At 49.4% G+C, this 121,654-nt stretch overlaps 1 protein-coding gene across 6 annotated transcripts; it reads left to right on the top strand.

Moving 5' to 3' along the window:
• Positions 1 to 1,477: 1,477 nt before the first annotated feature.
• Positions 1,478 to 90,274, top strand: NRP2 (neuropilin 2). 6 transcript variants are annotated; one of them, XM_030485468.1, is made up of 17 exons: positions 1,478 to 1,912; positions 13,513 to 13,690; positions 30,421 to 30,602; positions 34,916 to 35,146; positions 35,709 to 35,864; positions 37,725 to 37,894; positions 38,955 to 39,110; positions 47,223 to 47,367; positions 47,627 to 47,976; positions 49,070 to 49,214; positions 52,944 to 53,060; positions 55,609 to 55,761; positions 65,279 to 65,541; positions 67,366 to 67,462; positions 69,886 to 69,906; positions 86,085 to 86,153; positions 86,784 to 90,274. In XM_030485468.1, exons 1-17 carry the CDS (start codon positions 1,840 to 1,842, stop codon positions 87,086 to 87,088), a joined length of 2,811 nt encoding a protein of 936 aa, XP_030341328.1. In that variant the 5' UTR covers positions 1,478 to 1,839; the 3' UTR covers positions 87,089 to 90,274. The 6 variants fall into 6 exon arrangements, with proteins under 6 accessions (XP_030341328.1, XP_030341331.1, XP_030341327.1 ...); XM_030485471.1 differs by having other exon boundaries at positions 69,886 to 69,927; positions 86,835 to 90,274; XM_030485467.1 differs by having other exon boundaries at positions 69,886 to 69,927.
• Positions 90,275 to 121,654: the final 31,380 nt, after the last annotated feature.

Genomic DNA, 121,654 nt, shown 5'->3' with positions numbered 1-121,654 from the left:
ACTCCGATATCTGTGGTATGGTTTGCGAGGGCTAGTTATACACACAAAAAATCCCACTCTTCTAACTTAATAGTAGTCTAACTATAAGCAAGTAGTAAATAATAGTTGCATAATTTCACATCAAAATACATTAAATAAGGCAGTACACCCAGTTGCCACTGGCTTTACATTGGCTTCAACAGGTGCTGAACCAGATTTGAGACACAGAAGAGGCAAAATCAGGTATCAAAACACACAGAAGGAAGAGGGATGCTACAGCATCCCTCAGGGGAGCGGCTGAAATACCAGATCTATTGGTCAGGCCAAAGCTGTTGCTGTCAATGAACATCCACTGGCCTCAGTGGAACTCGGTGCTTGTGTGTTGTGCGAGTGCACTCAGACAGGTTGAGATCGTGATTTCATTGACGTGAGCTGGTGGTGCTGCCCGTAACTGATAGACAGCAGAGTACAAAATAATTAGTCTCATCACCCGAAATGAATAGCAGTGAAACGTTTGTACTTTCCCTCTCCTCACCCACACAGTGATGTGTCTCACTTCTGCCACATGCCAGTATGCCTTCACTAATTACCAACTTTAAAATAAAATGAGTAATGTAGTTTTAATCTCTTTGTCTACTGCATATTTGGAAGTTGGAATCTGTAATTAGGGACTGATCAACAACATAATTTGGTTTTACTTGGCACCTTTTTGGTGCGGGGGTTTAGGGCTCATTTCACTTTGAATTTCACCTCTCTAACCGGATAGAGGTGTGGGTTAGCCCCTGTTTGCCAGATACCGGCTTTTAAGCCTGTTGCGGTCTGCGAATTGAAGCGGCGAATGATGAACGCAAGGTGCTGGCGGTACCAGCCCAGGCGGGGACTCCTCACCCGCGCAGGGGCAGGGGCGGACAAACTTGCTGCGCAGTCCTGAGCTGACTGCGTGAACGCTGCTCCCGGCTTGTGCATTCAAAGAGCATTCTGGCGAAAAACCGTTGGGCGCCTGGAAGCCGAATGTGGCTCCCGAGGGGTTTTACATTTGTCCCTTGTGGCAGCCTTGACACCGCGTCACGGGTGTCAGCAGCGAGGGAGCGCGCACACCTCGCTCCCGGTCCCCGGCCGAGGCACGGCGCTCCTGGGTCTCGGCCAGCAGCGGCGAAGCCCACGAGCAGGGACAATCCTTGTCCTGACGCTCCCCCATCTGACAATTTCTGGGTGTCTCCCTTCGCACAGCCCTGCTCTTTTCGCAATCGTTTCAACCGGGCTTTTCGGTTCCTGCCTGCGCTGCCAGGCCCTGAGCGTCCGGGGACGGGGCTGGGGACGGGGCTGGGGACTGGGACGGGGACGGGCGGCACCCGCGGCTCCGCGCCGCACCGGGGATGCAACCCAGCCCCGCGGAGCGGCCCCGTGGCGGCCTCCGCGTGTCCCCGCGCCTGCGGGCGGGGCGGGGCGGGGCGCGGCCCGGCGGGGCGGGGCGCGGGCGCGGGGCGGGGGGTGCGCGGGGGGCGGTGCCGGCGCTCGGCGCTGACAGCCACATGCCGCCCTGCCTGAAAAGGCTGCGAGGCGCCGGCGGGGAGCGAGAGGAGGTGCAGACGGCGCCCCAGCCCGCACCGCCGCCGCGCCCCGGGGGATGCCGAGGCGCCGGCCCCGCGGGTCGCCCTAAGGGAGAGGTGCTCCGCCGGCACCGACCGCCCCGCAGCCCCGGCCCGGGGAAGGCCGCCGCCCCGCGCTGAGCCCCGCCGGAGCCGCTCGCCAGTGGGGCGCCCACGCCGGGCGCGGCGCACCCGGGGTAGGGAGACGAAGCCCGGCCCCGCCGCCTCGGGTGTTGGTTCTGTTGGTTCTGGTTTTAATTCCTTCCGAAGTATGGATACGTTTCTTCTCGCGTGGGGATTTCTAGGGCTGTGCTTGCCCGGCTCCGGAGGCACGGCGGAGACAGGTAAGGTGCCCTCCGGGACCGGGATGCCCCCGGCCGCGCACGGGCGAGGGAGCCCTCCCGCCCGACCAACTTTCAGGTGCCCGGGCGCACGCATCGGGGCTCTGCCTGTCGTCGGGCATTGCACCGGGAGTAGATGAGGGACCGCCAGATTTCGCGGTGCGGGTTTTAGGAGGCTGGGGGATGTCGTGCGTGTGGCGGGGCGAGGATGGCGCAGCTCCCCCACCCCCAGCAAGGCGCGCAGCGGGTGTAGCCGCGCAGCTCCCATCGCCCGGCGTGAAGGGGCGAGGGGACGGAGCCGCATTGGAAAGTTGCGTGCTGGTTTTTTTGGGGGGTGGCACAGGGAAGGAATGGGAAGCGGTAGGGACCGGCCGCATCCCAGACACCCGCATCCGGATGCCCGCGGCCCCGTGCCGGGTTGAAACCTCGGGAAACTTTAGGTGGGAAATTAAAATTGGCAGGGCGCAGGCAGGCGGGAGCCGTGCAGGGCGGCGGTGGCAGCAGGCGAGGCTGGGCGGCGGTGGCGGCACCCCCGGGCAAGCCTACCCGCGGTACGTGCGGACCGCACTTACTTTACAAGCGCCAGGTTGTCCCGGGACCTGGCGGGTTCGTGGCAGGATTTGGAGTGCGAGTGTGTTTTCCCGGTCTTCGCTTAAGAGCAAGGCTGGGCTGTCAGGAAGCGCTCGGATGAAGCGCCGGTGCTTGCGCTGCTTTGGCTTGGAGAGGGACAAGGGTGGGCTGAGGCTGGGCCCTGTGCTGGGTTTGGGTCTGGCTAACGGGGTGCGGGGTCCCCATGTGGAGGAAAAGGATATGCCTCACCCCGCCGTCACCGCTCTCCCGGGGCTCCTGCGGTCAGCAGCCCGGGAGCTGCCTGGCAGGACGGTGGTGCCAAGCCAGCAGCTGCTGAGCTGCGGGTTTCCCTTCCCGCCCGTCGGTCGTGGCCTCGGGCCGTGCCTCCGGCGGCCCGCGGGACCGCAGCGCCCTGAGCCGCGGCCTGGCCCCGGCAGCGTTAGAGGCAAGGCGCGGTGTTCGCCTTTCCCCTGCCCTGTGCCCTCCCTGCCCTGCAGCGGCCTGGCCACCAGCTGCCCTTGGAAAGGGAAGTGGGAGAGTCTCTGCCGGCTGAGAAAGTCCCTCATTTTGCAGGAGAGAAGCACAGACGTTCCCTGCAAACGCACTCCGTGTACATTCAGTTGCCGACTGGCATCGCCTCCTGCCTTATGGTTAGAAAGAAAAGGGGAAAAAAAATAATTCCCATCTTTTGTTCAAATAGGAAAACAAATGAATAGGCACTCGATGGGGTGAAGAGAAAGGGCAAAGTCCCGGGAAGCCCCTGCTGAGTGCAACAATCTTTTCGGATGATGACTGTTGCAGAGGCAGTGTCTTGTCTCCCGGAGTGGGTATTGTGCTGAGGCAGATCAGGCTGTGAGATGAGGAGGGTGCGCTGGCCAGCCTGGCCACGATCCCTGTGGCTGCTAAGCCCAAGTGTGTGCCTGGATCTGCATGTGCGCCTCCGTCCATCCAGGAGTGGGCTAAGGATCGGGATTTATAAGTGGGAAGGGGTTTATGAGCCACCCGTGTCTCCAAGGCCATTCAGTCGCTGTAAGAAATGTTCATTTGAACATGGGGGTTTTCCCGGCTAAGCAGAGCATCACATGGTGGTGGAGCCAGCAAGGAAGTTGTCTCCCTGTGGCTGACACCAGCGGCTGTTTGCCGAGATGTTGTTGTGGTGCTGCAAACCCCATCAAATGACTTTATTGCTAGCCCAGCGCACAAAGGTATGGGGTAATGGGATGTGACCCTTAATCGGCCTGTGCTCGGCTCCAGTGAATTAGCCAGCCTAGTAAGAAAAAACATGCCAGAGGTAGATGGATTTATGTTTCAGTCTGGTATATCTGAAAGCCTTTCCCCATTATGAAAGTCCCTGTTAAGATTCCCTAAGGGAGGTTAGTAGAGAGGGGAGATGTTTTTAATAGACAATAATATGATAATCCACATGGAAAAAACCCCGTGTACAATATTTCTACAGTAAGAGATAAACAGTGCAGCTGCCAATTTGTATGTAGCCAAGCAAACCCTGAGATATAACCATGGAGGGGAGTGGGTGGGAGACCCTGGAAGATAAATCTGAAGGCTGGCTGGCTGTGTGTTTTTTAAATCTTCCCGTAAAAAGCAATCAAGTAAGAAAGTAACAGATCCGAGTGACCCAAGTGCTGAGCCGTTCGGATGATGTTTATGCAGCTCCGAGCAAAGCTCACTCTTGAAGCCTTCCAAATAGTTTGCTTAAAAGCTAGTATTTTTAGTAATGACTTAGGGGATGTAGCAAGGTGGGGAGGGGGATCAAAACAAATTGCTGCCAAGCAGGCGCACAGCCACACACATACAAACATGCACACGCGCACCCACGCAAGCCTGGAGTGTAGTGCCTTTTGCCCGTTGCGCTGTTAACTCGGCTCTTACTGGGAACAAAAGCTTTTTTAACCTAGGAATCAGACAGTTGTCAACAGTATCACTGAAAACGACTGACACAAGTTCACTGCGGGGTTCTGACCCAGGTTAGGATGCTGCATTTTGTTTTCCTAACTTCCCTGACACAGAAAAATCATGCTGTGTGGTGTGTGGAGTGACAGTTGGACACATTAGTCCCAAGGGGCTCTACAAAGGTGCTTTCCATCTCACTGCCCTGCTCCTTCTTCCATCCAGCCCCCTTCAGAGTATTTACTCTGTGTTTGGTACCTCATGTGTCGCTTTGAAGGTTAAAATGCAAAAGCAACCTACTTTGCTGGGCTGGAGAAGGCAGCGCTCCCTGTCCCAGCAGCATGCCGCTCTGGTCTGGTGGGTGGGTTGGTTTCCTAGCAGAAACCTCCGGTGCTGATGGGTTCCAGGACATGGTGGCCTTGTATCGCAGATAGCCTGAGAGGAGAAAGCATCCTTCATGTGGTTTAGGAAGCTGTCAGGTTCAGATAAGGCTGGGATCCTATCCTGTGGGACCCCCAGTTGTATTAATAAGGAAAAATTAATTTTTAAGCACTGGGATTGCTGCCAAATTATATGACCTCTGACAGACCAGCTGTGCTAGGAAAATAAATCGTCTATATCTGAGACCCGTGATCCTATCTGAAATCGAAATAGAGAAAGCCGGCATTTAGCCACGATGGTGGGGGCAGATTGCAGCAGCCTGAGAGCAAACTGGAAGCTACTAAACTTGCTCTCCATTGTGCGGTGAAGTCACCGCCACCGCGTCCCCATGGGGTCTCAGGAATACAGTTGTCTGATCCGGGAAGTGTGGAGAGCTGATGTGCTTGTACACACCCAAGCTGGGGGTGATGGTGTCAGCACGGAGGTGGGGGCAGAAGTGGGGTGTGAACGTTTCCAGCTCTACCCTCGCTCTGTAACAGCCCTTTGACACATTTCTAATTATAATACACACACAGACAAAGAGGTAGCTGGGCTATTTTCGAAATCCCTGTCTACACCCTGGTGGAAACCGCAATACTAGCAACAACATAAATCAGGGCTGTTGCTAGCAGTGTTGTGCACAGCTTAGCGCTACAGTAGCATGGTTTTAATCATGCTCAGAATCAAAGGGTCAGCCTTCTCCCTGCCTGAGCCAAATCGCAATCTCGGAAGGCCAGATCCTGAGCCAGGATTGATGCCTGCGCAGTAAAAAGACACAAGCGCAGACACGGAGGAGAGGTTTGTCAGCACGAGGTCGGCAGGCACAGGGCCAAACACTTGAAATCACAACTCGGAGCTGTAACCCTTTCTATGTGCAAGCAGTGCCTGTGGATCTCATTGGGGAGGATGGCTAGGGTAATGCTGCGGGGCTGGGGTTCCAACTGCAGCCTTGGTCATGCAGGCTCTTCCCAAACGGGTTGGGGGAAAGGGTACAAGCAGTGAGTCGGCATGCAGAACAGCCTGAAGTACTACTTGCAGGGATGGATGGCTGCAGAGACTTTCTGTCTGAATGCTTCTCCCCCTCTCTTCATCCTTGATGAGTCAAATAAAATGGGCTCCAGAGATGAAGTGCTGGGCTCCGGGTCTTTGAAACCTGTCCTGATTTATCCCCGTGCATTTGAGACAAAGGCAAGACATCTGCCCCAGCTGTTCTAGTGGGTCACCCCTAGCTGTGAAGTGATGTCTGTGTGGGGCTTGAATGCCTGCCTTTTTCTACATCCCTCCTAGGAAGATGGTGAAATCAAAAGGACACTGTCCTTTTGCTCTGCTTACATTTTGTTGAAAGGCTCCTTTTGGACCCTGGATTTTAGGGGATGCCTGTGGGGAAAGGAGGGAGGAAAACCCCAACCTCTTGTGCATGCAGACACATACGCACACACTTATCTCCCTGGTTCCTCCTCTCTCTTCGCAAGCACACAAATCTCTACCTTTTCTCTCACACAGAGAGCCCCTCCGGACACCCCAACTTTGCTGCCTGCCACACGTGCACGCCTACGTCCTTCCCTTCCCTGTGCTCTCCGTTGCACACTCAGGGCCCCTTGGCAACTTTCTCCCTCTTGCACACCCCAAGCTTACTCCTGCTTTCCTCCATTTCTGTTTGACTGCTGAATATGTGCTCAGCAGGAAACAATGTGTTTAAGGCACTCGCCAGAATGTGTAATTACTTCAGCACTAGTAGTGCAGCTCCGCAGTAGCTGGATTTGAGCAAACCATCATAAAGGCGGAAGCTGCCACTGCTCGGCAGCATGCACAGAGGGAGCTGCAGCAGGGCATCTTCCCGGGTGACTCCAGAGGCACTGCCTCCCTTCCCATCCCGTCCGTGGGGCTGCCTCTTGCCAAGGCACCGGGCTTTGCTCTGCAGCTCAAACAGGGGCCCTGGGAGGGAGGGCTGCCGGGGGTGTTGTGGGATTCAGAGAGGCTCTGGCAGCCACTTTGGGAAGAGGCAAGAATAAACTGCCATTGCCCTGTGGGGAAAGCCAGGATTTGGTTTTGGAATGGACCCTGACAGGTGGGCTCCAAAGGTGTGAGCAAACTGGGAGGGTGCAGGAGGAGATGAGAGATGAGATAGGCTTTTTTTTCTTCTTCTTGGAATTGTCGTAATAACAATACTAATTAGTATTTCAGAGGCATCGAACACCTTTCATCAAGCCTGAAGCTCTTTAGAGAGGAATCCTAGGTGAATCCATGGCTCTCTTTTCAATATGTGGAATTAAAATGTCTCCTGCTTTTCCTCGATGGCCCTCGAACCAGCCTGTTATTGATAGCATTCATGGGGGTGGCACAGCAAATTGTTTCCAGGCAAATCCTCATATTATTTCCTAGTGTAGCCTATAGGTAAGGTGGCAGGCTGCCATGTAGGAAGCCTGTGCTTTATTCCTGCCTCCGCTCTGAGCTTCCAGGTGTCCCCACACCTCTATTTCCCTGCCTGTGGAACCAGTGAGGTTTCCTCAGAAACTGCCCGATCTGCAGCTTGAAGGTCTCCTGATGCCACCTATTCCTGGGAGATGGCAGTGTGTTTCCACAAGACTTCAAACCCTTGGGAGTCTATCATAGAGGCAGGAGAAACAGGCATGATTCCTGCAAGTTCAGTATGCAGTTATCCCGCTCCCATGCATGTGCACACACACTCACACTCTCTCTCAAATGATTACTGGAGTTGCCAGGAGTTGTAATTCCAGATCCACCGATTACATTTGCAGGCAAGCTGGGAGAATTGTGTGCACATATATCTGTATAAAGACTAACACTATTAAGCTGGTTGCCCTATTGGAATTGCATTTGCCTGTGATATAAGATGACAAGTAACAAAGTTAGAGGAGGTGGCACCATGTAAAACCAGGATATAAAATCTCATCAAAGATACAAGGCTGGTGGGGGGAACTACCAAAACCCCAAAATGGCAACATTTAAAGGTCAAGGTTGCCACTGAATAAAGTCCTACAAAGTGATGCCAGCCCCCGAAAGGTGGCTATCTGGAACTGCAGGGGTGGAAATCAGCTGAACTCCAGTGATTTCAAAGCAGATTACCTGGATTTGCATGCAGGATTTGGCCCTTTCATTTTCCACAGTGAAGTTTGAGTAGGTCTCTATTTCAGGTTTCCACTTAATTCGTCTGTGGATTAACATGGCAAAGAAAGTGCAGGCATCAGATATCTTCAAATCACTTTCTGTTCCTTCCTCCAACACTCCCTTCGTATTTAAAAATAATTTAAAAAGATCTCTTTTTTTTGCTAAGGCTCACAGCTAAAATGTTCCATTTGCTGAGCTTTCTGGTGTTCCCCTCTCACTGCTGTCCAGCGCTATAAAGTGAATATATTGCATCCCTCCCAGTTGCCTTAGGAAGTGGTCAAACGGCCGCATTCCTCAACTGATGGATTGGCGCGTTCCCCTCTTGCTTAAGCCCAGACAGTGTTTTTATGAGCCTGTCTCGTGACACACTTGAAACACTTGAATCAAACAAAACCCTAGTTCAGATCACAAAAGCAGTCTTTAAATTCTGCTTTGCCGTGCTTTTACTCTTAAGTGAAAATTTAGTTAAACTGGTAAAGGTCCTCGATGAAATGTTGAGGGGACTTTCCCTGGCTGTGTGAAATCCCAAGACGTGGATGTGGGTACCGCTCTGGGATGAAATGTGCATGTAAGTGCTTTGTGTTGTTTGGGTGTGTTTGTCCATTAATTTGTTCAGGAAGCCTTTGAAGCTTTATCTCGCAATCCAAAGCAAACATGCTTCTGCTAAAATGATCTACGCTACTGGGGATAAAATATCTAATCTTATTAGCTTCCTCTGCATTATGTCTCTCTTCTTGGCTGATGGCTAAGCTGTATCATTTAAATCCCAAGAGTTTGCATTTATGTTCCTGCCCGATGCGAAAGTTGTGCTGCACGGTTTGGCGTGAGAGCCCCTGCCACATTAGCCATACCCAGACTCTCTCCCAGGCTGGGGAATGAGGCAGGATGAACGTTAACAGCAATGAATCCTCAGCAGGAGAGATCTGTTTATCCCTTCCATACCAGGGTTTGGCAAAGTGCTTGGATGCGCATGAACCCTGAAAAACTTCACTTCTTGAAGAGCTGTTTTAATGGAGCTGAAATTCAGGGTTTGCAGCCCAATGGCTTGTGCCAAGTTCAGCAGCTCTGAGAGCAGTAGATTGTGTGAGCCAGGACCTGTGTATTGCTGCACTGTTGGATGGTTGGCAGGGTGGATCTCCTTTGCCCAGCGCTGAATCCCGGGACATAGAAATCTTCTTCAGGAATTGGATGAGAGTGTGGAGCTGGTTTGTGAGGGCCTCATGTGGGGAAGGGAAATAAGTGATGAGATGAGGCATTGCATCTCTGCTATGGAACTCCAGGGATCTTTCTCCCTTGCTCCCTTACTGCCCTCAAAGGCTGCTCTTTCTGAGTAGCACAGACAGGGATGCTGTTGCTTGCCTCTAAGGCAACAAGAATGCCTTAAATTTTCTGCATAGCCCTGCATTACATCCCCAAAGTAAACTCTACCCAGGAGATCAAAACATGTGATAGTTTTCTGCTGGACACTACAAGCTCTGAGAGGCTGGTTTATGTGTGTTTGTTGTGAAACGGGCCTCTCTGGTGATGATTATTTTTGTTACAGGCAGAGTTGGCTTCTGTGTTGAAGGTCCAACAATAACAGTGAGCCCTGCTCTCCTGGGGTGAGGGAAATCCAGAGGGGTTTAATCGCCAGGAAATTCAAGTAGGAGAACGCTCTGCTCCCGGCCTGAGGTTTCAGCCTGTGCTGATGAGCTGAAGTGCTGAAAAGCCCCAAGTCTGGGTGGAGGTTTCCGAGGCGTGGCTGTTATTTTTGGGTCCCCTGACTGATGGTTGCTCTTTGCAGCCTTGGGGAGGCAGGAGAAGACTTCATCTGCCTGGGTATCTCCAGCAGGTCAGGGCAGGGAGAGAGGAGTCTACCCACTGCAAAGGGTGAGGAACTCAGCTCCTGATGCCCATCTCTGTGGGAAGCTGGAGTTGCCTGCTGTATGCTGTGGCATTTGCAGAAGAGTTTGTCTTCCAGGTCTTCCTTTCCCATCCCTATGGCATGGTTGCCATCCTCTGGTGTACTTCTCCGGTTGGAGTGGTCCTCCAAGCAGAGGGTTGCAGGGATAATCTTAAATCACGTGGTGGGCTGTAAAAACGAGGGGATCTGGGGATCTCCCATCCAGAACACAACCTGTTCCAACACTGCCGGGGAGTGCCGACTTCCATAGACTCCATTGAGGAGCCCGGCTGCCCTCCCGCAGCCTCCCTGCACTGGCCCCTCTGCCATGCAGGCTGGCGGGGCCCCAGCAGTTTGCTTTCAATGCCTGCATTTTGCTTACTGAGCAATGGGATGTCCCACACACCTGGAGACTTGGCTTATACTTCAGAATTTCATTTTAGTTTTATTAAGTGAATTCAGGGCTTGCAAAAGCTGCCAGAGCCCATTAGCTGCGGAGCACATCTTGCTTCCAAAGCATGCAGCCTAGGCAGTAGCTATGCCACTCACCTTCTTTCTTTCTTTCTTTCTTCTTTTGAATTTTTACTTTTTTTTTTTTGCATGGATTCAATGCATGAGTTTGAAAGGACACATTTGTGTCAAAGCTTGACTCTCTACTGTGTACAAACCAGGCCTGATCCTATACAGAAAGCCACTGGTTGGCATGTCTACTGAGACAAACCCTTTGCCTGTCAGTGGGCACAGCGATAGATTTTTTTGTTGCAGGCATTCTGGTGAATCAAAAGAGAAGAAGTTCAACAGAACAATTATAAAGATATTAAAGTCATTTGCCCCTTCAGATAACTCTTAAGAAGCCCCGGGTTCATGGTACGCTATTGCCCATCACATGGCCTGATGCTGTGTGTAGACAAGGTAGCACTGTACTGGATTAGCCCCCTTCCTTTCCCTGGACCTTCCTGGGGAGGGATGGATGAGAAGACAAAATCTGTTCCTCTGAACAACACCTACAAGCTTTCATGCAGGTGGAAGGCTTTCTCTGCTGCAGAAAGACAGTGAGTCTTTCCTGGTGGTATCTGGACACCTGAGGGATGTGGCTGGTGCTCCTTTCCGCTCAGTGGTTTCACCTGTTTGTCCCATTTTACTGCAGAGAACTGGGCTGCAGCCCCTCTCACTCAGCTGCTGGTGCTCACCAGCACCAGCAGTTTAGCTTGGGCACCAAACTGACCTGAAATCAGGATTAAGCCCAGGGATGGATTTCCTTAGCTTGGTCTTGCTGACCTGCAATGGCCTCACAGGGCAATGGAAAAGTTTTAAGATCGGGATAAATCTGGGTTTCTGTTCCTGAGCTCATTTGTCAGGGGAGAGCCAGAGCAAGCTGGAGCCTGACATCCCTGTTCACATTGCAGTTCCCCTCCAACCCATTGAGTTGCAACGGCTTGGAGAGTATTCATAGTATCCGGCATGAGTAAGGGGCTAGCAGCTTCTGAGTGGTGGGTGATGTTGGTGGTATCAGCCTAGCGGGTAGCATGTGTGTGAAAGCTGGAGAGACAGGGAGGGGATGACGAGGTGTGGAAGGATTGACTGTATTTTCATTGTTTGGAGACTTTGCCCTTTCCAAGAAAAATAATCTGCAGCTTGAATATTTCTCTTTGCTGGAGGGGGTGGACATGTGTGCAAACGAGGTGTGAATTTTTATGAGAAGGTGTGAAAGTGCGTACATGAGTGAAGTGTGAATTACACGTCTATTTGTACATTGATGTCAACAAGTCGGTGAATTTCTTCCTTCCACGTGAATGTCTCTCTCTCTCCCCTCCCCCCCCCAACCCACATAGACACGTGTGGGCAAATATGCCTTACTGAGAGAAGAGATCTGTGCAAGAACGTAGGTTTGTAAATGTTTGTGTGTTGAGCAAGCTCTCCCGTGGAACAAAACCAGATGTTTTTTGGTATTCTCAGCTCTTCTATGGCAGTGTTGCGATTTTTCCCCTCGTATTTTTCAGGATACTTACAGGTTTATTTTAAGAAAAAAGAGAAGGCTGCAGAGCTGCCTTTGGGTGTGTGAGAAGAAAGTTATTTTGAAGAATGGATGTGTTAGAGGGCATGAAAAACAGGGGAGAAAGTGAGACAATTCTTTTTTGTGGTGAAGGAAGCTTTGCTCCCTGACGAAGGGCCCTCCTGCTTCCTTGTTCCCGCAGAGGGCACGTGCGCTTTCTGCAGGCAGCGTGCAGGCAGCAGGTTGTTTATTCAACGTGCTTTTTCCCAGGAAGCATTACCACCGAGGGGTCCTGCCTTGCTCCTACTGCTTGTGTTGGCTCTGGCAACAGGGCAGTTTGAAGGCGACTGGGATGTCCCCACCAAGAGCAGGCAGACTTGTGACGCCTCTGTGGCTGAGGGACAGAGTCAGACCCACGGTGTAGGGTTGAGCCCACACAAGCCTCAGGGCTTTGCAGTGACTGCTGCTGCAGATGGGACAGAAGAACCTTCAGGACCAAGGCAGTGGGGAGCATGGCAGATACCCTCAGCCCACAGAGCTGATGGGCTGTGGAACGTGTGGTTGCTCTTGTATCAGGGAGGGGAAAGCCCTTCTGCAGTGCGGGTCTGGGTTCCACCCTGTATCCGTGCCAGCCTGCCCTGTGGAGGGGTTTAGGATTTTGCTGGGTTTTGCTCATATTGCTGTTTTTTTGCTCGTTTGCTGGGTGCAAGGAGGCAATGCTGTCTTCTGAGGGCAGCTGTGGCAGCCCATGGGGCCGTAGTGTTGGAATGGGGTGGTGGCAACAGAGAAGGGGCAGCAAAACACACGCAATAGGGGCTCTGTGGAGAAAGGGACTTTGCTGGGACTTGTAGTGCGTTATCAATTGAGCATGTGATGCAGATTTTCCTCCCAGCAAGTAATGCAATAATAAATTTGATTTGCAGTGTTCATGAGATTAAATGTTTTTTTTGAAGATGAAATCACCCTCTAGGGCCTGTTCTAACCCAAAGCTGAGAGTGCTTCCTCTGTTCACCACGCAGCCATTGCCAGCCATTTGTGGGCTAGCCCCACAAAACCACCACTGCTGATTGTCTGTGCCTGCAATTCCAGTGGCTGGGGTTAGCTTGAAAGGTTTCAGGAGGTGGGAAGACAATGTGCTGAGATAAGGTCATGAGGGTAGGCAGGGTTGGGCAGGGAGAGCACAGCAGGCAGGGAAGGGCTGTTGTGGGGCTGCAGGCTGGAGCCATCAGTCCCGCCATGCCTCAGCTTCCTTCATTGGGAGCAGGAAAACTTTGTACACTCCTGCAGATGTATTTGTAGTGTCCAAATTCTCGTGTCTCCCGAGGCAGCTGTGGGAGACTGCCACAGAGCAGCTTGCAAAGGAGGTAAAATAAGGGATAAAATGAGGCGGCTCCAGATGATCTGATATCAATCTGTCTCTTGCTTTATGGCTCTGTAATTGCCTCGGCAAGAGCATTTATTTCTTTTTTCTGGTCTGTGTGAAATGTGGTATGTAAGTGTGGCAGGAGGTGGAGGGGAAAAGAAGTAGGTTTGTTGTGTAGCATAATTGCCCTTGCACAGAGATTAATATGAAATATTAGAGTACCGAATGGATGTCAACGGCCTTTATCAGACCACCCCTAGTAGTGGCCCGGAGGGACTGGCTCTGTGCGCGCAATGCCCAGAACCTGTTTCAATGCTTTGTTGCCTTCTGTGTCTCTGCAGCTCAGCCGTGTGGGGGCCGCCTGAATTCCAAGGATGCCGGGTACATCACCTCTCCGGGGTACCCCAATGACTACCCTTCCCACCAGAACTGTGAGTGGGTCATCTACGCCCCTGAACCCAACCAGAAGATTATCCTCAACTTCAACCCACACTTTGAAATTGAAAAACACGACTGCAAGTAAGAGACTTCCTCTTCCTCTCTAGTACATAGTCCCTTCTCTTCCCAATTTTGCCTTGCCTAGTGATATGGGCCTCATGCTTCCTTGTGTGTGAAAACAAGCATTGTCCTGAGGCCACACAGATCTGCATCTTGTTGCTTTCCAGGGGCAAGTGTGCCCTTACCCGCTGGGTGGTTATAAGATGCATCTTTGAACAAATAGGATGAGCCCACTCTGCACTGAAATGTTGGTTCTTAACTCAGCCTTGTATCAATTTGAAAGCAAGAGCTAACTGTCTTTGAACCCAAGCTTGACTTCTGTTAAAAGGCAGCTTGTTTTTCTCAGTGTGGAAGTGGCCACGCTGTCCTTTTAAACCATGGTGCGAGAGCAGAGCAATTTCCTGGTGTGTAACTAGCCAGAGGTATGGCATATAGAGCCCTTGGGCTGGAGACCCAGGCTTGGGCCATGTGAAGCTGGGGGCTTGGCAGTCTGAGCTGTTTGGGCTGCATCTGGCTTTCCACGGTGCTTATTCTGCTGCTTTTGGTAAACTGGGGTTTTGGTTTTGTTTGCCTTTTTTTCTTCTTCTTCTTCTAAGATGGGGCTCAGAAACTAGATGCCCAGGAAAAACAATTAACAACTAGTAAAGAATAATTAACAGCATCAAAGGGCACCATAAAAGGCTGAGTTAATAACATAGTCTCAGCAGACACATAAACCTGTGTGTTTAATCTGGAATCCACAGCCAGCTACAGGGATGCCTGAGCTGCGAAGGAGCTTGGGGCCTGACACAGCAGTCTTGCCAGACATGCTGGTCCTGTTGATTAAAAAGGGGGTTATATATGGAGAAGGGAACTCTGTTTTCAAAAAGGACAGAGGGACAGGGGAAGCTTTTATGGGGCTGTAGAATCAGTCCTATGGAGAACAAAGAATTCAGCATGGGTTTGATGATGTACGGAAGGTTATGAAGTGTAGAGCTGGACCCTCAGCCACCATAAATCAGCTCCTCTGATTCTAATGAAGGTGTGCTGATTGATGTCATTTGGGATCTCATAACCCCCTACCAATAAAGCCTGGGCTAATAAGGCTTAGAGCACCATGAACTCTCCCTGAAGTCACTGTGTGTGCAAGGCATTTAGCACTTTGCAGGATCAGGCCTGTGTTTAGAGAGAGGAGAAGTTAGAGAAAGGCTTATAGTGAGCATAGATGAACACAACAAGCCTCGGCAGTGCGCATGAGAATGATGGTTGCTATCAGATTTTGTTATTGCTTGCACAGGCTGAACTGCATAGCCTTCTCATAGCCAGTGCAGTTGCCCCATATTCACAGTAATAAAAGCTTTATAGGCCTATATTCACAGTCTGCAGAGTATGTGATAGGTATTAGGCAAGGCAATGTTGTGTGCAAGACAGAGGTTGAACTGGGCAGGAGGGACTCCTGATTCTGCCTCTCCAAGGTCTCAGGCAAGCAAAGCCACGTTGGTCAGAGAGCCAGAAACCACCATGGGCACCTGTTTTTACCTCCACTTGTAAGAAGCTGTCAGTTTTAGATCTGAGCACCTTGGGCAACTTTTGCCATGTTTTGCTGCCTGTGAGAGCACAGGTTCTGGTCCCAGGCTGCAGGTGGTGTGTGATGGAGGGGCTGCCTGAGTGCTGAAGGTGTTGTCCCTTTGCTGCTTTTACTTTACTATGGCAGATCTTCTGAGTGGCTGCTATGTGGTCTCATCTTTTACCTTTCTGTGTGTGTGCACAAAGGAGACTTTAGTTAAAGCAGAAAGGTTTGAGTTGAAGGGTTTTGGTCCTCCATGTGGGACATGAATGGTGAAGGGTTTGTCAGGGTCTCTGATTCATTTCAGCTCCTGCAGCAACATTGCTCTCTAGAAATCAGGTATTAACATCAAACCTCTGCTGACAGTGAAGTTTGACTGTACCTCTCTATCCCCTCAACTGCCACCTGTGTGCAAGTGAAACAGGGTTCATTCATCCACAGTGCACTTGGGCTTCTGCTGGCCACAGGTATGAGCTGAGACCCAAGCAGATCTTGGGTGCCTGCTCCCCAGAGCCACCACTACGAAGGAGTGTGTTTGAAAGATCGTCATGGACAGTGCTTGATAGGAAGCATAACAAAACAAATGAAATCAGTGTGTGATAAACACTGCTTGAAAGAAATTGATAGGAGGGAGATTTTTTTTTTTCTGAGTAAGTGACCTACCAGAAGGAGACGAGTATAAACACTGTGTAATGCTTGGATATTAAGCAGTTCTAATAAGTGACCAGCTAGTAATAAATCTCGTCTGAGCATCAGAGGGTATTTTATGAAGAAGCAAAGGCCTCATTACAGCTGCAGGTGGGAACCTTAACAGGAACAGGAGTTCAGCATCAAAGAAACAGTCTCTGGGCAGAGCCCTTCTTTTGACATCTGATCATTAATATAGAGCACATTCACACAAAGGTGACAGGCTGATGAACCCCATTGTGGTCCTCTGTCTCTGGGCAGACAAGGTTTCCCCTACTCTTGTTCCAGCTGCCAGAGGTAAACACCATACCCCCTTCCTCTGTTGTTTCTTGCTTCGACATTTCGTTTTACCTTATTAGGCTAAAGTTTCTCCCTCATAAAGCATAACGTTTACATTCCTAAAACCCATTCTAAGGCCTACAAAATTATCTGCAAAAGTCTTTCTAGTTTTACTGTGTCCTTTCTGGCCTTCCTTGTATCTGCTTTAGATTTCCCTTTGGGACGGGAGGCGTTTCCTCCTGTGTTTTGTGCAGTGACTGGCACCCTAGGGACGTCTGCGGAAAGGTCAGTGATTTCCCCTTGGTCAGCAGCTGGCCGGAAAGGGCCCGTCTACCTGCTGCGGTCCAGATAGGGAGTGAGAGCTGGCTGCAGGAGCAGCTTCACAGCTGGCCCTCCCTGCCCGGAGGGTGGGAGCATCAGCCAGGGATGGATGCCCAGGGGTGGCAGCCGGGGTGGCAGCCAGGGCAGCTGCTTGGTGCTGGGTGTTGCTGTTGTCTTTCTGGAGGCACATCTGGGCTTTTATTTTTCGCCTGCGTTCACCACCATCATGAAAGGAGTAATTGGGTGGAACTGAAATTCCAGAACTTATTTTTCTCTCCATCTCCCCGTGCTTTATCTGCGCTTTGAGGAAGCACCTTACTTTGGGAAGGCACTTCAGGTTGAGAAAATTGGAGCACAGCAGGGATTCCTGTTGTGGGAGGTAGGGCACGCTGTGATGGGGAGTATGAACCTAGGCTGTTCTTCACGCTGTCCTGCAGCTGTAGGACAGAGCCAAAAGGGAAGTTTGATGCTCTGATAAAAGACTTGCTGAACTATTCAGAAATAACTGTAATAGCCTGTCTGCTCACCATTTCTTCCCCTCTGGGCTGCTAGTGCAGCTGTTGCTCGGGCACTGTGGACCTGCACCATCGTATCTGCTTTCTGAACAGGGAAGTGGCATCCAGTGGAAACACCGATGCTGCTGCGGTGAAATGTTTCCACTCCCTGTGTGGCGTGGCGGTACCTGGGCAGCCTTGTGCATGCCAGGGTTCATTTGTGATCCCAGGAGTGACATGAGCCATCTGCCATAGGTGTGTAACGGGGGTGGCTGTCCAGTCAGGAGGGGTAGCTCAGCTTGTGCAGTCACATAGCTGAGCTGCCGGCTCCTTCCTAATTGCCATTTTGCTGTTCTGTCTGCACTGCTTGCTTGGAAAATCCAAGTCAGAAACCTCAGCTCTGAGTGAATCGCATTTATAACCAACCACCTTTTGCATTTGTGCCTCCCTCCTGCTGCTGGGCTTCTTTTTGGACCATTAAAAGGCCCCTCCTGAGGCTGGCTACTGACTGGCGTCCCTGGCCACACTCGTCTGAGGATTAGGCTGGGCAGAGCTCCGGTTGAGTGCCGGGACGTTGCTGTACACACACGGCAGAGGCATGCTCCCTCCACACTGCAGTCGTTGGGCTTGTGCTCCCTCTGCAAGCAGGAGACCTTTTAGCTGAGTCATAACATCTGCACCAGGGGAACGTTATTTCTTAACAAAAGCCCGACTGATCATCAGGCCATGCCAGTGGGTTTTTCTGCAGCCCTTTCCAACACATGCCACTACTGATGGGTGGGATCCCCGCCCGGGGAGGATTTGGGGGACCGCAGCCGTGGCTCGCAGCCCCCTCTGGTGGCACACGCCAAATGCTGGGAAAGGTTCCTGGAGACACGGGACCAGGACTCCAAAATGGGCAGGAGCCAGGAAATTGGAGACAGCCCGGAGCTGCACAGTCAGGATCTTCCTCCTGACTTTGGCTCCTCATGTCAAGCCCAAGGGTTTCCAGAAACAGGAATTGGGGCCACCTTAGAGAGGAAATTTTTGCAGTTGTCACTGTGACCTCAAAAGTGCCACAATGGTGCCAAGAGAGTTGAACCAAGTTCAGCATCCTGATGTGTGCTGGGTACTGGGCAGGTATGGCAGGAGATGCCCCTGCTTCCAGCCTGAAAGACAGAGGAACAAGGTTTGGCAAGGGAATACACCATGCTTCCAGTGCCTGTCCTGCAGAGCACTGACTGCCAGGGGATGCTGGCAGTAACATATTGGTGTTCCCAGGCCACACTACAAAGGACTAAGCACAAGACCTCTTATGGCAGCGTGGCCATCTCCTGTGCTTCCAGGAAGCTGGGCACTGGAACAAAGCAGCTCTGCATCCTTCCTAGAGAGCAGCAGAGACACTGGCCCAAGTCCCTTGCTCAGGCGGCTGGGGGAGCGGCAGCCAGCCCCACTGCCCATGGGCAGGCAGCTGGTGGTTGCAGTATTCAGCCTGGCTCTCTTGACCATCTCCTTCAAACAAGAGCATAATACTGCAAGAAGCTGTCCTCCCATCAGCGAAGGTTAAGAGCAGGCAAAGCAGCAGTTATGGACATCTAATCAGTAAATGCTTTGAAAAGTATGCATAATTAGCTTATTAGTAAACATTTTAGAAACAATGCAGTTCATTTGAGATTGGAGAAAACGCTTTGAAAAGAGAGATACGTTTGGAGCACAACGCCAGAGCTGGGGGGGGTGAGGGGTGTTCTATGCTGGGACGCAAGGGGAAGTGACTGCATCTCCTGCAACACTGGGAGAGTGAAGCTTTAACTTTGCAGAGAGGGGAAGTCGAAGATGAGTCGTTAAGGAAAGCATTCGCTTGCTCATACATTTGTGGCATGGGTAGCCAGAAGTAACATTTCTAACGTACAGGAAATAATTCAGTCTGGGTAACATGACACTGCAGCTCAACTTGTCTTTGAATGAGCTTCTGCTGTTTTTTAACTCCATCCAGCATCCGCTGCATGGTTCATAATTCCTGGCAAGACCAGGTCATTTTCCAAAATGAAACAGCAGTGAATGGGTTAGCCGTGATGGTGTTAGACCAGTGCATGAGTTAACAGTTCAAGATTCTTCACATCTCTCTTCTCTGTTGCCCATCTGCAGAGCTAAGAGAGCTCCGCTTGCTCTGCGGCTGTGCTTCCCCATGCCCAGAGCCTCTCCTAGGAGGGACAGACAAGGTCCAGGCTCCACAGAAGGTGATGGCCCCAAAGGCATTCTCGTGGGGTCTCCTATGTCCCGCCAGCTCACCAACATCCCGTGCGTAGGAGCCGGATCTGGTTTTGCACCTTGTTTCCTGTTGGAATGATGACAAACTAAGGGCCAGCTGGTGACACTGGGAACAATAGCACTAGAGATAGAGACCTCTCCCCCTCCTTCCTGCTAGCTTCTTACTCAGCCTCTCTGGCCAAGGAGGGAGGGAGCAGGACCCGTGGGTCCCCAGCAGCATCTGGGGAGGGAGCGAGCAGAGGGCTGGCTGTGGTGGCTCCTCACTAACTGGGTTCGGGATCTAGCTGAGATTGCCAGAAGCATGAGCCTTTTGTGAGTGTGCAGTGCAAGCCACGCTCCCGCTCTAAGCCCCTTGCATCTTTGCTGACCCTGCTTAGCACAGATGCCATAGCACAGTAGTAGAGCAATTCCACTGGAACAGCCACAGCACTGAGATGCTCATGCTTTCAGCGAAGAGCCCAAGGTCTTTGGCTGTCTTTGCACCAATTCTCTGGCTCACTGGGTGACACCAAGTGACACAATTCACAGAGGCTCATCCCAAGCAGGTGGGTCTCAGGAGCCTAAATGTCTGTGAGGATATGAGTCTTGGTCACTTTTTTGCATCACACAGTGGGGCTAGCAGTGCTCTTCCATGTCACAGGTTCATTGTCTGGAATCAGGAGTTAGAAGGTTTAGTGAATGTAAGGAGAGTGCCAGAATGATATTAAAAAAAAATACCCCTTTTTCGTTAAGGATCAGACTCAAAGCCTAGTAAAGGCAGCAGGAGGTTTTACCTTGATTTCCATAGGAACTGGTTTAAGCTTTTAATGAGCAACTGTTTGCTTTAGCTACACACAGCCTTTTTAATGGATATCATCCCTATCGTCAGGCTGAAACAGGGGAGTGGCAGACTCGCCAGCAATATCGGGTCTGGGAGCTGTGAGATTAGGGTTCTTTCTCTTTCCTGTTAGTGATTTACTGGTCCTGCTTTGGCAAATCACTTTAAATTCCTTGTCTTGTAAAGAAGAGAACATCTGGGTATCTGCAGGCACAAAACTCAGTCTAGATAGCAACAGTGCATTGCACGCTCCCCTCCAAAGGCTGCTGCGTAGCAGCATCACACAGGAGCAGTTCAGAGCACTGCAGACGACAACTAGTTTGTTCCCAGCCTTTTCTGGCTGGGTGTGAATTCTGCAATTAAATATGAATGCAAAATAAAAAGAACAGACTGCTATGAGCAGACTGAAAACAGAAGAAATTTCTGGTTGCTCTTGGCCAGAGCTCAGCAGAGAGCTCATATGAAAGAATTGGGGGAGGTTAGTTTTAAGTCTGACACTTAGTTCTCTGTTTTCTTTAAATCAAGCGTCTGCACACCACCACTGAATGGCAATGTAATAATATGTTGCAAACCACAGTCTGGTGGTCCTGGAATTCCTTATAAGTTAATAGCAGTCATGGTCCACTAATCACAGCTAGGATGTTTTAAGCAACTGTCTTTGATATATCAGTTCAAACACACCATAGAAAGCTTTCCTTATGCTGGCTTAGTGAGTAGATCAGTAGATTATTAGAAAGAGTGAGTAACCTGTGGGGTTTTGTTTGGTTTCCTCCCCCGAATCCCAAGGAATTCTTGGGACCTTTGTACAGCGTTGCTGAGCAATCACAGTCCAGTAGTATGATGGTGGTTTTAAAGTAGCAGTGTGTCAGACATGTAGATAATAGTGTTTAATAAACTGCTAGAAGCAGAGTCTGAATCAGTGGGGGCTGACAGCAGAAATCCTATGCCACAGACTTAGTCCTATTACAAATGGCACAGAAACTGGCAGGATGGCTACTCTGTGTGTGCGCTGTGGCTGCCCCAAATGTCACTTCTTCCAGAGATACAGAAGACACTGTGGTTGGTGTGAGGAAGGGCACACCCCTGTTCTTTGAGGGGGGGGTCCCCTCTTTGCAGAGACAGTTGGCACTCACTGACTGGTGGTGAGAGAGCCCCTGTGCTCAGCCCCGTGCCGGCCGAGGCCGTGCCGCGTGCAGGGTGTTTGCATGGGAAGTGCTCAATGTATTAGAAACCTCCAGGGAACCCTCAGAGATGGGGTTGTTGACGGATGTCCAACAAGGAATAGGACCCCCCCCCCCCCGCAGCACAAGAGTTTGAGGCATGTGCTCAGCTTCCTTCCTCTTTTGTGAGTGTTGGTGTGAGGTTTCATTTACATTGTTATTTTGCAATGAAAAGGGAAGGTGTAATTCCTGGCTCTCCCATGATGTGCCTTTGGTAATGCTGATGTTTGGCTGATAATCATGAGCAGGAACAAGGTCTGGGATCTCCATCAGCAGAGGGGATTGACTCACCATTGATCTCTCTTCACTGCATCTTGTTCAAGTTTTTTGACCCATTTGATTTCTTCAGTTTTCTTTTGTGAAAACCCTCTGATTTTTCTGCAGTTCAGGAGCAAAACATCTTTCTGTGTCTTTAAATATGGCAGATGGGGATTTCTTCAGATGTCCAACAACTCAATTGAAGGAGACCTCAGGAGACCTCTCCCCTTCCCTGTCCCCCTTCCAGCCTGTCTTTTCATCTGCAATCTGGAGATGTAAGGGCTATAGTAATAGAGTGTCAGAGGAAGTAATTGATTCATCACACGCCGAGAGAGGAGTCTGTTGCCTTCAGTGTCAATGGAGCTGAACCACAGCCTGGAAGGGTGAGGGAGGCTTGTAAACACTCCATGGCTGAGCTGGCAGGACAAAGCAGACGCACTGCCACGGCTGAGCGAGAGGGTGACACAAAGGGTTGCTTCAAAGAAAATCTTTCTGAACAAAGCATTGGCAAGGCCCTTGTTTGTAGAAACAGGGACACTCCCATCCCCCCGGTTCCTTAATGTTCCAGAGCACATTAAGGAGAAAAGCTACCAACCAGCCTCATGCAGCAGCCCCCTCCATTGTCTCTGTCTCCCTCTTCCGTCTTGGCATGGCTGCCTCTCTGACCTGCTGTCCCAGGCAGGGCTGAGCTCACCTCAGGGGTACCAATCAGTCCCTGCAAGCTGCTAATTCCCCCCACACACCCAGGTAGATACTGCTGCCTCTGAGGCCTGGGTGGGAGGCCACTGCTGCTGTGAACATGCAGCAAGGTGTGATGTGTGCATGGCACAGCGCTTGCCCTCATCCAGGCATTGATTGTTTTCAGACCTTTGGCAAGGCTCGGTTCAGTTGGCTGTTGAGCTGCAAGTGCCCATATTTTGTGGGCAGAAGGGCATACTTAAGAGATGCTGTGCTACCTACATAGTATCCAAGGAGAGATCAGGCAGGTTTGGTGTGCTGTTTGTCCCAGAAACCGCTCTTATTACAAGCTGGCATGGTCGGGTTGTTGTGGAAGCGCCCAATAGCAGAGGCTGCAGGCCAGCCTTGGCTGCAAAGCTTTGCTTGCTTGTGCATCAGCTAAGGCAGGAGCTGGGCTGCGAACAGGCTGTGTCTAAGAAACTGTGGGGTCAGAAGACCGTGCTGTGGTGGGCTGGTCCCGAAGTGACCATCCATCATTAACAAGGGATATAGACAGCCAGGAGCACAGTGGGCTGGTCAGGGCTCTGTTCTTGCAACCTCCTTTATACAACTGGTGCTTAATGAGGTGTTTGTTTTGGTTTTGTGCTGAAAAAACCCAGTGCAAATGAGTGATACGTGGAAAGCTGAGCTGCAAAGCTCCCATCTGATCCCAGTTATTACCAGCTCTTCCGTACTTCACAGCATGTTGTGTCTAAGGCCATGAGTGATACTGTGCCATCAAGGTGCAATGGGACGTCGCTCACTGTGGCTCCGTGGAGGGCGTTCTCCATAGGGCTGGCACAGCAGAGCATGTGAGCATTCCCTAATCCTCATCAGCACCTGCCAGCCAGTCCCTAGACCTTGAGCCACCAGGGCCAGCCTGGCCCAAACCAGTCTCTATTGCCTGAGCTGTTGGGCACTGGATCCCATCAGGAGATGGGAGCCTGTTCCCCCCTCTGCAAAGCAAGCAAAGTGATCATTTGCCCCCTGCCTTCTGCCTGCTCTGCTGCTTTTTGGCAGTAGATTTCCTCTTGTGGTTATCTTTTATTATATTTTTTTTTTTGCTTTCTGTTAGTGATCAAGTGCCTGTGAGTGGTGACAGTAAAATGACATAGAAACTGAAGTCTAATTTTTTCCACAGATGGATTGTAGCAGAAGGAAAAAAGTGCAAATGCATTTTCTCAAGTGTCCTGCATTTTGGTGTATGAAAGGGTTGTGAGTTGCTTCAGTTCCCACAGAGCAGCAACAGAAGGCAGAATGCCATGGAAAGGGGGCTTATTCTTAACATGCTTTATATATTTTACTCCTGGTTTTGCCATGACTTTTTCCCCCAAAGAATAACAAAGACATCTTGCAACAAAAGACCCCTGTAGCTAAAGATAGAAGGGTGAGGAATTTATAGAGATGGTTTTGGAGGCAGAAATAAAATTAAACAGCCATGTGTAACTCCTGAACAACAGCCTGCAGAAAACCCCTAAAGTGCACATTAGCACATCTTGTTTTCTTATATAATGAACGGTTTTCCAGACATGCCCCAGATGAGAGCACTTCTCTACTCCAACGCGCCTTTCTGCAGCGATCTGGCAACACAGCTTGAAGAAGGCAGCCCGAGGATGAACGACAAAGCATGGGGGAGCCTTTGCTCTCCCGTCTCAGGGGGGGCAGCAGTATGCAGCATAATAGGAGCTGAAATTCCCTCCTGAGTCAGAACTTGCTACAGGAGCAGTTGGCTACCCTTATTCCTGCCCCTCCCCAGTTACCAGTAACTGCTGAAAGACTCTTCCCATCAGTGGTGCCTGTACGGGGGTGAAAACAACCCAAAGAGTATAAATAGAGGCTATTTTGTAGTTTCCATTTTTTGTCTTCAAGGCATTTTTGAAGAACTTTTCCAATCTGTTAGGGTTATTTTCTCTCCCTCTCTGTCTCCCTTTTTTTCCTTCTTTTTATCTTTTTAGAGGGTTTTTTTTTTTTGTCTGTATGACTGGATTTTTCTCATTTCTCAGAAATTCTGGTCAGATTTTTGAGGAGATAAGTAAATATTCCAGAACACAGTGGAATGATTACAAAACCCCACAATACCGTGATTACACAAGATGTAACTGGATGCAACAAATTCTAAAACAAACTTCCGAGAAATCCTAAGCAGCTATGCCCCCCCACCCTCAGGCCTGGTTTTTCCCCTGCTGCCATTGGATTTTGGTCATTTTAATCACCGATATCCAGTGAAATCACTTCAGATTCAGAGCAATGATAGCCTATTTCTCTCTGCTGTTGCCAGGGGCAGTTATTTCCATCACGGCAGAACAAGAGCAAGCTCTGCCTACTCTGTGAGCATCTTTTGCCTCAGCATGGGTAAAAATGGCCCCAAAAGCTGCCAAGTGAGACCAGGTTCATCTCTCCAACATTCAGCCTCCCAAAGTCCGGGTCCAGTCAGCAGGAGTGATTTAAACTACCTCTGTCATCAGTGCAGAACAACTAATCCCATCCCAAGCTGGGTGTGAGGAATTTGCTTCCACTGAGAGCAAAGGATGTTTAGTTGGCTGAAGTTAGATATGACACAAGTTTTTTTTAGGTCTGTAAACAAATCTATATGAGGATTTGTGTCTATGAGGACAGATTCTCTTCTCACCCCAGGATAAATTAGGAGTGATTACCCTTAAAATGATGAGCTACACATGTGTAAAACCAGTTCAAGTCAAAGGAGAATCCAATTCATCTGCTGTATTTATAATTAATTACTCTGATTAAGGGCTGGCAGCTAAGATCAAACTTCATTGCTCTTGCTTCACCAGACAACAGTAGTGCTTGCCTCTGCTATCATGGCTATAAAAAAAAATTCATCTAAAAGTCCCCTAGCTTCTGCAGTAGTTTGACCTTTGAAGGGTATGTCCTGCAGTTGCTCAAGGTTGTATAAGCATCACAGAAAAGCTTTCTTGTCTTTCACAACATAACTACCCATGAAATAAGGATTTGGTTTGAAGGTGGTGTATGAAAGAGCATGAAGATGGGTGGTGACACAGAAAAATTGACTAAGCCAGCTAACATGGAATGGACATTAATTCGAGCTGCTCCTTGATTGCAAAACAAGCAGAGAGCTGCTGGTTCACCATTTCTTAACCATCTCTATACTGCAGCTGCTATTTAATTTCTAAGAAACAGCCTTTTCTTAGAGGATGTTTAAAAAAAACCCCCTGCATGCTTTTTATAACAATCTCAGAGAAACAAACCACCTACCACGTTTTGAAAGGGAACAGTTGCATTTGCTAGCTGCTGTTGTGGCTAAGCAGGCTCCCCATGCCTTCCTCCAGCTACCTGCAGAATATTGATGCCTGCTGAATTTCACTAGCATTGCAGTTTCTCTCCTGTTCAAGACACCATGACATATGGTTCAAGCAGACCAGGGGTCTCAAAGACTCAAGTCAGCACTGGGCATTCCCAAATTTAGGGTGTTTGGCATGCAGTCAGCACCTATTTGTCTTGCTGTCTATCTAGGCCAGCCTCCTCCAATATAATATAATCTGTCTAATCAAGGCTGGCTTCCATTCTTGGCTGTGCTGCAAACTTCTTGGGTGACCTTAGGCCAGGCAGTGCTCCTCTCTGCCCTCGTACCTCCCAGGGTCTTGTGAGCATCCCCGTCATTACTGTTTGCCAGGTGCGGTCACGAGCCCCATGGAAAATGTCTATGAATAATAGCTCCAAATTAAACACTGGGGAAGTTCAGGTTAGAGCCTTGTGACTCTCGCTGGCCCTGGCAAGCACTGGAAACTGGGCTTAGCTGCGTGTGAGCCCTCACTTACTTCAAATTATAGCTCTAGGAAGAGACAGAGAAAGCTGCCAGCTAGATCAGAGCTTGGTTTGGGGAGCCAGCCCTCCCTGGGCTTTGAAGTCAGGCTTGCACAAGTTTATGTATTGGGAGGACTCACATTATGCCTATGAACATATAAAAAATTGTATTGTTTGTATTTCTCTCCATCCTAAGCTAACGTCCCTGTAACATCCTTGAGGTATATTTCAGTGGTGAAGAAATCAGTATTTCTTAGGACCTGGGGCAATAGGTTTGTTGATTATGTCTGGAGCAGTATGAGTCCCAAAACTGCTTTGTGCTGAGTTGTGAGCCTCAGGAGAAGAGGTGCAAGCTTTCTGGTGCTGCTCCTTCAGGTGAGTCATAGCATTCCTGAAGCTCATGAGTGCCTGAGTGGGTACCTGGGAGGACTGTGCTGGTGGAGCACAGCTCAATGGCCAGGGAGTAGATTAGCTATTTCACAACAGAAAAGGACTGAAAAGGTGGAGGTCTTCTCATAATTACTGCAACTGGGTCTCATTTGCCTTTATTGTGCCTTGCAGACTTGTTTGGAGAGCCAGCAGCAAAGTGACTTAGGGAAAATAGAGAAAAAGAAAATACTGGGAAGCAGAGAGGGTTGAGAGGAGGAAAAAGCAAGCAAGCAAGCAAGCATGAGTAATACAGGCATTAGAAGTGCTTTATAATTAGTTTATAAAAGCTCTCTTAGCATCAGCAAAGCACTTTCTACTAAAAATCCTTAATAAAAACGCAGCAATATTTGTAAGCATTGTATGTTTTCTGTTTAATTCTGTTAAACAGCTCCACGAGGAGTGTCTGAGCAATGCATTTCCCTCCTTTCTCAACCTCCCCCACCCCGCCACACACACACATTGTCTGGACAGTTAAAAGCACTTCAGCTTTGCCTCCCTGCCTTAAAACTCCCTGATGGAAACCTCTATTTGAGGTGGTTTCAAACCAACTGGCTGGCTTTCCCACTCAAGCAGCAGCTGAAAATATCTTGCCACTGGAAGAGCAGCCAACTGCGGTCACCTTCCCTGCAAGAAGAGTTGGTTAATCCATTGACTATCCTTGTGGGCTATAGATTCTGCACTCTGCCCTCACATATTTATGGTTGGCTTATTGGAGCAATGCCTAGATGGGGAGAAGTGGCTATGAAATGTGCTTGGAGATGGCGGCTTGCCCAGTGGAGGTAATGCCAGAGAGGTCAGCCGACAAGGATGTTGGTGTTCCTTGACTGAAACAATGGATTTGGTTATATGAGTGAAATGCAAATTGCTGGGCACTGGTCAAGACAGTTCTGGATGCCATCACTGCATAAATGTGTCCCACCCAGCTGTGCCCTAGTCTGTAATTATCTGGAAATGAAATAGAGTAGAAAGTATCCCCAGGGTTGGGTTTTCTTCCTTCCAATTTTTCTTCTTGTTTTTCACACGGGAAGAAAAAAGTCTGGAAACGATGCTTAAGCTTAGGTCTGGAAGCAAAGAAGCAAAGGTCTGGCCAAACTAGATTGTAACATGGCTAGTGACCCAGTGTGAGGAGAATGGGGTTTATCAGCTTGTTTGATTGTGGGCCAAAGCATGGATATGACTAAAGCACACGATGCCAGGAGAGTCTGTGGTGGGATTAGCCAGTGTTCTTGCTGAAGTTTGAAAGTTTCACGGTTTGGACCGGATGCCTTTGGTGTTTCATTTTGAAAGCCTAAAGCTTAATTGCTTTGTTGGAGAGGAAGTAGATGCTCCTGCTCGTATCTTCTGAGTGTAATGCTCTCTCAATTCACGCTGTTTATATGATCTGAAGAAAGGGAGTTTTGCCTCATGAGGAGCAGAGGGCTTGGGCCAAGATTTTTTAACCAGGGAAGAAAACCCTTATGCATTTTTATTCTACATTTGCCAAAAAAGATTCCCCTGACCTCCTCCTAGGGGCTTTTTTTAGTTGTTTGTAACGTTTGATTTATTAAGGATTAGCTTCAGTAGGAGAAAGCTCAGTTAGATGCTTGGATGAAGCCAAACAGGGTTTAATTCAGACACAAATATTTCCTGATGATTTACTTACTAGATTCATTCTTTTAATTTTCCATTTTCAGATTGCCCATGAGCAGATTGTAATATTCCCAAATTGTATGTATTATTGGAAGTTATTCACCCATTCAATAAGCAAATATTTCTTGGTCCAGAATTTCCTTCTGAAATTGCCAGGTCTCCTACAGCACTGGGTGGTTTGAGGAGCCATGTGGACAGTGCTAGGATATTTGGTGTGTTGGCTACCACAGAAGCTGTGATCATTACAGTCAAGTAGTTGAAATCATGTGCTGTGTTGGCGAGTTATAACCCCACGAGGACACAAACAGATGAGATTCTCTGGGATGCAGCTAAACTCTCCTTGTGCCATGCAAATAGCAGCTTTTGCAATCTACTCCATTAACTGTGTTTTGCCAACATTCATGTTTCACCAAATTAATTTTTTGCCACATATTCACAATTTCATTTGTAGCCAGTAGTCCTGCAGCACAGATGTGTACTTCGGATGTGGAAGGGCTGTAAGCAAGCTGAGAGCAACTCGTTATTTAAAGAACAAAATATCTCTGCTGTTTGCTCAGCACTGCTTTAAACAGATAGAAAAACAGGGAGGAAAAAGTTCTACTTACAAGAAGCACTAACACTGCCCTCTATGTTCCTTCTCCCTGGGGAAATGGTGGGATCAAGCCACACATGATGGACATTAGTGGGGTCACACAGGGTGCTGCTGGACGGTGTCAGGGTAATAAGGGGTCACAGGGTGAGGAGAGAGCATAGAGAACAGATCTTCATTTACATCGCTGTGTGTCCACCCACCAGTTAAGCAAATGCTCTTCCTGTGCACATCATGCCTCTTCTCAAGACCATTTGGATTTCACCTTGGCCAAGCCAATTGAGTGTAATGAAGTTAAAGGCTGGATGATTGCAGCTAGCTGAGTGCTTGGTCTGGCGTAGGCAGGATTTTATCTGCGGGCATTTTTCTACTGGCTCTCAGCCTGATTTAGTCCCAGAAAGGAGTGAAACGAAAGCTGTCCGGGCCATCTTCCTTTGTGGAGGAGCACACTGAGTCCCTCTAAGTTTGTTTTGAGGTTGTTGCCTGCCGATGTGTGCTTTGCAGAACAGGAATGAGTCACATGAGGATCATTCTGTATCCAGCAAGCTACTTCTCCTTTCAGCTCTCCATTCCCAAATAGATCTTGTGACAAAGAAGAAAGGCAGATTCCTGGCAGCCTGGAAGTGCTTTCTCCCTCCCTGGCCCCGTGAGAGGAGCTGTAGCATGTTGTTCAAACAGGTTGATACACAGCGAATAAACAGTTGAAGAGAGATGGGCAGTTTCTGTAAATAGCAGTGTGCTGGCCAGAGAGAGGAGAAGAGGGGCGGGAGAGCGGGGGTGTTAGAAAGCAGCCGAAGAACAAGATGTTCACGTAAAAGCTGTTTGTTTCTTCATAGCACTCAGAGCCTGATACTACCTTGCCATCAGTCATGGCCTAGAAAATATGGAGGAATCTGTGGGAGTTTCACCTGTTAGCCAGACTTTGCAATAAGCTTTTGTCTCTGCACCAGGAGGCAATTCTTCCAACCCTACACATTCCTCCCCCAGACCATTCAGATGCTCAGGAGCTATGCCAGTGGGCAAGTGGGAGATCTCCAGGTAGGGTTTAGCAAAGGCAGGTTGTGGTTACAGGGTGTACAAGGATAGTGAATGTGGTTACCCAGCTCTTTCACAACACTTCTCATCCACAGAGAATCTTTATTAGCACGTAACAGAAGAGGATCAGTATTACTGTTGAAGTGCTAAGTGTACTGACCATGCTTGTTAAAGGGTCAGTGTGGTGTCAGACAGTGCACAAAATAGCTACCCACTCACATGGATTGAACATTGACTGTTTAATGCTTGGTGTGTACTTAGGTTTATTCCTACCTGGATAGCGGAATAAACTGAGCTGTGCTAAGTAGCACAATGGCACTTAAAGAGCGAGGTAAGGGAAGGAGAGCAGCCCCAGGAGAGTTGTGTCTGTGCTTCTCCCATGCTGAAGGAATCTTGTGGAAATGGAGGTAAATTGTGTCCTAAATTTTGCATGTTGGCTCTGACATTAAAGTGGATGGGGGTGCGATAAATTCATGATGCGAGGAACAACAGAGGAAGGAACTTAACTGTAGTCAGACAGACAAAAGGGGAAAAAAAGTGAGGGGAGGGAGGTGTGGTGTGAATGACAGAGTCCCAGGTACCTGTCTGGAAGATGTTCTGTGAAATATGCAGACATAAAGTAGTGGGGTTTGTTTGTCCCTGGCATCCCGAAGGGTCTCCCTGACAGATGGTTTCACTGCCATTTCACCTGCCTCCACAGGTACGACTACATCGAGATCCGAGATGGGGACAGTGAAGCGGCAGACCTGCTAGGCAAGCACTGTGGGAACATAGCACCTCCTACCATTATCTCTTCTGGTCCCTCTCTCTATATCAAGTTCACCTCTGACTACGCACGGCAAGGTGCCGGCTTCTCCCTGCGCTACGAGATCTACAAGACAGGTGAGTGTCTGAGTCAGTGCCTGTCTCTCAGGCACTGTTTGCCACGATGATCTTCACAAGATGTCTTTGGCCACCTTTTCAATATGATTTTTAGCATGTTCACCAGAGATAAAGGGCTTTTTTTGTTTGTTTGTTTGATAGACAAGTCTGTTGCATCACATTTCTAAGAAGGTGAAGATGTTAGTAGCACATGATGGTGCATTTTTGGATCACAGTGTGGCATCAAAAGCAGGGTTCCTCCTTAAATGATTTCTTGTATTCAAGGACTTGAAAAATCTTTTCTCCTGGGCATGTGTGGCACTTGTTAGGGCTAAGAGGGGATTGTCCCTCTATTAGGAACGCATGGAGCTCCCCCTCCTGTGGAGTTGCGATTCAGGGCTGATCAATGACGCTGTGTTTTCTCTTCCTGGAAGCGGGGTTTGTGACTGGGCAGCTCTGGTTTTCAAGGGACTGCTGTCAGCAGTGCTGTCACGGGCAGAGGCAGTGCCTTTCCAGGCAGATATAAGAGGAACTATTCATCATACTCTTTAATACTGAATTATTCTTGAGGAAAGGAAAAGCTGCTCAAAGGCCTTTTAATAGTGTTTCTGTCTAAATATTTGCCAGAATTGTGTGTCTGTGAAGAAGGCGGCTTGAGAAAATAAAACCCACTCTGTGTGTGCGGGTGAGAGAGGTGTGCCTGCGTGCCGAGGCAACAAGAGTGTGTTTTGCATGGGGATGTGGGAGCCTGCCCTGTGCCTACATCCCTTTGGTGTTGCGTTGGAAGAAAACACACACAGCTTTCACTGCATTGCATCCAGCACAGAAAAACCCACCATGCCTGGTGAAGAACCAAAAAGGAGCACAACACGGCTGCTTCCCCTGCCTCTTCGAAGGGAAGGCAAGGAACACGGGCACCAGTGCCTGGGGATGCTGGCCCAGCTGTATGATGGGCAGAAGTGCGCAGACATCTCTCAACCCAGTCACAAGTAGATGTGAATATGGAGACAGCTGCAAGAGAATGGGAGTGGGACTCACCAAATTCATTGTGAAATGGTGAGGACAGGAGGTGTCTGGAAGTTCGGACGGGTGAGGAAAGTGCTATTGCTGGTGGTTGCCTGAGCTGTATAAGTGGCCCTTGAGCTGTTGTGGTGCTAGCAGCTCACCACTGGTATTTGTGAATGGTTAGGGTGCAGATTAGTCCTGAAAGAGTTTAGTGGCTCATCTGGATATTGGGGTTTGCTGAGGCCAGTTGCCGGAATGGAGGATGGCAAAGAATGCCTCTGTTCAGGTGGGAAGACTGCGGACCTACCTCCCTTGCCTCTCACTGCCTGTACACACAACCCTCTGAGCGCAGCAGACTGGGCTGGGCTGTGCCTGTCCTCACATCAGGTCCATGCCCCAAGTCGGGGCATAGGGTAGTGTGGAATGGTCCAGCTGGCTGAGGTGGCCAGGCCAGGCTGAGTGTGGCTGTGGGAAAGGATGGCAGGCAGGAACCCTGTCTGCCTGGGTGGGAGCCAGCAAGGAGCCAAATTCATAGGAAAAAGGAGATTTTATTGCTGCTGGGAGGGAAGGAGAGGAAGAAAGGGCTGATCTGGGAGCTAGCAGATATTGGATGGGGGCTGGAGCTGAGTTTGTGTCCTTCAACATAGGTCCCTGCAGAGCTGCCCTCAGATCTGAAGTGCTTTTGGGGCTCCATTTGCTACCATCACCCCCCCGAAGGCAGACATCCTCTCTAGAAATAGCCACGCTTTCTTCCAGCCACAGCCCACGGAATCCGGCCTGGCAAGGCAGGTTTTGGCACAGAGATGGTGATGATCCTGGAGCACCCCCAGCACACCTCATCTGCCCGACCCCTGTTCCCTCCTGGGGTGCCCAGGGAGGGCAGTGGGCCAATGCAGTACAAGCAAACCCTGCCTTTGTTTGCAGACAGGCAGGCACGGGCAAAGTTTCTGTTTGAACTGTCAGGGTAGCCAGCAAAGGTGTCACCACCTTTAAAGGTCATTGGATTGTCATTGTCCACATTGGTAAAGGCAGCGTGGCTGCAGCTTCTTTCTTTCTTAAAGGTGACCTAAAAACCACAATTCTTTTCAACTAAGCGTTTATTTCCACATTTTGTGCTAAATTTCCCTTATCACAGTGTGGGAGAGGAGCAATCTGCATATAAGCAACTGCATACCAGTGTTTGAATCCCCTGATGGGTATCAGTCAGCGGTCTGTGGGCTGAGAAAAGAGCCGCCTGCCCTGGCTGGTCCAGCCTCCCCACTGTTCACTTTGTGAGTCAGCTTGGCAGGGCTGGTCTGAGATCTCCATCCCTGGCCGTCAAAGTCTCCTCTCAGGCTGGTCCGCGCTGCCGAAGCCAGCATGACTCCTGTTGATTATCTGCAGCTTCCTTATAAAAAGCTGATCGTTGTGTTTGCTGCTATCAGCCAAACTGTAGACAAAGATGCCAAATGTGGAAGAGCCCCACATGAGGAAACTGTCATTGTCTAATGCAGTGACATAGTTATGTCTCTCTCATGTCTCTAGAGGACAGTTCCTGACTCTAGAGACAGGAGAGATACTGACTCTGCGTGTAGTATTTGTTTTTCCCCCCTAGCTCAGAGCTCCTGTTATTTTCCCTGTTTATCTGTCTTTCAAGCTGTTTGGAACGAAGTACATCCTTATTCCTGTTCACAGCGTTATGATGTGATTTGTGTTTGGCCTTATTTTTTGCTTCTGCATTTTACCCCACAGGTTCACACCAGAAAAGCTGGCTGCTTCATTAGGTAGTCAATTAAGAGCCTCTCCTGAGTAGCTCTCCAGCTAGGCACTGCATAATGCGGTGCTGGGATCCTGCTATTACTGCGGGCTGCTGGCCTGACTCCTGTAGGTTAATGCTGAATTGAATAACAAGCCTCCCATTAGTCCCAGGAAGGCTCGTGCTGCCTGGAAGAGCTGGAGTACAAGGGCTGGTAGAGGAGGAGGGTGTCCCAGTAAAACTGAAGCAGAAACCTTTGCCAGTGTTAACGCCGGGTTGCAGCAGCGGCCAGCAGCCTCTCTAACGTCCCCTATTGCCTCTGATAGCTCCAGGCTGCAGATTTCTGTTGCCTATTGTCCTGTCTCCACAGCGAAGGGTTTCAAAGTCACCGTGGTATGAATATGACACAAATTCCCCTTTCCTCGGCCACCCTGAGGCACCTTGGCTGTGTGAGAGGGGGCACCGAGCTGGCCCAGCTGCAGCCGAGGCCAGTGCTGAGGTCAGCAATAAATAAGAGGCAACATTGTCTGCCCTCCTCGCCGTGCAAAGGTCTTCCTTAAGGATAGAAATAACTTGCATTTCTGGTGCGGGCAGCTCAGCCTGTGAGAAAGAAGGCTCTGTTCCTCCTCTTGGCAGAGACCCCCCCTGCCACGGCCCCTGCCCTTGCTGTGGCCACGTTGTGGGGACGTAAGCTGGAGCTGGCCATTGTCCCTTGCATGGGTCTCAGGGGCCACAGGCTAAATGTGTGCTTCCCCGGGGGTTCCAGCTAACAGCGGAGACATTGGCACCTTCCCCCGGGCCCCTTCACTGTGTAAATATTTGTGTTCCTGGTATTCTCGAGAGGAAACTGAGGCACAGATATCGGTGCCGGAGGGATAGAGGTTGCAGGAGACCAGCCCCTGGGGACAGCTTTTCCCAAAAGCTGACATCCTCATTACTCCTCTCTGCCCCTTCCCCAGCAGCCCCTTCCCCAAACACGGGCTCCTCCATCCGACCTGGAGCTGATGCCAGCGTGGCTGGAGGGTGGCTGCCGCAGCAGTGAGGACCACGTACAGCAGCCCCTGCATGCTGGCTGGCCCCGCCATGGGCTCTGGGGCACCGGACACAGGTCTCCTGGAAGGTCCGTGTTTAGGGGCTCGGCTCACAGGGGATAGGGCCAGCAGGGGAAGCCCAGCACAGCTCGGTGTGGCCTCCCTTCCCCATGAGAGCCACAACCACCAGCGTGGGGGACACGGCAGGGTGCTGGCCTGCCAAATTGCCACTGTGGCTCTGGGTGGGATCACTCTCCTAGCCCTGTTTTTGGATGGGGGATCAGCAGAGGTGTACAGGTTACATTTGGAGAGCTGTCTGAGGGGTTTAGAACCATGCTGTCCACTCCAATGAACACATGGACCTTTTCTCTCCACCTGTGGAAAGCTTTGAAAATCATCCTGTCTTGGCCCTTGCAGGAATTCATGCAGCTCTTGGATTACAAGACATTTCCAGAAGTGAATTCATAACTTCTGGGAGCTCAAAATGGGGTTTCCACAGTGTCAGGCTGTTGGCATTAAGCTGCATTGTTGCTAAGGCTGTGGGGTTTTTCCTGCCACTACAGGCTCTGAGGACTGCTCCAGAAACTTCACCTCCTCCAACGGCACTATCGAGTCTCCAGGTTTCCCTGACAAGTATCCACACAACCTGGACTGCGTCTTCACCATCATAGCCAAGCCAAAGACAGAAATCCTCCTCCACTTTCTGCTCTTTGACCTTGAGCATGACCCATTGCAGGCAGGAGAAGGAGACTGCAAGTATGATTGGCTGGACATCTGGGATGGCATCCCTCAGGGTAAGCCATGGGGTACTCTGTTTCTGTCCTCTAATTCTCTTGGTGATTCACAAAGCTCCAAAGCTGTGCAGTCTGTGTCTGAACACCAAAGGTGCCTAACCTCAGACATGGCTGCAGCATGCAGCCTGCTATTGGGGCGCTCCGTGGCCAGCTGTGGGGACAGTGTGCTTGCAGAAGGCTGCATGCATTAAACCCCAGACTGCTGCTCTGTTGTAACCACTGATCTGAAAAGCCTTATGGGCACTCCAAGATACAACCGGCCATCCCTCAGGGAAAGGCGGTGGGTTCATGCAGTGCTGGGAGGACCTCCCTTCCCTGTTCCAACAGTGAGAAACAGAGCAGTTTGGAGCATTTCCCAGCAATTGCAGAGCAACGCCTGCTGCAGTGGATATTTCTGTACAACATACTGCATGGCACCAGGCCAGCGGATGTAAAAAATAGCCCATCCCCAAAGCCTTTCTTTTATCCCATCAGTCCTGCTGAGGCATCCCTGCTGAGTGATGCCAATCTGCCTGTGACCCAGCAGGCTGGTGCAAAACCTTTACTGCTCTTTCTTTTGCAGTTGGCCCCTTGATAGGCAGGTACTGCGGCACTAAGATGCCATCGGACATCCGCTCCACCACCGGCGTCCTCTCGCTTACCTTCCACACGGATCTGGCAGTGGCTAAAGATGGTTTCTCTGCTCAGTACTACTTGATCCAGCAGGAAGTCCCAGAAAGTAAGTTGGAAATATGTGCGTATGACTTAGTCGTGTGACCTGTTTTTCCCCAAGTCTGTCTTTCAGTTGGCGCAGGCAGGAGCGTGTCAAGGGACTGGTCCCCCACCAGCAGTGCAGACATCAGTTACACTAAGTGTGTTCTCTGTTTCTCACGGAAGTGAGATTTCAGTAAGAATCACACTTTCTGACCTTTCTTTGACTTTCTGCTTGCTCATGAAGTCTTCTCAATACCTTTGGGATAGAATCCTTCATGTCTGTGCTCACCCCAAAGGGTTTAGGGGAAGACTTCAGCCCAGTGGGTGCAGCAGATTCATTAAAGCATGGGGGAAAACACTGTCTCCCTCTCTCTGGTTTTCCAAAAATTCACAGCCCCAAACTACAAATTTGAATTTCGTGACTAATTAAAAAATGCCTAAAGCTCTAAGAATTTCAAACCAAAATTTGTTTTACATCCCTTATTAAGGGAGGTAAATTGATGTGGAGTGAGGAAGTAAGTTGTGTGTTTTGAGAATGAAGAGCATTTTAATTCTTTGTGATAAGGCTTGAAGGCAAGGGAAGATTCAGTTTGTTTTCCCATGGTAATTTTACATCAGAGCTACAGTTTTCGACCTCTGTTCGCAGTGAACCTGTGATAAACAGAAGAAGCCTTCAGGACACCCCTGAGTCCCAGAGAAAGAGAAGGAGTCCCTGACCTGACACTGAAAGCCCATGACAGACAGCAGGGTAGAGTAGGGGTTGTGCAGCGCTAGGGCAGCTGGGTTACATGCTCTTGCTCTGTGGTTGAGTTAGGGATGTTCTGCTGAGGCTGTGAATATTACAGACAAGCGTGAACTCTTCACTGTTACTTATCTCCACACTCAGTTGATCTGTTCTTTAGCCCTCTTTCTATTTTGTTCTTCAAAATGATGGGGAAATAAAATGTTAATGACACACAAAGCTTGAGAAATCAAGCACAAGAGCTGTAAAAGGGCTAGGCCTGTTTTGATTTGTGCTGATGTAAATTGAAACTTTAGTAATATCACTGAGATCTTAACATGGCCCATCGTTTCCACCAGGGTTTGACTTGGCCACATTAAAAACACAGGCACTTTGGTAAAGCCCCATCGGTTTACAGCAGCGGCTTGCTTTGGCCAATGCAGTATTTCCTATCAATGTTTTCTTTGCTATTGTTTTTACAGGACAGCTGCCATAAAATGTATGAGATATGCAGTAAGATTGAGCTATTTGTGACTTTTAAAGCTTTAGAAGTGAGGAAACCCAAATGAAAGCTTATCAGGGTCTTTCATATTCTTGGTTGGTTAATTCCTATGGGCCTGATACCACATATAGTGCATGCACATATACACACACACATGCATCCATACTTTCACACACACACAAAACCTTTAGACCTGCCCATTCGAGGTCAGCAGCACAGCAGTAAGCATCCTCCTGCTGTGCCTGCCCATACTCCTTGTCTTGGCAGTGCTTAGATTTCACCTCCAGCCTTCAAGAAGATGGGGAACTTTGTGGCAAGGGGACTTGGAACATCTTGGTGGAGACGAAGGGAATGAAGGGACAGAATTGTGCCTAAACTATGCAAAGGTGAAGGAGATAGAGAAAGGGAGAAAGATCTGGACTGTATTAGTTTTCAAAGAGCCATGCAAACATAAAGCTGCCCTATCTTTTATTTTTCAGTGCCATCTGTGCACACACAATTTGCAGGATGGTACAGAGCTGTTGAGGTTTCCAGGCAGGCAGCTTTGTTCAGGGTTAGCTGGGGAGGATAGTTCAGGGCTGCCTACCACTTGGGAATAAAGTACTGAGACTGTAAGCTGATCTGTGTGTGTGTGTCTCTCTGTCTGTCTGTGTCCGCTCCAGACTTCCAGTGCAATGTGCCGCTGGGGATGGAGTCTGGTAGGATCTCCAACATGCAGATCAGTGCTTCTTCCACCTACTCAGATGGGCGATGGACCCCTCAACAGAGCCGGCTCAACAGTGATGACAATGGCTGGACCCCCAATGTAGACAGCAACAAAGAGTACCTCCAGGTACACATGCTTTCCAGCTCCCTCATCTCTTCCCCCACCAAATGGAGTGTCACGCTGTTAAACTGACCCTTGACCATACGGCATGTTGAATTTTTTGTTGCCTGTGTGGCTCATGGGGAGCGAGCAGCAGGGGAGCTGCAGTGCCTCTGTGAAATGTGACAGGCTGGCTCTCCCATTAGCCTGCCTGCACAAGGGCTGACTTGACCTGCTGTCCCTCTCCCGATCCCTCTTTCCTGCCCAAAACCTTGATGGACTTTCCAGCATACTGACAGAGACTGAGGGTCCTCTGCCACTTACAAGGGCCACTGACTCCGCCACTGGCCTGAGGACCAAAGTGTCCAGGCAGCACGTGGGAAAACAACTAGAGTAATATTTATCTCATCAGTGATGCAGGAAGCATGAGCAGGCTAAAGTCATATGGGGCTGACAGAGCAAAGGCTTTCCCTGGGAGCTGGTTAGAGCCACAGTCTGTCCACACAGGGCTTCTGGCTGTGTCACACTGCCATGAGACCCTGCTTGCTAAAGGGCACTGGGAATGGGAAGTGGTGAATGTCATTGCCTGTAGCAGACATCTCATTCTTCATTCATGGCAGTGCTAGCAAGCCAGCTCTGCTGACCTTCCTCAACTTGTAAAAAAACCCCATCAAAACCAAAACCAAAGCAACAACAAAAAAATCAAGGGAAAACCAAGAACTGCAGCGCTTGCTAATTGGACATCATGCTTTTCTTTTACATGGAAAAAGTCAGCCTCTGTTCCTGCTTTAACGGACGTGAGCTTCAGTGCAGATCCTGTTGCTTGGTCTGAGGCAGCAAGAAGGCTTTGTGATGGTCCTATGTGGACAGACATCAAGATCCTTTGTTACTCTTGTCCCGTGGTCCTATCTGCAAGCATCCTGCTGAAGTCAGCCTGGGGGGTTTGTGACCATTGAAATGTGTGCCCACAGATAGAATGAGGCAGACTAATTCAAGCCTTTTTTCAGGGATGGAGGGAGGAACTAACTAGCCAGCCTGGGCTCTCAGGTGGTCACCACTCTCTCTTGTCCTTTTTTCTCCTGGAAAGGTGGACCTCCACTTCCTGACTGTGCTCACAGCCATTGCCACACAGGGTGCCATCTCTAGAGAAACCCAGAATGGCTACTATGTCCGTACCTACAAGCTGGAGGTCAGCACCAATGGGGAGGACTGGATGATGTACCGACATGGGAAAAACCACAAGGTAAAGGCCTTCTTGTCTCTTTTGCATGCACCTTGGTGAGTCTTGCAGCCAACAGGAGGGGAAAAAATGAAAGATTTTACAGGCCCAGAGGGTTTAACCTGTGAGGGACCTTTTTTCTGATGAGTGCCAAAAGACTGATGATGGTCTGAGCAGAAATACTCCCTTGTTCTCTGCACAGCAATGAGGAAACACTATTCCTTGGAAAACCTGGCTGCTGTTGCGTCTTTCGTGGTGGCAAGAGTATGTTCTTTGACTGCAAATGAAGGAGAAAATGCTTTCACAGCCTGTGTTTTGCCATACAAGATTCATTGAGCTTTTATGGCTGTAGCCCTGTCTGCATGCTGGGTTAACAATCGCAAAACCACATGAAACTGTAGTTCAGGAGTTATTGAGGCCTGGAAATGAAAGGGCACAAATCCTAAGAGGCGATCACACCATCCCAGAGAACAAAATGAACAATAAATAATGAGGAGCAATTCAGGCTGCCAGAGCTGTGGGATCTGCACTACCAGGCGTGATCAGCAAGGGTGCATTGAGGCCTGGGAGCTGCTGCACGCTCTCGCTGTGTTTTTGGGAGGCACACACAGATGGGAGCAACGGGGAGGGAGAGTAAATATGGGTGTTCAGACGTTCAAAGCCTTGCAGGTGCTGCTGTGTGGCCAGGCAAGGCAAGCTTGAGGTGGTCTTCATGGGAGCTTTGACATGTGGGGAATGGGGTTAAGGCAGCTGTGGTTCCAGGCTGGTCCTGCTCTGTCACTTGCCTTGGTCGCGTGGTTGTCCACAGGTTAAGGGTACTTTGGGAAAGCCCTTCCCTGTTCTTCTGTGGTGCCCACCAGCACTACTGCTGCAGCTCAGGTCCTCCCCGTTGATGTGCCACGGTCTGTCTACATAAACTCAGTGGCTGGGGTTCCACACACTTCCCCCAACACACACGTCCCAGCAATTTCTGATAGCTCAGCACTCTTGTTAAATTAGCTGTCCCCTCCATTTGCTGGCACAGGCACTGCTGGCATGAAATGCAGTAGCCTGCCTTGTCCAGGATTCATCCAGACATTTCCTTCCCTTCCGGGCTGTGTGATTTCCTCTTCCCCTCAAGTGTGTCTCACAGTTCAAATTCACTCTGTTTCCCAGAATGAGTCCTCTCTGTGCAGAGGCCCCTAGCAGGGTCTCATACCTCCAACATTTGGAGTATTTGAGCTCCTTGCGTGCCAGTGAGGTGGTGTTAGTACTATTTTAGAGGTAGGGAAAGAGAGGCACAGGGCAGTCTAGCATCTCATAGGAGAGTCAGCAGTGGGGCTCTCCCAAACCTGAGGCAGGCTGGCTCCAGTGCTGCAGCTCATGGCAGAGCTCACATATAACCTAACGGGGTGGCTGTGCACTGGTGTGGAGGCTCTGTGCGCTCTCAGAACCCACTGACCACAGAAGACCTTTCATGACATCACTCCAGCAAGAGCCTAACGCCTGGCTGATGTCAACCCAAATCAGTCCCATAGCCGTGTTAGTTGCCTTCATTTCAGGATTTGGCCCTGGAGTCCTATCAGGTTTTTTCTGCTGTTTTCTCTCTTCATAAAAGGGAGGAAAAATCAAACCTCTCCCTTTTGTCTCCTTTATTCCAGTCTAGCTTCGTTCCCATGTTCTGGCCTCAATTTAGCAGACACTTCCCAAGCCTGGAGGATAAGTAATTGCTTTTTGGTGGCTCGCCTTGCATCTGGGTGACTGCTTTCCCTCCCCACTGAACGACTGGCCACCAGCCCACTGAGCCATAGCGGGGCCAGGGCAAAGCCCCTTGCTCACAGGCCTGGTGCTGGGGGGCTCTGGCCTCACATTCCCCAAGCAAGTTAATCCCTGCCATTCCTGTGTTAGGAAAGCTCCCAGATGTCTGTACTCAAGGTGCAGATTCCTCCCTGCGTCAGTGAGGCACTCTGCACAGTTCAGGCTGCAACGGTGGAGTGAACCATGCCAAATAGATTTGTCAAGTCTGCCGCAGCTTGATTTGGTGCCATGAGGAGTAGGGAGGGAGGGAAGGGGGTGGACAGACAGGGACTCTCTATTCCTCTATATACGTGCAGATATATATGTATATATATACACACACATACATATATATACACACATGCATATATATATATATGCACATGCACACATAGGCATATGGGGTGTATCAAACACTGCTCTGAATTTCTGCTAGCTGTGTAGGCCAAAAGCAAAGCTCTGCCATGTTATAGGTAGGTCAGCTAACATTTACATCTTCATCAGGGAACTAAAGAAAGAGAAAATCAGTGAGTGCAGGAGGGGTGGGGAGGGGATGATACTCTGCAGAGGATGGGGAGCTCTGACCTCCTCTCTTTCGCCCCCCTGCTTCCCCTCCCTCTAGTGTTTCTGAGGAGAGTGGAGCCAGGCTTTTTCCCTGTGGAACGTGATGGCTCACCTTTGAGGCCCCAGCTGCTGGCATTCACAGCACGGGAAGCAGGAAAGGCAGGATGAAGCAGAGGAAAAGAAGATTAATACGAGCTTGCAGCAGACAAGGCTGGCTGGGCTGTTACCGTGCCAAGCGCTGCTGCGTTTCTGGGGTGGGAGGGAGTGGGAAGGCAGGAGCCCCACACTCACACCTTTCCCTTCCTGCCCCGTCCCTGACGGGCTTTCCCCCTGCCTGGCAGCCTACTCCCACAAAGCCAAGCCCAGCACACCCCGGATATCCCTCTGTTGAGAGGGTGATGCTCTGTCCTTGGCTGGGGCATGGGACCAGGGGGAGAGGCCAACTCAGTGACCTGGCCAGCGGTGCAGAGCTGTCTGCCTGTGTGTCCCTGAGAGAGGAGATGGGGAGGAGAGCAGCCACCACATGTTGCTCCATACTCACCCCTTACTACCCAATAGCACATCTTTAGGGGACAGGTCCAAACAGCTCCTGCCCCAGAAAGGCTGGTCTGGCTCTTGCCCTCCCTGCTGCATCCCCCACTGTGTCATGCGGGGTTGATGGCCCCAGAGGTTATCTTCCTGGTGCAGACACTGATGTGTGTGTGCCAAGATCTTATCTAGTGGTTTGCAAATGTCTTTAAAAAACAACCACTCATTCCTGAACCCAAGGAAGGAAAAGAGCACCTGGCAGGATCTGACCTTTTAGTTTTGGCCATTTTCTTCACCTGGCAGGATCTGACCTTTTGGTTTTGGCTATTTTCTTCAGACAGATGCAACTATGAGGATTTTATCAGAAAACAAAGCGCTCATCCATTCTGATCCACTTCCTTCTTTGCAGGGTCTTGGGTTCCAGCTCCTTTGTTATTTGAGCCACTCCATCTTAGTAACTGTGGAGATCATGTCCCGGGGATCATGTAGGGTGGTGAGGGACTGGATGGGTTTCAGGATATGTGTTGGGTTGGGACTGTGATGGGTGCTCTCGCTGCCTCCATTGCTCTGTGTGTAAAATGGGAGGATGCAACTGAAACATTTGTTTTGAGAACCTGTAGGTTCCCAAAGGCCCCAAGATCCAGCTGATGCACATTTTCCATTTTCTACTTATTTTGATGGCTTTGTGCTTGTTATCAGCTAACCTTCCTGGGTGATACTCCAGGTGGATTCAAGAAGGCAGGTTGAATTGCAGCAAAGAACTGAATATCTCAGCTGTGCATGGAGTTGGGGATGTCAGAGGTGTTTGGTGCTGGCAGGGGATATTGAGTATGATTCTTCAGAGACCCTTGTGCTTTCCCTTAGGACTATTCCTCTATCCTTTCAGTTCTTAATGAGGTCGCCTGTGTTCATCCACCTGGGGAGGGAGAGAGAAGCTTTATCTTCTTTATCTGAAAAACTCAGGAAAAACTTGCATGATCAGCCAGAAGGCCACAAGATCTTCTGCACAGAGACATCATAGCGCAAAAGCTTTACCCAGAAGCATTCATAGGTCCCAGCCTGTTTCTGCTGCTTTTGCAGGCAAGACAAAGATGTCAGGCTTTGGGAAAAGCAGCCCTGCATATTCACCCTTGGTGCAGTACCAGGGGAGAATTACAGCCCTGGCTCTCCTAGTGAGGCTGCAGCTTTGTATTTCTGGGCCTGATATCTCCTTTGCAGGCTAACAGAGTGGCACTCCTCCTGTCCCTGGCGACTCCCAGATGTGAGTGGAGCCTCTCAAAGACACAGCACTGGCAAGCCCAGCCCAGCATGCTGTGCTGTGCCCAGACGGCTGTGCTTCGTTGTGTGTTGCCAAGTATCATTTTTCTTTTAGCTCCTTGTTCTTGGATTTAATAAATCCAGAACTATCCGCCCTCCACTCAAGCCAGAATCCTCCCACCATCAAACATGCCCCATTTTATGCCTTCCCTATCTGACAAGGAAAATAATCTCCCCTACTTTTCTCCTTCATGCTTCTCTTTCTAAATCCTGAAGCCCTAATCCTGTTAGCATGCTCTGTTTCAGGGCTCTGTCTCCACAGGAGTAACATAATCCTGCAATAAATCTAGTAGGTCCAGAGAGACGCATACATATGGATGAAGGCAGGGCTGCTGCCATCCTTGGCCTTCTCCTCTGCCTCCCCCAGCCACTTTCTCTAGCTCCCCAAGAAATTACATAGTGGGCAAGCAGCACAATAAATAAAGCTGGAGAGCAGTTACCTCCTGCCCCTCCCCGACTCACTGCCTCTTTGAATTCACAGTGCTTTTTGTCTCCTTGTCCTTCACTCCCTTCACTCCAAACTGCTGTTGGCACAACTCCCATACCCACTGGAACTAGTGCAGCCTCAGAAATCCCCTGGTCACCCCGCAGCAGTTCCAACCTGTCAGAAATACAACTTGTAAGTGTTGGTGTAGAGACGGCATGTGTGCGCACATGGAAAACTTGCCCAATCCTCCCCTAGCCTAGACATCATCTCCCACCACTTGCTTTCTGCAGCAAATTAATTAAGCAGGTCAGCTTTCATTGATTATCAATTTAATTTTACATGTAGACTCTGCCATCTGGACTAAAACGGAAGTAAACATAAAGTATATGGGGAGGGGATAGGCAGCTTTTTGATGCAGCAGTAAAAATTAGTTCTTTGACTGCTTCTTGGAAGGTGCTTTTAATTTGTTAATGGTTTTCCCATTCATCTTCTAGCTCTGTTACCCTTCAGCGCGTGTGCATGCGCATGTGTGCTCTCTGCTGAGTGTGTCTGTCTGTCTATCTATCTATCTCTCTCTCTATCTATCTTATCTATCTCCCTAAATCACAGCCAGATTTTTTTTTCTTCCTGCTGGTGTAAATTACTGTGACTTCTTATACTTCGATGGTGATATGTTGATTTACACCATTCGAAGACTTGGCTCAAAATATGTGCTGAGTGGGATGGGAAGCAGATAGGATGGGAGGAATAGCAATGTTCTATTTTGGTAAGGGGGAAGAAATCTTTGCTTTCTTGGCTCTCCCAATTTCACACATTTTCCTGCTAGTTCTTCCCATGCTGTGAGTGCTAATTTGAGGCAGGATATAGAGCCTATTCAAGTCAATGGGACTCTCTCCACAGTGTGCTCGGGCTCTGGGGTCGGTATTTCCAGTGCTGAGAAACTATACACTCAGCAGCATCAGGACCTGCGGGCTCGCGATGCATTTCCACTTGGGAAGGAGGCTGAAAGGACAGGCACACGGGAGGACCTCACTTCTCTAACAGCACTAAGCACCTGCCCTCTGAAAATGGCCTTTTTCTGTAACGCTGAACAGGGTGTGAAGCAGTGACTTGTTATGATCAGTTGGGACTTCTCAGAAACAGGGTTCACTGTGGCAGATCCTGCCAATGCAGCTTATCCTAGAGCTGGAAGTCAGGTGCCGTTTCTGCCCTCATAACTGGCAGTCCGGAGTGTCAAGGCCCCAGTTCAGAGTTATGTAGCTTGTCGAGTGTGATTTAGTCTGGGGAAATTACTGGGCCCCAAATCTAAAGCAGAATTGAGGTTGCTCTCCCTGGAAGCAGGTGGTTGGGACTAAGGTCGTGTAAGAGATGCTTTCAGCTATGCATGTGGTAGTGATAAAGTTTTTGGGCTCAGTCCTGCTTCTGCTTTCTGTCAAGCTTGACTTTGCAGAAGTCAGCAACAAATTACACTGGTGTAAACTTGGATTCTGGCCCCTGATGCTCGTATGTGCGAAGTGAGCTATAAAAGAACAAAACTGGAAATATGTTAAACCAAAAAGAACAGCAAACCTCGTCAGTGACTGTTAAAGATGCTGGTCCATATGCAACCTTTGGCTCATGGAGTCTTCAAACTGCTGATAGTGGGAAGCAAAGAGAGGTTGCCAGGAGAAGTCTCCCCTGGGGCTTGCTAACCCCAGGCATCTGCTGGGTTCTCCATCAGGAGCCACCCCTGGGACAGAGGGACCTTTGGGCTGACCTGAAGTGCTGCTCCTTGTGCTAAAATAGTTGCACTGGCTCAGATAAACATTTCCTGTCCTCCGGTGTTAGGTTCAGAGGTAAGGTGTTGTGTGTCAGCTTCTGTGTTGACATAAAGCTGGAGGCTTTGCCGTGGTGTGGAAATACATCCTTTCAGCCTCTGTGTGCATGTGTTCCCATAGGTTTACAAGACACACACACATGCACACATGCCTGGGGAGTGTTCCACAGTAACCACTCTCCTTATAGCCCTCCTGCTGGAAAAAAGGGTATTTGGTGTCTGCTGAGCAAGGAAAAGGATGGGAAGTGGGGTCAGACAGGGTAAAATAGGATATTAAAAACACATAAACCATACTGTGTTGCTAAACAGTATCAGCATGATATATATTCTCCAGATTAGCATTTCTGCTCAAGCACATCAACCCCAAATCCCAATTACCAGCCAGATTTGCAACCAAGGCCCTCTGTGGGGTGCTGCTTCCTGCCCTGGCAGGAGTGCCACCATCCTAGGCTGGATGGTGATGTGCAGAGGCAGCCCAGAGCTAGTTGGTGGTGCTGCAAACGGCAGCTGGCCCTCTCTGCAAACACCTTCTGCGCTGGATCCTGGGAGAAGAGCAGTAACATGTGCTGTCTGCAGGCCTAGAGTGGTGGGATGCTTATAAAATACATCTTAACTGCTATTGAAGGTGAGACGTCAGGATACCTCACCCCTTTTTCTGTCCCAGATCACAGGGATCTGCAGTTGAATTGTTTGACTCTTGCCTCCAACAGATCGGTGCCAGAGATTACACTCTCCTGCTTCACTCTGAGATAAACTTACTGGGAGCTCCTGTGCTTAGCACAGCATATGCAGGGTAGGAGCCTGCAGAAGAGCCCAGCCAACATCTCAGTGAGGATGCAGCTCCTGGCTGAGACTGGAGGATACTCTAGCCCTGTCCTGAGAGCCTGCATGCTTGGAGGGAAAGCAGGCAATGCCTGCAGCCTTGGTCTGTGAGCTTTAGTGCTTTATGCTGGGGGCACAGAAAGGGTTGAAAATTACCCTCGGGTTGTGTATTTCCTCTTTCCCTGCTATGGCTCTGCTGCCTGAAACAGAAACACAAGTATCCAGTCCTTGTCCAGCCTATTAAAATGGGCAGGAGGGGTGGATTTAACATCCATCTGGTAGTTATTGATTACAGCCATCTGGTAAAGCAGCAGCCTTTTCATATCATGTCGGATCATAAACTCTCCTGAAAAGCTGTCTCTGTGTGGCAGGCTGCATGTGTGTAGGAGAGGCAGGGGCGAGGGGCTGGCTGGGACAGCAGCTTGTTGCCCCAGGCAGAGGAGGCATCCTTCCTGCTCTTGCTGCTGCTTGCACACCATGTGTCCCGGCGGTGCTCTGTGCAAGGATGTCTCAGAATATCAGCCCATTTACCCATGGAGAGGAGGCAAGATCTCACACAGCATTCAGGGACATCTGGCCTTTTGCATTTGAGCGGCTCTAGGTTTGGGGGTGAGCTTAAAGCATCTGTGGCCTGATAGTCCAGTTTACTATGAGGGCAGCAAGCTTCTGGGTCTCCTGCCTGATGGAGGAGTCCATCCACCATGCTGTCCTGCCAGCACCTCAGCACTGCCTGCCTGCCCCTGGGTGCTTGCCCTGGCTGGAGGCTGGCTATTCCCAGAAAGCCTCTCCTTGGTTTTCCCTGCTGAGATTATTTTGGCTGCTGATCTGGTTATTTCTTTCTGCCTGGAGAAGACGTAACCATATTTATGCCCCCTCTCCCTTGCAGACATTTCAGGCCAACGAGGATGCCACAGAGGTGGTTCTCAACAAGATTCACAGCCCGGTGCTCACACGCTTCGTGCGCATCCGTCCCCAGAGCTGGCACAATGGCATCGCCCTGAGGCTGGAATTGTATGGCTGCCGCATCACCGGTGAGGGTCCCCTTGTCTCCTCGGCCTCAGCACTCCTCTGTGTCCCTCCAGCAGCCTGTCCCGGGGTGCTGTCTCCACAGTTGTCATGGTTGCTTGGGGTGGGAACAGTGACACTAGGAGGCACCCATCCCAAGGGATGCACTTGGGGGACAGGCACCAAGGCCCTGGAGGCAAAGGGGAAGTGCTTAAACCTGCGGGGAAGACCACAAGCACTCCCTTGCCGCTGCTCCGGCTGTTCATGCCCTTTCCTCTCCTGCAGATTCGCCCTGCTCCAACTTGCTGGGAATGCTTTCTGGCCTCATCCCTGACTCTCAGATCTCAGCCTCTTCCACCAGAGGCTACGACTGGTCTCCCAGCATGGCTCGCCTGGTGAGCAGCCGCTCAGGCTGGTTTCCCCGTGTCCCCCAAGCCCAGCCCGGGGAGGAGTGGCTGCAGGTGGACCTTGGTGTCCCGAAGAATGTCAAAGGCGTCATTATCCAGGGGGCTCGTGGAGGGGACAGCGTGACCACCACAGAGTCCCGCTCCTTTGTGAAGAAGTTTAAGGTGGCTTACAGCATGAATGGAAAGGACTGGGACTTCATCCAGGACCCCAAAACAATGCAAGCCAAGGTAGGCACTGCCTGGAACAGCTGTAAAACGAGCTGTGTTTCTGGCTATATTCAGTTTGCCTGACGTGGTCTTGGGAAACTGGCTGTGTCTCCCCAGAAGACACTCTGGGAGTTTGGGTTGTCACCATGAAATCCCAGGTTGTGTCCTCCAGTCCTGCTTCTCAGCTATACTAGAGGCTGTAGTTCCACCTTGCACCAGGGATAGCAATTTTCCTTCGTATCTTGTTGTGGACCAGGCCTGGGGATGTGGACATCACCTTATGGTCCTCCCAGCTCCTGCAGATCAGAGCCCAAAAGGTTTTGTCTTCAATTCTGTTTGGCACAAACTAATTACGCTTTTTAAGGGGAAAGGTATTGCTGTTGTGGCTTGCACCTCTGGAAGAGGAAGATGAATCACAACTTCTCTTTGGAAAATTTGCTATATCTAAAGTCCCTTTTGCCGTACTGGCATGACCCTTAAATTCCCCATATCGTTGGAGTTCCCCATAATCTTTCCACTTAGCAGTCTGCGAGTGGCAGGGGGCTTGAGGAATAGATGAATTCTCCGCTACTGCCTGTTCTGTTCTTGTGCAAACTCATCTGCTTCTGAAAATTTGGGTAAGTTTTAATTTTTCCTGATCCTACAAATGAGTCTTAGAAGGTCTGATGCTATCTGTAGCCCTCTGCATAGACTTGAGTTCACGCATGTAAGCTAAAAAGCAGCAGTACTTGGACTGTGAGGAAAACTGAGTGTTCACACTATCCTAGAACATGCAGTAGCTTCTGTATTTGCCAAAGGACAAATGTGATCTTATTTATTTGTGAAGTCAGTGGATATTCCCCAGGCTTCCCCTGCATGGCTTGGATCAGAATCTGACCCCTGGATATAAAGCAGAGGCCAAGAGATTGTGCAAGTTTCTTAGAAACAGCCTGTCTGGTTCTCTTGAAACTGAGGAGGAACAGCCCAATATCTGCTTAGCTGGACTCAATGGCCTGGAGTCAGACAGCTGAAATATTTCAAACTGGCTGTGTCCTGCCAGACCCAAATATCCAAGTCTAGTGGAGAGCATGTGGGATGCACAGATCACCTGCTTTTTCTCTCTCTCTCTTGATAGCTTTTTGAAGGCAACATCCACTATGATATCCCTGAAGTCCGGAGGTTTGACCCTGTTCCTGCCCAGTACATCCGAGTGCACCCAGAGAGGTGGTCCCCAGCAGGAATAGGAATGCGTCTGGAGGTGCTGGGCTGCGACTGGACAGGTAGGAGCCCCTGCCTACTGGCTCCATTGGGGATGCAGCAGGCACTAAACCAGCAATTTGCAAGTGTAAGGTTATTTCTCTCCCTGCTGTTCCATCTCAGGGCCATGCCATGGCAAGGAGATTGCAGCCATGAAGGCAGGACCTGCAGTGTGGCCTGACCTCATCTTTTTACTTCTGCCTTAAAAAGAACTGGCCTTGATGCAGGATGTAGCAGCATTGTTTGGACCCCAATCCAAGCTTTCACACAGAACCCTATACACAATTTGTTCCCAACTCCCTCCTTTCACATCTTTCACAACTGGATGTTGTGTGGGCTTTTCCCAGTCTCTGTGTCAGATAACATTCAGGCTTCTTAATCCAAATGGACAAGACAAAAAGTAGGAAGAGAAGCAGAGGTGCACAACAGGCATGCAGTGACCAGTACAGGTATCTTGAGCTGCCACAATAAGTCTTTGCTATAAAAACAGCCGTCCCTCTTGTCGAACCACATGTGGAAATCTTTTTGCAGACAAAGTTGGGGATTTAACTCTATGATGTCTCTACAGCATCCCTAGGACCAGGGAAGCTTGTTCACTTTTGCCCACCTGTTTTTCATGAGTGGTAATGCATTGCAGCCACCATCATTTTTAATACAGAGGTGAAAATTGTCTAGCACACTCACTGGGATCAGTAGAGGTTGTGCCTCTGGCCCTCTGAGGATCAACAGTGATTGACTGCTCCATAGTTTCATTCCCAAAAGCTAAAAATGCACCCAACAGCTCATTGGGTCTGGTGCTAGCTTTTCAGTGCCAGGGGCTAGTTGTCCCTTTTTTTAATCTATTTTATTTTTCAATAATCTGCTTAAATCTGAATCTGGTGTCCAGATGTCAGTGATAAAGAGGTAAGATTTCCATTTTATAAACACATCTGTAGAAGGAATTTTCTTGTAAGAACTCCCATTCTAGGAAGCTTAAAAGACACAAAGTTTTTTTTCTACCCTTTTGTAGAGTCTTTACTACCCTCTGCTCCTCTGGTGTGCTGTGAGATGCATTACAAACAACAGCAAATCACACACAACACACCTACACACAATTACTAATGATCATTTGTCACCTTTGAAGTCAATGGCAAATATCCCCCTGGACTGGGAATCCACTGTAGATGATCTAAACTTTAAATCAAGATTAGATCTTAATTTAAATCTTACAGCATCTTTGGGATGTTGTAGGAGAAGCAGGCACCGTGGCTTTCATGCAAGCAGCGGGAGACAAGGCTCCATGCAGAAGTGATCTCCATGCAGAAGTGGTCAGGCAGCTCCCACATTGCTGCTTTCCATATTGCAGCTCCCAGGAGTCTCTGCTGCCAGATCTCTGCAGAACATTGCTGGCTGGTGCATCACAGTGCTGCATCACTGCTACAAAGGGAGGCGGTTGCCTCCAGCCATGTATATGTCAGCCCCTCCATTGCATTCCTCCAAATTAGAGAAGAAGAGGGGCTTGGCATCCTCAACTTGTTCTATTTTTGGTCCAAATTTTCTTTTACAGCGATGTTCCCACTCAGTTTCAATATCAGCAGCAACAGCCCATGTTTTTTCCAGGCAGGGTGCTTTATGGTCATTTCCCAGTCTGGCTAATCATTTGCACATTGTAATGTTTAAAACTCAACTGCCAAGTCATAAATATTCGTAGCTTTATTGATCTACAGGCATTCAGCTTTGTAATCAGAGCTGGGCTTGTAATCTTGTGGCTTCACCATGTTATAAAAAGCATTTATATCCCTGATGCAACCTGGGGAGCAGAGATAGCCCATGGCATTATCTGCATGCTAAATCCAGGCTGGCTACGTGCAGCAGTCGTTGACAACGCCAAGATACAGCCCTCCTTTTCTGGGAGGACCCAGGCACATCACAGAACTGGCTCCAAAAACCCAATTGCTCTTGCTTGGGAACAAGATAAAGAGATGGATTAAAACAAGCTGATTTAATCATTTTCAAGTGAGGGCCTAAGCCTATGTTTACCCTTCCGAGCTGTTTCTATTTCTTATCAGCAACGAAGCATCTTAATTACTGAGTCAAACAGGTAACTTAACAGCAACTGTGCTTACAAACTAGATGGCTAGTAACTCAAAAATTGGGAAGCAGGCAGTCAGCAATCGGCTTCTTTCAAAGACCTGCCAAAATTTTCCCTCTGAAGAGTGGAGATTGATGAATGTTCACTTGCAGCTGGTTTTCTCTCTTTTGAAGTTCTAAACATCTGGTTTCAATTGCTCAGTGACTTTGCATTTTGATCAGCAGTAAGCACCAGTTGCACAGACACTTGCAGAGCCAGGGAGAGAGAAAGCGAGCAAGCAAGACCTCTCTTTTTCACTTTCCATTTCACACATGATGTTGTCCTGCCTGCTATGTTCATTATCTCTTGTAACCATCATGTTGCAGCTCTGCCATGGTAACTGATTCTTCAAGATATATTTCTGCAGCTTGTCTAGGGCAATGCAACACTGTTGATTTACATCCGCTCAGCATCTGTGTCCGTATGGGACTTGGCATTCAAGGTCCTTCCACATTGTCACATTTCAGCTATAAATCTCAGTATACAAGAGGAACAACCTAAAAAAATTGCAGCTTTTGATATGCTGCCTTCACCTGCTGCTCTTCCTTTTTCTTTTCTTTTTTATGACATTTTTCTGTGCCTGGCTGCTTGCAATTTGCTTCTTTGTTGAATTTGGAGTTTTATGGGTTTGTAACAAATTTGAACTTACAATTAAAAGACTTTGATGTTGTTTGGTATTTTATCCTGAAAAAAAGACAGCCACTGGGAAAAAAAAAAAAAAAAAAGTAAAAAAAAAACCCTGAGAGTTTATGTGCAACATGTTTAATAACAGGAAAATAAAAGGGCAGAAAGGAGCCTATGGAAAATATTCAATGTATTTAGCCATTTCCTCCTGCTTCTGGCTTTATTAAATGATATCCTGAAGGGTGCCAACAAAGAAACACAATCACACACAACTGAGCAAAGCAGCCTCTTTTTAAAAACGGAAAGAATCAAGCCTGCTGTACTCCAGTTAATGCACCCATAAAAGGAGAGCCTGCTGGAACCTAATGTCGTTTACTGTTGATCTTAATATCCTTCCCTTTCTTGCTTAAATTTCCCTTGACACCTGCTTGGAGGTTGTTTCACACAGGCCGCGTTGGAGAGAGGGAAATTGGACAGAGACCCTTTGAAAGTGCAGTCAGGAGCCCGGAGTGTGAAACCAGATGCTTTCTGCAGCGAGCCAGAGCGCACTAGGGGATCCTCGGGGTCCGTTTGCGGTTACGTCATTTGTGGGTTTGAGTGACTTGTTTTATAAATTGGCACAATTGGTGGGAATGTTGTGTGTGGGTTTTTTAATGTGTCATGTGCCTTTCTGAAACAAAAAGGCGTTTTGCCTGTGATCGCTCTTACCCAGCAATGACAGCTAAGCGGATTGCCAACACCCATATACATTAAAAAATTAAGAGGAAAAAGTATGTCTAGAAGAGAGGCTTGCCCAAAGGGAACTCTAAATCAAAGGAACTCCCATATGGAAACAGCCGGTTCACTTGAAGTTCAAACTGTGCTGACATTTCTAGCACGTGGAAATTTCATGGTATTCTTGTTCTATCTCTTCCTGCCATTATAAGAACACAAGAAAAAGATTTTTTGCTTTGTTTCCTCCTACCTAGGCTTTTTGTACTGTCTATTGCAGATAGCGTCTCTACTCCTTTTTTTTCAGATGTAAAGCCCACTGCAGAGACACTGGTGCCCACTTTGAAGAGTGAAGAGACCACCACCCCATATCCAACTTATGAAGAAGCAACTGAGTGTGGTGATAGCTGTGGAGAAGACGAGGGTATGTATCAGAACAGCACATCTTTATCTCAGTAGATGATGAGTTAAGAGCTAAGCAAATACTCTTATCTTCCCATTAGCTCCTATACATGGGGCTGATTCCTGGAAAGCTTAGAGTAATATTGTTAGTGACAGGCCAAGATTAAAAAAAATCACAAACAAAACCTGCCAGAATCTGATAAGTTATATCAAGGAAGGATGCAAGAGCAAGAGATAGCAGCTAATTCAGTCCATAGGGTACAAGACTTGAAGAGCTGCTCTCCCAGCCTCCTTATGTGACCTAAAGAAACTCACTTAGTGCTCTGTTTAGAACCACCTCCATTCCAGATCCCCTTGGCTGGGTGTCATAAATTCAGAATGTGATTCAGGGGAGAGATTCAGACTGCCTGGTATGTAGGGCTCTTTTTGCAGTGGTCACAACTGTGGGAGTAAATCACAACATGTAGAGAAGGCTGATGTCCTGAATATCTGTATGTTAAGGAGCATCTTCCCTAATAACAGCTGTTTAAAATTCAGGAGGACAGTGTGGGCTCCTTGTGCAGGCAGCAGAGAGAGGGGAACACTAACTTCAGACAGGAGATTGTCCTCTCAGCCTTAGATGGCTGTCAGGTATACAGGGAGTGGTTTGGTATCTGTGGTGCTTGCCTGCCTCTTCTGACTGTAGAAGAGGCTGAATATTAGTTTATACTACATGCTAAGAGCCAATGCTGTGGGGAACTGATCTTCTCTGCCTCAGATTCCTACCTGTAGAAGCAGACATTATATTCTTCTGCTCCTTGCAAGGGGGATGTGAGCATCTAAAGCTTGTGAAATGTGCAGATTAAGGGGAGAGGGTTTAGCAGAGCCGTGCAGGGCTAGTTGTACAGTGCATTGTGTAGGAGGTGCATGCTTCTGGGCAGGACAGCAGAGCCTGGGCCTCAGCACTGAGCTTGGGGCATTTACACTGGGACTTCAGCAAGAAATCTCATGAGGAAAGGCTACCCTTTGAGATAGCTCCTAGGACTTTGTCGTTTCAGCTTCCAGTCCCAGAGGAAGAAAAAAAAAAAAAATGATTTTTAAATAAATAAATTTTTAAAAGGACGATAATTGGCTTTTTCACACCTCCCATCAGGATTCTGCTGTAGTTCACTTCTGGAAATGCAAGTTGCAAAAGTAGCTTAAAGGGCCTGATTCCTATTGCTTTGCCTCAGCAGTAAGCCTATGCAACCCGGCTACCATTGAGGCACTTGGGAAACTGCCAAGAGGATGTTTAGGCCAGTAATATTTTCTGCAACAACACGATTCCTGGGTGCAGTCCAGGGCAAGAGAGCGAGTAGAGTATGCCGTGGAGCGTGGAACCAGCCTCCCCATCAGCTTCCCTCAGATTTAGCAACAATTTTCATTCTCATACTCCATAAACAATGAGTGTGTTTCTCTGGACAATCAGATTTATGACAGCCAAACAGAAACAATGCTTTTCTCCAGGGTATGAGATTAGATTGGAATAAAAGGATCCATGATCTCCATTGTTTTATTTCAGAGTTGGAGCATGTAAAGAAAGCCCTCTGCTCCTCACAGCAAAGTTCCCCTGATGCCTATCGCCTGAGTCACTCACCTCCTTCTGGCTATCGCTCACTATGTGGGCACTGTGATTTAAAACTTCCTCTTTGCTCAGGAAAAACCCAGCCTGTAATTGGACTGTGACATGCATGTCTACTGAGTGCTTGGAATGGTCTCAGACCATTTCTGTGCCTTATGGCTTCTTCCTCAACCAAAGGAGCTAGCAGCTGCCTTGCTGCTACATGCAGCCGTTGGCATGTGCCCTCCTGCCTACAGACCTGTCTGTGCGGGAAGGCTGTCCAGAGCTTTTAAAGCTGTTGACACTGGGGAATTAGCTCTGCTCCTGTTTCACAGATGAAAAGTTAAATGACTCGCCCAAAGACCATGTACTGAATCCATAGTGGAGCTAGAAATAGAGGCTGGCTTCTTTCACTCAGAATCCAAAACCTTGAGCTCATGGTGGCCTCACATTTCCCCTGGTGGCATTTCCACAAGAAGGTAGGAAGTGGTGAGTGACAGCTCACCACGTTGACAGACAGCTCCTGTCTGGTGCAAGTGGCTAGATCTGTCACTCAGGAGCTGGGTTTTTGGAGCACTTGAGATTCTCCTTTTGGAGCCAAAGCAGGAACTGATGAGCACAGGGCACTCAGGAAGCACTCTTCCCTGACATTTAAGAAGGCATTTAATATTTGACCACTCTAGGGGATGAAGAGAAGATGCTGATTAGAGTCTGGAAGCGTTTGGTACTTGCTTTTGTATTTGCTTAGTTTGGTGGATTAGCCGCAGGACGTTGGGTGAGCATTTTGATGATGCAGAACTTAAGGCTGATCCCTGGAGCTGACGAAATGTGAGATAGGTTAAAAGCATCAGTGTGAATGAGATTTCATGCTTTCTTCAGTATTTATGGCTTGCAAGCTATTTTAGGTTTGGGTTGTTTTTTTAATAGCAACTCTTCATGGGTAGGTCATTTTTTAATCCAACTTTATTTTGCTTCTATTTCTTCTTATAAGATTTCCATCTCCCTGCAAACTTCAACTGCAACTTTGATCTTCCTGAAGACCTCTGTGGTTGGTCACACGACTTGGCAACGGGTTATACATGGTCTTTACAGCCTACAAGCACCTGGACTGGCAACTCTGAACCAAGCCCTGAGACTGTGCCTGGTAAGATGATTAATATCAAAGCAGGGAAGAGGGAGCTAATGGGGCTTTTTCCATCTGAACAGTATGACTGATTATTGCACAGCTATCAAGAGTTGTGAAGGCTGTGCAGAGCTGAACATTTTCTTTTGTGGAAGCTTTCAGATTCCTTGCTATATGGTTCATGACTTATTTATAGGAGTGTGACCACTGGCACTGAATTATACTTACTATCCTCTTGAGATAGTCTTGAGTCAAATGCTGGGCTTTGAATCCCCTGTGACTCTGAAGGTAAGCCGGTGCTTTGTTCCACATAGGACCCAAGGCTTTTTCCCCAGAATGCATTTCCTCCTTCTTTAGAGATGCATTTCTTCCTCCCATATGTTGCTCGGATTGCTTATAGTCTTCAGCTATTCTGCGCTCTGGGCTTGCATAGGCTGGATTTCAGCCTCCTCCAAGTGAAGGATGAGCTAAGCCCTAAAAATGCTGTAATATGCCAGCTTCTTGCTGTTTGATTTTTGCTCTTTTTTTCTTCTGTACTTTGGAAGCAGAAGATTTGCCTAATTTATGGCGGACCTCACTGAGATATGCCTTTGGCAGTCTCAGTGTGGTTGATAGATCAAGTTCTTCAGCTTCACATCTTGGAACTTGCCTTGGGACTAGTGCCCTTTCTTTACCCGCACTGACTTTGTGGCACGGGTGGCATGAAGAACATTTGCCAGTTTCCTTATAACAGTAGGCTGTGTCACCACAGCATCACTTTTCTTCACTATCAGTAATTGCTTATGAAACTCAAGGCTTCCTTAAGGAGAGCTGGCTGCTCTTACCTATCTTCAGCTCTGCCCCGATGCCTGGTGACTCCAGTGTCTGCATGCCATGTGCCCAGGGAGGCGTGAATGCTGTGGGCTCCTCCATGCCCTCCCCCAGTAAGGCTGAGTCTTGAGATGAAAACATGCAGGCGAACCTGTTAGCCACCTGGCAGAGGCGCTGGCCAGATTGGCAGTGCCGCCAGCCAGTTGGAAAGCTGTGCAGCCAACACCTGGTAGGCAGTGCTAAAGAGGAAAATATGTATTCCAGAAACATATGGGAAGAGGAGAATCTGCTACATCTCCACACACAAATCACCCCCACACAAATGCACACATCATTTCTCTCTTCAGCTCCTGAGGTGCTCGGCATTTTTCTAAGAGACACGGTAATGCTGCAAGTGCAGCCTATATGGACATCTGACAAATTCTTTGGCATGACACAGGGACACAGTGTCTGCTATGGAGAAAAATATTTTCATATTTCAAGTGTTTATCTCTTCAGCATTTGAGTGCTTTAGAAGATTAATATCTGGAGCTCAGTGAAGCCTCAGGCAACAGGAGAGAACACTTACAGCCAGGCCCAGACTTAATAACCCTCCCCATCTCATTCGCTGTAATAATGTTTAATTAATATAAGCCTCCTGCAAGTAGGATAAAAATTACTTATTTTTATAACTCAGACTCAATTTTTCATTTCATTTCCTCTCCCCCGAGTCTCCATACAATTAGCTGGCCATAGTTTCTTAGAAGACTGTGTACGTGCACATGTGTATGCACAGCCCGGGAGAGGCTGGTGCTGCCTCAGACAGCTCAGCATGCAATTCTGGATTTTACCCTTCTTATACCATTTCTTCTCTTTCCTAGTTAGTTATGAATTGCAAAACCTCATCACTGCAGCCGGGGAACATTTTCCTACTGAGTTCAGTGATCTGGTTTTGTGCCAGATCTCCCTTACAGTGCTGTGCTGAGCTGGGCACTGAAGCACCGATGAGGTTCAAGCACTGAGGCCCTGCCTGGCAAGTCACGGGCTGTATGGGTAGAGAAGGAGGAGGTAGCAGCTCCAGGGGGCTGAAGTAACTTGCCCATGGTGGTGGAAGCAGTCAGCAGCAGACACCAGCATAGGCTGAAGGATGGCTGCTGGCACTGCCATGGTGCAGCCTTGCCCACACAGAGCAGGGCTGCAGAAGGGCTGACATGCAAAGGCATCACTGCTGTGCCTCGCTTTGGTCTGCTCTTAGAAATTAAGGAGATGTGACACAAAAGGAAACAACTATTTGCTTTTTTCCTCCCCACACAGCTTTTAAAAGCAACTTGAGAAACATGAAAAAGAGGCAATGCCAGCCCCTCGGCGGGGACAGAATCGAAGCATTGTTCAGTTCACACTCCCCCATTCTTCCCCTGCCTTTCCCTCGCACTCCCTCCAGCACTTTGTTTCTACTTAGAAAATTCATCCTCAGACTCCAGGGAGCAAAGAATGAAAAGCCCTTGTTCGGGGTGGTCTTTTCTTGTGAATTCCCCACCCTGGGGTGAGCAGTTGGGTGAAGGAGAGCAGCTGTGCTTGGTTTAGGGGCAGGGCAAAAGCTAACGGGAACTCAAAGCTGCTGGAGCCCAATTTACTCTGATTTAAAGGTGCTGGCCTGGGCTAGAGGCCGTGGCTGCTCCGTGGTAGCAAGGAAATGTGCTGTGCCTTTAAGAGCCATGTGGGAGGTGTTTCTATTTCTTCTGAAAATGGCAAAACAAAAATCGAAATTAAAAGGGGGAAAAAATAATAATAATGAAAGGAGGAGCCTGGCTCAGTCTGCATGAGAGAAAGGGGGGAGGAAATGACCATGGTGAAATATCCTCTGTGAGGCACTTGATTAGAAAAGTCTGCTGAGAGTCAGGCCTGAATTCCTCAGATATCTCCCAATTTCATTTTATGCACTGCATGCAATTCCTCCTCATCTCTGGCATGGAGAACTTCTCGAGACTGACAAGACACCCACTGCTCTCATTCCACTATTTTTATTTCCAAGATACTCTTTCAGGCAGCTCTGCATTTCTTTTTTTAGCCCTGTGTTCCTTGGGCTCTTCGCACCATGGATTAGCTCCACGTCCTCTCCTCCAGGCTCCCGTTACATGTCTGGGGACCCCGTTGGTGGAAGTGGACCAAAAGTGCTCAACTCAGCAGAAACCCAGCATGGTTCCAGCTGTTACCCCGCTTTTTGCAAGCCCAGAAAATACTGTTGCTCCCTTTTGCATGCCCCTGCAAGATTGCCAGGATTTTTCCCTCTCTGGATTTTCAGATGCTTCCCGTCTGTAGAAAGATTCCCCTTAGCTGCACCTAGCACGCCTCAAGGAGCAACAAGTTCAGGTTTCAATGAAGCTTCATCCCCCCATCCTGCTGCACGCAATGGCAATGTGCCATTGGTGTCAAGATAGAGGTCTTACGACCCGAAAATAAATCTGGGTTGGCAAGTTGAGCACCTCAACTCTTCACCGGGGTCTTGATCCTGAGGGGAGTAAAAATCCTGGCTCATATCCTTAGCTGGTAGGTGCGTCTGCATTGCTCTCACTGATGCTACGCTACTAGGCCAGCACTGTAAAACTGGAATTGCTGTGTTTTGCCCATTTTTTTTCCCCTCCCCTTTTCTTGCAGTCATTAAGTAAATACCCTGTGGTCCTAGGAGAGCACTGTGAGGTTGCACCTCTACCACACACTGCTTCTCGATCGGGTGAGCACGGTGTCAGGGTCAGGGCCCTGGCAGCATTGTGAACCCTGTGTTGTTTGGATGTTGGCAGCTGTACATGCACACAGAAAAGGAAGCAGTTTTAACCTTGCAGCTCTCCTGACCATATAGCTCTTGGGCTGGGCTTCAAAACCCACTGAGAGCTTCTGCTGTGGGCCATGGCCTCGCTGGCTTTGAGGGCCAGGAATGCTGCTCATTCGGGTTGCAGGCGGTGCAGGGAAAGGTTTATTTGTTTCAAAGCGTTTCCAGCAGAGGAATGTTTGTAGTGCTCTGAAGTTTCATAAGACCTTATTTTTTAAGGAAAACAAATGTTGAGCTGTTTTTACACTGATGGTAACCCTTTACCATTCCGGTGTTTTTCCCATGGGATCTTTAAAAGGGAAACTTTCATATTTTTCCTGCAATTCCTGAGAACTTCTGCCTAAGGGCCTTGATCCTACTCTGTCCAAACCAGCAGAAAGGTTTTCATGGTGTTAATGGACCAGGGTTGGACTGAACTGGGTCTGCACTTACTCTCATGAGACTTACTCTTAGGGCTTGTGCCTTGAGGACGCATTTTGACCTCTAGGGTCAATCCTGCCTCTTTTGAAGTAGGAGGGAGCTTTGCATGTGGGGCGGTGTGAAAGTCAAGCACTTCTGCGCAATCAGTGAGCAGCTGCACGCTGTGGGAAGGAGACCACATACCCAGCAGTCTGCACCACACCACATGTGTGGTTCGGACTGCCTCTCGGCACAGCTGTACATGGCTCTCCTGACCATGGTTTGCACAGTGGAGGAACAGCAAACCCTGAAGTCAGTCATGCTTTGGCTGCCTGCAGCATGGTGGAGCTCAGATGCCCCAGCACTCAGATCAGGGGAAGTTTGCTGAACATCGGCTGGGCTTTGCGAGTGCCCTGGCTGCAGACTAGGGCCGGGATGTGGCCAGGCTGTGGCCATCCTCATGCCCATACTGCCTGTTATGAGTGAAGGTGTATGGCCCCAGCCTATTCCCGCATTGCCAGCAAAGCTCCCACTCTCTTGGGCTGGGCTGTAGGCAGAGAGTCGCTTTTTGGACCCAAACACGAGTGACCCACACTGCCTATAAAACCCGGCTGGAATGCTCTCTGCAAAGCAAGACGCTGTCTCGCGGATCTTAGCATGTGCATCACTCCATCGCTTCACAGCAGTGACTTAGCAGCCTGTGAGTCACAGAGCCCAGCTCAGGAAAGCATGTGTGCACACGGGCAAGCCACATTGCACGCTGGAAGCACTGCCTCGGTTAATGCCATTAATTGTGCATGCAAGATGCTGGGTGCGGGTGGGTCTGCACGCACCCTTTCATGTAGGGGCATGCAGGGTGCCCGCCGGGCTGGCGGTGGATGCGGCACAGTGGCAAGAAGCTCACTTAGCATAAATGTCAGGCTCTAATTGGCATTTGGTTTGTCAGGGACACTGTGCCCTCCCTGCACTCCCGGGGGGAGGCAGTAGGACTCACAACTGTGCCACGCTGTTGAAGATGTGAGGCTTAATTAAGAGAGAGGATGTAATGGCTCGTCCATTAGAAAGGCTCCAGAGAGCAAGCGGAGGGCTTGGTTCTGGGCAGGTGTGGGGTTTTATGCCTTTTCACAGACTGATTTAGAGAGTGAAATGGCAAGGACTTGGCAGGCTAATTAACACATAATCAAAATTGAGGGGATTTTCCAGCAGATGCAGTGATCTAGTTAATATAAATATTAGTTCTATGGGGGATTGATTTCCCTTCATAAATGAAAGTCTGTCATTGAGGAGAGGCCTGTCACTGAAATTATTGTGGCAGCCTTTTGAGGTGAATTTGCATGACTTGCCAAAAAATTAGAAATATAACTGTCCAATTTCAATCTGCATATTCATGCAGCTGCCATCCCCCTGCTAACAGAGCATCCTGTAGTCATGAGGGGATCTGAGCTGATCCACACCCAGGCAAAGGCAAGGGCTGATGCAACCTCCAGGTCACATGCTCCAGAAAATGGCAGGATCAGGCCCTGCTTGGTCCTGATACAGCATGGTCGGGGTGGCATTTGGGACTGTGCAGGCAGCAGAGAGGGCCCAGGGCAGAGGTGTCACCTATGGGATTTGGTAGACAAGAGGTGGCTGCCATTGGGATGTGGTGCTGCCACTAAAACACACCATGAAACAAAGTTCGCTATGAAGAAGAGTGCAGTGACCTTTGGAGAGACGTAACTGAAGACAACTCAGTGTGGGTCCTCCACAGGAGCAGCAGCAGCTGTAACTCAATGATATCGAGTGAGGGGGAGATGCAGGGGGAATCTCAGTAATTACTTGTGTACATCGTGCCCGACATGTTTTGCTGGAAGACCTCCAGATGTGCTGCTGAGATCAATGAGGGAAGGTGCTTTTCTTGGGAGAGGGGTTGAGACATGCAGGACCCAAGCATAGGCGGGCTGACCTTGCAGAGGGGGCAGCTGCCATAGCTCATGCTTGCAGCCTGACCCAGACCACAAGACTTCATCCCCCGCTGCCCCTAATGTCCTCTCAGATGGCTTGCTAGCAGGAGGGTAAGGGTATGCCAAGAGGAAACCACATGGGCCAGATGGTTTGTTTGCAGAGCCCGGCTGGTGATTTATCTGGGACTCGCTGCCATGCACATACAAGTGACTCTGCCATCGTCTGGCTGGGGTGGTTGCGTGTTCACGCTCCTCTGGCTCTCCTACATCCAGCTGATCCTATAAATCTTCCATGAGATTTATGCCGTAGCATCAGTTGCAAAAACAGTGGTAGGTTAAAATGCCTGAGGCAGGTTTGTCCTGCCTTTTTTGAGCCAGCACTTTGAACTGCCAGTGCCAGTTCGGTGGGGGATGTAGCTGCAGTGTTATCTGGAATAGAGGCTGCAAAGCAAAGTTCTGGGAAAGAGATTAAAATGTATTTCTGATCCTGGAAGAATTGATCAGCTCATCGTTGCAAGACTCTCTTCAAGTGTTTTAGCAGGGGAAATCAGCCTTTCAGGTGCTTTCTGTGCCAATCACTTCCATTTACTGTATCAAACAGAGCAGCTACTGGAACCACCGGGCTCCCACATGCTGTTCCAACAATTAGCTCCACAGTGCCCTTGTTCAGTCAGTCTCAGCAAATTTGCAGGGCTTTTCAGAAGGTCCAGCTAGCCATTAGAGTGATCCAGCCAGTTCATCTTCAAATGATGCAGAAAGACATGTCTGCTTGCACTCAAGTTCTCCACTCCAGAAACTGGTACCAGGAGCGGGAGCATGTGGTGCCCAGACCTTCACTGCTACTTGCAGGGGAGCAGCTGGGTTCATCACCCGAAGACTGAGCCTCCCCACAGCCCTTAGGACTGCCAGTAGGTCCTGGAGAGCTCTATGGGCCCCAGCAAGCTCTGGGAAGGGAGCACAGGAGATGCAGGACGTGGCAGGGCTCCCGTGGCTCTGAAAGATTCTGTGCAATTGAGGGGGGCATCAGTTTTGGCTGCGGTTAGGAGTTTCTTCGACATCACAGCCTGATAGGAGTGGGAACACACAGGAGGTCAGTGCCATCCCTGGTGAGAGGGATGTGGCTCAGAGGCACAAAAGCTCTTTTCCTGAAGTGGTGGAGGCAACAACACTGGGTACCAGCAGCTCCCAGTGAGAGGTGAGGATTGTGGGGCATGTCCAGCTGCAAAATAAACACAGTCCCCTGGGGTCAGCTGTCGGCTTTGGGTGGATCCAAGGATGGCTCACATCCCTGCACCCAGTCAGGCTGCCTAAATACTGGCACTAAGGGTCGGTCCTGAACTTTGAGGATCTGGATTTGATCATTCTTGAGCCTGGGTGGTGCTTTTATTAAAGATTTGCCTGTGAGACCATTTCAGCTGTGAGATAATTGTACGATCGCAGTCTGATTTGCTCTTCCACCTTGTTTGTTGTTGCTTCTTTTTTCTTTGAAGAGGCTTGTAGTGAATTACAAAAAGAGGATTTTAATTCAGGAGACCTTGATGACTTATTATGCCTTATCACTGCTTAAGCGTGGAGTACAGCTTGTTCTTTTTTTTTTTGCCTTCTCCACTTGTTTATCATCTCCCACATCTCCTCCACCACTACCACTCTGAGGTAAATCACAAGAACACTCCTCCATTAGAGAACGGCATGGTACTTTTTCAAGTGATTCACTTGAGCAGGAGTGGGCAAAACGCTTTCATCTCTTTTTCTGCTACTGGTTGTTGGCATAAAGTGCCAAGTGGCCCAGGTACATTTGATAGGTCCTGGAAAATATTGCTGGAAAATGTTGCTCGCTCTTTATGCGGCCGGTCAGAGACAGATTTGTCCTTCACGCAGCACAATCACTGAAAGTTCATATGGAGTGGATACGCTTTTGAAATATCTTGATCATACATCCCAGGAGTAGAGTGATGGCAAATCTTTCTGCTGTCCTGTCCTAAATTCATCTTAGAAAGCTGTGTAGCTCACGGTGGCTGGTTTCAGCCCAGCTCTCTGGCAGTGACAAACTTGCGGCAGGGCCAGTGGCTGTGCAACCACTCATACACTTCCCTTGGTCTGGGATGTTACGGGACTGCTGAGCAGCAGTGAGGTCAGCTGCTGTTTTCTGTGTGGGACCTGTCTTTCCGTGCTCAGGAACTGGGCTCTATGTTCAGGTCTCTCTGGTTTTGGAGGTGTTTGGGTGCACTTTGCAGAATTCTCAGTTCAGACACTGCTCTTCTGCCATTGCTGTGGGCACTGAAGCCATGGAGGGAGCAGGGCAAGCAGGAGGCAAACTGCTGCTCAGAGCTTTGTCCATCAAGTGCAGCAAGCTAAGATGTGAGGAAAGGAAGTGACAGACCCTTCGGTGTGGTCCTGGGGCAGACATACCCCCCACTGGCTACAGGAGAGCTGGCATGAAGCACCAGTGACATTTGCCAACTGTGTAGCAAGAGAAGCACATTCATCCATTTTTTGAGTGAAATGCAAAATACAGCAGTATCTTGCTGGCCTGTCTCTGTTGCCTAGTGCTGCAGGCACTGCAGATGGAGCAACCCCAGGGACTCCAATTGGCCATTGGACATGATGGGGGGGACAGGTAAGGATCACATCAGCTACACGCTTGGCTTTCAGTCTGTGTTAAGGGACTTCAGGCATTCAAGCTGCAAATGGGAAACTCCTTGAGGAGGCTTCTCATTGGAGAGGGCTGGAAACCACTGATTCCTGCCCAGGGATTTGTATCTATGGGCTTTTGCTGCTATTGGTATTCATATCAAGTATCTCCAATTCCAGTCTCAGCCTTGAACTTCTCCTGAGATATCAAACGTACTGAATCTCCTCCCTGAGTGAGGACTGCCAAAAAGCATGGCACAACTTAATGTAATATTAAAGCAAGTGAATCCCTGCAGTATGTATTTCAGCTACCTTCTGGTTTGCAGCTACCCAGTTGTCACCTGCGTACTTCACTCACTGGGACCACGTTCTTCCTCTGTGCTGTGCTTTAGGGGCTGTTTTGCTACACTGCAGAAAAACTGAGAGCCAGGTTTTCATTTTGTCATGCATATCCTCAAAATTGTCAGCTAGATCCTGATTGTGGAGTATTTACTGCTGGGGATGAAAAGAGGCAGGATGAACACAGCTTGAGATCCCCATCCCAGGATGAGTTTTCAGTGCCGGCAGTTAGAAAAACCCACCTCAGGCTTGTTCACTGAGCGAGCTCCCAGCAGAATAAATACACCCCCCTGCCAATGTCATTATCATGGCACTGCTTCTTCTGACAATAACTACTCTTTAATTTCTCCTAATTATGTCGCTCTTTGGCTTACTGCTTTCTGGTATTGCTGTTGGTCTCCTACTGGGACAGACACGCTGGTGAGGGAAGCGTGCTCCTCGATGCCCTGCTCGGGGCGCAGCTTGCTGTGCACACAGTAGATGCCAGCATGAGACCCCATTCCTGCAGGCATGGGTGTGAGAGCACTGCCAAAGCTACCTGGCAGGAGGTGAGACACTTGTTGCAAGTGGCCACAGAAAATAATATAATGGCATTTTCCTCTTTGTACAGATGGCAAGAATTACCTGCAGCTGCAGAGCAGTGGAAGGAGGGAAAGCCAGCGAGCCCGGCTCATCAGCCCCACCATCTATCTGCCCCGGAGTGCTGTCTGCATGGTCTTCCAGTACCAGGCATGGGGCAGCAATGGAGTGATGCTACGGGTCTGGCGGGAAGCCAGCCAGGAGCACAAGGCGCTGTGGGTCATCATGGAGGACCAAGGGGAGGAGTGGAGGGAAGGCCGCATCATCTTGCCGAGCTACGACATGGAGTACCGGGTAAGATGCTCAGGGAAGGTGTCTTGGACCAGGCAGGCATCTCCAGCATCTTTATTTCAGTGTTTCAGAGCCAGGGCCCATTCATCATTAGGGAATGTGGCTGTTTTCATTATGTTTCTCAAGTTACCATAGTAACTAAACGACACTGTTTGTTATTCAGAGAGTGCCTGTCTTCTGCACAGACTTGGGCCTTTGTTCAGCCTGTTGCCTTTTATATTCCTCAAGTCTCCCACTTTGCAAATATTTCCCTTCCTTTTTTTGTTTCAATTTGTTCTGTGCATTTCCCACCCCCCCAGCTGATGGTCATCAGATAGTCTGACCAGAGGCACAGCTCCAGGGAGCAAACCCAAACCCTGCAGCCAGGAGAAGTGGGAAGCTAGGAGGGAGCATGGCCAGCTCCTAAGGGTAGGCAGCAAACAGCCCTTCCCTAGCCTCCATGAATCCATTTCTCAGATACCTTATTAGATCAGATCAGAGGGCTGGGTGCAGCGCTGTCAGGAGATCAGTGGAAGGGAAGGGATGAGCTGGAGGGAGCTGTGCTGCTTGCTGGAGCCGCCTGAGTCCCTCTGGCACGGCTGTGCCAGCACCCCATTGAGAGGCTGCTGCTTCCAGGAGTGCCTTTGGCATGGTTAGCCCTTCCGGGCAGCGTGCCGTTTGCTGGGGAGCCAGGGCTACTGTTGTCACTTGCTAATGAGCATCAGCACGGCATCCAGCACCCTCCGAAGCAGAAGGAAACACACTTTCAGGCTTGAGGTAGCACTTCAATGACCAGCCCTGCAGGGATCCTTGCTCCAGCCAGCTTCCAGCCCTGACCGTGACCCAGGGAGCTGCTGCTCTCAGGCCACTGACACCTTCAAGCTTCTGCCTCCCATGTGGGTTGATGGCTCAAGCTTGGGACCAACAGCTCTAACACTCTGTCCCCTGCACAGTCAGATAGTGATAGGGAGGTGTCCTGGGCTGCCCAGGCATCCCAGATGGAATGGGTCACCTAATATGGGGAGAGGAGGTTTGTGAAATTATTTGGACCCTCGAGAGTAGGCAGGGAGATATACAGCAAAAGCTTTGCATTGGAGCTGCACGACTAGTTTGCATGTGTGTGTTTGGCTTTTTAATAAAATACCAGTAAACACAATATGCCTACAGATAAGAATGATGGGCACTGGCTGACTAGTTTGTGCGTTAAATGTGAATATGCCGGCATTAGCTAAATAACAGCATCATTATGTAAATATGCAAGTCTCTCCACTCAGCAGTTCTTAGAGCTAACGACTCTATTTATTTTTGTAAATATATTTTGCCTGTGATTAAGTAGGAATAAATTGACCCTTCTCCTCTAACATTTCAATACTTCTTATGTAATATTAATGGGAACAACACTTTACAGTTAATGCAGCCATGCATTTTGGGTCCTTCCCTTCCTTTTTCTGATCATAGTCCAGTTAATATCACAGGCCAAATCTGCTGCTGCTGTAAGTCAGTGTTATGCACCACTTGCATTGTTTGTGCAAGGGCTGGGGGGTGGCCTGCAATGCAGATCATTGATTCACTGCGTCTCTGTTCCATGCAAGGGGCACTTAACTGAACAAAATGCAAGCCACATGCTGCCAGGCCAGGTTACAATCTCTCTGCAGAACCTACCCCTGCAAAACAGCTTTCCCTGGGGAAGGGGTGGCAGAGGCACAGCAAGGAAGTAGGACTAGTCTCAGGTCATCCCCAGGTGTGCAGGGAAAGCCAGGAGCAGGTTTCCTGCCCTTTCCCTCAGGAGTAGCAGCCACTCTGTGCCTCCCAGCTTAGCACTGACATTTCTGTCCCCGTTTCTCACAGATTGTGTTTGAGGGATTTATACGCAACGGCTACTCGGGAGAGCTCGCCCTCGATGACATCCGGCTAGGCACTGACATCCCTCTGGAGAACTGCATGGGTACGTGCTGCATCAAGCCACGGGGGCCAGGGGTGGCTGGTGGGGCTGGAGAGCCTTCCCGTGCAGGCTCCATGGGCCACCTCTCCCCTGCTTTGGTAGTGGAGTTTCTGGATCTCAGCTGGGACTTTGCTTGCTCATGAAAGAAATGAGGAGGACTCGGTCTCTGTGGGATGGGGGCCGTTGGTGTGAGAGGCAGGAAGCACATGCCTCTGCCATGCAAAGCTGGAAGAGCAGCTGAGGGTTACCGAGGACTATTCTACGTGAGAAGGACATACACCAAATTTAAAAGGAAAGTGCTGGACAAAAGAAACCAGCTGTCAGTCAGTATTACACGCTTAGAGGGGGCAATAAGTTCAAAAGGAGTCTTCTCTAATAAGAAAGAAAATAGCAGAGGGGTTTTACAGTAATGTTAACAGAATAACAAAAGAAATTTTTGTCCTAGAATTCACCGAACCAGGCCAAAAGCCAGGTGGATTCATTCAATGTGAAAGACAGAGAGGACTTTAAAATATTAAAAAAAAAAAAAAAGAGCAAAAAACGTGTGTTTTAGCAGTTTGCTGGTGGAGCCGCTGACCTACCCTGTTCCTCTAACTGGCACATCCATCCATGCACTCTGATGGCTCTGGTCACCATCTAGCTTGGATGTGGATTTAGAGCCATCCCTGTTGAGCATGGGACCAGCAGCATTCCATTAGTGAGATCTGTGCTGATAGCTGCCCACAGTAGCAAGGCCCTGCACTTCTGCGTGACCTGGGAGAGGCAAGTTGCAGTGTTAAACACCCGCAAAGTGTCTGACCCATCCTGAAGTCAGTGAAAAAAGTCAGGTAGAGCAGAGTCTCTCTCCCTTTTGGGTTTTGAAAGGGCCCATTCAGTGAAGCTCCTCATCCCCACCAAGGGAGGGGAGGATCCCAGTGTCTCCTAACCCAAGAGGGACAGATGCTCTCTTCCAAGGGTTGTATCTTGGGCAAGGAGGTACAAGACAAATTGTGCCTGGCAAGGGCTGGTCGCATCTCTTGCCACCCTGTGCAGGCAGGTGATGGTGAAGATGGTGCAGGAACCAGTATTAATAATAGAACAAAGGACCGGGACTGCCCCAGGGTTGCTCTTGAGCACTGTTAGTCGCAGGTTCTTTGATGCTTTGAACTCTGTTGGTCTCCCATCTGCCAAAGGAGCTAATGCTCCATATGTCAAATTCCCTGTATTTAAGATGTGACAGTGGTGTTTTAATGCCTTGCCTTCTATGGCATTAAAGAGAAGCAAGACTGGTGATTAGCACTAAGAACATTTCCTATCTACCTTCTTTTGAGCTCAGCAGTTCACCTAGCTCCAGTGCTTGTGTATCTTGGGCCTCATGAACCTAAAGCTTAACATTTCAAAACAAAGCGCTAGTAAATTATAAAGTTTCAAGCATTGCTAAAAATAACACCAAACTGCTGCGCAAAATTATTTGTCCCATTTCAGAAAGTTGAATGGGAATCTTAAAGCCCATAAGGACAGTTTATTTCACATCATTTCTAACAAAGGGCTCCCACTGCAAACTTTAATATAACTCATGGGTCATTTCCAATGTAACCAAAATAATAATGAAACGGTGGAGATACAGTGCTACTCCCTCTCTCTCAGAGCCATGAGAATAGCTGACTCCAGCACAGGCTACTACTGTTTTTTCAGATCTAATCCTGGGAAGTAATCTGATTCCTTTTTAGTGTGAAAGAACGCTAATAAGTCACAATAATTTTTTCCTCTGACAAATGTGTCATTCGCATTCTGAACTTGAGTGATGATTTCATAGCACTCAGTAGAGCCAGAGTCTGCTTCTGTGACTCACAGGCATAATGCAGAAGTAATCTAAAAATAATCAGAAGTCTATTACTTCTGCAAGAAAGTAATCAGTAATAAGTGCCAATTATTGCTTTTCAGATCCAGTAATTTGTAATAGATTACTTCTTCAAAGAAAGAAGAAAAAAATCGCTTGCCTTTGTTTCTTGTTGCTGTGAGATGGAGAGGAGCATGGCATCGATGCCCAGGAGTAACACAGTTCCCATGTGAATAACACGGCCAGAGTTGAGCCAGAAACAAAATTGCTCTTGGAAACTTAGGGGGTTTCAGGGTTTCATCAGTGGGCTGGGTGGGGCTTTATCTTTGGATGACTCAGGCCAGCCAGCTGAATCCAAATTACCCTCAACCTCAGACGTGTTTTTCTCTGAAGTTTGTGCCTGAGTCGAAGCTTATTACGTGTCTGAGGGCGGGTTTCTCCCCGTCCTGGTGAGATTGGCTAGCACCCCGCTCTGTTCCCAGCTAGTGGCTTCTGTGGGGCACAGCCACAGGCCTGCTCCGCTTGGCCACTGCAAATTGAGAGACATGAACTGTACCCTTGTAATATCGTCCTCTCTGATACTAGGTTGTGTTTTTTCCCTTTGCAGAACCCCTCACAGCTTTCCCAGGTGAGAACTTCTACTTTCCAGGTAAAACTGCATTTCTCTCAGTGGTTTCTTTCTGCTGGCATGGGCTTTTACATCGAAGGAAAGCAATGTGTGTGCGTGTACAAACAGCAAATGTTCTGAGCATTGAAATGGCAAGTGTGTGCTAAACCTCCTCTGCCGCAGGAGGTGGCACCCTCTGACTCCTGCTAGGTGATAGGGAGCAGGCAAACAGACAAGTCACTTTGTCTTGGGGCTCAATAGCATTAGGAAACCCGCCATCATGAGGCACCCAGCCTCCTGAAGAGCAGCTGAGCCCAAAATGGGAAGGCTGAGGAGTAAAAAGTAGTTATCAACTGACTTAAACAAAAAGCCAGTAACCAATTAAAAGTGAAATGAGATGGCAATGACTTACGTTCCTTTGGGGGGAGGTTGTGCTCTGGCAGCGGTGGTGTTTGAGCTGCTGGCAAAGGAGGGCGGGAATGGTGTGCTTGGAAGGGGAAGGCAGTTGGGAGTTAGAAGTGGGAGAGCAAACTGCCATGAGGAGCTCTGAAGGTGACAGTCAATAAAAGGAAAACAAGGTGAAATGGTGCATTTAATAGCTTAATACTAGCCTGGAGGATAGAAACCGGCATTTGTCTGATCAAACCTACAGAGTAAGAGAAAAGGTGAGGAACTCAGAAAAACTGCCTCTCTCTTTGAGCAGTCAGCGGGGATGCTGTTTGTCTTGCTCTGGGGTGGGAAAAGCTGTCTGCTTTTGCAGGGAAGATCAGTTTAGTCTGTTTGAGGTTTTTTCCCCATGTTTTGATTTTGGATTTTGTTTTCCTGCCTGCCTTTTCAGGAGTGTGTCTGGGGGTTGTGTTGTGATGAAGAGCAAACTTAGGGCTCCCCTTAACTTCGTACTCACTTGTACTCTTCCTATCCCCTACTCTGCTCTAAGATATGGCTGCGCTCTACCCCAGAAACGGCTGCATTTCTGTGTGGGGCAAAGCTGTCTCTGGTGGGTATGTGCGTTGAAAGCTGTGGTAGTAAAAGAAAAGTAGACACTGAGACTGAAGTCACGTACATGACTCCATTCTTGGCGTGTGAGGCAGGCTGTGGAGCATTACCAATGGGAGGGACATCCGCCGGGTGTAACATGGTGTTTTACAGTCATACCCGTACTGTAACAAAGAGGAATTTGGGTTTGCTTGTTCGTAGGCTGCTTATTTATCTGCTACTCAGGCTTGTGGTGTTACTGAAAAGCTGCTGCAATATTCTCAGCTGACAAAGCCTCATGACCCTTCCTTACTCACACCATCACTCTATGTTTTCCTGGGTCTGGTCTGGTGCCTATTTCGCAGACACCATATCCTCGCCTTTTGGGACTTGTAACTTGTGTGTTATCTTCAGTCTGAACCTTCCTTTGGGTCTATCCCTAAGTCCTGCTAACTTGTGTCATTTCTTTTTCTCTTCACCCCATGCCCTGCTGCCTTGATGCCTCCATTTCCATGCTGTATTCCCCAGGGCCCACTGGTTTGGTAGGGACAGTGTTTGCTGTGCCCAGCACAGCAGAGTCCCTGAGCACCAGAGCCAGATGCTGTTGCGGGTACACCTTCCCTTCACATAGGAGCTCACCAGCTTGTGCCAAAGGGCTCCTGCCCATTGCTAACTCCCTCGAGGACATCCTAGCACTGGCTGAGCTGGAAAGACTGTGCAGGAAGTATCGAGATGTTCTGTAGCCCCCACTCCTGCAACTACATGATAAGCAGAGAAAGTAAGATGCCATTAAAAATAATAGCAAATCCTTCCTCCCCTGGCTTGGGAGCAAAGCTGAAAATACACACCTTCCAGGCTCCAGGATCACAAGGCAAATAAGAAGAGAATTGTGTGGGTGGAATATCTTTCAGCTGGTGGGTTGGGATCTTACGAGACCAGTCAAGTGTGCTTAAACTGTGCTGCATTTGAGAGTTGATGCATCTCACCCTTAAAGAGAAGGTATAACAAGTGGCTGGAAGCAAGGAGTTAGCTAAATACCCGGTTAAAAATCAGAGATATATACCAAAAAGCACAGAGGCAAACTGGGGAGAATTTGCCTTTGGGATTGTCCCACATTGAGTATCCCGAAATCGAGACAGGGATATCTTCCTGGAGAAATGACAGGCAGCAATTAAGGGGTTGAGGTTGACAGTGGTTTTGTGGCATTCAGATTAAATGAGCGTAATACTTGCTTTCATCTGTGCCATCTATGAAAATTCCAGCTGTGTTGCTTGTCCACAGCAGTTAATGTCAGTGATTTCAGAGAGAAATATGAGCAATGGCAGAGCAAGGCAGGCAGCCCTCTAGGAGGCTCTCTGGAAAGCATTTTCTCCTTTTTTCTTTCCCAGATGATTTTTGCTCTGTCTTCTTTTGGGTTTTTATTTCTGCTGTGCGGCTCTAAAAGTGGCTCCTGTGGAGTCTTCCCTGTTGGGAAGAAGAGGGGGCTGTTCCTGGCCAGGTTGGAGGTGTAAGTGCAGCAGTGCACCCAGATGAAATTGTGCACCCTTTCGGAATTGGGCAGGCTGAGCAGTCTCCCAAGCCACACATAAACAAAGCACCCACAAACTCGACAGCAGCAGCAGAAGGCATTTTTTTATTAAGACAAGAGTCCTAGTGAATAAACAAGGAAGGGCAAGTGTGTGCGTGTGTGTGGCGGAAGGCAAAGGGGAGTGGAAAAATTATTAAGTTAAGAAGATGGATTTTTTTTTTTCCATCTCCCTGAGCAGGGAACTTTTCCACTGATACAAGAGAAAACTTCCAGAAAGCAGCAGAGCCAGTAAAAACAGAGCAGATAACATCAGCGCTGTGCGCTGAGTGGATGGGCAGCTATATTTAGTGGCTGACAGTGTAAGGAAGAACAATCATTAGTGTTGGGAATTGGGTTCGTTAGGGCTCAGAGACAACTGAGTGTGATTCCTTAATGACTTCAGTTGCTAAATGAACTCTCCAGACTTCTGCTATCTCCTCAGCAGGGCCGCGAAGTGCGGAAACAGGGGCCAAGGAGGGGCTCTGCACTAGCCCTCATGCTTGCAGCCCTGGCTGCTGCACAGGGACATCTGGAGTAGGTCAGAGCCAAGCAGAGGTTGTCCTGAATCTGCAACCGCCTTGAGATCCCCCAGGGATCCTTCCCATAAGCGGGATCATCTGGGGCACATCATACTGCCTCCCTTCATCCCAAGACAGGCAGAGGTGTGTGGGGAAGGGGCAAGGAGCGCAGGCTCAGCACCATGGCATGTGTTCCTCTATTGCCAGACCCACCCTTTTTACTCCCAGCCCTGCGCTGGGCAATGTACAGCCATTAGAAAGCCATGGAAACCTTCCTCCCCTGTATTCTTCAGAGGGGAATGCTGCTCCCCTAGAGGCTCCAGAGCTGTTGGTATCCCTGACACCTGCCCCCCCTCTCCCCATCCCAGTTTCCACCAGCGGGGCCAGTGCATATCAATGGTGTGAGTGGCTCTTTGCCTGTAAATCTCTCAATGGGCTGAGCTGCTACGTAAGCAGCGCCTGTCACTGAGTGTAAACGTGAGTGGCCTCTGCACAGTGAGCAGCCCTGTGCTCTTCCTGGGGGTCAGCCCTGTGCCCCAGCACTGTCAGGCGCAGGCGAGGTGTTGTTGATCCATAGGGGATGGCGGCGCGCTGCGTACGGGTCTGGGGCAGCTTGGCCAGCGGGATCTGTGGTGGGAGACAGCAGCAGGTTATCGGTGATGGTCAGGGCAGTGTTGAACGTGCTCACACTGGTGGGGGCTGGCAGCAGACCCCAGGGGGTGTCCCACACTACCACCCTCATGTAGGAATGTGCCTCTTTGTTCCCCCACACCAGGGTGGCTGGTGGAGATAGAGGAGGAGGTCATAGGGCTGCCTGCTCCCTGCTTTTGCCACCCCAACATACAGCCCAGCCTGTATCCCCCTCTCTTAGGCGCCGCCGGGGGGGCAGGAGCGACAGAACCACCCCCGTTCCTGGCAGTGAGGGGTGGCTAGGGTGAGACAGGGTGAGGGCGGTGTATCTGGCAGGTAGGCTTCTCCTGAGACATCCAAATTTCTTGCCTACAATGACAAATATGTGGGTGGTTCCCAGCCTGCTGCTCTGTAAAAGCAGGATTTGGCTTGGCTGTGTGGGGTTTTTTGCTTGGTTTTGAGGTTTTTTTTCTGTTGTAGCTGTGTATCTGGGTGCCGTATTCATTCTTATTTTTACTCCATGTGCTCAGGTTTTGGGGGATGGGGAGGGGAGGAAAGCCTTTTGACTGCAGAGTAACCAGCATTTTCCCTCATCTCCTGTGCCACCAGCAGCAAAAAAGCTGTCACCATCCCAAGTTTGCAAGCCAGTGGCTCTGCTGGTAGGGCAGTGATTGGAAGGGATGGCAGAGACTGTGCTGCGAGATGCCCTTGCTGCTAGCAAAGTGGGCGCATCCTGCACTGTTCTGCTTTTTCTCCTTGACATCCTCCAAGTCTGCGCAGGAGACCAACCTGCAGTTTGGTTAGAGCAGAGCTCAACGATATGCTGACACCAAACAGCAGGAGCCTCAAAATTCTGCTTGCCAGCACCTACAGGCTGTGCCCCCCGCCAGCATGCCAAGGGCAAGAGGAGAAGACAAGCGGAGTGGGGAGGTCCAGTGCCAGAGCAAACCTTTTGAGAGCTTCCCTGGGGCTTCAGCCCCCTTGAAGTAGCCAGTGAATAAATGTGATGTAAAAGTGCATCTCTCTGGAGATGGTTACAGCTCGCTCACACAAGCGGAGCTGGGGAGGTGGGAGCAGCGTGTGCAGGAGGAGCAGCACAGAGCTGCTCTTGCGCTGTGGGGGTGAGCACAGACACTGGTGCTCCGTGCCAGCCGAGGTACATGTGTGCGTGCTTGTGCAGACTGGCAGTGAGGTCCTGTGGCGTCTGATCACCAGATGTGCACGGAGCTGTCCCGGGATGACCTGGGAAGGGAGAGCAGCGCCTTGCAGCCCAGCCCTGCAACACAGTGCAGCTGCAGGAGTAGGAAGGGTTAGCCATCGCTGGGCTGAGCTTGGGCACTGCCTGCCCTTGAATTCAAGGAAGGCAGGTGCTTTTCCAGCCCTCCCTAGGGTGTGTTTGCTTTATCAGCATGAATGCATAGTCCTGGCTTGCTTTAGCTGCAGAGAGCATGAGTTTCTTATGTGAGCGTTGAGTTGAATTTCCAGCCTGTGCTGTGTAAATAATCACAACCATTCTTGCTTTAAAAAATAATAAGGAAATCTCTAAGTGTATGAATGGGCACCTAGTGAGAGCAGGTCTGTGTGCAGAGCACTTTCAGAGAGAGATCTTCTTCTCTGTCTTTTCTGTTAGAACAGCAACTGTTTCTCCCTGTAATTTCTTTCCCAGTCTCCTGCGGTAACTTCCTTGCCCATCTGAGATTACGCTCTTGCTCCAATTAGGAAAGTGATGTGTTCTGTCACTGCTTGACAACATCTGCCATGTGGAGGCAAAACCAGGCGGCTGATCTGGAGACAGCCAAAAAAAAAGGGGGGGGGGAAGAAAACATTTGTTGATGCCAGAAATAACAGTAATAATAATGTGCATATGGAATATGTATTGAAATCCAGGCAGCCTGATGAATTAAGAGGGAAGAAACAGGCCCTTTTAATATGTGGGCTCAGCAAACGCCAGGCTGTGCTCCCCACCAGGAGCACGCCTTGTACCCGGAGGCAGCCCTGGCACCTCGTGTTACTCCGTGCTGTACTCTTGAAAGCATGTGTGTTTCTGTTTGAGCGTCTGCATGCCTCCCACCTAGCAACCCTGTTCTGTGTCTCCTCCCCAGGGGCAACCCTCCTGCCAGGGACCGAGCCCACAGTGGACACGGTGTCAGTGCAGCCCATCCCAGCCTACTGGTATTACGTTATTGCCGCCGGAGGTGCTGTTGTGGTGCTGGTCTCCGTCGCGCTGGCCCTTGTGCTCCACTACCACCGGTTCCGCTATGCGGCCAAGAAGAGCGATCACTCCATCACCTACAAAACCTCCCACTATGCCAACGGGGCCCCTGTGGCCGTGGAGCCCACCCTAACCATAAAACTAGAGCAAGACCCCAGCTCGCGCTGCTGAGAGCCGAACAGGAACGAGCGAACAAACAAAACACAAAACAGACAGACAGACAGAAACTAAGACTTCAAATACGTTGCCTCAGTTTTGCACTTTTTTCCTTACCTAGCATACGTGTGAACTCTTAGACATCTCCGTCCCTTCTATGTCCCCCCACAGCCCTCCCTGAATCTTTTACAAACTCTAAACTAATGCTGCATCTTGGATCGCCAGAAGAGACACAACGCCCCTTCACTTCAGAAGTGAACGCTCCCTTTCGATTACTTTTCGAGGAGTATTGGGGTGTCGGGTGGGGTTTTTTGTTCTGTTGTGTTTGTTTGTTTGGGGAATATTTTTTGGTTGATAGGCTTGTTTGGTTTGGGGTTTTTTTTCCTCCTCCCAGTAGGCAACCTGCAAGGAAACTTGATGGCGAGCCTGGAAGCTTGTGTGTTTGGCTCATGTGCGAGTGTGCTAAATCTGTGTATGCAAGTGTGCATGAGAATGTGCGTGTCTGACTGACTGAATGTATATTTAGAAACAGCCCCTTTTTAATTTGCTTGTTGTTGCTTCTACTTGCACAGGGAATGTTTGTTATTTTTTGTTCTTAATTTTTCCCCCTTCCCGCCTCCCCTCTGGAAGGTCTGGGTCATGTTTATGGTAAATACCCTGATTTGTTTACTTGGGAAAGAGAGCAATGCTTTTTTGTTGCCTTATCTAGCTTTGGCTGGGTTTCTTGTTTGATAGTGTTAATGTCTCGGGTGCAAAATGAGAAGAAGAGGCCAGGCTGGACAGTAGGAGTGTCCACCTCAGATGGCTAGAAGAATCCAGAGAGGTTCATAGACATCCAAAAAGTAAGATCTCTCCATCTTATTCTTTCTGCAGCCAACATGATAACACAGCCATTGTTTGGAAGGGGGGGGGGGGAAATCCTCCTTCCCCCACCTGCAAGTGAATCTATTTAAAGTTGCCTTATATCAGAGAAGCTCATAATGAATGTTTTGTTTGTATCTGTTAAAGCCAGCCTTAGGGTAACACGTAGACTTCAGGAGGTCTAAGGTGGATGCTAAATACTGTAGTTTCTTGAGGATTGAAGGTTTATTTATTTTATAAGTATCCTTGCTCTGGGTGCTGATGGTTTTGCTTTTACACAAGGAAAGGGGAGAAGGCTCCTCCTTGTCTTTCTGCTAGAAACGTTCAAGGGACAAGGATAATTCCCCTTTCTGGGTTTTAGGTTTGGTTTTTTTTTTCCTCTGCCCAATTCATAGCTGCTGAATCATAAAAATTGCCAGTTGACTTTCTAGAATGTCAGTTAGTTTTGCGTTTGCTAATGTTCTGCTTCTTAAAGTGTCAGTAGCATCTAGCAAGCAAAGCCTAGCGGGCACGCCTTGCGGGGCCCAGCTATTGCTGCTGCTTTAACCAGGGAGGTGAGATGGAGCCTCTAACATGCCTCCGACTGTTGAATGGCCCAGCATATTGTAGTGGAAATGCCTTATATAAATTACTGAATGATGACATGCAAAAGTGGTTTGAATCCTTAACTGTAATCTGTTTGCAGGCGAGAAAAGTACCTCTAGTGAGCAAGGTTTGTGTTCATTTGTGCTGAGTGATCAGATTCCCTCCCCCCTCCTAAACTTGCTAGTGCTCCCCACCCATCCTTTGCCCATGAATATTGCATAGAATGAATCGAGACGAGCAGCTCTGTTAACTTCCCTGCAGTCTTGAGCTTCCTTTTGGTCTGGGGAAAAAGTGGAAACAAATGGTGCTGTGCGTACGTGATATTGGCCCCTCTTGCAGTGGAGCCCTCTGCCCAGGGGATCTCTGTCGATGGGGTGTCACTCTCCCCTCCCTTCTGCCTTTATTCATGCAGCCTATTTCAGCTCACATGCTGTTTACTCAACAGATTTCAGTGGGACCCCCTCAGCTGCAGCAGCGTCTAAAGCGTGCAGAAAGCGCAGAAAAGCCCAGGGTGGTTTGGCATGGTGAGCACGTTAGGGGTGGTGAGTGCTTGGGGCAGCATCCCACCAAGGTCTGGCTCCCACGAGCTTTTCAAGGGCGGCAGGGATGTCCCTGTCCCAGCAGAGATGGAAGGGACCCAGGTGAGCTCCTGTCACCTTGCAGGTAGTGCTGCCTAGAGAGGGCCAGAGTGCTTTCTTCGGAAGCCTCCTCATCATGCAGCACTGTGTTGCAGTGCATATGGTTGGTGATGTGAAACCCCAGCCTCTCCCTCAGCCAGCTCCAGATTAAAACGAATGTGAAATAGTGGCATGTGCTTGCTGCATTTTCAGGTCAGCCCAAGCCATGTCAGCAGATGATAGCGTCACGTTTCCAGTCAGTTCAATCTCCCTAGGTCAGACAATCCCCTCGCTTCAACCAGGTTCACCCCCATGGACGTAGCAAGTGTGCATCGGTGTGTCAGGGAGGAGAATGTGGCACCCTGTCTTTCAAACCAAAATCACCAAAGACAAAACAGAAGGTCACTTCGAGATTTTTATTCCCAGTTCTCCCCTGCTCCTCGAGCCCTGACATCCCCAGCATTGCCCAGTTGCCTGTGTGTGAAAAATATCTTGTGGAACTTTGAAACTCTTTGAAGATGTATTGTGTGGAATGTAATAAAATGATGATATTTTTATACAAATATCTGGGGGTTTTCTTCCTTCTTCTTTCTTTGCTAACGAGAACGCTGTCGGTTGAAGCAAAGCGGTGCTTCAAAACTCCGTGTTTTCTTTTAGAGCATCAGGGCTGTTTGCTTTAGTGAAGTGAAGCTCCTGTTCCTGCTGCGTGCAGACCCAGCTCCTGGCAGCGCAGCTTGTGTGCGCACCCTGCCTTGCCGCACTCAGGATCGGGCCATTAACAGCGGCTTTTAGATCCATTACATTTGTACCAGTCCGTAGTGGGAGTTTTGGGTGGCTGAACTGACACTGGGGGTTGTCTGGGGATTTCGATAGCGTTTCTTAAGTGCTAAATGGCTTGGTGTGATTATGCAGAATTTCTCCAGCGTGGCCCCTGGAGACAGGACATCCAACTTCCCAGGGCCCCACGGGCCAGCTTGGCTGCCAGCTCAGCCGAGCCGTGCGCTCTGTCATGAGCACAATAAACACCGGGTAAGCCATTACCAAAATGAATAGTGAAAATGGCAATGCATTCCTCTCCTGTGAAACCCTTGTCGGGCCTCTGCATGTCAGGCTGCATAGGAGAGCGGTGTGGGAGCAGCCCAGGCAGTACAGCACCAAGTGTTTGGGGAGCTGTGTGTCCCATGCCTTCCCTCCACCTGGGTCCTCCCAGCTTGTGACAGGGATCTCTGCTGCAGCATATCTCCTCCTCATCTTCTCTAGGTGTGCCTTTCGCCCCTTCGGAGGAGTCAGCAGCATCACATTTCATGTGAAAAACATTTTGCTGCCAATTTGAGAGGTTTTCTTTCTCTTCTGCATTTATTTTCCTTCTATCATACTCTTTACCCTGGCATGCAGCTCATCTTTGCAGTGAAACTTCCTGGCTTTACTAGGAATTCAGGCCATCAACAAAAAATAATTCAAATGTGATCCCTCAGTTTGGCTGTTCAAACACAAATGAAGCTGAGGAACCATGCCACCTTTTCTTTAGCTTTTTTTTCCCCCATCTAATTGTACAGCAAAGCCCATACACTTGTAATTTGCATTTTGTACACTTCAGTGACTGTCCAAGCAAAATTCAAAACAAATATGCACATGCGAAAAGCGGGGAGGGAGAGACTGGCTGATGGCTTCCCAACAAGGAAGAAAAAAATTCTGTGAAGTAAACAGACAAAAAGGGAGAAATCATTTGGGGTTTAATTATTCCTTATGTGTGCCATAGCCAGATTGACCGGGGAGTTGGGTGCTGCTCAGGCTGTTGCTCATCGTAGGGAAGAAAGCAGCTAAAATGAGCACACTTACTTTAAGAAAAATACAACTTGGTGTGATTTTAATGCAACCTTTCTGCAGGTAACGTCAGGCATTTAAGAGGATACAAGAAAAAGGGGTAAATGGGGTGGCAGGAGGGGCTCTGTATTTCAGAGTGTTGTTAAGGGTGAAAGCCTGCTGTCTCCTGCATGCCACGGGGAGCATGCAGACGTGGGTCCCCTGGTGGTATGTGGGGTGATGGTGTCTTTCTCTCTCTGCAGTTGCTGCCATGTTGTAGGGAAAGTGACTCTGTGTGGCTGCAGGCAAGGACCCAAGGGCACTCTGTAAGCAGTGGCGCAAAGCCGGTGGCTAACAAGGGTGTGACAGAGGGAGTGATGGCCTGGCAAAGCAAAGGGCACCACAGGAAGGGCTGTGCTATGCCTTGCCCAGGCAATGTCAGCATGCCTGAGATGGATGGTGGGTCAGGAGTGCTCATTCACCCAGCCTGGAGACTGGACGCGCAGCCAGGTCAGCCTCCTGCCGGGGCCAGCACCTGTGAGAGGACACTTGGCACAGGGAACCCTGAGCTGCTTGCCCCCAGGCTGAAAGGGCAACATTGGCTTTTCCTGCGTAGGGCTGAAATGCCCTTGCTGGTGAATGAAAGGGAATAAGGTAGAAACCAGGTTGTGCACAGGGGCACATTGGGATTTTTGCCCCTCCGGAAACCCTGTGAAAACCTACTGCCTTTATCAGGGCTGGCCCCATCCTACCCCATGTCAGGGCAGCAGAGTGAGGCTCACAGACACCAGGCAAGGGCCCCGAGGCGAGCTTGGACAGCCTGTTGGCTTTCTGCCACAGCTCCTCCATCAGTGGCTTTGGCGGCTCTTAGCAGCGATTGCAGGCGTGACTGCCAGTTTGAGGAATAGTGTCGTTAGCCATTGCTGCTGTAAAAACAAACAGCAACAACAGCGAGGGTGATAAACGTATCAGGATGCTGCAGAGCTGCCAGCTTCTCCCCCAGCTCCCAGCCCTTGCGCGGCGCTGATGGGCTGCCAGTGCTGCCCTTGCGCTGAGGAGCTGCTTGGTTTGGGACTGGTGAGCTCCAGCATGGAGCACCAAACCCAAATGGTGGCTCATTACCTGGGTAGTCCAGCACTAAGAGGGGAAGAGGAAAACCATGCTGTATAATGCCACTGTAATGCCCTACGCGCGCATGCTGCCACCACTGTTTCCCTGGTCTGATGCTGGTGCTGAGGAGATGTGCAAGAGCAGGACACGCCAGGGAAAGGTTTGGGCTGCAACAGAGGATGTGATGCTGGAGGGAGGGTTTGGCAGGGTCCCGAGTTTGGGCAGCTGCCTTGGCCATCCGCCATGCGTGCAGTGAGGGCAGGGTGCCACGCGTTGGAGGGCAGCGCCGGGGCTGGGAATAGCTGCCTGCTCGCGTTTGCCTCCACACCCAGCACCCAGCCTGGCTTCACATCTCCGAGTGCTTTCAGTGGGGGTCTTCACCTGGCAAGCCACGCTTCCCCATCCTCTTTGCATATGAGAACCCAAGGAGCACAAGGGGCTCCTCAGTGCCCCTCATTTTGATGATGGTTCTGCAGTGTGCACCATGCACTGCTGCTGAAGCAACCCCAAGGCAATCTGAGGATAAGGTCTGGGGGTTCCTGTGCTGCAGAGGCCAAGGAGAAGCTGCTTGTTTGCTTTCTTTACTGCTCAGCTGTAGCAAAAGCACTGTTTTAATTTGAAATTTGGCAGGGATTTACCCTTTTGTAAACTAAAGTCATTCTGTGTTTCTGGAGGAGTGGGGGAGAGAGAAATGAGGCTGATTTTGGGCTGGAAATAGAGCGGTGGGGGATTCAGAGGGAGTGTTTCTGCCTGGTGCCTGTGCTGCTGCTTTGAGAAGCACTTCCCTGTTCACGGAGGGTGGGAAGTGTTGCTCCCCCAGCCCCCTGGGCTCCCAGCCGAAGGAGCAGCGCGGCGCTGCTGCCGCCAAACAGAGTGGAGTCAAGGCGAGGCCACAGCGGCTGCTCCGCTGTGTCAAAACAAAGTGATGTGAGTTGGAGTCACACTATTGCTGCGGAGAGAAAAGGGCTGGGAATGAGCAAAGGGAGAAAAGCGAGCATGAGCGCAGAGCTGGAGCTCTGTCTGCCGACGCTGGGGAGCGGTAATTTCTGACCGCGTTCTCCTGGACTTAGCTGTATTTAATGTTTCAGGCCTTCCTGGGTGCTATTTGGCAGCAGAGCAGCTGTGCACCTCCAGTGCTTGCCGGGCAGGATAGAACCATCCAAGATGGATGTTGTAGCAGCAGGAGAGAGGGGTGAGCATGTAGGAGGACACTTGCGGTTTTCAAGGAAGTGAGTTGTTTCCCCACGGTGGAAAGGACCAGAGGGCAGCCAGCTACCCTTCTTTTGTACCAAGAGGCACAACTCAGTTGTTATTGGGGAGTGAGAACAGTAGGTAGCAGACCCCACAAGCCACCATGACCTGGTGCATCTCCTTTGTCTCTAGAGCCCATGGATACTTCTGGGAAGTGGGGAGCAGGACAACAGAAGAGCATCTGGGGTGCTCTCTGCCCTGTGCCAAGCAGGCAACAAAGCAGGCTGGAAATTACTGCGAGTTTGATATATCATTTGGGGAAGGCACCTTCTGCTGAGGGGCTCATTTTGTTCACCCAGAAAGAGCCTGAGCAGCACTGCAGCCACCATCGGCAAATGCCTGTGTGTAGAGTGATGCATGATGATGAGCAGAGCTTTGCCCTGGGATGGAGGGACCCAGCGGGATGGAAGGGCCCGGCAGGATGCAGCACTTGGTGCCCGGATGTAAACCAGACAAAGTTGGTCTAGGAAGAAATAGCATTTTTTCTTGATGGTGGTCATTTGCCTTGGAGGAATGCATCTAGGTTGGGACTGGACATCCTCTCCAGAACGGTAGCTCTTGGCTTGGTGCAAAGGTCTCTGCCTGAGGCAGTGGGCACTGCTGGTAAGCCCCTGCAAGCAGGCTGGCATTGAGCATGTGTGGTGGTGTGAAGTCCATATGATCTCAGCTTTGCAGAGCTGGGCTGCCTTGGGTAGCTTTGGAAAGCTTTCCTGCAAGAGGTGCATGTACGTCTGTGGTGGGACACCAGAGAACCTTGCTCTTGTGTATTCTTGTGCCTCCCGTGCCACCCTGGCAAGGTACATTGAGCTACACGTCACCCCCTTCCAGTAATCCCCTCCCTGACCCAATCCCTCCCACCCCTGCTGCTATTTTAAACCAGACGTACATTGAAATTCCTTAATCTCTGGAAATACTAATTTTCTCCTCTCCCTCCATGTGAGTTCATATGAACGTGGTACTTAAGTCGCTCCTTGTCTTTGATTAGAATCTTATCTTTCTTTTTTCAGGTCTCATAAATTAGCCTTTTAGCTGGCAGTGCTTTCAGATCCAGCAGATAACAGCCTTTCTCGGCATCTGGCCATTTCCAAAGGCATCGCTAACATCAGCTTTGGGGCATGACTGGCTAGGTGCTCACAGCTATAATTCGGCACATGTGCTTTGAAAAAGGCCTTTCACTTAGTAGAAAGCATTCCTCATGTTTAACTACAGTTTCCCTTAATTTTCTTGCCTACCCTTCTCTAGTATATTATTTTTTTCATTTTAAAATGCAAAGTAAATTGCACCTGAAAGCTGCCCTTTAAGGAAGCAGCTCTCCACAGCACAGGGCAAGGCATGTTTCTCCCATTCTACCCAGCAGCTTGCAGGGCTTTTCTGGGGACTGCTTTCCAGGGGGGTGACTTTCCACGGCCTGCTCCACTTGTGACAATATTGCTGAGACTTGTCACAAAGGAGACTAATTGGTGACAAATAGCAGGCTAGTCTCTGTGACAGGAAATCATCTCCACTAGGAACTGCGATGAGACCACCAGCTTCAATTCCCACAGACAGCCACACAGCCAGAGCTGATTTGTTAATGAGTAGAGAAACCCAAGGATGGAAACAGAAATGTTGAGTCCTATTTTTCCAAAGCCAGACTAGAGCCCTGCATGACAACATACAATCGAATAGCAGTGAAATGGCATGCAGGGAACAGAAGAATGAGGGCCTACCACAGGCCTGAGGAGGAAGGAGAATGGGCAAGGAGCAAGATATCTTTTAAGCAGGACTTGGAGTCATATTAGCATGGGGAATTGAGAAAATTGCTAGAAAAGTAAATAGATTTTGGGCTTGGATTTTTGTATAAATGTTCTCTCTTTTCAAGTTTTCCCAGGGCTCCTTCCTTTCAGGCTGGAAGAACTGGTGTTCTTTTGAAAGTGTTGATTAACCGGTACTTTGTTTTTTCTGGCTTTTCCCGCAAGGCTACCCTGGGAAATAAAAGAGCACCAAATTGCTAGCTTGTTCTCACACAAAATTTAGAGGAGCTACAGTATGGAAAGGCAAAAGACTTCAACAGTCTTTCCCCACACATGGGCTCCTTGGGCAGACTGTGGTCCAGTTTTGACCTCTGTTCGTGTTCGAGCAACCTACAGTTTCCATAGAGTTGTGTGGGTGACACGGCTGGCAAATGTCATTGCTTGTCTTCTGATGGAAGACTAGCAGAGCAGACGTCTCTGCATGTGAACTGCTTTGCAAGTTATTTTTCCACATGTTCGGCTCTAAATGTTTGCAAGAGGCCCTCAGGCAGTTCTCCCAGCCCTAAGATGTTGCCATCTGGGCCTGTCAGTTCTGGAAGTGTTGAGAAATCATGTGAACTCACTGCTAAAGTGAGGATTTACAGAAAATGGTGTGCACCTATGTTTCTTCAACAACCTACCAGCAGCCTTGAGTCAGCTGAATTACCTGGCTCACTAGACACAGACCTCATCCTCAAGAGGGCCAAGTGTTATTCCTGTTGCCAGGTTCGCTTGAAAATTCAAAGAAATCCCTTAATCTTTTGAGTGCGGAGGGCAAAAGACAGCTCTGCTCGAGGAACGGGTGTTTGTGAAGGTATCATTAGTACCAGCACAGAGGATCATTGCAGTCAGGTGTAAGGTGGTGCTGGGGCAGCACAGCATTCAGCAGAGCCCCCTGCTCTGGAAGTGAACCTTGAAATGTCGCTGGTGGGGATTGTCTGATACCATTGCCTGGGATAGCAAAAAAAGTTGATTTGACAATTCAGGAGGGCTTTTCAAGTCCTAAATCTCTGTGAAAATGTGCACAAATATTCTTTTATTTTTTGGGGTTTTGAATAATTTCTTTGCACGTAGCTTTTTAGGCACAAGTTACATTCTTTGGGTTTTGTTGTTCATAAGCAACTCTTTAAACACTTCTTGCTATTTTCACACAAGATGTGAAGTAGCCTTGGTTTTCCACCATAACTATTTCAAGAGTGTGACTTCTAGCGCTTTCTAGTAGTCCCTCATTTTCTGCATTCCTGATCATTTCAAGGTGCCTTCTCAGTTGAGCACCCCAAGCTACTGTCAGCTTTGAAAAATCTAAGCAGATAGAAATGAAAGGGCATTTTCTCTTTGGAAAACTGAAAAAAGAGCCATGGTAACTATACATAGAAATAATGCGAGAAAGGCTGCACAGGAAAATAACTTTTGCTTGGATTACAGCATGTGCATTTGGTCACTAGTGCTTGATCTGTGCTGAACAATAAAAAGAAATGTCACCACTAAAAGGAATTTGGATCAGAGAAATGTTAACATAAATGCCTAGATATGGACACCCATTTGCTGCTCTCCCCATTTCAACCAGCTTTTGCATTAAAACATATAATGATGATACATGACTTCCTCAAATTACGGTGAATTTATCTGAAACCCAAAGAGAAAGCGGGTCATTGAAGCTCTGCGTCCAGTAAGATGTATAGGAAAAGATGAAAAGTAGAGTGTGCTAAATGGATCTAGCATTAGTGGCAAGTAATGACAGGCACTAAGATCCTATTCAGAGTTGTAAGGATAATACCCATGAGCATGTTAATAGTGAATTATGGCCATTATGCAGGCACCAATGACAATATTTTAGTGCTATTCAAGTTATCTGGTTTCTTTGCTTTTCACTCACTCTCATTTATTCTTAAAAGCTGGTCATTTGGTGGTCATGAAATGTGATGGAGTGGGAAGATCCTGTTCTCTGAAGTCTGCAAGAGTCTTCATTGACTTTGGTCAAAGGAAGAAGAGGAAGAGTTCTTCCTCCTTCCATGAGGAAGAGCCTTGCTGTAGTTAAACTATTGCTTTCTTCCGGCCAGTCTTGCAATCCAGTGACTAGTGACAATAATGTCCCCAAAAATCCTCTTTAAACAAATGGTGCTTCCCATTTTGTTGTTCTAGTAAATTTCCCAAGAATGGAGGATGACTTTCCAATCTCTGAGCAAGACTTTGAAGACAATGATGATTCAGGTTGGTACCCAAATGCCACATTGGCAATTTATCTGGGGGAGCTTGTGTTTCACTATCAGATGCTACAATTAATTACTCACAAACTTCAGCTTTAGTGGGGGTTATAAGCTAGTACATGCTTGAGAAAATACACTGAAGTAAGTGGCGACTTAGTGTCTGGACAAAGACATTAGGTTCTTTTCTTGTTTTCCTTTTTCAACAGCCAGCAACCTTTAAAAGTCAATATATTGTATTTGTGTTAGGACAAGTGGAACTGATCTTTCAAGCATTAATTGCTGCTTGCATGGCATTTTGACTTGTAAATGGAGAAAATTAAATCTGGGTGCTGTGACAGATTGTTTCCATAGTTTTGAACCCAATGGCACTTGAAAGGCCAGAGTTTCAGTGAGTGTAAAATGCTAGCACGCTATTTAGATAGCCTAAGATGTAAAAGGGAATTAGGATGCCTATCTTTCTTAGTAGTTCAATGCTTCACATTACTTCTAGACCTGGGTTAGTGAATCCTGTGGAAATATACCCATGGTGGGGCTTATACTCTTGTAAAGCCATCATAACCCAAGTGAGATATGCATAAAGGTGATGAGGGAAAAAGTGATCCCTGGATAATAAGAAGTGCCCATTCCACTGCAGATTACTTTGGATCGGATAGGAACGACACACTGTTCTCTACTAACTCTCCAGGAACCCCAAAGCTGGACAAAGAAAAAAGCTGGCTGTACACCCTGGATCCCATCCTGGTGACCATCATAGCGATGAGCTCTCTTGGTGTCCTCCTTGGGGCCATCTGCGCTGGTCTGCTCCTCTACTGCACATGCTCATACGCCGGGCTGTCCTCGCGGAGCTCCACCACACTGGAGAACTACAACTTCGAGCTGTACGATGGCATCAAGCACAAGGTCAAGATGAACCACCAGAAGTGCTGCTCGGAGGCCTGATGGGTGCCCTGGGGATCACCCTCGGCGTTGTGCCCGGTGAGGTGGGCTGGCAGGGGGGTTCTTTATTTGCTGTTTTCTATGGGAACTGAATGCCATAACGGGGAACGAGGGGTGCGGGAGGAGCGAGGGGAGGCGCTGCTCCTGACGCCAGGTCCCGCTGGTGGCTCCGCCAGGGCTGAGCGGGCTTTCCCGCAACCTGGACTGTGCTGGGCGAGGGGGGACCAAGACCCTTGTTTATTGGTTCATCTTCATTTTCTGCTGATGTGAGTGGCTGGAATGTGGCAAGGGAGACTGGTTTACCTTTTGGATGTGAAAACTAAGTGTTGATTGTTATTTTCCACCTCCTTTCTCTGGTGAGTTGCTAAGAAGGCTGAGGGATTTCTTTAGAAATAACACACACACACACGGAGACCCTGTCCATTTTAGACCCCGTCCAGATATCGTTTTGGCTGTAGGGATTTGTGCATTTCACACTAAGTCCAGAGAGCTGCAGTTTCCAGTCCTGAAAATGGAAGTGTGTTGTTACCTTCAACTTTCCTTCTCCTGGTAGGGTGGAAAGGTGTGATACTGGCTTTAGTGTCAACGGTAGCAACAGTGCTTCCCAAAATCATTAAGAAATAAAATAGAAAGGAAACCCCTATGTGTAGAAGCACCTCTTTCTTTGAGAGAAGCTGAAGAGCCTTAAAGTGATTTGTGAATAAGAGCCATTTATTAAATCCAGATCTTGGATTGCAACAGCTGAGGCCTTCATCAGGAAGGTCTTTGAATCTCCCACCCCTCTAGATCCTGCCCTTTTTGCTATAATGCAAAAATTGCAGCAAACAAAAGTAGAGCCTGTCAGGCTGCTGGCACTCAGGCGACAGCTTCAGGAAGGGGGCTTCAATCGGGGTTTGACTTGAGGCACGCTGCTGAGGCCTCTCCAAAGTGCCAGGGAGGGAAAATGAACAGGGGAGGAGGCTGGAGCCATGCCCATGTCCCTGGGAGCCCGGTCATGGCACCCACCCCACCCTTCGCCGGCCCCCTCTCTTTCATGGTGCTCCACTTCCTTCTGGAGCTGGGGGGCACAAGCTGGCGCTGTCGGCACCGATGGACCAAACGGCTGCCACCGTATCCCTTCGGAGCAAAGCTGTGCTGTTTCCAATCAGTAGCAAAAACCTGAAGTTTTATTTATGATGAGCTGTGTTTTGTTTTACTTTGAACAAGTGCCTTAGAAGAAGTATTTTTCCTCCATCTGATGATCAGTGCTGTATGAAACATCAAGTGAGGCCTTCATCCTTCCCCAGCAAAACACTCTTCTTCACCGCTCTCTAGCGGGTAGAGCCCGGGAGAAGTCTGGTCCTTTTACTTTCAAGTGGTCTGGCTACATTGTCTGGCAGCTGATGCCTCTCCATTTACCACTGTGCCGTGGGAGAGGAGTGTTATGAAAACAAATTTAATGGAAAAACAAGAATTCAAATGCTGGGCCTCAAACCAATGCTTTTGTTTCCAGTTCGGCACAGACTGATTGCCCCTATCAGCTTGCACATATATAAGCAAGAAACCTTTCCAGTACGTTGCGTTTGCTTTTCCAGGGGCTCTTTGGAAATACCCGACGTGTCCAGATTTTACATTTTGCCTAGCAAATAGTTTGGGTTGGGGATGGATTTTTTCCCTCACTAACCACAGAACGCCAAAGGTGTGATGTGCTGTGAAGCTCAGTTTGCACAGCCCCTGCAAACACATCCTGCAGGAGGCCAGGTGTTTGGGGAGACGAGCAACATCTGCAGAGGAGATGAGCACGGACAGTGCCACAGCTGCTCCTCGGTGTGGTGGGAATAGGAACATTTATCTAGTGTTTCATGAAAAGCTCCATCAGACGCTAGGGCTTTAGGGGGAAAAAAAAGACTCCTCCACTGGAAGAAAGATGCATGGGTTACTGGGGAAGCTGATACCAGCAGCTGTGTCATCAAAACATCCACGGTTCATACACAGACATGCAGAGATGGGCAGACACAAAGGCCTTCACTTTTTTAATTCACACCGTGTGCCCAACAGAAACAGCAGTAAATGTATCTCAGATTCTCCTTTCAAATCACCTTATTTCTTTTGGCGTTCTTCGTGGACAAATTCCACAGGGGTGTTATTTTACTGCACAGAAATAGGCAGTAAGAGGAAATGTACCAGACCATTTCAAAGCTGGATTGCTGCTGCTGAATGATTTTATCCTCTTCAAATCACAGGAGAGGGGAAGGATGAATGGAAAAAGACCATACAGTAGAAAAGTTGACTTAGGCAAACAATAGGTGAAAATATATAAATTAAAAAGGTGATGTTATGGTGTCTAGTAGGCGTACAGAGAAAAGAGTTCATGTATACATATATTCAGAAATAGTGTGTTTGCACACGCACGTGAATTCTCTGTATGTATCGTGTATGTGACTTATTCCGTGGGACTGACTCGTGTTAATATATCTCTTGATCTGGGGCAGGAGAGTACTGCTGATCTTGGCACTAACTTGGGCCCAGCAAAGCGCCTGCCCCGTGTGTCCTGCTTGCCCCTTCCCAACGGGGCAGGGCCCACGTGCATGTGCTTGCTGGGCAGGAGCAGGCCGATAATGCTGCAAAGCCGATACCTCACTTACCTCTGCTGGGTGCTTTACTGTTCTACAGAAAACTGTGTTTGATTGTAACTTCAACAGGGGAAAGAAAAACAAAGTTGTCAGTGCATTCGATTCATTGCATCCTCCTCTGCAAATAGATTAGGATTTCTGATCACAATTCCCTCTGTGAAATTCAGAAAAGAGAGGAAAAAAAAAAAAAGAAATTGGTGTTAATGCCTTTGCTGAAATGAGCTGTTGCCTCCACGCTCTTCCCATGGTGAGGACGTGTTGCTAACGGGCGGGCTGTAGTGCTGGGTGATTTAATTTTGTGGGAAGGTGCCGGGGCTGAGCATGGAAATTAAAGCATTAAGAAATTATATGCAGAAATGGAACTTCTCCAAGGTTTGCAGTTCAAGGTGTTTGACCGTTCACTGGCTGAGCCAGGACTTATGGACTTAAAAGAGCTTTTACTGTGATTCTTCGGTGTAAAAGAAAAATACAAACAAAAAAAAGAAAAAAAAGAAAAAAAAGAAAAAATCAAACTGTGTTTATATGATTTGTATAAAAACCTTTTAAAATTACTATTTAATAAACATTATGGTAGAGATTATGTTTCAGTGAGGTTTTTATTTATGGAAGAGCAGCAACAAGGAAACAAAACTGAGAGGGCTATGGGCAGCCAGAAACCTCAGGGAAACCGAGGCACAGCTGGACGCGTGCAGGGCCATCCCCACTGCCCTTCTGTGCTGTGCACTGCCCGTCCCTTCGGGTCACCCCGCAGTGACACAGGGCTTTAACAGAGCCCCCGTGCCCACATGCATCCTCTCACTCAGACACAGCCTCTCCTCCCAGAGCCAGGCACTGCTGGAAGCTGCTCTGGCCCAAGAGCAGCACCCGAGTGCAAACCCGAAAGTGGACGCAAATCCGTTCTTGCCACCCTGCACCACTGCTGCTGGTGATCCCGCAGAGGAGTGCAGTTTTAGGCTAACAAAAACATCATTTAGGACTAAAACAGCTCAGTGCTGAGCAGGAAGGTGCAGTCAAGGCTTTTCAGTGCAACCACAAAGTGCAGTAATGGCCAGCCGGGGGATGGGGGTTTAAGAGGAGGACAGTGACTGCATGCAGTGCACGGGGTAACACAGGCACCATGCAGGGAGCAGCCTGTGCCCTCTCTGCCTCCTTCCAGCCATCCTCAGGGGTGCGCAGGGGGCCAGACTGTCCCAGCTTAGCCACCTCACTGTCGTGCAGGAGCTGGGTGCCAGCTTATCCCTGTCCTGGTCCCACGGCCCTGTGGTGGAGGGTAGTGACAGGGATGCTGTGGTTCCCTGTGGTTTGACATCACCAAGGAGGTCACTAGGGCATCTGGCAGTGGGGACTCCCAGCAAACCCGAAAGCCAAGCCTGATCCCATGCACTTGTCTTCTCCATCCTCTCTCCTTATCACCCTGAGGATGGCCCTGGCCCAGGAGGACTGTCACATCTTGAGGGGTCCCAGCACCCTGCACTGGGCGGCCAGCAGCCAGCATGGGGCTGCAGGGAGCTGGCTGGAAGAGCAGTGGGGCTGAACCTACATCATGAGAGCTCTTGTTTATTTATGGGCACCCTGACAAATGAGAGCCAATCCATCGAGCCCTGGGCGCCTTGAGAGCAAATGAAATTTTGCTGCCATCTCCTTACCTCCAACGCGGTGGCCCCCTCCCAAAGCATGCGTGTGTTAAAGAGGGTCTTTAAGTGATGAAGGGCAGCTAGCAGCTTAGATGAAGATGACAGTGTAGCTGCAACCTTGACAGCTCTTCCCTCACCCAGGAATAAAGAACTGATGTGCAGATTGATACCTGGGGGAGAGGCTGTCAGAGAGCAGGACAGAGACGGCAGATAAGCGACTCAATCAGTGTCAGACCTGTCCTGCCATAACACCGCCTGTAAATCACTGCGGTTAAAGAGGCGCCTCCACTAAAGCGAAGAGCAGAAAGCAGGTAATAGAGAAATGGGGGGCAAAGCAGATACCTGCACTGCCTGGGTTAAAAGCCTGAGAGCTGGACTGCAGCTACAACCTGGCCACAAAGAGAATGCAGGCACCTACTTCAGGAAATTGGAATCTTTAGGGTTTTTTTTTTTTAGCATGAGCTGGGGTTGCTTTTGGGTGGGCTGCTGGCAGGCTGGAGTAGGACCTGGGGGTGCCTGTGTGCATTTGCCATGCAATGGGGGACATGGAGGTGTTTCATGTGGCACAAGAGTAATCAGCAGCTGAGCGGGCTAATGAAATCGATTTCACCATTCTCAAGCTGCTCCAAGATGGGGATCCAGCCGCTCCAGCACATCCTCAAGAGCTGATTGCAATCGTGCACACACCCTCACTGTCTCTCCTGCCCCATCGTCTTTGAAATATTCCTTTGCTTTCATATTTAATGGGAAATCTTTTCAAATAATGGCTTGCTCCCTGGCCAGCTGGGGGCTTGGCAGTGAGGGGAGCCATGGGGCTGAGCTAATAAGTGGATTCGTAATTAATTAATTGCAGGCAGGTGCAAGTGGAGCTTCCCATTGCCTCTGTCTCTGAAGAGCTCCTCTATCTCCTGGAGCCTGGTGTTACCACCAACCATCCAAGGGGACTGAGCAAAACCTGGTGCTGGCTTTACTGTGGACAGTGACTTGGGCAGACACAGAAGCTGGTGCTCTCATCCCCTCCCCACTGAGATGACAGGCAGCCTCCCGTTGTGGCACTTTGCCTTCACGTCTCTGTATCTGCCAGGCTTCCTGTGCTCAGACCGTGATGACTAGAACCCATAGAAGCTTCTCCTTCTCCCCGCAGGGCAGCTCCCCACTGCCTCTCCCTGGGGAAGTTCACTGTGTTCGCTGTAGGTGCACTGAAATAATTCACATCCCACCAGATGGGCCAAACCCACCTGGACATGAGAAGTGTCGGTGAACTCCAAGCGCTGACTCCTGGTGAGCTGAGCATCAGGGATGCTGCTGCAGCCGGTGCCACCACTGCTGTGGTCCTTTCAGCCCTGCTTTGGCTGCTCCGGTGGGTTCAGCAGAGCCCTGTGGATGTAAGTACAGAGGGTGACAGAGCCTTGGTCTGCATACATCCATAGCAAAATTCTCATTGAATTCAATAGGTCCTTATTGTCACTTACACTTATCCGGTAGGATTAAGGCTTTCCTGTCAGTGCCTGTTACACACAGCAACCCATTTAAGGCAACACACTCACCATGACTAAAGCAGTTTAATAGGAAAATAACTAATCCTTAATGTGTTGAGAGGGAATGACGCCTCTCTAGGCTCCTGTATCATAACTCAGCCACACCACTAATATCCAAAATGGAAAGCACTGAATTAAACACTCAGCAGCTATACCCCGGCCTTGGCCCGGGTGCCAAAAATCAAGGGAAGAAATACAGCCCTGCTTCCTTGTGCTGCCGAGTTGGGTGTAGGGCTGCGATGAGCTGGCGTGGGCTGGCAGCTTGGGACTGTTGCAGAAGAGTCTGCTAACATGTCCTCAGTTAAATGTTTACATGCCAGAGGAAAGAGCTGCCCCAGATGTTGCTGATGATTTCCTATCAGGTCCCTCCTGGCATGGCGCGGGGATGCTTTGTCACCCTTCAGATCAGCCACCAATCTCATGCATAATAGTGGAGGTGACTGACTTCTGTACAAACGCTGTCAAAATCTCTAGCAGTGTTTTTGCCCTCCTGGTCCCTCGGGTTTATACAGACAGTAACACTGCACTGGCTTCAAGCACAGCACTTTTTGCAGCCCTCCAAGCAGAGTATCCTTCAGCCAAGGCACAGGGCAGCCCTTCCAGTGCCTCACCACCTGGCTGATGGGTTGTGTTGGACAAGCAGAGGCAGCCCTGGGCTGTGCTGCCCCTTGGGAAGCACTTCCCTGAGGTGTCCTGCTCCAATACAACAGCAAAGGGAGCGAGCTCGTCCAGCAGCCTTCAGGGACAGCCATTGCCAATGCATTTCAACCTCATATTTTAAGAAGACATTCAATGTGCTTACCAGAGCTGGGGAGCCCTTTACACTGCACCAATAATCCAGCGCTCGGCCATGAAATCCTCAGCAGTGTCACATCCATCCCTTACAGCAGGGAAGTTTTATTAACTTAGGATGTGAAAAGTTTTGGAGAGCAAAGAAGTCTCTCTCCCTGTGAGAAAAATAAGGATGATTTAAGCAGTCTGGGTGTATTTGAGATGGAGAGTGAGTCCCCAGCTGACACATCAGAGGGAAAAACTGTAAGCCGAGGCTGCGTTTGTTAAAGAAGGAAGCTGGGGCTGTGCAAAGCCAACCTTTTTAAGCACTCCACGAGAGCATTTTAATAAAAAGCACAACAAGACCGCAACAAATCACGTCTTGGAAGCACAGAAAGTGTCAATTCCTGTCAAGGTTTGAGGAATTGTCTGAGCTTAAGGAAAAGTGAATTCCTGCTCTGCTCCCCTCCCCGGCCCTCCGCTCCCATGCACAGAGCAAAGCCACCCCAAATGCCGCCTGTGACATGCCACAAATCACAGTGGGGAGCAGGGGGGAGCCACCGACCCAGCCACGGAAAGGCCCACGGAAGGATTGAAGCTTAAAGAAAATGGAATTTATAGTTGGAACATTAGAATATTAAAAGGCCTTAAAGAACAGCCGTGAATCTGATCTGGGGGGGTGGAAAAGGCAAGTCTGTCATCAGGCAGAGACAAATAGCTGCTGGACTTGACAACTCACATAAATCTGGCAGAGAAGAAGAAATAAAGCCCAATCAGACCCAAAAAGGAAAAAAAAAAGGTGATGAAAAGATTTTACAGCATAAAGAATGAAAAGGAGAGGGAAAGCTAAAGGAGATAAGGAGTTGAAAGCAGAAAGCGATTATAAAAATAGCAGCAGAAGTACAGATGGAGGTAAAGGAGAGAAATTATTAAAAATGGCCAGAAGTGCCCCAGTGGCACAGGTATTTTTGACAATCTTGCCTCTGACCACTTGTGTTTCTTGCTCAGAAAGAATTCACTGGGTGGGCTTCAACAACTTGGACCTTGCGTGGACATCAGGAGGAGCAGCCCCTACCATGCAGAGCACCAGCTTGAAACCACCCCAGTTGTATGGGACCCCCATACAACCCCAGCATCCCCAGGCATGCCGGAGTGAACCCCCTCCATTTCCAGAGGCAGAGCAGCACTTGCCAGGCAAAGCCACACAAGCTGCTCCTCATGAGCAGCACAACCTAGTCCTGAACTGGGGATCGGCTCTCCCAAGACATGACTCTGGGCTGACCCCAGAGTTTCCACGAGAGCTGTGGCTGGTTGCACAACATGGCCAGGCTTCAGATGCACTGTTGTGCAAGAACTCAGTGGGAAGGGCCTGCCCAGCCCCACACTTCTCGCCCCACATCACTGAGGACCGTGGTGGCAGCCATGCCCTGCTGAGACTGGGACAGCTTGGGGGTGCTGCCCCACTGTGCTGGGGAGAGACTGTGAATCCAGCCGGGAGCCAAAGCCAAGACCCACCATAAGTTGGGAAATGGTGCAGCAAGAGCTAGCTTTATGAAATGCTGTCTGTAAGCCAGCCCTCCCTCTGAAACACTAAACAAAAAACAACATTCAGATACATTTCGGAGGAGAACGCGAAGCATCTGGTTCCCTTCGCTGGTGTACATAGCAAGAGAAAAGTTGGCAGTACATTTGATTACCATAAAAGAGAGAGCTATGCAGGAAAAAGCCACATTAGAGTAACATTGCCCAAAACAAAGTTAAATGTCTGCCTTGTTTTGAACGTGCTCATGGTGGAAATGTGAGCAAAGGTCAGCCCAAATTAATGAGAACTGCAAATGAATTGGCTGGGCTGGGACTGGCACCCTGCCACCACGTCTTGCCCGGCGATTCTTATTTATCAATTTATTTATATAAATATGTTGCTGGATGAGGAGACATCCTGCAAATGTGTGGAAAACCAGGCCTGGTGCTTCCTATGGGTGACGTGCTGTTTCAGCCAGGGTGACAGGGAGACAGGGGCTTGCACGCACCCATCTCCGTGCATCCCTCTCCTGCACCCATGCAGGGGGGTGATAGGAGCCCACCCCTCTGTCAGGGGCCTCCCCTGCATGCTGTGGCCCTGCCTAAATGCCTCCTGCCCAATGCTGAGACTGAGCCAAACACCACACTGGGGCCATCCATCTCTCATGGCCTGGACAAGGATGAGGATGGGGACAGGCAGGGAGATGTGCAGCCTCCCACCACAGGCTGCCCGGTCACTGCTGCCCATTGCTGGCACTACAAGACAATCCCAGTGCCTAGAAGGTGCCACTTTCCTGCCAACAGCTGTGTCAACGAGGGTGATGGATGTGTCTCAGGTTTATGGAGCAAAGGGGGTTTTCCATGGCTCTTTCTGACACTTCACCAGTGATTACCCACTGAAGCAGCTAAAAGCTTGGTTATGTTTTGGTTTAGGGGGAAGGAAGAGGAAGAAAAGCCCAGCCCCGGCTCTGGCTTTCCTCCTGGAAAGGAAAAGCCATCTCGGCAACTCTCACTTTTCTGAACTTCAAATACACAAACACCGTAGTGCCAATCCAAGCAGCTCCTTCCAGCTCCAACAGCAACACAAACCAAAGGGCTGGGGGAAACACAGAGGGAAACATGCTGAAGTGGCCAAAGGCAAAGTTGGCAGCACTGTTAACCCTCCCCACGGGCACCCTGGTGGGGCTCTGAGTCTTGGGAGTTCAGGGAGAGGGGGGATGCAAAGCACATTAACCCATCTCCCGGGGACTGGGAGCCCTGGCCTCAGCGGAAGCCAGATGCAGACACAGGTACCAGCGAGGAGCATCCTCATTTGGCCTGGTGGTGTTACAGAGTGAGTCTCAGAGCCCCACTTGGACACTGTTTCAAAAATAGCCATTTTTTGTTTTTTTCAAAGGAAGAAGTTTAACTTTGAGGTTAGAAACAGTGTTGGCCTCAGTTTAAGGGGGAGAGCTGGGTAAGAACAGGCCCCTTTAAGCACTGTTTCTAAGGCAGTTTCAGATCTCAGCTCTGCTATCGGCATTGCCCCAGCTGGGGCTGCAGGCAGGCATGGGGCTCTGGGCGCACACCAGATTAATTAGCCCTGCTGACCGCTGTCAAACAGCCGGGTCTGTGCTGCCAACGCAATCTCCAAAGCTCATTAAACCAGAGCAGAGCCACACTTGGGAGCGAGCCGGTGCAATGCTTTGGGTGTCATGATAAAACCATTAACATAGCAATCTGCAGTCCCTGGCAGGTCCTACTGCACAGCAGTGCCAGGCTGCGGTACATGAACAGGGGACCATAAGGTGACCTGAAGCTGAGCAGCTCTAAACTGGGATCTATTTCAAGGGCTAAGCAGGACAGTAAGGCTGGGTTAGACAGTGGAGGGTTCAGCAGGTGATCTGGGGAGATGGAAAGGGCTGCTGTAGCTTGTATTTCTGGATATCGATGGCATCACAAACAGGACATTGCTCAATGACTTAAAAAATGAACACCTCCGCCTGAGGTTATCAGCCTCGGGATAATGACAAGGTTGTGAACGCAGCAATGTTGCTGGAATTGAAGAGATTCAGCATCCTGATTCAGGAATAAGTTATGATGGTTCCTGCAGATACGGGAGATGAAGGTGAGATAATGCTGATGGAGCACAGGGGTGGAGTGACAGCGCAGCCACAGTGACTCATGGCAGCTGCCCAGGCAGCTTGGCAGGCTGGGAAAGTCTTTGCACAAGTTTTAGCAAGCCCTGTCCATGCTCCTCCTGATGCCCAAAGGATGCCCTGACCGATTTGGACGGCAGCAGCAGGGTGCTGGGCTCCTCTGACTGGGCAAGCAGAGTGCAGAGGTGTCCTCTGGGCATACAGGGATTTTCACATCCTGAAATCCTCTCGTCAGGTGACACAAGCTGTACCATCCCTGACAAAAAAAGCACTTCTTTCTCAAACAAGGAAATTATGAATTATAAACTAATTATAAAACACCATCTCTTGATGCCCCCTTCTAGCCTAGTCAGGACACACTTGGGCTCAGTCTGCAAACACAGACAGCGCTGCCAGCCCTGCACCAGGCTTGGCATCCTGTGCTTTCTCCCTGAGCATAGATAACTATGGAATTTGATCAACTGCAGGAAGAGCTCCTCTTGGCTATCCCCATGTGCAGGGGCTTCAGGGGCACAGCCCAGGACACCCACCTGCATCCACGTGGCAAGTCACAACCTGCTCACGAGCATCCTCGTATGGAGAAGGAGGCACCGGGCACTTGGTACATCATTTGCTGTGAATGGGTGGTGGGGCTGGAGATGAAGTCTGCTGGAGTCACTGCCTAATGGTGGGTCAGCAATGTTAGCCAGGGTCTTAAAAGAAAAATTTTGTTAAACCGTATCTTTATATACATATTAAAAAAAAAAAAAAAAAAAACCAAAGGGAAAAGAAAAAAAAAGAAGAAAAGCACGGAGATAAATACAATTCAATTAAAATATAAATAAAATAAAATGAAGGCTGGAACTGTGTTTTGGTGGCACTGAGTGGCAAAGCCTTTGCTGGGGATGTGCCACAGGAGCCAGAGCCCTGCACAAGCTCTCCCTCCACAGCCGGCAGGGGTGGTGTGATTAGCCAAGGCAGCTTCAGCTACGGGCTGAACAAAAAGGGAAGAGCAAAGACCTGGCCCTTCCTAGATGCCCAGTGTCAAGTGGCTACAGACTGGCTGCAGCACTTACAAAAGCCCAGGCACTGCCGGGTGCTAGTGCAGGCAGTGAGGCTCTGTGGGCACCCCGCAATGGACTGCACATGTGGCAAATGGGCCAGACACATGCCCCCGGCCAGCTCCGTGCCCCTTGGGGACACGTGGCAGCAGCAGGAACACCATGGTCCCTCTGTATGGGTTTTTGGCATGCTGCTGGCACTCCTGCTCTCCTGGCGCAATGCAGGGTGAACTCACTGGGACACAGGCATGGGTACCGGAGCAGAGCAGAGCAGGCTGCCTGCCCAGAGGCATCCCGTGTGCCGTGCCATGCTGTGTGGCACATTGCTGCTAAGGTGCATGGGCTGCTGTTAGTTGTGCCACACTCATACACATGTGTCTAACCCACAGCCTGGCCTTTCCCCTCCCCGCACCACCCCTGCAGCCCCGTGGTCCTACCTTTAACTTGTATCCACAAGAGCTGATCCCTGTGCTGTGCATAATCCATCGTAACCTCGCTCTGCAGAGGGCCCTCGCCCTGCTGATGCTGGCTGCAGCCCTGCTCGCCATGAGGCCATCCCCTTCCCATCCACTCCATGCCCGATTTTCCTGACTGGCTCTTGCCAGAGCCCCACACTCCAGCCGTGGAGGGCACTGGCGAGGCAGGATGCCGTCTTTATACTGCTCCTTTGTTGCTCTGCTTTGCAGTGGAGATTAATTTAGGGGAAAAAAAGCATTATTTAAAAAACCCCTCACCCCGCTCTCTTCTCCACCCTCCCCAAGCGGTGATGGGGGATAATGAACTGCTGGGCCTGTCATCCAAAGAGTGCTTAATGACAGTATTCACTCTGTGTGTGTGTAGCATTTGCCGGTCTCAGAGCTCTCATTATGAATAGTTTTCAAGCTGTTTTGACTATTTTCTGTTACAAAGAGGAACTCACTGTTAGCTGCCTATTTCCATCACTGAAGCTGGCCAACGTAATCCGCACAGAGCTGTGACACCATGGCCGATGGCTAACATTCCTGCTCTCTCCTCCGTCTTTATGGCAAGTGGAGAAGAGCCGGGCTCTCCTTACCTGTCCTTTGCCTCCTTCTCACCACCAGGCTCCATTTTTGGGCTCATGCTCTGTTTTTCCAGGTGATGCTTCTCTAAACTGGCCAGTTGCAGTGTCCTGAGTTTCATCCCAGACCTACAGGTGCAACTGCTGAGCCTGCATCTCTGACCGTCCACTTTTGGGTGCTAGAAGTCCCCAGTGCAGGCTTGGCAAGGGGAAAGGGACCCAGCCTGAGCTTCATCTGTGCCTCAGAGACACCGCTAAGATGCACTAAAACAATCTGTTCTCCCATCTTTTCCTGGACCCTTTGCTGAGAGATACAATATTTTGGAGGGGCAGCTGAAATCTTGCTGGTGTTAATTTAGTTTCGGTCTGCTCGCTGTTAACTTTGGGCATGCTGTGCTTTTTGCAGCTCCTTTTCCTTAAAGAACACTTATTTCTCTTAAAACAGGGCGAGAAGCAGCTTGGCGCCACAGACACTTTAAAGATGTTTGAACATTTGCAAGAGGAAGCAAACACATTTTAAAAATATTATGAAAAGCACCTTGAACAACAGCTTCTCAGCACGAGCCCTCCGCAGGCTCCGTCCTTGCTGGAGGAGCCCAACGCTCAGCTTGGGGGCATCCGAGGCTCAGCATGTCCTTCCACACTTTCGTGCTGCATCTCAAACTCCCGCTTCCAGCACGCCGTCCCACAGGGCTGGGGCAGGGACATCAGGCACCGAGTGGGAAATGAGCTCTGCCAAATCACAGCATTATTAAATATGATGAGGGCCAACCCAAGCAGCTCCTCTGCAGCCATGCTCACCTGCCAGCCCTTCAGGAGTGGCTCATAAAGATAAAGAGACAAATAAGTTTACAATGTACTTCAGCATTGCCAGCTGAGCAGTGTGGCTCCTGAGCCACTCCTGAGTCTCGCTGGGGTTTTCAGGTAGCATTCTTACATGAAGAGTACATTCTTACATGTACCCTTCTTACATGAAATTTGGATATGGCTTATTGTTTTCTTTCCCCAAATGAGGTTTTCATATTGAAACCTTGATTTTCTGGTCAATATAAAACTTGAGAGGTGGTTTTATTTTTAACGAATTGTGTGAAAAATGAGGGATGACTACACACAAAATGTACGTGTCTGCTAAATATCCACAGAGTTCATCTTTTTGTTAACAAAAAGCCATTTTCTGGCTAAAAGCCTTCCCTTTCTGATATTTTGACTCTCACCACACGCCTGTCAGTCTTGGCCTGTCTTCTTGTCCCTGCCACCACAGTGCCACATCCTTTGCATTTCCTTGCCTATTTTTCTTGGTAGAGCCGCATCCCCATCAGCCGGCCACAGGCACACAAATCACAGTGCTGGCTGTGGGAGGACCGGCAGCCAGCAGAGACCATTAGATCATCTCGCCTGACCTCTCCCTGACACAGGGCCGAGTCTGGCATCCAATTACTCCTGTACCGAGCCCGGTAACTCCTGCTTGGCTAAGGTGTATGGCACAGAAATGCATCCTGTCTGGGTCTAAATATATCAAAGGCGAGGGAATGCACCGCTCTCCTGGGTAGTTTAATCTTTATTAACACTCACTTTTTAAAAGGTCTGTTTGATTCCCAATTTGAATTTGTCTGGCTTCAGCTTCCAGGCGCGGGCTCATGTGATGCCTTTCTCCTCTAGATTAAACAGCCCTTTAATACCTGCCTTTCTCTCCCCGTGAAGGTTCCTCACACAGCACAATTAAGTCACCTCTTGATCTTCTTTTTAATAAGCTAAACAGGCTGAGCTCCTCCAGTTTCGCACTGTAAGACATTTCCCCCAGCACCTCCCAAGGATCAAATCTCTAATACCACCTGATCCTGGAGGGGGGGGATGCTTGGTGAAGCAGCCCTCTGCAGCTGATGAAATTAAAGCAGCTTGCTGGGAGACCTCAGCCCTTCTCCTCCACCTGCTCCCCAGTCAGCTCATATTTTGGGGGAGGCTGCTTAGGGGTATCTGGCGAGGTTTCACATCTCTCCCAGCACTTCTGCAGCTCACATGCCCCAGCTGCTGAATGATGGGGTGGCAGTATCACAGCTGTCCCGACCAGACATCCGGAGATGCCGGATGAGTTACAAAATTTAGGGCTATTTCCTAGTGCAGGGGCCTCGGGTGTGCCCAGAGCCACCTGATGCTCTACAGCCAGCCTTGGAAAGGAGCCACGCTGCCACACCAAGCCATGCCCATCAACTTTAGCCATACCTAAAATTCACAGCTCCCTCTGATTTTAAGTGGTGTCTGTCCTGTCACTCACCCCATCTCTGGGAAAGGAGGCTCAGGATACACAGTCACAGATGGCAGGCAGCAGCCACCCCGGGCACCCACTGCATTTACCACCCAAAACAAGCAACTGGACAAGGTTTTTCCTCATTCAACATTTACCTGGAGGAACAATAAATCTCAGCATTGGCCAAAAAATGGAAGTCTTTGCAGATGTGATGCTGCATACACGTTATTGGAAAGAGTCATCACTTCTGATCCAGTTTTCAATACTTTTCCTTCTGAACTGGAACCTGGATGCTCCAGCCAATGCATGCAGGGACAGGCCTATTTTGGGCGATGTGGTTTTACAGCCAGCCAACCCACAACCTGGGTTTTAGCCATGGGCTTCAGCAATACCATTTCACACACCGTTATATCGGTTTAGCCAGGAGAGCACGCAGAGCCCCTCACGCTCTCCACCGGGTATTTGTCCTGCCTGTGAATCAATTACAGCAGAGACACTGTGCGCGTTAGGATTGCTGCTTGGCGCGTATTTCAGCCATGATATATGTTGCTCTGCTGCACAATGAACGACCAGGAGGTCATGTCTGTCAGCAAGGTTTTTATTAGGTGAACAGTGTCCATTCTCACAGCGGTAAGGGCTACCTGGCAGAAAATTGTAAGCTGTTTCCCTCAGAGGGGGCGAGCCCTAAATGAGTTTCCTGGTCTCACTTGGGGAACACGCTCAGATATTAAAGGGACCAGAGAGTATCATTACTGCCAGGTGATAAAAACAACCACTATTTGGGAAGACTGATGGCCTTTGTAAAAGCTCCCTACAGAAGCTTCATTCTGCACAGTGGATAATAACAGCCGTCTTGGGCTGAAATCCCAAAGCAGCTGCATTTTCCAAGGCTACAGAAGTGCTTCAGGATTCCTGGTGCCATGTTACTTAAGCATCGCTTTTTGGCAGTCATAAAGCTCAAGACTGGTTAATATTCTTCAATGATCACAGCTTAAAGATGTCGTCTGCTCTCTCCATGTTTGCGGCTCTGCTTTCTGGATTGCCTCCCTGGCTCAGCAAGGGTGAGCAGAGGCTACTTCAGGCAGGAAAGCCAGCAAGCAAAGCTCCTCCTTTTATCTTCCCCCTTGCAATGGGGAGTGCAAAGTTTAAGCCTCACGCTCTGACACTAAAATAACTGCCAACTTGCATTATAGCATCATGGAGATATCATTGCATCACACTGCAGACATGACCTTGCACAACAGCTCGTTGTGCTCGGGGAGCTGCACTTCCAGCACCATTTCCAGCCCATTTTCACTGTGTCTGGCAATCACAGTCCCCTGACAGCACTGAGGCTGGCCCTGGGGCGAGGCGCTGGCTGGGGCATCCTCATTTACCTGCTGCTTTCTTGGCCACAGCCGCATCCAGCGGGTATGTGTCCCAGCTGAGAAACGGCCACCCCGCTTGGGAGCCACTGGGATCTTTCCAGCATTTGGCCAGTCCCTGGTGCAGGGCTCCACAGCAAGCACAGAGCTGCCACCAGCTCACCTGGGAGCCAGTCAGATCCCCACTGATCTACCGACCAGCTTAAAAACCAGTTATCTTCTGTGCCCATTTCCTGCACCCATCCCCGTTCCTGTGTCATGCACCCAGTGGTGACCTCATGAGAGCCCAGAGGGAAGGTGGAGCAGCGTAGGGATGTGGCAAGGCCATGATGTGCCATCATGCCACCCATGGAGCTGTCCACCGTGGCAGACCCAGCAGCCCAGAGCAGGGACTAAGCCTCTCACCAGTCTCTCTGCCCCGGGGGCAGAGGCTGAAATAAGTGGTGGCACATTCACCAGAGGGTGACTGAAAAAGCAACAGCGCATTTGAGCTCTGCTTTTTGCTTTAACACCACCACCATTTGTGGCCCCCCACCCCACCAGCACAGGGGCAGGGGTGTGTGAGGGCAGCAGTGCCAGCCAGCCCCTTGCATGCCCAGTGCTCCTGCAGCAGTTACCCATGCAGGGGACTGGCTTTGGCTCACTTCACGGCAAGGTGCCCCGCTGCCAGTGTTGCTTGCATTCAGCCCTGATACCTATGATTCTATTCATCCAGCTCAAGTGCTTTTTTCTACGCAGGTTTTCTTGGCTGTTTTCTCTAGATGAAGATTTTCTGAAGACTGCTGGTTCCCTTTGTAACCTTTTAAGAGTCCTCTCTGTATGAAGTTCTCTTCACATCATCTCCAACAGATGCAGGTAATAAAGTCGCAGCAGATTTATGAGTTTGAGAATCTCATTATATCTATCTATCCATCAGGAAAAGGAGCTGTTTTTAAGAAGCAGGGGATGGATTTTGCCTTTATTTATTGTTTAAAAAGGGGAAGAAAAAGAAAATCTCTTCAACCCTTCCCAGCCCCAGCTGTGTAAAAACATCCTTTGAACTCACCAAGCACAGTGTTTGTTCATGCCAACATCAGGACGTGGTACTGTGGCTCTCTGGAGAGGCAAAAGTACGCAGCTCCACACCTGTGCGCCCCAGCTGAAGTATCTCAGCTGGCACCAACTTCAGGTCCAGCCATGGTGTTGCTGTGGATGACAATCAGTCCAGGAGAGCTGTGCCCTTAGAGACCTGTTAGAGATAAGTTAGGACAACTCATGAAGGACTATGACAGGTCACTGCTGCTGCCAGCCCATGAAGGTGAACATCCTCAGCAAGCAGTGGGGTGGGACAGGAAGGTCCCTGTGTGATGCCCATGACCTTAAGGGTCCCCAAAGCTATGCTGCCATGCCCAGAAAGCGCAGGGTTTGAAGCGCTGGAGCCCAAACAGGACCTCCATCCATCCCAGCACATCGCACACCACAGCCCACCCACCCTGGCAGCAGTTTGCCATGAAGGACAAAGGCTGCAAGCAAAGGATCAGGCAGCAGAAAAAGAGCCAGGGGACTAACAGCCTTCAGAAGCAGTCATGTGTCAAGAAAGAAGTGACAATCTTCTATCCCACCCGAAGCACCATGACCCTGGTGAGCTCTCACGTCAAGCAGTCGCTCTTGGGCTCTCCATGGGAGCAGTGGAGCCAGCTCCTCACCCGTTCCCATGCTCTCCACTGCTGCTTTCCCAGCAGCCGGGCCAGCCAGGCTCCTCCAGGGAGCTCCCATCTGCCTGTGCCTGTGGGGATGGGGGGTTTTGCACCAGGAAAGGCTGATGCTGGCGATGCTCAGAGGCAGAAGCTTCTGGGTGGTGTCAGAGAGGGTTAGACAAGCACATCAGCAGGATCCAGCCTGGCGGATCATGGTAACGGGTCATGTGTTTGCCATGTCCTTCGACCACATCAGTCAGGGACTCATAACTGCTGAAGTCCCCACTTGGGAAATACATTTTCCAGGCGTGGTTCCAGCCAAAAGGCGGCTCTTCAGGCCTATTGTCAGGATAATTTTACATCTTATTTGCAAATGGTCAGAGACCTGACTAGCATCAATCCCAACACAGCTCATTCCCAAATCGCCCAGCAGCCCCTGCTCTGCTCAGGCTTGGAGGACGAGAAGCCCTCAGGCTCATCCTGCAGGAGAAAGGCCCAGAGCTGTACGGAGTTATATTGCCCTGGGCAGGTCAGAGACTGGGAGGAAGGACCAGGACATGACAGACACCTAGCATGAAATCATGGCTTCGGCAAGGTCAACAGGACTTTGGTCACCCACCTACAGCCACAATTTCAGCCCCAAAATGCTGGCGTCTGGGGCCTTCAGTCACTCCCTGCTCAGTTTTCTGATATGGAGCCTCTTTCTCTGCAAACATAACAAATCAGTTTTGATCTTTCCCATCAGCCTCTTTTGCAAACACACATCCCGCACAACATCTCTGCTCGTACATCAAAACACTTGGCAAAACCAAGCAGAAACCTGTTCTCCCTGTCAACTAAAAAATTAATTAGGACAGAACCCTGATTCTGAACAAACAGATGAAAACCCTATCTCCTTCCAGCTCTTTAAGCAAAAATCTCTATGCAAGGATTAACCACTGGTGAGCAGTCACAGCCATTTCATTTGAAAGGTGACTGGTCTGTAGATGAAATGTCAGAGTTTACTTTGCAAACACTTTTTGTTTTTACAAAAGAACAGAGAAAAAACCCCACTCTCTGCCATTACTGTTACAAATCATCACTGTTCTATGAAGCAAAACGCTGCGTCCCCTCTAAAAGTGTTTGTTCGTGATGGTAAGTATTTTGTCCCATGCTGATCTAATTTGTGAGCCGTGGCGAGGCACAGCCTGTGTTCTAAGAGTTTAATAAGTCACTGTAAGTGTAGTACTAAATTAAGGCCCTGATGAGGCAAGACCTGCCCTTCCCCAGTGCCCCTGGCCCCAGTGCTGGGCTGGGGGCACAGCCTTGCTCTTGCACTGCCCAGGCCCTGCAGCTCAGTGCATCTGCCTGGCTTTCGGGCTGTGTGCATCTACAAGGCCCTTTTCAGGGGCTTTTATCCCTGCAAACATCTTGTTAACAACAGCGGTGCTGAGAGCATGAGGATGGGCTTTGGAGGTGCTCTGCAGGAGCAAGTGGCTTGTCCAAACCCAAGTGCAATGCAGCCCATGTCTCCCACACCATGCCAGCAAAGGGCCCAGAGCCAGGGTGTGGGGTTCCACAGCGTCCCCTTGGTCTTGGTGGAATGGGGCAGCAGTGACAGCGATGGAGCATCTCACTGGCTCCAAGCTGGAAGAAGGCAGGGAGATCCAGCTCCACTGCAGGCTACAGTGACCACCACCAGCATACCAGCTCCTGCCTCCTCCCATAGCACAGCACAAAATACAGCTGATTGAGGAGTTTTAGAGCAATCTACAGACAGATCTTAGTGCGAGAGTCAGCAAAAATCTCTTCTGCTTGAAATAAAAAAGCCAGTCAGGAGCAGAGACAAAGTCTGATTTAGAATGGGGGGGGGACACACCAATCCACAAAGAAAAGAATTTTGGCCAGCGCACCATGGTCTCCATTAAATAAAACAACCTGTCATTTGCATTCACTTGGCAAGTGACTAGACCTGAACTTGGCTGCACACTTGATGATCCACCATGACTTTCCAGAGAGGAGGTTGAAATATTCTTATTCCTATTCATTAGGCCAAAGTAATTCTCTTAATGCCACTGAACCAGCCATGGACAAGATCTTGCACATAATGTCATTGGCAGTGCTGCTAAATGAAATCCCTCTGCAAGCAGCCTTGGGAATCAATACTTGCAGTAATTTGCCCTTCCAAGTTTTCCTCCCACGCCACCTATTTGTGGCACCAGTCTGTGCCAGCTCCATCTACCTCAGCCGTGCATGGGGCAAGGTGGGTCCTGAGGCCAAGTTGGTTCCCCCATGCAGTGCTCTACCTCTGCTGCCCTCCTCCATTTGGGAGCTGCTTCCCAGCCCCTTGGAGGGTGGGCAGGTTTTGCTGGAAGTCTGATAAGGAGCTCAAAGAGAAGGATGAGGTGCTCTCCCCCCTGGCTCCGTGGAGTATGAAGGGCTGACTTTATAACACATAGCAGAAAAGAATCATGGCTTTTTCCAGTAACTGGAAATACAGCAAAGCCTTCATTAAATTATTAGCCAGAAATTCAGCTTCTGTTAGGTGAGGCTGCCACACCATGGCAAACACGTCAGGCCATCGGCTAGCAGGGGGCCCAGGGACAACCCGGCTCTCACACATTAGCTAGAGTAAATCTTTATTGCTTCCTGAGCCCTTGCTTTGGACCACATTAAACATCAATATTGCAGCACTCAACGTCACCCAATATTATATCAAATCATTAGCGGAGGGTTAATCATTACAAAAAGAGGAGGTCTTGGTTGAAAATTCACTCATTTCCCACATGAAAGCAGTATTATTACCACAGCCCCACAAAGATTTGGGCTCAGCTGCACTGCTCACTACTTGAATGCATCACCACAACCTGTAGGTTCGTTACAGCAGTGGGGTGGAGGGAGAAGGTGATCCCATTTGTCCGCAGCCAAAAGGGACATGTCCAGAGGCCGGGCAAGCTCTGTCCAAATCCCTGTCCCTCCCAGCCAGCACAGGAGCTGAATGGTGGCAGAACCAGCCACCGAAGCCAAGAGCTGTGTTTATGGGGGGATTAGCCCTGAAATGAGGTCCTGGTCGCAGCCGCCACTGTCCATGGTGCAGTGAGCCAGGCGCCCTGCAGACCCGGGGAGGTCTGCCCAGCGGGCTGTGTGTGTGTATGTGTGCGTGTGTGTGTCCCTTTAGTGCTCTGGCCTGTCATAAAGAAATATATATTACCAAGTTCAAATCCTTGTGTTTCTTTTCTGCTGGCATAATAACTTTGAAATGTACTATTGCTGAGAGACTCGCCTCTCTCTGCCAACTACTCCCTGGAGAGAAGCACTAGCAGAAGAAAAGAACTTTTTACAGCTTCTTCATAAAAGAAGTCAGCAATCCGCTGGACCTAATCAACTTTTCCTAGAGATGATGGGGACAGAGCCTCAGCTGCAGCAAAGTGGTGTAACTTCATTGGTATGCCATTGAGGTGGGTTTTTTTACACCAGCAGACAATTTGGCCCTCTAATTCAGGAGCAATGCTCCAGATGTGCTCTGTACCTTTGCTGTTCTCTTTCACCGAGGCAAAAATTGTGTTGTTTCCTCCTCTGCCAGCTGTGTTAGGAAAGGGTGAAGGACAGACACTGCAGCCTAGGAAGAACTAATAGAAGAAGAGAAGCATTTAAGTAAAACCATTCACTAACACTATAGATCTCCTTATTGGTTTGCCCTGCCAATGTACCAGCACAGCTGGATGGTGTGCACGAAGAGAACCCACAGCTGATTTAGGATAACAGCCTAAATCAGGTGGTTTTTAGGCTGCTCTTTTCACTCAGCCATAGAATGCCAGTGCCAGAAATTTCAGCAAGAGCCACATTAGTGTCTGGTCTTCCCACCACCAGAAGCTGTGCCGTCTGCAGGAAAAGACTTCCATTTCAGAAAGCACCTCGCAGCGTCCGAGCTGATTTTCCCAGCTCCCAGCGATAAAGGCAGCCACAGATGTGGTTACAAATTTGATTACTTTTATTTTTTTTAAATCATTTGAGAAAGCATCTTGCCAGAGAACAGTTGGAAATGACAGTCCTAAGCAGCGGCAGCTCAGCTGGCAGTCTTCAAAATAAGGCCATTTTATTAAGCGTTTAAACTAGAAAAGCTAACGATTTGGCAGAGAGCAGTAGAACAGAAACTGATTCTGTCCTGCAGGTGGGTCTGAGCCAGCCTAGCACACTGCTCAGCTCTGCAGGGTGAGGGCTAACTCAGGCAGGGTGCTCCTGCCATGGGCACCTCTGATCCTGCCAGCAGCACCTCCATGTCACTTTGCTTTGCTGCACCATCGTTCCCTCCACCCATGACCAGGGACATCTGCACATCTCTCACCCAGCAGTATGTTCAGACACAGAGTGGGAGAGAGCATCCTGGTCGGCAGGTCAGGCATCTTGAAGCACGTGTCAAAACCTGGGTGCCGTTGTTCATGGGGTGCATGCTGCCTGCAGCAGTGGTGGGTGGCTGCAGCCACCCCAGGTATGACGCAGTGGTTTGGGGCAGACAATGGGGGACTGCTTCTTCCCTTCCTTCAATTCCTAGTGGAGAAATAGAAAGGCAATTGCAATCAATTTGGCATGTATCTATTTACTATGAGCACATACAAAAGACTCACAACAGATCTCCTCCCCCAACTTGGCAGCCAGCCTACATGTTGGCAAGCAAAAGATGTTATCTTAAGGATACACTGCAATATCCTGAGTCATGCTGGAAGTCTGAATCCACCAAGAAGCCTGCTGAAGTCAAGGACCTAGCGCAGGGATGCTGCCTTCTTACGTATTGCTTATGGTGATGTTCACCAGGGTGAATCCTCCGCGTCACCAGCACCGAGAGGCCTGACAGACAGCAATGCTTCACCTGCCTGGTCCAAAGGGCAGGAGGTATGAGAGTCCAGTCCCAGCCCTAGGATGGAGATGACAAGAGCATCGCTCCACCAAAGCTCTGCCACAGCTGACTGGGCTTTAACTGGCATCTCCATCTAAACCTCACCTTCCTACGCAGGGCCCGTGGGGGCAAACAAGGTTGCTGCGGTGGCTGCCTCAGGGTGCCAGGCTGCGGGGAGGCGGCGTGAGCCGGGGTATGTGACAGAAGGGTGAAGGCAGCGGAGCTAAACTGATTTACATCAGCTGAGGAACTACTGCACGGTTGGGCGGCAGAGCATAGCAATTCAGGGGAGGAATAGCAAATTCAAAGCCCAACATTAACACAACGCTCAACTGAGCAACTCAAGGACTCCGAGGAGAAGAAATTCAAACCACACAGCAGACTTAAATCAGGAGGATTTGGCAGCCAAGAGCTTTAGGTTCATGCCTCCATCAGGCAAATTTGGACGTGGGCAACAGAAACCTGAACATTTCCCAGGGGCAAGAGCGGCCTCCTTCTCCCAGACTGTAGTTTTCCGTAAAAGCAAATATTGGTTCCCACTATTTCACTCTGCGATCACTCTGTGACCAGTGATGGTCACTCTAAAGAATAGCCACAGCTCAGCAGAAATAAAGCCATACAGCCTCTGCAGATGATGACGTATACCTTAGAAGTCCTCAGCAAACAGCAGAGCCCAGACTGCAAAACATGCTTTCATCAACTTATGCAGCAGCAAGCCTTCAGCCATCCCTGGACAGAAAACCAGTGCGGGAAAATGCTGCACCACTCTAACCCATTGAGAGAAAAGGAGGGCTCAAGGGCCACCCTGCCTTGGCACAGCAGTCCTGGCTGTACATCAGGACCATGTTTTGGGGTGAGGAAGGCATGAAGTGTATCATGTCATGGTCATCTACCAACTACCAGATGGATTTAGCAGGTTTGCAGCAGCTGTTAGCTATTGCAAGGAGATGTATAGATCTTAAGGCCAAAGGATCAGATAAAATCATTTAATATGAACTCCTTGCAAGACACAAGCCACAGAATCACAAGTCCATAATTTCTGTGTGACCCCAGGCATGTCTTTCAGAAAGATCTGCCATCTGGATTTAAAGATATCTAAGGATGGAAACTCTTCCATCCTCGAGTACATTAGTAGATAACTTCAAGCATTAACAAGGGAGACACCCTTTTTTTCTTTTTTGCCTGTCTTCATCTTTCAGACATTTTATGTTGTTATTCCTTCGCCCTCCAAATTCAACAGCCCTGCACTCCCAGAAGTCTCATTCCTAAATAAGTACTTAGAGATGATGATCCAGTCACCTCTTAACCTTTCCTTTGTTATGCTAAATTAGTTTAAACTTCCTTCATGCTCCCTCCAGGGAAAGTTTTCCAGTCTCTGAACCTTCTTCTTTCCCGGCAGCTCCTCAGAGCCCCTCCGGCCACGCTGCCCCACAAGAGGAGCTGGCTGATTGAGCAGGAAGTCAAGGCTGATTAAGCAAATCACTCTGGAAGCAAAGGAAACATGCTCTTGGTCACATCACTGGTGATCAGAGGCCTCCACAAAACCTCCTTCTCCCAGCCTGGACATACTGAAACCCAACCATCTGTCTCTCCATGAGCGTTGTGCCAATGGCAGGGCTGCCCTCAGCCGCTGCTGCTGCTGTTATGCCAGCCCATTCCCCTGGCTTTCCAAGCACCCATGGCACCAGGCATGTTGGGGTGTGCGCAACCAAGTCTGCAAAGCAAGTAATTAACAGCGATAATTAATCTTTTTGATTACTTTTGTCCAGTACCATCAAAATTCTCGGGCGTGCTTGTTTACTTGCTGTGTGAGAACCGCTTGATAGGTTTATATGAAGTAAATTACTCAATAGGCAGTACCCATGGCAAGAAATAATTGGGAGGACTTAATGCCACCGATTAAATTATCCACCTGAAAACCAAGAGTTCTAGCAAAGCTTTTCTGTTTTCTCCTACATTCACACACCAGAGCTCTGCGCCTGCCCGGCCACCTCTCCGTGCGCCCTCACATCTCTCCTGACGAGAGCTCACCTTCACCACCGCGTTTCCCTCTGCCGTCCAACACCCGCCTCCTGCCCGCTCCTTGGGGTGCCCGCCACCAGTCCCCCCGCTTCCCCGTTCAGCTCCTCGGAGCAGGGATTGCCCGGGCGCCCCGCAGGCGCCCGGCTGTGCCCGCACACGGGGTGGCTCTGCCCGGACACCGCCGCCCGCAGCCTCCGGTGCCGGCGGGCGGAGCGCGGACCCGGGCCGGTGCGTGAGCCCCGAGCTCCCCCTAGCGGGGCCGAGCCGGGCCCTGCGCCGAGCCGAGCCGCACGGGGCGGGGGGACCGGCGTCACCCCTTCCTCGGCGAGGGAATGCCGGGCTCTGCCCCTGCCGGGACCTGTGAGCACTCTCCCGGGCCTCCCGCCACCGCTGTAAATCAGGAAGCACCACTCGACTGCACACAGGGCCCGTGTCTGCAAAGACCGGACCGGAACCAGGCACAGAGTCGGGGGGTTTAATCTCGGCGATGATGCCATAAATACAGGCAAGAGAGCCCATGCTGGCAAAAAGGGAGCTGGGGGAAACTCGGCCAGGGAGGTTTCATAGAATCATAGAATCACAGAATGGTTTGGGTTGGAAGGGACCTTCAAAGTCATCTAGTCCAATCCTCCTGCAATGAGCAGGGACATCCTCAACTAGATCAGGTTGCCCAGAACCACATCCAGCCTGGCCTTGAATGTCCCCAGGGATGGTGCATCCACCACCTCCCTGGGCAACCTGTGCCAGTGTTTCACCACCCTCATTGCAAGTAATTTCTTCCTCATGCCCAGCCTGAATCTCCCCTCATTTAGTTTAAAACCATCACCCCTTGTCCTATCACAACAGGCCCTGCTAAAAAGTCTTTCCCCATCTTTCTTATAGGCCCTTTTTAAGTACTGAAAGGCTGCAATAAGGTCTCCCCAGAGTCTTCTCTTCTCCAAGTTGAACAACCACGACTCTCTCAGCCTTTCCTCATAGGAGAGGTGCTCTGCTCATTTCTGTGGTGCTCCTATGGACCGTCTCCAACAGGTCGATGTCTTTCCTGTACTGAGAACTTCAGAGCAGGATGCAGTACTCCAAGTGGGGTCTCACCTGAGCAGAGTAGAGGGGCAGAATCACCTCCCTTGATCTCCTGGCCTTTGGATGCAGCCAAAGACACAATTGGCCTTCTGGGCTGCAAGCGCACACTGCCGGCTCATATCCAATCTTTCATCCCAAGTCCTTCTCCTCCAGAGTACTCTCAATCCCTTCATCCCCCAGCCTGTATTGATGTTTGTTTGAGCTGGCAATGGACTGTCTCTGCATGCCCGACCAGAGAAGGAATAGCCTCTAAAAGACAAACCACACACTGTCTGGGCACACATGCACGGTGCACAGTGTGCGCTGTGGGGCCTTGCAGGGCAGAGCTGACATCAGGGCTGGTGTGGTAAAGTAGGAGACCAACCCAGGCAGCTCATGTGCCTTGGGCAGAGTGAGCAAGTCCGTGGGTCAGAGTTTGGCCAAGGAATCCAGTGGGGTGAGGGATGAGTGCATCTTCCCTCCTTTCTAACCCACAGTGCAATAGTGACATAAAGCCAGCATCAATACCAGCTGCAGCCTTTGTAAATCATGCTGCCTCTCTTCTCTCTGGCTCCTATCTTTCTTTCAAAGATTCCTCACTAAAGCATGAATGGAAAAGTTCACAGGTTTCTTCCATGAGTTCATAAGTTACTTACGATCTGCAGGCTGTGCAAGTATAGTTCCCTAAACTTCTCTGTAAGGGGGACACAGACAGATTCAAGACCTAGGTGGCATCTTCAGACACTGTTCTGGTCTGGAAATCACAGCTTTTGAGCTGTGCACCCCATTCCTCATGGATAATTAACATGTCTCTCCCACCAGCAAGGAAAGGTGAGATAGTCATTACTCCTTGCCCAAGGGCTGCAGTATTCGGTGTTCATGTGGGATCCTGAGTGCATGCTCTGCATGGGGTGAGAGGAGCTGCTACCCAAACCTAGTACTCAGGTGGTGCTCCAAGCCCATATTTCAATGGTGGTCAATGATGGAGGTGGGTTAGCTCTCTATCTGGTTGGGTCTCCTTACCCCACCATCTACTATCAAAAACCAAGGTTCCAACCCAGAACATCACAAGATTTGCTGTAAAAAGTTAAAGAAAACAAAAAATGGGTTTCCTTACCCTCTTTGAGTCTGTGGGGCAAGAGTTTCACTTTTTCTCTGCAGCACTTTTCTCCTTCCTAAGAGAGAGCAGGGTTTCTTGCTGAGGCTTTAGGGAAGGACTGGCAGCAGAGGGGCCTGGTTTCCTGCAGGATGGAGAAGAGATGCAACCAGGCTCCGTGTTTCTCCAGTTTTGTGCTGACATTTTTATTCTGCATTGCTCCTTATCAGCTCAGGGCCAGCCTGGCCCACAGGCAGCTGATGACATTTCCAGTCATCGGCATTTTTCCACTTGAGCTGAGATTAAGCCGGGGTCTTCTGATAAGGACTTGTACATTAGACGGCTGAAAGAGTGCTAACAGCCTCATCAGCCACCCAGGCTTTCCTGTGGCCTCACAGCACTCTTGCTGTCATGTGCAGTGTGTTTCCGAGCTGGTGCCACATGCCGTGTCTGTCCCTGGAAAGGGCCCAAGCAGGGCTGGTGGCTGAGCTAGCAGGGTGCTGCACTGGCACACAGACCTCGGGTGCTGCAGAAACTTTGGCTGGTTGCTTCCACCTTGTCAGTCAGCTGAATCCAGACATCACCCAGCTCCTCCATGTACCTGTGTGCCAGGGAAGACAGCAGCAAATGTAAATCAGAGTCTGCAAAGAGCTTCATCAATTGTGCTCCTGCCAGCACCATGGCTGCCCGTCTGCCACAGCAGTGCTGGCTCTGACCTTGTTTTATGGAGGCTGCATCACAGATCCCTCCACTTACACATCACTCCTGGTCTGAGGCTCAGCCCCACGCCAGCTAAGTCACTACAGTGTCTTGCCTTGCTACTAAGGGACCCTGACCCTGGTTACCCTTGTCTGTGTGATCTGGGGTGTGGATGTAAATGTACGTTCACCCTCTCTATGAAGAGCATTGGGCACCTGATTCCAAAATCGCTTTGACACTCCAGGGCAGGAGTCCCATGCCGAGAATGCCAAATAGTCTTGGTCAGTTTTTCTGCACCTGAAAACACCACCACTTTAAAGTCTTTTAGCTCTGACTTTCCATGGATGTATCAGGAACTTGACACAAACACACCCAGCCCACAGTCCTGTGAGACAACAAGGCTCAGGCATCCAAAAGGTAATGGGGAAACGCATTTCTCCATGTACCGGAGCTTGATTTTACCTGATCTGGGCATTGCACTAAGAAAGAGCAAGATGGTTAAGAAATTACATTCTGTCTTACAGATGTGCACACATACACCTCCACACGCCTGGCCCACTTCATGCTTGAGGAGCCCTCTGTGAACATCCCTACACTGGCATGCACACAAGACTGTGGCTTGCCGAGATATGTACCCACAGATTCAGTGCAGATAAAATAGGTGCTGGCATTTAGGAAGGCAGAAAAAATAGCCTGTGTGTCTTGGCAGGTGTCCATAATAACAAATAGCAGTAATAATATCAACAATTACGACAATAATAATAAGAAACACTGATAAAGGACCTTGCGCAGTGCTGGCTGGACTGAAGTTCCTGAGCAGAGCAGCTCATGAGTTCTCCCTGCTCCGATGGCAGAGTGCCACAACATCAAACAGCTCCTTATCTGGAGAGAGCCAAGGAGCGTGGGCTGCTCCCCCTGGTCTCATCCCCAACAAACCCTTCTGCCAGCAATGAACAAATCACTCACATCATATGCATTCACCAGAAATCAAAGCCCTGGCAAGTTATTATTGCCCTGACGCTCTCCCCAAGAGGAGGCTAATGCTGAGCTCTTTATCCCTCCTGTGTTCCTGCTTTCCCTGACACGCTTCAATTCTTTTGCATTTGCAGGTAATTCTGCTCTGTTTGATCGTGGCTCGATCGCCTGTCTAATGGTTTCGCATCGTCCGTCTGTCCTGCGGGGCAGCCGCCTCCGCCCGTCCCACCTGCGCGTTCAGCCCAGTGCTTGCTCAGCAATCCAGCTTCGGAAACACATTTTGTCTTTATCCAGTGCAAGGGCTGGGCCATGGGGCTGTGAAGCCAGCATTGCACAGCACTGCCAATGGCCAGACCGTGGAGAAAATGGCAGCCTCAGCCCTTGCCCATAGATGAGGAAGTCGGGGCAGGAGAAGGAGTGCAGCTGGCATCCCTTGCCAAGCACAGGGCTGCTCTGCTAAGGAACATCACCAGCCTCAGCTACAGGAGGAACCACAGGCAGCCCTTCAACCGTACCCCTACAGGATGGAGGGCAGGAGGTTCAGTATTTAAGCAGATGCTCCAGCAACCATTAGGATTAGGATTTGCTGTATGCTGCTCTCCACGTGTTCATAACACCAAAGAGGCAATGTTGGTGTCGTGCCCTGCCGGCCCCCACGCTGAGCCCTGGAAACAGCCATGTTCCTGAAGCTTCAAGCTCCCAGCAGGGCAGCAGAAAGCCCAAGGGACGGGATAGTGCCATGAGCCTCCAACTTTCAGCCACCCACAAAGCAACCCGGCAGACAAGGTGCCTAAAACCTCAATTTGGATTCAAAGAACCACTGCTGAGAGCTCAAGGGCTGCTACGGGCATGGTTGCACCAAGCTGCTACCTTGACCAGCAACACAACTCCTTCCTCTCCCCACTGCTGAAACTCCCCTTTCCCCACTCTTCAAGGAAGCTGCTGTTGTTGCTGCCCATCTTCAAGGGACATAGAATCATAGAACAGTTTGTGTTGGAAGGAACCTTCAAAATCACCTAGTCCAACCTCCCTCCAATGAGCAGGGAAATCCTCAACTAGACCAGGTTGCCCAGAACCACATCCAGCCTGGCCTTGAATGTCCCCAGGGGTGGCGCATCCACCACCTCTCTGGGCAACCTGTGCCAGTGTTTTACCACCCTCACTGTAAAGAATTTCTTCCTCACATCCAGCCTGAATCTCCCCTCTTTTAGTTTAAAACCATCACCCCTCATCCTATCTCAACAGGCCCTGCTAAAAAAGTTTCTCCACGTATGGGGTCAAGGAGCAACATTCACCCATATTCCCCAGCATGAGGTCCTGCTGGCCAGTCTGTGAAGGTGTTGCAGTTGCCCGAGCCCCTGCCAGTCTGGAAGCCTCATGGGAGAGCTCTGCCTGCTGCCTCGAGCCCCAGGACATGACAGAAAGCTGTATGCGCTCACAGCGAGTGCAGCAATGGCATTCCTGTGTGCTGCTGGGATGAGGGTTTGGAACTGTTATGTTTTCTGTATACATTGAGATCAAAATATGAGCTTTCAAAATGACTTGAGATTAGCTGGAGGGAAACAACAGAGAGAGGAAAAGTAGCACATCGCTGCTTGATTTAACTGCCTGCACACCATGCACATACTGCCTTTCTGCAAAGCTGAGGCAATGTAGAGGGTTTGGAAAACTGCACCCTTGGCTGAAGGCATGTGGGTCCTCTTCGTAAGTGGCCAAGGCTGTGCTGGGCTCAGTGAGAGGGTCAGGCAGGTCTTCTGGACCTGAACCTCACCTTCTGGCTGTGGTGCGGGATCTCAGCTGGGCTAGGGTATGCTGGTGCGAGGTGAGTCCCTAACCCGCGTCCTCAGCAACATCAGCTGTGCTGAAGGAAATTGCAGAGAGCTGTTCCCAAAGCCACTGGAAGACAGGGGAAGAGGACGTGCAGAGAAGCCATTTCAGTCAGGCTGTGCACAGCCACACCAGCGTGCCTGGCTGCCAACTCGAGCAGGTCTGCAAAAGCAAATTCCAGCTGTTTACATGCTTCAGATATGCAGATGCATAAGGCACAGGCCTCAAATACCAAAATATCTGATTTTACTTGCAAATGAAGCAGCTCAGTATCTGAGCGCATGTAATTTGCAGGTGCCATTAATTTTCCCCAGAGCTTGGTGCCTGGTTTTAACCAGAGGCAAAAGAGTTGTCAACAGGAGAGCACACCTGTGGGTGTGAGGCTGCCTTAAAAGCAGCGACAAAACAGCTCCAAAACCTAGGACCAAACTGAGGCAAGCTAGCGAAGCCTGTAGAAGAGCCACACCAGCAGGACACAGCAGCTGGTATGGGCACAGTTGCCATGTCCCTAAAAGGACCACAAGACGCACTTACCTGACAGCACATTGATACTGAATATGCTGCCAGCCACTCCCCCTTCTCTCCTGAAGCAGGGCCCAGCTGATGAATACTCACCAGGAGCTTATTCATCACAAAAGAGGAAAAAATGATCAGCAAGCAGTACGCTCATCTAGTAATGCTTCTTTCTCACCAGACTGTCATGGGAAACTGCCAGAAATGTTCAGAGTTGAAGATGAGACAAGGAGAAGCTTAGAGAGGTTTATTACACCTGGAAATGAGATACGTGTTCAGAGCAGCAGTTAGGAAGGGAATAACATCAACATGTGTCTGCAGGATTCCAGCGAATAAACGCATCTTACCCCATGACACTAGTTAAGGAAGGGGAAACTTTGCTATAAGCCATGTCAATCTTGGTTGCTGTATGGTGAAAGGGAAGAGCCAGGAGGCTTTTACTTCCCTAGAGAGACTGGGGGGTGCCATGGACTGCTGTTCTCCAGGTTGTCACCTAGAGGTGATGGGAACTGAAAACAAGGGGAAACACTCTGCTTGCAAACGCGATTTCTGCAGCAGACAGATGACTGTGTCAGGACAGCCCCTAGGACAGGTGGGGCAGTTTGCAGTCATGACCCTTACACAGGTAAAATAAAGCAGTGTTGAAGAAAAAATGAGCTTACTCAGGTCTATGATTCAAATTCAAGATTGTCATTAATTGTAAGTAGTTCCTTGTGTTGGTAGAGTGTTTTCTTCTTATGAGCAGGTCTACATTTCCATCTGTGCTGCCTCCCCCTCACATGGTATGGGAACTCCTCTCAGTCACACGCTTTCTCTTCAAGCTGTCCCTGAGAGGTAGGAGGGTGCTGTTAGCAGCCTACAGCATCAAGCAGCATGTGCAGGAGCACAGGACATTTCTGCTTTAGCCATGAGATAACCAGGTATCTCAGCATGGGGCCACCCTCCCTCTGGAGCTGAGCCTCCCAACATGTCAGAGGACACCACAAAGCGCTGGGAAATGACTGGTAAGAAGTTGCTGGAGTTACTGATCAAACCAGCACAGCAAGGGCTGTGCCAGCTCCTCCAGCTGCTGCTGGGCTCGGGGGCTCAAGGACCACGAGGTGTGGGAAAGGGGACACCCATCTTCCTACGTGCACAAGCAATAGCACAGAGGAGGAATGAGAGCGATGTTCAGACCATCGAAGTTTGGCTCGTGTATTTGGTTGTAAGTGAAAGCTCTCATGACAGCTTTCTGCAAGATAATCTGTGGGTTTTCCTCTGGATAGGTCAAGTGGATCTTAGATTAGAAAGTGCTGAGGAGTGCTCCCTGTAGTTTATCTTTGCTAATGCTTTCTTTAAGGTCCTGTTCCAGACAACACAAGCGATGGCTCCTTTTATTAAAACTTGGCCATAAAAGTTACATTAACACAGGAATTGGTAATACAAGTTCACCAATAGGGATCTCTGTGAGCCTGCAAAGCAACGCATTACCTTGTCAGAGAGGGGATGGCAAGCCAGGTTTTTGTAAACCTTCAGGGTCAGCATTGTAAATAGTGTCCTGACACCCAGCCTCCATTGGAAAAGGTGAGAAAAGTCCCAAATAAAAGGTCCACTCTAGGAAGGATATGATAGATGACAGGCAGGGAAGTCTCAAGGAAGAAAAGTGTTCTGCAGAGACTGTAGGAGCTTCACCCAGAGAGTCTGGAGCTGTCAAAATCCAGGTTGTCAGGATAATAGAAGAAAAGCAATTTCCTAAAGTGTAATGAGCTAAAGTGAAGGAAATGTATTTCCTCAGCTCTGGAAACAGGATATACTGAATTACCACATAGTGGAAGAACCTAGTGAGACATTTTGACATACGTCACTCAGGCATTAAAGAGCTGCAGCCTCTTTAGGAAATTAAGTAATGAGGGTGAATAGGGATAAAGGAAAGTGTCTGTTTGGAGCAGATGAAAGGACTCCAGATGTGTGCGTGGCTGTGACTGCTTCATATTGTTTGGGACTTTCAGCCCTGAAAGCAAAAGAGACAATCCTGATGAAATATGTAAGCCTTCACTTGAATGCTATCAAGACAGAATCAAACCTAATGTTAAAGCACAAATACAGAAAGGAAACACAAGAGGAAATGAAAAGTGAAAGAGAATCTCCCCTTGAAAAAAAGTAATAAAGACATTCCTGTTCCCCATGCTTTCCCTTATCTCGCGCTGTTCGGGGAGCATCAGTTCTGCACATGTGAGCCTCTGCACAGACTATACCACATATTACAGGATATAATGTCTGGGTTTGAAAAGAACAATTGGAACTGAGGGACCTGTCCTGCTTTGAGCATCCCCTGCACAGCCCCAGCCCCACAGCTCTCCCACTGTGACTATCATTTCCATCAGGCACTCACTGGCAGTGCTGTTGTGGCCACTCTAGAAAAAACCCAGTGCAGGTCAGGAATGACTTTGGGTTGATTATTAAAAACTCAGGCAATACTTTTATTATAAAAACCTCTCACAATGGCCTGCTGCTCCTTGAAGAGTTTGGGCAATGAAATAAAACCAGGAATGCAAAACTAAAGCTGATGGACCAAGTAGGTCAAGTGACCCTCTGCGGCAAGCTGCAGCACCTTTGTCCTGCCCTTGGCTGCCTGCCTGCTGCTTGCAGGTTCTCACTGTTTGCTCCTTTCCAGGGCCTGAGACCATGTTCAGCAGTTCCCACATGCTTGCTGGGGAGCACACTGCAAATCAAGTCCCAAATAGCTGGTGGAAAAACAGGAGGCAGAAGAAAAACAAGGTTGAATTATGAATTACATGAATGAGTGGATTACATTTTATGGCATTAGAGATGACCAAAGTTAAAAGAGGATTTTCTCTTATAGTTTTGATGTATTTAAGAATTATACACCACAGGCTGTGTTTCAATTATAGGACCAGAGAGTAACATGGAGGGGTTATGATGTTTAAAAACCACCAGTTTTCCAGCCAGGGAGTTTTAGACCTGGTTGTTGGCCCATATAGGATAGGATGAGCAATGTGGGCTGGGGGGGATGACAAGGCAGCAGGAAGATGAAAAGTACTGTCTGTCATAGATACGCATAGCTACTAGAAGATCCATGCGTTGTTTGTCTCTTACAGACTTTGCTAAGAGCAGCCCACGGATTCTGGCATTGGTTGAGAACACCAGTCACAGAATCCAAGAAGGAGCAGGAAGAGATAAATATGCTGTGTTACTGGGGGTGAATGAAGGAAAAGAGAGCCTGCAGGTATTCGATTCATTAAGAAAGAGTTAGGCTGCCACCCACCAGCCCCACTATCTGTAACCTGGCAAAGACAGATGGCAGCAGTGCTGCCTGTGGGCAAAGTCTGCCCCAAAGCAGGGACAGCTCAAAGAGATGCAGCCATGGTCTTTGTGAAACACTCTGCTCCCTGTAGCACAGGCTGAGTGAAAGCAGCCAGCATCACAGTGGACTAGGAACCGATATGAGCAGGACTGCTAGCTTTTTAAGCATGTTTAATGGAAAACAGTGTCTGATAGAGGCATCATCTTTTTGGCATGTCATCACAGGAAATTTGCTACAGGCAGCCAGCTTTGCAAGGCACACAAAATATCACAGAATCAACTAGGTTGAAAAAGACCTTTAAGATCATCGAGTCCAACCATTACCCCAGGACTGCCAAGTCCACCACTAAACCAGGTCACTGGGGGCCTCATCTGCACATTTTTGAACACTTCCAGGGACAGTGACTCCACCACTGCCCTGGGCAGCCTGTTCCAATACCTGAGCACCCTCTCTGTGAAGAAATCTTTCCTAATATCCAATCTAAACCTTCCCTGGTGCTGCTTGAGGCCATTACCCCTTGTCCTATCACTTGTTACTGGGTAGAAGAGACCAACCCCCACCTCACTACAACTTCCTTTCAGGTACTTGTAGAGAGTGATAAGGTCCCCCCCCCTTCTCTTCTC

Source organism: Strigops habroptila, chromosome 5 (genome assembly GCF_004027225.2).
Source record: "Strigops habroptila isolate Jane chromosome 5, bStrHab1.2.pri, whole genome shotgun sequence".
Classification (NCBI taxonomy): Eukaryota; Metazoa; Chordata; class Aves; order Psittaciformes; family Psittacidae; genus Strigops; species Strigops habroptila.
Note: the sequence above shows the minus strand (reverse complement) of the source record. Positions and strands in the feature narration are given on the sequence as shown.

Bases quoted from the DNA above. Each gene is read 5' to 3' on its own strand.
- NRP2 (XM_030485467.1), top strand. From the start codon at position 1,840: ATGGATACGTTTCTTCTCGCGTGGGGATTTCTAGGGCTGTGCTTGCCC. The intron at 39,111-47,222 runs GTAAAGGCCTTC...TCTCCCTTGCAG, and splicing joins GACATGGGAAAAACCACAAG to ACATTTCAGGCCAACGAGGA. The intron at 47,977-49,069 runs GTAGGCACTGCC...CTCTCTTGATAG, and splicing joins CCAAAACAATGCAAGCCAAG to CTTTTTGAAGGCAACATCCA.